We start from the raw sequence: 144,179 nt of genomic DNA on the forward strand, positions 1-144,179 counted from the left end.
GAATTGCTGGCTCAAAAGCCATGTACATTTATGGTTTTGACTGCCTTGGAATCATTTCCTCATTGAATAAGAGTTTTTCCTGGACTTGTTGTTTGCTGGAAGTTCATGTACGGGAAGAAATGGGGCCACATTCTAGGCAGATCAGAGTTTTTCTAACTGGAATTACTTTTGCATTTGGTAGGTTTTTCAGACTTGACTTTCCAGAGTCAGTAAATAGGGGCAGCTGTTGGGTTCTTCACAAGAACACTCCCTTCTCTTTCCCCAGCCCCTGCCAACTGCTCCTCTCATGAGTATAGACTACTTTCTGCAAATATGGCTTGTCTGAGCAATTCCTTGTTGAGGCCCCTGCCTGTCTCTCCTGAGACTCCAAATGGGTCTAGGAAACGTCCCACCTGCCCATGCTCTCTGTTACCATTGTTATGTATCTATTTGGTCTTGCACTCAGCCTAAAACTTGGCTAACAGTCCTTACCAGTGCTATCTCACATCTGCAGCCTTGACCACTCCTCTCTAGCCTTTGAAATCTCCTTGCACTGGTGCTTGATTTCCTCTGCCTCTGGCAGCCCTCTCATCAGGGTTTCAGCGATCTCCTAATTTTGTCAGATACAGAGATTACACGTCCACTTCTTTTTATCCTAGTAGTTTTGGGCGAAGACTGAGATGGAAAGAAAAAAAGGCTGACTTTACTCCCCACATTTAAACCAGAAGTCAGAACATACTTTTAAAATGTTTACTTAAACTGACAAAACTTTCCTTCAGTGAAGATAACTGCATTGTTGACTCTCTAATGTGCAATGAGCTTAGACTTCCGGGTATGGCCTTTCCCATGGGCTTTCTTTCCTGTATGTGTTCTCTGATGTACAATAAGATTTGACTTTTGAGTAAAGGCTTTCCCACATTCTGTACACTTATAGGGTTTCTCTCCCGTATGAGTTCTCTGATGTACAGTGAATGTTGATTTTTCTCTGAAGGCTTTGCCACACTCAGTGCACGCATAGGGTTTCTCTCCTGTGTGTGTTCGCTGATGTATTATGAGCTGTGACTTCTGGCTGAAAGCTTTCCAACATACAGGACATTCATAGGGCTTCTCTCCTGTATGGATTCTCTGATGTATAATGAGCTTCGACTTTTCTCTGAAGGCTTTGCCACATTCATTACATTTATAGGGTTTTTCTTCCGTATGCGTTCTTTGATGTATAATGAGATATGACTTCTGGGAAAATGCTTTTTCACATTCATTGCATTCATAGGGCTTCTCTCCTGTGTGACCTCTCTGGTGTAGCATGAGATAGGATTTCTGAGAGAATGCTTTCTCACATTCATTACATTCAAAGGGTTTCTCTCCTGAATGAGTTCTTTGATGTACACCAAGGTTTGACTTTTGGGTGAAGGTTTTCCCACACACATCACATTCATAGGGTTTCTCTCCTGTATGAGTTCGCTGATGCACAATGAGGGTTGACTTCTCGTTGAAAGACTTCCCACATTCCGTACATTTATGAGGTTTCTCTCCCGTATGAGTTCTTTGATGTATAATGAGAGTTGACTTATCACTGAAAGTTTTCTTACACTCATTACATTCATGGGGTTTCTTTCCTGTATGAGTACTATGATGTATAATTAGATCAAGCTTCTGTATGAAAGATTCCCCACATTTGGTGCATTCATAAGTTTTTTCTCCTGTGTGGGTTTTCTGATGGACAATGAGGTTTGACTTCTGAGTGAAGGCTTTTCCACATTCATTACATTCATAAGGTTTCTCTCCTGTATGAGTCCTGTAATGTATAATGACAGTTGACTTTTCTCTGAAGGCTTTTCCACATTCTGGACACTCAAAGGGTCTCTCTCCTGTATGAGTTCTCAGGTGTATAATGAGCTGAGATTTTTGGCTAAAGGCTTTTCCACATTCTGTACATCCAAAGGGTTTCTCTCCTGTATGAGTCCTCCAATGCACAATGAGGTGTGACTTCTTGCTGAAGGTTTTCCTACATGCAGTACATTCAAAGGGTTTCTCTCCATTTTTAATTCTCTGATGTAGACTAAGACCTTTCTTTTGCCTGAGGGTCTTCCCACACTCTTTATATCCATAGGGTTTTACTCCAGGAGTTGTTTTCTCATACTCAGTATGGAAGAATAACTTTGCACATTCATTATCATGCTTCTTTCCTGCAGAGCTTCTACTAAATAAGTCTAAATTATCTACCATATTATATCCAAATGACTCAAATTTATGGGGCCTTTGTATTGAAGCAACAAGGTTTGTATTCAGATGAAGTATGTTTCCGAATTCATTATAGTCAAGGCCACTCTTGGTGGTAATTGTTTTCCTGTCAGGGAATCCAACTTGCATCAGATATTTATCTTGGTCATCCTGATGCTGTCTCTCAAACTGTTCATCAACCTGGCAGGCTTCTTCTAGAAAGGAGTACAATAAACTGTCTTTATACTTTGACATTATGGAATGGACCTTCTTTAGAAATGCCCTGCCATATGAAAGCTGATACTGATATCTCATTTTATGAGTTCCTGGAGAATCACAGCCATCAAATCCTGTTCTTTTACTAAACTCCCACCTGCTAGCCTTTTTGTTACCAAAAACAATCTTACCCTAACATCTCAGTCTTTCTTACCTCTACTTTTACATCACTCTGGAGATATTATCACCCTTTATTTATCATATGAACTCTTAACTGTTCCTGACTTACATTATTTCCACCTAGACAGAAATACAACACTGTGACTTGTGGACTCAAATCTTACAACAATCCTGAAACCCACATTCTCAGTAAATGAGAGAAATATCTAGAATAATTAGCCTTACAAAAACAAAGAAACCTAAATATCCTTGCCCAATTTGGATTCACCTTTGTATTCATCCAAGTTTGCATTCACAGTTCTTCAACACCACCTTCTGCTTCTGTCTACACTAATTCCACTAAAAACTCCATCTATTATTAACTCCAAACCCTTCCTCGTGTTCCGTCACTCACATAGCCCCGTCCTCCATATTTTGCTATATTCAGAATCTAGATAACTTTCAAGAAGCAGTTCAGTTTTTTCAAAAAAGCTTAATCTGACCTTCCTCAGTAACTTTAACTTTCATTAACTTCTAAAGTAGTCAGTTATCTGTACCACTCATTTAGACAGTTAAAATTGCAAGGCCTTGCCTTTAATATACCATACTTCATCAATTATAAGATGCATATTATTCCACATTTTAAAACCTCTGAATCCAGATTCACCTTACAATCAATGACGTCATAAATTGCTGGAAAATTTTATTTCTCAGTGGTGTGTCTTAAAACCAATGGTATCCTGGACAGTACTTTTTGCACATACACTGAATTTTTATTTTTTGTAGTTTAATTTTCTTCTCACCTTTTCCTAAAATTTTATATGAAAAATTTCAAACATACAGAAAAGTTGTAAGAAGAGTACAATAACTAGTCATATTACCACTTAGATTTAATAACAACATTTGAGAGTAATACTGAATTTTAAAAGGGATCATGCAGCTGTGGCTTCTCTTCCTATGACTTCCTTTCTTTCCATAGTAAAGCACTAGTTCTTAACTGAGAGTGAATATCATAATCATAAGAAAAGCTTTTACAAAATACATTCGATGGGACCCAAGCTCCACCAAGGATCTACTGAATCTGGACCTCCTTAGGTGGTTAAGAAGCAACATAGCACATGTGGCTAGGGTCATAAGTTCTCTAGGCCAGGATCAAATCCTGGATCAGACTTTTACATGTTCTGTGACCTTAGGCATATTAGCTAATCTATTTGCATCTTACTTTCACACCTGGAAAACAGGAATTATAACAGTGCCCACCGAAATGTAATGTTTATGTACAGCACTTCAAATGTTTACTAGAATAACAACTACCACTATTACAATACAGCTACTACTATTATGATTGAGTCATTACATTACTATAAAAAGAAGTAAGGACTATCTTAATATATTTAACATGTTCTTGAATTAACTGAAAAAAGAAGGTGTATAAAAATAAGCACAGTAGGCTAACATTTTTCTAAGGAGGAAACAAATATATAAGTATATATTTAAAATAATATAGGCTCATACTATAAAAAACAATGGAAGGATAAATCTTTAAATTTTAACAAATGGTTACCTATGGGGGAAGGAAGAGAGCGAGTAGGATGGAGAGGGAAAGAGGCTGGACTTCTTTGAATATACCTTGTTTTCTAGGTTTGATTTTATTTTCTAGGTTTGATTTTGGAACCAAGTTAATATTTTGCAAATATTTTATATACTCATAAAGCAAAATTGAAAATAAAAGGATTCCCTAATAGTAATAAATATCTCCTCATCTGTATTTCCTAACAACCATGCTAAAAAGTTTTGATTCTCAATGGCACCAACATGATTACCTCAATTGATTCAACCCACTATACATATTCAGCAATCTCAGAATAATATTAACAATATTACCATCAGATGTAAGATTAATAAATTAAAAACCTTTAAGTCCAGAATTTGATTTGGAAATATACATTTGAATACATGTCTTTCTCTTAAAAATCTTTGTTTACGTAGTTCCCAGCTATGTCAATGAAAAGACCTAGAAACAATTCCCTAACATCCAAATTGTGGTCACAAAACATTATTTACCACTAAAAAGAACCAAGGCTCCTTGAAGAAATGGCTGATTCCAGGGCAGAGAAAGGAACTGTATAATACGAGCCTGGAACATCTTGTAACAACAGAAAGCAAGGAAGCTACCAAAGCCTAGGGACCCAACTTGAAGGGGTTTCCACTGGCCAGAGATAGAGCAGTTTGATTTATAATAAGGATAAGGCAATGGATCAAAACATAAAAGTGTTTAAATCCATAAGTCCATAAATGATACTCCAAAAAGACATACTAGGCTTTGAATGATGCTACAAAACCAACTCATTTTGAAAACTGATAAAGAAATGGAAAAATACATGTAACTCATATATAACCAAATACAGTTGACCCTTGAACAATGCAGGGGTTAGGGGCAATGACCTTCTGCACAGTTGAAAATCCAATTGTAACTTATAGTTGGCCCTCCATATAGGTAGTTTCTCCTCCTAGTCTGCGGTCCCACATCCGTGGATTTAACTAACCGCAGATCATCTAGCACTGTACCATTACCATTGAAAAACACATATAAGTGGACTTGCACAGTTCAAACCTGTGTTGTTCAAGGGTCAACTGTAATAGATGGAGGGCAATCCCTCTTTATTGAAGTATTCCAGCTAATCAACAAAAGGAAAGTTTTTTACAGAAAAATGCCAACTTACAAATGTAGAAGGAATGATAGAAAATGCACCATTTTTCTAACCATCTTAGTAATTGATTCAGGCAAGAATCATCAGTGAACGTTAAAACCACCGGGTAAAAATTTTGGAGGAACAGGATATTCACACAGTTTGGCAGTTCCACAAAATGTTAACACAAACAGCTATCACATGGTCTAACAACTCCACTCCTATGTATGTTCTCAAAAAGAAATGAAAATGTACATTTCAAAACTTCTACATGAATGTTCATAGCAGCATTATCTATAATACCCAAAAAGTGGAAATAACCTAAATGTCCATCAACAGATGAATGGATAAACAAAATGTGGAATATCCATACAATGAAATATCATTCCACCATAAAAAGTGATGACACATGCTACAATATGGACAAACCTTGAAAACATGCCAAATGAAAGAAACCAGACATAAAATTCCACATTTTGTATGGTTCCATTTATAAGAAATATCCAGAATAGGCAAAACTATAGAGATAGAAAGTAGATTAGTGCTTGCCAGGGGATGGGGGTTGGGGAATGGAGAGTGACTGATAAAGGATAGGAGTTTCTTTGGAGGGTGATGATAATGTTCTAGAATTAGATAGTGGTGATGGTTAGACAGTATATTCTGTGAATATAATAAACATCCTGAGTTTTTGAGTTTCACTTCAAAAGAGTGAATTTTATTGTATGTTAATTATATCTTAATAAAGCTGTTGTTAAAGAGAGAATCAAGATGCTTTAGGAGAACAAATCTCATAGGAATGTCTAAACTGGATGGAATCAGGTAACCCAATCTGGAATTAGAGCATTAGTGCCTAGGCCTGTGACTCATTTGGGCCTGCTTCAGATGAGCAGTGGGAGGTAAGAACGATAGAAGTGGCAGGGCGTGGGGCCAGGGGACTGTCATTTACAAGACAACTTTATACAGGGCAATGGAGCTGTGCAGAAACTTATTGGTGAGCACCAACCTAAGGAGAGTGCTCTGGTGGGTGTAGGATAGGGGAGGGGGTGTCTTAGGTGTTCATGTCCCTGTCCTCCAACAACCATTCCTGAGATATTCCTGAAAGTCCTTTCACAGGTCCTCACCCCTGACTGACAAGCTGGGACCTCCTGTCCCCATAGCCTGAGTCAATCCCACTTACCTGGAAAGCTCCAAATTGGGATTTTTCCTTCTGGCAGGCATGGCTCTTCTACCTCCAATTTAAGGATGAGATCTGGTTTGGTAACCTGCTGCCCTGCTAATGAGAAATGACAGCAATACCTCCTTGGTCTTCAGAGCCTCTGAGAAAAAGGAAGGTGGAGTTTGGGGCAGTACAAGCGATATATCACTTGACACAATGGTCGTCAAACCAATTCACCTGAGTTTTGAGTTCACAAACACCCTGTCAGGAAAGCAAAGGGGGAAAAGGAACTCTGATCCGTGGAATTTAATGACAAACTCTTCAATCAGTTCAGAGGCCTTGGAAGTTTCCAAACTTGAGAAAGGAAAGGCGTTCTATCGGACAGAATAATCATAAACAGCAAAATTACCTGAGGAAGCCATTCTTACCCACAGAGACCAGGTTGCTGTAGGTCTCTAGCATCACATCTCTGTACAGGTTCCTCTGTGGAGGGTTCAGGTATTGCCACTCCTCCTGGGTGAAATCCACAGCCACATCCTCAAATGTCATGAGTCCCTATAATTGCACATTCTTTTATTCTAATATGCTTACCACTGGGTGATAAGGATGGAATGAATGTAGGGGAACTTCTGACTGGGTTCCCAGTTCATGATGATAATTTAATACAGGATGCCTATCAAGTTAGTGACCTACTTTGCGGGAAAAAAAAAATCACAAGTCGTGGTAGAGAAACTATTACATTAAATAACAGAATATTTACGACAATGTGGCATTAGCACAAGGATAGATGGATAGACATATAGTCCAGTAGAACTAAAAAGATAATCCAAATATGTACGGACACCTGAGTTATGATAAAGTTGAAACTGCAAAACAGTGGTGACAGGATGATATTTTCAAGTAAATGTGGATGGGTTACCAGATATCTATATGGGGACAAAAATGACATTTAACTCCCTAACTCTCACTATATACAAAAATCTGCTACAGGTAATTTGTAAATCTAATGTGAAAGGTAACACGATGAAGTGTCTGGAAAATAATATAGGAAAATGTTTTCATAAGCTTGGTGTAGGTAAAACATTCAAAAACAAGACATGAAAAGCACTACTCATAAAGGAAAAGACATACATGTTACAAGATTAAAAATACAGCAGTAAAGGCAACCTACAGATGGGGAGATTATCAGCAGCTTTCATAAGTGATAAAGCGTTCTGATCTGGAACATATAAAATAACCCCTACAAATCAAAAGACACATACAAACAATGCAGAAAAATAGACAAGAGATGTGAATAGATACTTCACTAAAAAGAAAAAATAAACATATGGACATATGTTCTATGAACATAAGAAAATATACCCAACCCTGTTAGCACTCAGGTAAATGAAAATTTAAGCCACATTGAGACACCACTTGGCACCCACCAGAAACATTATAATTATATAACTAAAATGCCATAAGAAGTGGCTTCCCTGGTGGTGCAGTGGTTGAGAGTCCGCCTGCCGATGCAGGGGACATGGGTTCATGCCCTGGTCCGGGAAGATGCCACATGCCGCGGAGCGGCTGGGCCCGTGAGCCATGGCCGCTGAGCCTGCGCGTCTGGAGCCTGTGCTCCGCAACGGGAGGGGCCACAACAGTGAGAGGCCCGCTCACCGCAAAAATAAATAAATAGATAGATAGATAGATAAATAAAATGCCATAAGATTGTGTTGAAATGGGAACTTGCACACGCTGTTAGTAGGAATGTTAAAAACTGGTATAACTGCTTGGGAAAACAGTTTGGCATTATTTACTAAAGTTAATGATTTGCAAACACTATGACCCAGAAATTCTACTCTTAGGTGCACACTTTTAGAGAAAATCATGCACATGTGCTCTAGAAAACAAGTACAAGGATGTTCACAGAAGCACTATTTCTAATACTAAGTTGTGGGAAAAATCCAAATGTCCGTCAAAAATACAGTAGGTAAATTGTGGCACAATCTTTCAAAGGAATACTATGTGGTAATGAAAAGGAATGAACTACAGCTGCATATCCAACATAGATGAATGTCACAATTGTACTAATGAGCAAAAGAATCCAGCCACAAAAGAGCACATACTGCATAATTCTATTTATATACAGTAAGAGAACAGGCAAGCCTAATCCATGATGTCAGAAGTTAGGAGAGTGATTACCTTTGAGGCTGATATTGATTGAAAGAGGGCATGAAGGGGGATTTAGGTCGTGATTTATGTTATAATCTTCATCTTGACCTGGGGGTGGCTCCACAGTGTGTCCACTTTGTGATAATTCATCAAGCTGTACACTTATAAACTGTACTTCATGTATGTTATAATTAAAGGTACTTTATATCTTTATACTTAAAATTATTTTTGACAAATGCAAAGGCACTTTGATGGAAAATGGGAGTTCCCATTTCAACAAATGGTGTTGGAACAATTGGATATCCAGATGCCAAAAAATAAAAATAAAAAAAGAACTTCAATCCATACCTCCAACATATATAAAAATTAACTCAAAATGGATCACAGACCTACATGTAAAATCTAAACCTATAAAATTTTTAGAAGAAAATATAAGAGAAAATCTTTTTAACCTTAGGTTTACCAAGTATTTCTTTGATGTGACACCAAAATTCAAAAGACACTGTTAAAAGAATAAAAAGCCATGGAACAGGAGAAAATATTTACAAATCATATACCCGACAAAGAAGATGTATTGAGAATACATAAGAACTAAGAACTCTCAAAACTGAAAAAAAAAAGCAAAAGAGACATACTTTACCAAAGATATATAAATGGGAAATAAGCACATACAAAAATGCTCAACATCATTAGCCATGAGGAAACTACAAATCAAAACCACAATGAGCTACCACTACATACGTATCAGAATGGGAAAAGAAACTGACAATGCCAAGTGCTGGTGATGTGGAACAACTGGAAGTCTCATTTATCATAGATAGGGATGCAAATGGAACAGCCACTTTGGAACAGTTTTCTAGTGTCTTATGAAGTTAAGCATATACTCCCATAGGACCTGCAATCCCACTCACAGGTATATTTACCCAAGTGGAAAGAAAACTTATGTAAACCCAAAAACCTGTACATGAACATTTATATAGCAGGTATATTTGTAATCACCAAAATATGGAAACAACCCAAATGTTTTTCAACCCGTGAGTGAAAAACAAACTGTAATCTATACAATGTAATACTACTCAACAAGAAAACTGAAAGAACTAATGATACATGCAACAACATGGGTGAACCTCAAATGTATTACCCTAAGTGAAAGAAGCCAGACTCAACAAGCTACACACTGTATTATTCCATTTATGTAACATGGGAAAGGCAAAACTATAGAGACCAAAAATATATCAGTGATTACAAGGGGCCAGGGTGCGGCCAGGGGTTGACTACAAAGGGGAAATACAGTTGACCCTTGACAACACAGATTGACAATCTGACAACACAGATTTGAACTACATGGGTCCACTTATATGCAGATTTCTTTCAGTAAATATATTGGAAAAATTTTTGGAGACTTGCAACAATTTGAAAAAACTCACAGATGAATTGCATAGCCTAGAAATATTGAAAATATTAAGAAAAATTTAGGAATGTCATGAAAGCATAAAATATACGTAGATACTATTCTATCCTTACATAGGCATATGGTGATATTTATATAAAATTAATAATGTGTTAGTTTTCCTACTATTTTATAACTTTGCTTTCAAAGAATTTTATTACCGTACAGTATGCCCTTCTCTCTCATAATTGGAGAAACTGCTTATCAGCCTATCATCACAGGTAAGTGGGTTTTTAAAAAATATAACAATGTTTCCAATACTGTATTATGAATATGACTGTAATACTGTATGCCATAAAATTATATAACCATTCATTAGTGTATAGGCTAAGCTACCATGAAGCAATCATATCGACTACACTATGCTACCATAAAGCAATCATATTGCTGCTTCTTCGTTATCAATGTATAAATCGTTATAACTGTAAATAAATATGAATTTCTTTTTCATATTATCTTTTCATTGTTGATATCGTGTTAATAATCTGTATAACATCTACAGTATTTTGTATCATATAAGACAATATTAATGTAGGTACTGACAGACGTGATTCATCTTGTAAACAGACAACACAAACTTAAGTATCGACAAATACAGTGCAGTACTGAACATGTATTTTCTCTTCCTTATGATTTTCTTAATGACATTTCCTTATCTCTAGCTTACTTTATTGTAAGAATACAGTATTTAATACATATAACATACAAAATATGTGTTAATAGACTGTTTATGTTATTGGTAAAGCTTTTGGTCAACACTAGGCTATTAGCAGTTACATTTTGACGGAGTCCAAAGTTATACGTAAATTTTCAACTGTGCAGGGAGCTGGAACCACTAACCCCCGAGTTGTCCAAGGGTCAACTGTATTGGGAGGCGACAGAACTGTTCTACATCTTCATTGTGGCAGTGTCAAAACTTGCAGAGTTTGCCAAAAGATGCAGAACTGTACACTGAAGGCCTATTTTACTGTATACAGATTATACCTTAATTTTTTATTAAAAAAATTAAGGATCCTCCAGGTAATTTAGAATAACTTCACCTGTTAAAGGTGAAGTAGTTAAATCCAAATCTCTTCACATATCCTCCAAACAACTATACAGATCAATATGAAGAACAAATAAAACTACACATAACCTATACCTTCAGTATAACTTATAATAGAAAATAGAGAGTACTATACACATTTCTAATTACCTATAATTGAAAAACAAATACCAAATTCCAGCTCAGCTGGCTTTCAAATTTACTGCCACAAACCTTTCTGGAGTGTGAGAAGGGTATGAAGAAAACAGTCAAGAGAACAGAGAGGGGAGCAGAGAACCTAAGAATGAGCTGAAATCAAAGCTTAGAAAGAGAAAATCTACCATAAGTATAAAAACACTGAAAAGTGGGCTAGATCAATCACAGCACCAGCTATAAGAACGGTATATGGGACCCAAGGTGGCAGTCACAAAAAAGCATCACCTCCAAGGGAGCAGATGATAAAAAGGAATGAGGAAGAACCATGTGGAGACTGGGTTGTAAAGGGGAAAAGCTAGAGGGGGAAACTGAAGGTCATGTGAGACAAAAAATGACCTAAACAAACTAAAACAAGTCAGAGCACACACAAGGGGCCCCTCCACAGTGCCAAAAGAAAGTCTCCATTAAGGGAACTGTAGTTTGCCTCACTGGCAAAAGAGGGGGCTCTTGAGCCAAGAATCGTGCAAGTCACCACAACCTCCAACAGTCCTTAAAAAGATGAAAACAGTGTGCATCCATTCAAAGCTTCTTTGAGAACAACAGAAAATGAGAAAATATTTCAGGTGATAAGAAATTCACCCCACAATGGCATTAGCAAAATGACAGAGTGGGCAGCTCCCAGCCCTTAGCTTCTCTCCCACTACCACCCCAAAAATGAAAATTAAAAAACAAGCAAAAAAGTGTCAGAACCAACTTTGTCAAAACTCTGGAAAACAAAGGTTTGCAGTAACCACATGGAATCAAGGAAAAGGCAACTTAAAAGACATCAGGAGGGCTTCCCTGGTGGCGCAGTGGTTGAGCGTCCACCTGCCGATGCAGGGGACGCAGGTTCGTGCCCCAGTCCGGGAGGATCCCACATGCCGCGGAGCAGCTGGGCCTGTGAGCCATGGCCGCTGAGCCTGTGCTCCGCAATGGGAGAGGCCACAGCAGTGAGAGGCCCGCGTACCGCCAAAAAAAAAAAAAGACATCAGGAAGACTTCATGGCATCTTTACTTGCTCCTCTCCTAAGAGACAGCAGTCTTGAAGCAGCAGCAGCCAATGCTCCCCATGTGGGACCCCCAACCCCTAATTCTAAAGGAAGCAGAGCAGACCTTATTCACAAATTAGTGTGTGTCTGTTCTAACCTGTCTGGGGCTACCAGAAAGACTGATGCAAGGTGCTCCTCTCTGTCTCACCTAACTCTGAACTCAGGCCAGAAAGCAGTAGGCATTGCTCTTAAAGGCTGCAAGGCAAACTAACAACCCAGAGATGCCTGGGGCAAAAGATTACAGTCCAGACAGACAACAGACTGCCTAAGGCCTGAGAGGAAATACTGGGGGGATTCTTTGGGAAATTAGGACATTCAAAAGCACCCATGTACAGGGGAATGTAGAAAGCCACACATATGCCCAGGATAAGACTCATGCTCACAAGAGACCTTAGAAGACTCTAACTGCTCTAATTCTTCCTGAGCATAGAAAAATGAAAAGCTTCCAAATTTGTACAAGAACTGAGTATAAATTTGACACATAAACTCATTTAAGGTTGTACAAAATAGGAAAATGCAGACTAATCTCACTTATGAACAACAGTGCAAAAAATCCTAAATAAAATACAGTTAACCCTTGAACAACATGGGGGTTAATCTATGTATAACTTATAGTCAGCCCTCCATATCAGTGGTTTTCCACATCTGTGGATTCACCAAACATGGACTGTGTAGTACTGAAGTATTTACTATTGAAAAACATCCACATATAAGTGGACTCAAACAGTTCAAACCCATGTTGTCCAAGGGTCAACTGTATAAGCAAAAGGAATAGATCCACATGACCAATTAAAATTTATTCCAGGCATACAATGATAGTTCAATATTAGAAGATTCATTAACATAAATCACCATTAAACAGACCTAAAGAGAAAACTTACATGATTAATATAATTAATATAAGAAATGCTGATATAAAAATATTGAAACAGAATTCAATACCCAATCCCACTTAAAAAAAAAAAAACAGTAAAGATTAGAATAAATGGTAATTTCCTTAAAATAACCAGATAGGAAGGAAGGGAGGGAGGGAGGGAGGGAGAGAGAGAGAGAGAGAGGGAGGGAGGGAGGGAGGAAGGGAAGGAAGGAAGGAAGGAAGGAAGGAAGGAAGGAAGGAAGGAAGGAAGGAAGGAAGTTAGTTTTACATAGGGGCCTTGAGTCACCATGAATAGCATAACGATGTAAGTTTAGGTGGGGGCTGGCCACACCAGAAAGATCAACCACATGATTTAGGGTGGGGGCTTTGGGTCACTCCCAGAGGGGCTGGAGACAGACAGCAGCCACATGGACAATCATGCCTATAAAATGAAGCCCTAATTAAAAACTCTGGGGGACTTCCCTGGTGGTCCAATGGCTAAGACTCCACGCTCCCAATGCAGGGGACCCAGGTTTGATCCCTGGTCTTGGAACTAGATCCCACATGCCGCAACTAAAGATCCTGCAGGCTGCAACTAAAAGATCCTGCATGCGGCAGTGAAGATCCGGAGTGCCACAACTAAGACCTGGTGCAGCCAAAATAAATAAATAAGTAAATGTTTACAAACAAACAAAAAACTCTGAACACCAAGGATCACAAGAGCTTCCCTGGTTGACAGAACTCCATGTGTACTATCACACATCAATGCCAACCACACAAAGTCATGCACCCTGACTCCATGGGGAGAGAAAAATGGAAGCTCCATGTTTGGTACTTTCTGGGGCTCTGCCCTATGTACTTCTTCCCTTGGCAGGTTCCAATCTGTATCCTTCCCCTGTAAAAAGCCATAACCATGAGAATAACAGTTTTCAGTGAGTTCTGTGAGTCCCTCCAGTGAATTGTCAAACCTAAGGGTGACCTTGGGGACCCCCAAACTTGTAATTGGTGTCAGAAGTGAGGGTGGTCTCTTATTGGGACAGTTCCCTCTAACTTCAGAGTTGTCCAACTCTTCATAGAATGATAGAAAGTCACAAACATGTAGTTATCCCTAAGTTATTTTATAAATTTAATGTGATCCCAATTTAAAAAACAAGCCTTTTAATGGTACTAAACAAGGTAGTACTAAAGATCATATCAAAAAATAAATGTGCAACAATAGCTAGAAAAGTCTGGAAAAGAAAAACTGTGAGGAAGGGAGTAGCCCTACCAAATACCAGAAGATACTCTGATACAGGCATTCTCTTAAAGCACAGGGTGAAAGACCCACTTTTTAATAAATGGTGCTGGGTCAACTGGAAAGCAATTTGGGAAAGGCTAAATTGGATCCATACCTCATTACATACACAAGTATAAACACCAAATGGATCGGGGGCTAAATGTAAAAAACGGAAACCAAACAAAGTACTAGAAGAAAGCATGGGTGAATGTCCATATAACCTGAATGGAGGGAAAGACTTTCTAACTATGAATAAAAATTCAGATGTAATAAAAGATTAATAAATACAACCACAAAAATATAAAAACACTTTGGTAAGTCCAAAGACAAATGACAAACCAGTGGGGGAAATCTGTTGCAACATATATCACAAATAAAGATTGCTGTAACATATATCACAGATAAAGATTAATATCCTTAATATATAAAGAACTCTTAAAAATCAAGGGGAAAAGAAGAACAAATATGTGATAGAAAATGAGACAAAAAACATAAGACAATTAACAAGAGATATAAAAATGGCTCTTATAGATATTTTATTTATTTTTTGGCTGCACTATGAGCTTGCAGGATCTTAGTTCCCCAACTAGGAACTGAACCTGGGGCCATGGCAGTGAAAGCGCCGAGTCCTAACCACTGGATCGCCAGGGAACTCCTGTAAATGGTTCTTAAATATATGAAATTACATTCAACTTTACTCATAATAATAGTAATGCTAATTAAAACTATACAGAAAAAAAAAAAAAACTATACAGACATACCATTTCTTACCTAGCAGATTAGAAAAACTTAAAAGCCAGACAATATACTCTGTTGGTACAGCCATAGAGAAACAGGTACTATCACACATTGTTGGTGGGAATGTTAAACAGTACAACCCTTATGGAAGGGAATTTAGCAATATCTAATAAATTGTGTTTACCCTTTGACCCATCAATGCCACTTGTAGGAATTTACATAGAAGATATACTTGCACAAAAAGGAAACAACATATGCACAATATATTTCATTTCAGCATTATTCTTTTTTTGTTGTTGTTGTGGTACGTGGGCCTCTCACTGTTGTGGCCCTCTCCCATTGTGGAGCACAGGCTCCAGACGCACAGGCTCAGCGGTCATAGCTCATGGGCCCAGCCACTCCGTGGCATGTGGGATCTTCCCGGACCGGGGCATGAACCCGTGTTCCCTGCATCGGCAGGCAGACTCTCAACCACTGCGCCACCAGGGAACCCCCAGCATTATTCTTAATTACAAAATACTCAAACAACCAAAATTCACAGGTACATAGGAGAATGGTTGAACAAACTGGTACATCCACTAATAGAATACTATACAGCTATAAAAATGAACGAGTCACATAAACAGAACAATCCAAAGTTTGTATGAAATCACAAAAGACCCTGAATAGACAAAGCAATCTTGAGAAAGGACAACAAAGCTGGCAGCATCACACACCCTAATTTCAAACTATATTACAAAGCTATAGTAATCAAAATAGTATGGTACTTGCATAAAAACAGAACATAGATCAATGGAACAGAATAGAAGGCCCAGAAATAATCCCATGCATAAATGGTCAATTAATTTATGACAAAGGAGCCAAGACTATACAATGGGGAAAAGACAGCCTCTTCAATAAATTCTAAAATAAACTGTGTTGGGAAAACTGGACAGCCACATGCAAAAGAATGAAACTGGAGCACTATCTTATACTATGTGCAAAAATTAACTCAAAATGGATTAAAGACTTGAACATAAGACCCCAAACCATAAAATTCCTAGAATAAAACATAGGTAGTAAGCTCCTTGACACTGGTCTCGGTAATGATTTTTTTGGATTTGACACCAAAAGCAAGGCAACAAAAGCAAAAGTCAACAAATAGGACTACATTAAAAAAAAAGAGCTTCAGTACACCAAAGGAATCCATCAACAAAATGAAAAGGCAACCTACCAGATAGGAGAAAACATCTGCAAATCATATAATTGATAAGGGGTTAATATCCAAAATATATAAAGAACTCACACAACTCAGTATCAAAAAAACAAACAACCCAATTAAAAAATAAGCAGAGGGGGTTTCCCTGGTGGCACAGTGGTTGAGAGTCCGCCTGCCGATGCAGGGGACATGGGTTCGTGCCCCGGTCTGGGAAGATCCCACATGCCGCAGAGCGGCTGGGCCCGTGAGCCATGGCCACTGAGCCTGCACGTCTGGAGCCTGTGCTCCGCAACAGGAGAGGCCACAACAGTGAGATGCCCGTGTACCGCAAAAAAAAAAAAAAAAAAGCAGAGGACCCGAATAGACATTTTTCCAAAGAATACATACAGATGGCCAACAGGCACATTAGAAGATGCACTAATCATCAGAGAAATGCAAATCAAAACTACGATGACCTATCATCTCACACCGGTCAGAATGGCCATTATCAAAGAGACAAGCAATAGCAAGTGTCAGCAAGGATGTGGAGAAAAGGGAATCCTTGTGCACTGTTAGTGAGAATGTAAATTGGTGCAGCCATTAGGGAAAACAGTATAGAGGTCCTTCAAAAAATTAAAAATAGGGCTTCCCTGCTGGCGCAGTGGTTGAGAGTCTGCCTGCCGATGCAGGGGACACGGGTTCATGCCCCGGCCCGGAAGGATCCCACATGCCACGGAGCGGCTGGGCCCATGAGCCATGGCCACTAAGCCTGTGTGTCCGGAGGCTGTGCTGCACAATGGGAGAGGCCACAACAGTGAGAGGCCCGCGTACCACAAAAAAAAAAATTAAAAACAGAAATACCATATGATCCAGCAATTCCACTTCTGGGTATTTATTCAAAAGGAAACAAAAACACTGACTGGAAAAGATATTTGCACCTTCATGTTCACTGCAGCATTATTTCCAATAGCCAAGACAAGGACTCAACCTAAGTGTCCATGGATGGATCAATGGATTAAGAAAATGTGATAAGGAGGCTAGGAAGATGGCGGAAGAGTAAGATGCGGAGATCACCTTCCTCCCCACAGATACACCAGAAATACATCTACACGTGGAACAACTCCTACAGTACACCTACTGAACTCTGGCAGAAGACCTCAGACCTCCCAAAAGGCAAGAAACTCCCCACATACCTGGGTAGGGCAAAAGAAAAAAGAATAAACAGAGACAAAAGAATAGGGACGGGGCCCACACCAGTGGGAGGGAGCTATGAAGGAGGAAAGTTTTCCACACACTAGGAAGGCCCTTCACAGGCAGACTGCGGGTGGCGAAGTGGGGAGCTTCGGAGCCACAGACGAGATCGCAGCCACAGGGGTGCGGAGGGCAAAGCGGAGAGATTCCCGCACAGAGGAGCGGTGCCAATTGGCACTCACCAGCCCAAGAGCCATCTCTGCTCACCCGCCGGGGCAGACGGGGGCTGGGAGCTGAGGCTTGGGCTTCCGAGGTCGGATCCCAGGGAGAGGACTGGGGTTGGTGGCGCGAATACAGCCTGAAGGGGTTAGTGCACCACGGCTAGCCGGGAGGGAGTCCGGGAAAAGGTTTGGACCTGCCGAAGAGGCAAGAAACTTTTTCTTCCCTCTTTGTTTCCTGGTGCGCGAGAAGAGGAGATTCAGAGCACCGTTTAAAGGACCTCCAGAGACGGGCGCAGGCCGCGGCTATAAGCACAGACCCCAGAGACGGGCATGAGACGCTAAGGCCACTGCTGCTGCCACCAAGAAGCCTGTGTGCGCGCACAGGTCACTATCCCCACCTCCCCTCACGGGAGCCTGTGCAGCTCGCCACTGCCAGGGTCCCGTGATCCAGGGACAACGTCCCCGGGAGAATGCATGGAGCGCCTCAGGCTGGTGCAACGTCAGGCCGGCCTCTGCCATCACAGGGTTGCCCTGCATCCGTGCCCCTCCCTCCCCACGGCCTGAGTGAGCCAGAGCCCCTGAATCAGAGGCACCTTTAACGCCGTCCTGTCTGAGCGAAGAACAGACGCCCTCCGGCGACCTATATGCAGAGGCAGGGCCAAATCCAAAGCAGAGCCCCGGGAGCTGAGCGAACAAAGAAGAGAAAGGGAAATTTCTCCCAGCAGCCTCAGGAGCAGTGGATTAAATCTCCACAATCAACTTGATGTACCCTGCATCTGTGGAATACATGAATAGACAACGAATCATCCCAAATTGAGGAGGTGGACTTTGAGAGCAAGATATATTATTTTTTCCCCTTTTCCTCTTTTTGTGAGTCTGTATGTATATGCTTCTGTGTGAGATTTCGTCTGTATAGCTTTGCTTTCACCATTTGTCCTAGGGTTCTGTCCATCCGTTTTCTGTTTTTTTTTTTTACTTAAAAATATTTTTTTCTTAATAATTATCTTTTATTTTAATAACTTTATTTTATTTTATCTTACTTTATTTTATTTTATCCTCTTTCTCTTTTTTTCTTCCTTCCTTCCTTCCTTTTCTTTCTTTTCTTTCTTTTTTTTCTTTCTTTCTACTTTTTCTCCCTTTTATTCTGAGCCGTGTGTATGAATGGCTCTTGATGCTGCAACCAGGAGTCAGTGCTCTGCCTCTGAGGTGGGAGAGCCAACTTCAGGACACTTGTCCACAAGAGACCTCCCAGCTCCATGTAATATCAAACAGTGAAAATCTCCCAGAGATCTCCAGCTCAACACCAACACCCAGCTTCACTCAACGACCAGCAAGCTACAGTGCTGGACACCCTATTCCAAACAACTAGCAAGACAGGAACACAACCCCACCCATTAGCAGGGAGGCTGCCTAAAATCATAATAAGGCCACAGACACCCCAAAACACACCGCCAGACGTGGACCTGCCCACCAGAAAGACAAGATCCCGCCTCATCCACCAGAACACAGGTGCTAGTCCCCTCCACCAGGAAGCCTACACAACCCACTGAACCAACCTTAGCCACTGGGGACAGACACCGAAAACAAAGGGAACTACGAAACTGCAGCCTGCAAAAAGGAGACCCCAAACACAGTAAGATAAGCAAAATGAGAAGACAGAAAAACACACAGCACATGAAGGAGCAAGATAAAAACCCACATGACTTAAAAAAAGAAGAGGAAATAGGCAGTCTGCCTGAAGAAGAATTCAGAATAACAATAGTAAAGATGATCCAAAGTCTTGGAAATAGAATAGAGAAAATACAAGAAACAATTAACAAGGCCCTAGAAGAACTAAAGAGGAAACAAGCAACGATGAACAAAACAATAAATGAAATTAAAAATACTCTAGGGCTTCCCTGGTGGCGCAGTGGTTGAGAGTCCGCCTGCCGATGCAGGGGACACGGGTTTGTGCCCTGGTCTGGGAAGATCCCACATGCCGCAGAGCGGCTGGGCCCATGAGCCATGGACGCTGAGCCTTCACGTCTGGAGCCTGTGCTCCGCAACAGGAGAGGCCACAACAGTGAGAGGCCCGCGTACCGCAAAAAAAAAAAATACTCTAGATGGGATCAATAGCAGAATAACTGGGGCAGAAGAACGGAGAAGTAAGCTGGAAGATAAAATAGTGGAAATAACTACTGCAGAGCAGAATAAAGAAAAAACAATGAAAAGAACTGAGGACAGTCTCAGAGACCTCTGGGACAACACTGAATGCACCAACATTCGAATTATAGGGGTCCCAGAAGAAGAAGAGAAAAAGAAAGGGACTGAGAAAATATTTGAAGAGATTATAGTTGAAAACTTCCCTAATATGGGAAAGGAAATAGTTAATCAAGTCCAGGAAGCACAGAGAGTCCCATACAGGATAAATCCAAGGAGAAACACACCAAGGCACATATTAATCAAACTGTCAAAAATTAAATACAAAGAAAACATATTAAAAGCAGCAAGGGAAATACAACAAATAACACACAAGGGAATCCCCATAAGGTTAACAGCTGATCTTTCAGCAGAAACTCTGCAAGCCAGAAGGGACTGGCAGGACATATTTAAAGTGATGAAGGAGAAAAACCTACAACCAAGATTACTCTACCCAGCAAGGATCTCATTCAGATTTGATGGAGAAATCAAAACCTTTACAGACAAGCAAAAGCTAAGGGAGTACAGCACCACCAAACCAGCTTTACAACAAATGCTAAAGGAACTTCTCTAGGCAGGAAACACAAGAGAAGGAAAAGACCTACAATAACAAACCCAAAACAACTAAGAAAATGGGAATAGGAACATACATACTGATAATTACTTTAAATTTAAATGGATTAAATGCTCCCACCAAAAGACACAGATTGGCTGATGGATACAAAAACAAGACCCATATATATGCTGTCTACAAGAGACCGACATCAGACCTAGAGACACATACAGACTGAAAGTGAGGGGATGGAAAAAGATATTCCATGCAAATGGAAATCAAAAGAAAGCTGGAGTAGCAATTCTCATATAAGACAAAATAGACTTTAAAATAAGGAATATTACAAGAGACAAAGGAGGACACTACATAATGATCAAGGGGTCGATCCACAAAGAAGATATAAAAATTGTAAATATTTATGCACCCAGCATAGGAGCACCTCAATACATAAGGCAAATACTAACAGCCATAAAAAGGGAAATTGACAGTAACACATTCATAGTAGGGGACATTAACACCCAACTTTCACCAATGGACCCAAAATGAAAATAAATAAGGAAACACAAGCTTTAAGTGATACATTAAACAAGATGGACTTAATTGATATTTATAAGACATTCCATCCAAAAACAACAGAATACACATTTTTCTCAAGTGCTCATGGAACATTCTCCAGGATAGATCATATCTTGGGTCACAAATCAAGCCTTGGTAAACTTAAGAAAATTGAAATTCTATCAAGTATCTTTTCCGACCACAATGTTATGAGACTAGATATCAATTACAGGAAAAGATCTGTAAAAAATATAAACACATGGAGGCTAAACAATACACTACTTCATAACGGAGTGATCACTGAAGAAATCAAAGAGGAAATCAAAAAATATCTAGAAACAAATGCCAATGGAGACACGACGACCCAAAACCTATGGGATGCAGCAAAAGCAGTTCTAAGAGGGAAGTTTATACCAATAGAATCCTACCTTAAGAAACAGGAAACATCTCGAATAAACAACCTAACCTTGCACCTAAAGCAATTAGAGAAAGAAGAACAAAAAAACCCCAAAGTTAGCAGAAGGAAAGAAATCATAAAGGTCAGATCAGAAATAAATGAAAAAGAAATGAAGGAAACGATAGCAAAGATCAATAAAACTAAAAGCTGGTTCTTTGAGAAGAGAAACAAAATTGATAAACCGTTAGCCAGACTCATCAAGAAAAAAAGGGAGAAGACTCAAATCAATAGAATTAGAAATGAAAAAGGAGATGTAACAACTGACACTGCAGAAATACAAAAGATCATGAGAGATTACTACAAGCAACTCTATGCCAATAAAATGGACAACCTGGACGAAATGGACAAATTCTTAGAAATGCACAACCTGCCAAGACTGAATCAGGAAGAAATAGAATATATGAACAGACCAGTCACAAACACTGAAATTGAAACTGTGATTAAAAATCATCCAACAAACAAAAGCCCAGGACCAGATGGCTTCACAGGCGAATTCTATCAAACATTTAGAGAAAAGCTAACACCTATCCTTCTCAAGCTCTTCCGAAATATAGCAGAGGGAGGAACACTCCCAAACTCATTCTACGAGGCCACCTGATACCAAAACCAGACAAGGATGTCGCAAAGAAAGAAAACTACAGGCCAATATCACTGATGAACATAGATGCAAAAATCCTCAACAAAATACTAGCAAACAGAATCCAACAGCACATTAAGAGGATCATACACCATGATCAAATGGGGTTTATTCCAGGAATGCAAGGATTCTTCAATATACGCAAATCAATCAATGTGATACACCATATTAACAAATTGAAGGAGAAAAACCATATGATCATCTCAACAGATACAGACAAAGCTTTCGACAAAATTCAACACCCATTTATGATAAAAACACTGCAGAAAGTAGGCATAGAGGGAACTTTCCTCAACATAGTAAAGGCCATATATGACAAACCCACAGCCAACATCATCCTCAATAGTGAAAAGCTCAAACCATTTCCACTAAGATCAGGAACAAGACAAGGTTGCCCACTCTTACCACTTATTCAACATAATTTTGGAAGTTTTAGCCACAGCAATCAGAGAAGAAAAAGAAATAAAATGAATCCAAATCAGAAAAGAAGAAGTAAAGCTGTCACTGTTTGCAGATGACATGATACTATACATAGAGAATACTAAAGATGCTACCAGAAAACTACTAGAGCTAATCAATGAATCTGGTGAAGTAGCAGATACAAAATTAATGCACAGAAATCCCTGGCATTCCTATACACTAATGATGAAAAATCTGAAAGTGAAATTAAGAAAACATTCCCATTTACTATTGCAACAAAAAGAATAAAATATCTAGGAATAAACCTACATAAGGAGACAAAAGACCTGTATGCAGAAAATTATAAGACACTGATGAAAGAAATTAAAGATGATACAAATAGATGGAGAGATATACCATGTTCTTGGATTGGAAGAATCAACATTGTGAAAATGACTCTACTACCCAAAGCAATCTACAGATTCAATGCAATCCCTATCAAACTACCACTGGCATTTTTCACAGAACTAGAACAAAAACTTTCACAATTTGTATGGAAACACAAAAGACCCCGAATAGCCAAAGGAATCTTGAGAACGATAAATGGAGCTGGAGGAATCAGGCTCCCTGACTTCAGACTATACTAGAAAGCTACAGTAATCAAGACAGTATGGTCCTCGCACAGAAACAGAAATATAGATCAATGGAACAGGATAGAAAGCCCAGAGATAAACCCACGCACATATTGTCACCTTATCTTTGATAAAGGAGGCAAGAATATACAGTGGAGAAAAGACAGCCTCTTCAATAAGTGGTGCTGGGAAAACTGGACAAGTACCTGTAAAAGTATGAGGTTAGAACACTCCCTAACAGTGTACACAAAAATAAGCTCAAAATGGATTAAAGACCTAAATGTAAGGCCAGAAACTATCAAAGTCTTAGAAGAAAACAAAGGCAGAACACTCTTATGACAAATCACAGCAAGATCCTTTTTGACCCACCTCCTAGAGAAACGGAAATAAAAAGAAAAATAAACAAAAGGGACCTAATGAAACTTCAAAGCTTTTACACAGCAAAGGAAACCATAAACAAGCCCAAAAGACAACCCTCAGAATGGAAGAAAATATTTGCAAATGAAGCAACTGACAAAAGATTAATCTCCAAAATTTACAAGCAGCTCATGCAGCTCAATATCAAAAAAACAAACAACCGAATCCAAAATTGGGCAGAAGACCTAAATAGACATTTCTCCAAGGAAGATACACAGATTGCCAACAAACACATGAAAGAATGCTCAACATCATTAATCATCAGAGAAATGCAAATCAAAACTACAATGAGCCTTCATCTCACACCTGTCAGAATGGCCATTATCAAAGAGACAAGCAATAGCAAGTGTCAGCAAGGATGTGGAGAAAAGGGAATCCTTGTGCACTGTTAGTGAGAATGTAAATTGGTGCAGCCATTAGGGAAAACAGTATAGAGGTTCTTGAAAAAATTAAAAATAGGGCTTCCCTGGTGGTGCAGTGGTTGAGAGTCCACCTGCTGATGCAGGGGACACGGGTTCCTGCCCCGGTCCGGGAAGATCCCACATGCCACGGAGCGGCTGGGCCCGTGAACCATGGCCGCTGAGCCTGTGCATCCAGAGCCTGTGCTCCGCAACGGGAGAGACCACAACAGTGAGCAGCCCGCGTACCGCCAAAAAAAAACAAAAACAAAAGAAAATGTGATACATAGAAACACACATACACACACACACACACACACACACACACACACACACAATGAAATATTATTCAATCATAAAAAAGAAGGAAATCTTTACATTTGTGACAACATGGATGGACCTTTAGAGCATTATGCTAAGTGAAGAAAGTCAGAGAAAGATAAACACCATATGTTCTCACTATATGTGAAATCTAAACAAACAAACAATAGAACCCTCATAAATACAAAGAACAGATTGGTGGTTGCCAGAGCCAGGTGGTAGGGAGGGGGGGTAGACAAAATAGGTAAAGGGGGTCAAAAGGTACAAACTTCCAGTTATAAAATAAATAAGTCCTGGGGATGTAATGCACAGCTGGTGACTATAGTTAATAATACTGTATCGTATATATAAAAGTTGCTAACAGAATAAATCTTAAAATTTCTCATCATAAGAAAAAAACGTGTAACTGTGTGATGATGGATGTTAACTAGACTTATTGTGGTGATCATTTTGCAATATACAGAAATATCAAATCATTGTGTTGTACACCTGAAGCTAATATAATGTCATATGTCAATTATATCTCAATTAAAATAAAATGAATGAGGACAATATTTATAAACATACATGGAGCAATTTCTAGGTTATATTGTTAAGGGATAAAAGCAAAGTGCAAAAGACTCTATAGATAAAGTATACTACCTTTTTGAAGGAAGGGGAAATTTTTAAAATATACCTTTATTTGCTTCTTTTGAAAAGAAACACTATAAGCATAAATCAGAGGCTAACAAGATTGGTTATCTCCAAGGTAGAGTGAGAATGGGGTAGAAGGTACAGGGGAGAGGTGACAACTATGTGTATATATTTCTGTATGGTTTTGTCTCTTCAAATCATATTAACATTTTACATATAAAGAATAAAATTAAATCAACAAAAATGGAAAGAAAGAAAATCTAAAATGGAATACAAACAGAAAAAAATGAACTTAACTGTATACCAAATAAATAACATAAGCACACTAGATTGGAAAAGGAAAAATTAATTCAAGTAACTTCTAAACAGAGTACTTTGATTACATATCCTCAGTATAAAAAAGGCATGCGAACAAATCATGTACTGTACTCAATAGGTTTATTTTTCACAGATGTGGGTGCATGAATTCTGATTCTACTTTCTGTATATTGTAAGACTGAGCAAATGAGTCAATATATTGATGCTAGGATCCAGTGCTCTCACTGTTGGTGAAGGCAGATGCAAATATGGAATGAGAGAGGTCTAAGAAGATTCCTGGGATATTGTATGAATTCAAGATGTGTGTGTGTGTATATACAGACACACACATACATACACAGACATATAAATAGAGACACACACACAGAGTTCACTGAAAGGGCCTAGAAGTAATGACGCCCAGCAGCAATGAGCACACCCAGTACCCAGATTTTGATTTCTATAAATAATTATTTACTAACAGGAACCAGTGCTCCTTGAAGAAATGGCTGATTCTAGGCCTGGGGTAGGGAAAGTAAAAGATGGAGGCTGGAACATCTTATTACGTCGAAACTAAGGAAGTGCTCAGAAAATTATCAGGATGTGACAAAAGGACACAAAAGCCAGCTTAAAGGGACTCCCACTGGATAACTCAGGGACAAGTGAGCAGCAAACTAAACAGTGACAGTAATGGATTATAATCCACTGAAAAAAATTTAAATCCATAAAAATAAAAATTCTGTATTATTGATATAAATAAATAAATAAGAAGAGGAAGCCCCACCTGCTAACACCATCACTTACCTTGGGCATTAGGATACCAACATGTGAATTTTGGGGGCACACAAACATCTAGACCATAGCAAAGGTCAACAAACAAAAATCAATCATATTTCTATATACTGGCAATGAATACTCGCAACTGAAATTTTAAAAACAAAACCATTTACAATGGCTTAAAAAATGAAACATGCCATGTTGTTATGGAGTGAACTGTTTCCCCCCCCTAAAATTCTTAAGTTGATGCCCAAACCCCCAATGTGACTGTATTTGGAGGTGGGGCCTTTAAGAAGATAATTAAGGTTATATGAAGCCATAAGAGTGGGGTCTAATCCAACAGGACTGGAGTCCTTCTAAAAATAGGAAGAAACACCAGAGCTCCCTCTCACTCTGCAGATGCACAAAGGAAAGACTGTGTGAGGACAGTGAGAAGGCAGCCGTCTACAAGGAAGAAAGTTCTCACCAGAAACCAACCCTGATCTGGGACTTCCAGCCTCCAGAACTGTGAGAAAATAAATTTCTGTTGTTTAAGCTACTCAGTCTGTGGCGTTTTATGGCAGCCTGAGCAGACTAATACACAATGTATACGCTCTGTATGTTGAAAATTACAAAATGATGATGAAATGAATAAAAGATCAAAATAAATGGAGAGACATACTGTGTTGGACTGGAAGACACAACATAATAAAGATGTCAATTCTCCCCAAATTGATCTATAGGTTTAACTCAATTCCTATCAAAATCCTAGCAAGGGGATTTCCCTGATGGTGCAGAGGTTAAGAATCCACCTGCCAATGCAGGGGACACGGGTTCAAGCCCTGGTCCAGGAAGATCCCACATGCCACGGAGCAACTAAGCCTGTGTGCCACAACTACTGAGCCCACGTACCACAACTACTGAAGCCCGCACACCCTAGAGCCCGTGCACCGCAGCTACTGAGCCCACGTGCTGCAACTACTGAAGCCCACACGCCTAGAGCCTGTGCTCCGGAACAAGAGAAGCCAGGACAATGAGAAGCCCGCACACAACAGAGTAACCCCTGCTCGCTGCAACTAGAGAAAGCCCGTGCAACGAAGACACAACACAGCCAAAAAAAATTAATTAAATTATTCTAAAATTGATATATAATGACAAAGGCAAAGGAACAAGAATAGCCAAAAATTTTTGGAAAAGTAGAATAAAGTTGGAGAAGTCATACTACCTGATTTCAAGACTTACCATAAAGCTGCAGTAATGAAGACAGTGTGGTACTGGCAGAGGGTTAGATACACAGATCAATAGAACAGTAGAGAGTGGAGAAATAGACCCCACAAATATGGCCAACTGATTTTTGACAAACCATAATATCAATTCAACGGAGAAAAGGTGGTCCTTTCAACAAATGGGGTTAGAACAAATAGAAATCCATTTGCAAAATTATGAACCACGACCTAATCCTTACACCTTACATAAAAATTAATGCAAAATTGATCTTAGGTCTAAATGTAAACCTAAAACTGTAAAACTTATAGAATAGGAGAAAATCTTCATGACCTAGGGTGATATTGTGATTTATAATAAGAAACATATTTTTGGTCTTAGCTCCCAATTTCTGGCAGAAAGAGCTCCTGAAACCCTTGGAGTTTCTTAAGTGAGGAAAGCAATAAAGGTGTCTTTTGTTATGTTAATGAGATGACTTTGGGACCCCCACCTAAGGAGGGGGAGCTGGTTGACAGGAGAACCAACCACGTGATTAGAAGGTTGGAACTTTTAGTCCCGACCCCCAACCTCAGGGAAGGGGAGAGGGGCCGAAAGTTGAATCAAAAGCCAATTGCCAAATAAATAAATAAATAAATAACAACAACGCCAATGAGTTAATCAATCATGCCTATGTAATGAAGTCTCCATAAAAACCCAAAAGGACTGGGTTCAGAGAGCTTCTGAATTGGTAGACACACGGAGGTACTAGGAGAGTGACACACCTGGACCTAGAGAGGGTATGGAAGCTCCACGCCTCTTCCCATATACTTTGCCCTTACACATCTCTTCCATCTGCATGTTCATCTGTATCCTTTATCATATCCTTTAATAAACTGGGAAACGTGTTTCCCTGAGTTCTGTGAGACACTCTAGCAAATTAGTCGAACTCAAAGAGGGGGTCGTTGGAAGCTCCAATCAATAGCTGGTTGGTCAGAAGCACAAGTGATAAGCACTGGGCTTTTGACTGGCATCTTAAGTTGGGAGGTGGGGGCAGTCTTGTGGAACTGAGCCCTTAACCTGTGGGATCTGACACAACCTCCAGGTAGATAGTGTCAGAATTAAGTTGTAGAACACCCAGCTGGTGTCACAGAGAATTGCTTGTTCTGGGCGGAAACCTCCACACATTTGGTGACCAGAAGTATCAGAAGTGAAGCGTTCTGTGTGAGAGTAAAGGAAGATTCACAGGAGTGACACAGTACGAAAGAACTGGGTTTTTCTCTACATAGGAGGTAGAAGACTAGAGGTTTTCCATTTCACCTAGTGTTAGGCAAAGAGTTCTTAGACCTGACACCCAAAGCACAACCCATAAAGGAAATGGTTTATAAACTGGACATTTTCAAAGTTAAAACTTCTTGCTCTGTGAACAACACTATTAAATGAAAAGACAAGCTACACACTTGGAGAAAATATTTACAAACCATGGATCTGACACAGGACTTGTACACAGAATATATAAAGAACTCTCAAAACTCAGTAGTGATTGGTCTTCCCTGGTGGCGCAGAGGTTAAGAATCCGCCTGCCAATGCAGGGGACACGGGTTCGAGCCCTGGTCCGGGAAGATCCCACATGCCTCAGAGCAACTAAGCCCGTGTGCCACAACTACTGAGCCTGCACTCTACAGCCCTCGAGCCACAACTACTGAGCCCACGTGCCACAACTACTGAAGCCCACGCACCTAGAGCCTGTGCTCTGCAACAAGAGAACCACTGCAATGAGAAGCCCGCACACCGCAACAAAGAGTAGCCCGCGCTCGCCACAACTAGAGAAAGCCCGCCCACAGCAACGAAGACCCAACACAGCCAAAAATAAATTAATTAATTAATTTTTAAAAACCTCAATAGTGATAAAACAAACAATCCAATTTAAAAATGGGCAGAAGACCTGATTGGACACTTTGCCAAAGAGGATATGTAAAAAGTAAATAAGTATATATAAAGATATTCAACATCATTGGCCATTAGGGCAATGCAAATTAAAGCCATTATGAGATAACACTACACACTAGAATGAGTAAAATTAAAAACGCAGTTGACCCTTGAACAACATGGGTTTGAGCTGCATGGGTCCACTTATATGTGGATTTTTTTCAATAAATGCATACTACAGTACTACACGATCTGCAAGTTAGTTGGAAACACACATACAGAGGGCCGATTGTAGGTGGATTTTCAACTACTAGGGGAGTCAGTGCCCCTAACCCCAGCGTTATTCAAATGTCAACTGTACTGACAATACCAAGTGCTGGCAAAAATGTGAAGCAATTGGAATTCTTAAACATTACTGGTGGAAATGAAAAATAATTCAACCATCCTAGAAAACAATTTGGCAGATTCCTAAAAAGTTAAGCCATACACTTACCACATGACCCAGCAATCCAATATTTACTCTAGAGAAATGAAAACATATGTTCACACAAAAACCTGTATATGAATGTTTAAAGTAGCTCCACTCACAACTGCCAAAAACTGAAAATAATTCAAATGTCTTTCAAAAGGAGAATGGATAAATAAGCTGTGGTACATCTACATCATGGAATGCCACTCAGCACTAAAAAGCAAAGAACTATGGACACACACAACTTGGCTGAATCTCCAGGGAATCATACTGAGTGAAAAAAAATCCAATCTCAAAAGGTTACAGACTATGTGATTTGATTTATATCACATTCTTGAAATGACAAAATTCTAGAAATGGAGAACAGATCAGTAACTGCTAGAAGTCTAGGCATAGGGTGAGGGGGGGAAAGGGATGGATGTGGCTATAAAAGGGTAACATAAGGGATCCTTGTGGTGGCTATAAAAGGGTAACATAAGGGATCCTTGTGGTGATGGAACTGTGTCTTAACCATATCAATGTGAATATCCTGGTTGTGACATTGTGCTATAATTTTGCAAGATGCTACCATTGATGCAAACTGGGTAAAGGATACATGAGATCTCTCTGTATTATTTTTACAACTGCATGTCAATCAATTGTTGCAAAAGAAAGTTCAATTTGAAAAAAGGAAAGTTATATACTGTATGATACCATTTATATGACATTCCTGAAGAGATAAAACTCTAGTGACACAGGACAGGTCTGTGGTTGCCTGAGGTTACAGGGAGGGGAGGATATGACTAAAAGGGGTTGCATGAGGCAGCTCTTTGGCGGGATGAAACTATTCTCTATCCCATAGATTAGTTATAACAACCTACATAGGTGTTAACATTTATCGACCCGAACAACAAAGTCAATTTTACAGTACACTAATTTTAAAAATAAAAAAGATTTAAGTGAAAGAAAAAAGATGGTGGGCTGTGGGTGCCTACAGGACTTTGTCCCTGGGCAAATGAGAATCAAAAGTCCAACTGAGAAAATTACTTCAGCAAAATCATTTGGAAGACAAACAAATTCCCTAAGATATTTCATTCCCAAATTACATCTAGATATTATGTCTCCAGCTCACTGAAGAATGCTATAAGGAATATCTGCAGGAAACCAGAGACTGCATTTATCATTAGGTTGTGATTGACGGCAATTCCACCATCCACACGAAGATTCAGCAAAGAAATGCCTTGAAAGGCAATTGCAGGAAATCTTCCCTGACGGCTTGATGTGTTCTCTCCTTGAAGAGTAAAGTGAGCCAGACTACCTCTGGCCGCCAGAGGCTCAAAGAGAAATTTGCAACTCAACTAATATTGTACTGCGTAACTGTCTGTTGCCCTAAGTCATTTGTCTACATTCTAACCTGGCCTTGCTGCTGTCTCATTTTCCCTGATTCTAATGCTTATTTATAAATAATTTTCTTTTATGTCTGAGATTCCTACATCGCTCATCACATTCATGGTAAAATAAAAGAAGGAACACACAATATCCTTACCTGGGCTTTGGCCATTTCCTGCTCTTCTTGGGAAAAGACAGAGATGTGTGAAGCCTGAGCTAAAAGAGTGGAGAAGTGGAGAGCATATGAGAGACCCCATCAGGCTTCCAGTGCCCAGAATTATCGGCCTAAAAATCCCCTCACATGAAGCTGCTCTGTGGAAGTTTGGGCGACCATGTGGTTTTAACAACCACTTGTGTAATCTTGAGTCTTTTCCTCATGTGAACATCTAACACAAAAGGTTTTCTTCTATACATACTTGTGTACTGACTCAGAAATTGTATTTCTAGGTATTTTCCTTAATGAAATAATGTATCATAATTTCTCTTTAAGTACCTTCATCTCAGCATTGACTTTAACAATGCCAAACTTAAATGATCCTCTATGACCCATGATATGGGATTAATAAGGAAATACAAGGGATTAAATTCTATGTAGCTACTGAAAATAATGTTATATGGTACTGTACACTTATTATCTGTGTATTTTCTGTACATATATCTAAATTACAAGTTTTTTAAATGTTACAGAATATATCTTTAAGCTGAATCGCAGTAACTTCTAAATGAAAACAAAGGCAGGTTATCAAACTTCAGGAACCCATTTTAAAACCATACGTTAAATGTTTAAAAATGCATATCCCTATACACACTAAAAAGTGTCTAAAGAATGAACATTTAAACAGAGGGGGCTAAAATTAGTTCTTTTTTATTTTCTTCTCTATTTTCTAATCAATCTATAATGCAAATGTGTTACTTACGTGTTAAATGCCAAAACACCCCACTGAACTTTAACACTTATTCCCAGGCGTTTTAAGCCCCATCCCCACCCCCACCCCGCCAGACCCCACAACACCAGACCCTGCCCACGCCTCCCAAGCCCCAGGCTCTGCGCGAGGCCCCTAATCAGGTGAGTTCTCTCTGGTGCCTCTTCTTGCTTCTCCTCACCTCACTGGGGACGTCTTGCCCAGGAGCCAAAAGGAAGCCTTCGGGTGCAGATTCACTTCAGCTGGAGCATTCACACAAGGCCCCTACCTCGGGGCTCGGGCAAGGGGAGAGGAACAGAGGGAGAGGCGGGGGCGCCTAAGGAGGAGCTTGAGGGGTGCGTATGAACCCTTAGCGCAGGTCACTGTGCTGGAAAATGTGTAAAAGTCAACGTTTAATATGCCCCATTCAACCCCGACTAGCCCCATAACTTTGTCTACCATTGAGCCCACAAACCCTCATTCGCTGACCTCTCGGTCCACCCCACAACCTCCCACATCAGTGACCCCCCCAAAACCCGCTTCATTCGTCCCCCAGAACTCCCCATCACTCAGCCCATCACCCCTACTACTCGCCCCCTCAACCTCTCTCTCGACACAGATTTTGTGCTCGCTGCAGAGGAGACCGTTACGAAAACTGGCCCCGAGAAGCACTTCCGCTTTGGGACCAACTCCGGCTCCGCAGCCCAGAGGGCTGTAGCGGCCGGTGTGCGCACGCTCAGTGGGGGCTTTGAGCCCGCGTACACCAATAGTCAACATGGGGACCCCTCCCGCCTGCCGGACGCGAATGCGACGGGGCTGCAGCGCAGGCGCAGAGGGGAGATGGCCGCTCCGGTGACGTCACTGCTCTGAAACGATAGCCGCGCCCACTGCGTCTCTTCCCTTCGAGGGCGGCAGTGTAGAACAGGTGCTTACTTTGATTTGCGGAGGCCGTCATTCCTAAGACTCCAAAGATCGGTTTCCTTATGGAGGGAGGGGAAGGGCCCAATTAAGGAGAATGCTAGCAGGCAGGAATTTCATGTCTTGAACCTGGAGGGCAGTATCGGGTTTGCAGGTGTAATTGAATAGGAAGTCGGGATGCGTGGCGGAATTGCTCAGCATGCACAAAGGCTAGAAGGTAGGGAGAGGTCACTGGCTCCATCCAGTGGCTAAGGCTGGGAGTTTACAGCCTAGCGTTTGAAGGACGGTGTGCAGACAAACAAGAAGCTGAAAAATAAATAAATGGCCACCTAGTACACACACACACCGGGATGAAGGGGATGTGTTAAGTAGTGACTGACAATGTTGTTGTCTCAGGATGGGCAGGGACGATCTCCTTTTGTCGGGGGTGACAGTTACGCTGGTCAAAAGGAGCCGGCCGCACAAATATTTGAAGCAAAGAGCTTTGTGGTGGAGGGCGCGGCTGTTACAAAGGCCCTGAAGTAGGACCTGGTTTGGCACGTTGGAGGAACAGAAACAGTGTCAGTGTGTTGGGAATATAGAAGGTGTGGGCAAGGGAGAAGTGAGTGGGTGCCAGATGCTGTAGGGCCTCCTCTGCCAGGGACAGAGGTCATGTCTCATTCTGACATAATGGGATGCCATTAAGGGGGATCAGATTTTTAAAACACCAGTCTGAAGCAATCTAGCATTATATATTAACTTTAAAAATACACGTAGATTAGACTCTTGTTTATTGCCTGTCTTGAACCGCTAGGACATGAGCTCCACAGGAATTTGCTTAAGCACCTCCCATATGCCAGGTAGTGTTCTAGATATTGGGAATACTGCAGGAGAGAAAACAGAACCAAACAAACGTGATGGAGACAGCCTGGTTGCAAACTCCCACCTACCAGCTGTGTAATCTAGGGCAGAACTCAACTCCTCTGTGCTGAATTTCCTCATGTATAAAATGGGGGATAATGACAGCACCTACCTCGTTAGGACTGTGGTGACAAATGAGCTGATAATTGTAAATGGCTTAGAACAATGCCTGGAACACAGCAAGTGCTGTGTAACTGATGATGATTAAAATAAAATTAGACGTGTGTATGTATAAAATTTTTTTTAATAAGAAGAAAAAAATAAAAAGATGACCTGCAGGCTGCTTTGTGGATGACAGATTGCAGAGGGCAAGGGCGAAAACAGGAAGAACAGTAGGGAGGCTCCTGCCAACAGGCCCAGCAAGTGATAATGGAGGCTCAGACCTAGCTCAGTATCTCCTGTGTGCCACGCACTGTGTGAAGCACATGACATGACCTGCCTCAGATAGTCCCCACTTTCTGTGAACAATCCTGTGGTCCCACCCATCTTGTTAGGTGAGGAAACTGAGTCCCAGAGAGACTAAGTAACTTGCCCAAAGTCACACAGGTTCCCAAGATCGGATCCTTAACTTCTACCCAATAATACTCTTCTTTTGTTTATTCAGTATCCCACAGAACTTCCAGAAAATATCTGAGGGTGTTCATTCCAGAACCATTAAAACCAGGCAAGGAATATTTTTGGGGGGGCGGGCAGGAATATAGATGCAGCTTCCTAGCAGACAAAGCAAAGAGAGAAAGCAGGGAAGTAACTCAGGTCTCTTGCTCTCTTAAGGATCTGTACCTCCTGGGTACAAAACTTGTCAACTCTCTTAATGAATTAGGATGTGGAAAATAGGAGGGCCTGGACCTTTAGGGCCCCTGTCAGTCTGGCCTCTTCCACCCTGTAAACATAACTTCTCCACCACCTTGTACACATATATATATACACACACCCCTGTGTGGAGGGGGAAATCCTATAGGGTTGGTGGGTGTTGGGGTACAGTGATTTCCAGCTCCAAAAATATTCTGAGCCAGTGATACAGCCCTGCAGAAACTGTCCCAGGGTTCACAGTGCATATCCACAAGCTATGTGAAACCAGATTTTCTGCTGTGGAGCTAGGATGCCCACTCTCTGTCCTGGGCATCCTCTACCATCAGTCCCTACAGGTACAAACTCATTCAGTGGCCTAAGCAGCAGGTAGCTAGGTGAAGGGGTGTGGAAAGCTGACAGGTAGCTGGTCCCACCACAGAATCTGCACGATGTGACATTCCAACCCAAAGGCCACCCCCACCTCGCTGGTGAGTCATTAAAACTGCTCTTAAGATACATTTTCTCAAAACTGTGGAAGTGTTGCCAATTGTGAGCAATCATTTTGGACCATGAGGTAGCAGGTGAATTTGGCAGAGCTACAGCATACGAGCAGCCAGCTCTCTGGTGAGCTTGGAGCTGCCACTCTAGCCCTCCAAGAGAGGAATCCCTGCCTCCAAGAGAGGAATCCCCTTCCATCCTCTTGAAGCTATTGGTATTTAGGGCGGTATTGGTATGTGCAGCCAAACTGAATCCTGAACAATACATCAGACTTTTCTGTCTTGGCAGATGTGTCACTAAACAGAGACATGTGGGACCAGTGAGGGCAGGGGGCGGTGAATAATGGTGAATGAAGGACAAATTGGGAATGAATGGGGGCAAGGAGAGACAAAGGGGGATGGCAGGGAGGTGATGAACAGTAGAGTGGAGTGAATGTGGGTAGTGTGGGGCAGAGTGAGGAAATGACTACGCATTCGTTTTTTTTGTTTGTTTGTTTGTTTTTGCGGTACGCGGGCCTCTCACTGTTGTGGCCTCTCCCGTTGCAGAGCACAGGCTCCGGATGCGCAGGCTCAGCGGCCATGGCTCACGGGCCGAGCCGCTCCGCGGCATGTGGGATCTTCCCGGACCGGGGCACAAACCCATGTCCCCTGCATCGGCAGGCGGACTCTCAACCACTGCACCACCAGGGAAGCCCTACGCATTCAATTTAAGCTTATGGATGAGACTGAGTAAGTGATGGGAAAATGAGGCACCGTCTAAGCGACAAAAAGTGAAAGAGGGAGTGGACTGTGAGTGAATGGGGCAATGAAAGGTGGTGAATGTGAATGGGGTTGATAAAGCACGAGAGTGCAAGTTGAGAGGAATCCCCTTCCTCTCTTCACAAGAGTGAAGAGTGGAAACAGGGGTTACATCGGGAGTGACTTTAAATGAATGAGATAATGGGAGGCAGTGAAGATTGAGAAAGAATGGAGGTGACCAAGTGTAGAGTGAGTATGTGTGGATAACTTGGGCTAGTGTTTGGGAGTACTAAGGATTGAAGTGTAAATGAATGATGGTTTATGGGGCACAATATGAGTAAGGAGAGGTGAATTTAGGGAGAAAGTAGCAGTGAATGGAAGTCATGTGAGGCACAGAGGGAAGAATGGGGGACACAAGGGGCAGAATAAGAGGAAACAGAAATGAATACATGGTAGAATGTGAATAAGCGAATCGAGTCGAGTTTGTTTGAGTGGGGATACTACGAGGGAGGAGAGCGACCAGAGGTGAATAAGAGGCAGACTGGGATTAGATGGGGTTCCAGTAATGTGCAGAGATCCCAGTGGGAATGAGCAAAAGCATGGGCGTGAATGGAGGTAATGTTGGGCACAGTGAGAGGGGATGGAAGTAAAGAGCAGAAGAAGGTGAGTAACTGGGTATTGTGAGGCAAGGGGAGAGGGGATGAAGGTCACGTAGCCCAAGGTGAGTAAAGTGGGGGAAATGGAGCCCAATGTGAGCAAAAAGTGGTAAATCCGAGGCAGAGTGTGACTGAACGAGGGTACCGCGAGGCAGAGTGGGAGCAACTCAAAATGAATCGGGAGCAGAACAAGAGTGAAGAGTGGAAACAGGGGTTACATCGGGAGTGACTTTAAATGAATGAGATAATGGGAGGCAGTGAAGATTGAGAAAGAATGGAGGTGACCAAGTGTAGAGTGAGTATGTGTGGATAACTTGGGCTAGTGTTTGGGAGTAATACAGTTTCAGGAAATGCAGGTAATATGGGAGAAGCACTTGAGAGAATAGAAGTGAAGAAGGGGGAAGAAATAGAGTGAATGAGGGAGGGAATGAGGCCCAGAGTCAATGAACAAAGGTGAAGGATGGGCCCCGTGAGAGCGGATGGGAGTCATTTGATGCAGTGTCAGGCAGTGAAGGTGAAAGTAGGAAATGAGAGTCTGAGTGGGAGTGAATGGAGGTGAAGAAGGAATAGGATGTGAGAGAGCTTGGGTAAGAGTAAGTAGAGGGTTAGGGAACTGCAGTAACACGAGGCCCAGTGTGAATGAGTATAGGTGGATAAGAGGCGGTGTAAGTGGACGAGGGAATAAAACGTAGAATGAGAACGGGGGTGAAAAAGCAGTAGAGTGAACATGTATATGTGATATGTAATGTGGGACAGAGTCTGATTAACTGGGTGTAACATGGGGCAGATTCCAGTAAATGAGGGTGGAACGAGCACACTAAGTGAAGAGAGGTGAAGGAGGTGCTGAGAATGAGTAAATAGAGGTAATGTGGAACAAAGGGGAGAGCACAGTGGTCATATTTTATAAAGCATGAGGAATCCGAGGTGGCAGTAGGCATGGTGTAGTGACCAGAGCTGACTACTCAGCAGAGTGGGGGAAATGGAGGTGATGAGGGGCAGAATGAGTGGAAATGGAGGTAACCAAGTGGTAGAGCATGATTAACGGGAGTAGAGTGGGACAGTGTTAAGGAATGTAGGGGAATGTGGGCTGAGTGTGAGGTCTAGTACCTGGGACCTGTCTGTCCTTTTTGTGTCCCAAGCCCCTCTCTCCCTGCATCCCTTTCTGATATCTCTGGGTTTCTCCCTGTCCTTGTCTCCTTCCACCTCTGTGTATACATTAGTATCTTTCTTTTTCTCTGTTTCTGTCTTTAACAGAGCTAGCACAGGGGAAGATGGTGAGATGCCCAACCCTCTGGCTTCTCTGTTCCAGAATCTGTCACTTAGACCTTCACAGAGCCCCAAATTCCAGCATACCCTTAGTTCTGAGCCCTGAAGTGTGAGTCTGAAGCAATGGGTCAGTTAGGAGGGCTTGTGCATGTCATAATGCAGGCCTGGGACACTATGGTGGTGACCCTGGCCATGCTGATGCCTGCCACTGTGGATGCCAAGATCTTCCAACGCTGCGACCTGGCAATGAAGCTGGAGGAGGCGGGCCTCAACAGCTTCAAGGGCTACACCATTGGAGGCTGTGAGACTCGTCACCCCATGCCACGAGCCGCCCACCACACTCAGACCCAAGCCCTCCCCCATTGCCATTTGTTACCTCCCAGGCTAGGGAATGATCCTCTCAGTCACCCGCTGACTATGATGAGTACTTTAACTAACTCTAGTTGCATCATCATTGCCTTCACAACCATTTACCCTCATCTCTACTAACACCACCATCCTTACCATCAATGTCATCACTGCTGTTATCACCATGGATACCATCACCACCACCATTACTGGTATCTCACCAGAATCACCAACATCAACCCCAAACCAAGAATTCACCCCCAACAACTAAGATGAAAACCATCCCTGGGGGCTTCCCTGGTGGCGCAGTGGTTGAGAGTCCACCTACCGATGCAGGGGATGCGGGTTTGTGCCCTGGTCCGGGAGGCTCCCACATGCCACAGAGCAGCTGGGCCCGTGAGCCATGGCCGCTGAGCCTGCACGTCCGGAGCCTGTGCTCCACAACGGGAGAGGCCACAACAGTGAGAGGCCCGCGTACCGCAAAAAAACCCAAAAAACAAAAAAGCAAACAAACAAACAAAAAAACCCATCCCTGCCCCATTCCCTCATCCTACCCTCTCCCCTATTCCCAAGACCCATGCCCATCTGCTACCTCCCCCCTCCCTGCCCCAGTGCTGTGCATGGCACACTATGAAAGTGGCTTTGACACCTCCTTCGTGGACCGCAATCCTGATGGCAGCAGTGCATATGGCATTTTCCAGCTGAACTCCACCTGGTGGTGTGACAGTGGTGTTACACCTACCCAGAACCTCTGTCACGTGGAGTGTCATGGTGAGGCAGCATTGAGGACACCTTGAAGCCCTGCCTGGCCTCACTCCCCAACACGCAGAGGGCAAGACTGTCTAAGCCATAGCCTTGAGTAACAAGCAGAAAAATGATAGGGAAAGGAGCAGACTTGCCTGGGCTGTTACAGACACCAGCCTGTATCCTTACCCAGACTGCACTGAGATGTTGTCTAGGTAAGGAGGTCTAGGTAAGGAGATGTTGTCTAGGTAAGGAGGACTCAGAGCTCCCAAGTCCATTTTCTAGGACTCAGGAAACAATACACTTAGCTCCAAGTGGAATGGAGGGGGAAACTGTCCTGATTTGGGGTTGGGGTTGTCCAGGCCCTGAAGGAAGAAGCAGATATCTGTCTGTAGGAACAGAAACAAGGTACCTCTGTGCAGAAAGGAGAGAATTTTCCAGACGAGACTGTGGTATTGTTGAGGACAAAATTGAATAGCAGTAGAAGTTGTTCAGGGTTGGCCAAAATGGTGTTTGAGGTTGTCCAAGATAGGCCAAAATGGAGACTGTGGTTATTTGGGACCAGCCCAAGTGGAGGTTGAAGTTGTCCAAGTCCTGCCACAGTGACAGAAGAGATCACCCAGGACTTGCCGGCTTGAAGGCTGAGGTTATCCAGGACTAGTCAACATAGTGGTTGAGATCATTAACTAGTCAGAATGGCAGTTAAGGTCATCCTCGTCTAGCCACCATAGCAGTTGATGTCATCTAGGACCAGGCACCATGGTAGCTGAAGTTGAACAGGACTAGCCAACATAGAGACTGAGGTCACTTGTAACTAGTAAAAATGGGTGTTGATGTTATCCAGGACCTGACAACATAGTGTTTGAAGAGTCCCCAGGACTGACCAACCTTGCAGTGGAGTGGCTTTCCAGCCAGCCAACAGCCATTGCAGTTGAGATCATTCATAACCACACAAAATGACAGTTGAAGTCATCTGGAACTGGCCAACATGGAGTCTGAGGTTGTCCAGGACCAGCCAATATGGTGGTTGAGGTTATTCATAACCAACAAACATGACAGTCAAGATCACTCAGGATCAGTCAATGAGTTAAGGTTGTACAGAACCAGTCAACATGGCAGTTGATGTAATTCATAGCCAGCTAATAAGTGAATCAAGGTCATCTAAGATCAGGCAGTATAGTGGTTGAAGTTATTCAGGCCCCAAGAAACCCAGAACCCCTTGTCCCTTCATACACTGTCACCCTGTCCCCAATACACCAGATTACTATATCCCTCTCTTCCTCCTAGAACTGTTCAACCGCCATATTCTGGATGACATCATGTGTGCCAAGCAGATAGTGTCCTCACAAAATGGTATGAATACCTGGTAAGTCTCATGGGATGTCTTGGACTCTGGGCAGCGGGGATAGTGGCACTACCACCCCATCAGCCTGTCCACTTCATCCTCCCTCTCTCCCTTCATTTCCCAGGGATTCTTGGAGCCAGCACTATTCTGGCCATGATTTATCTGAATGGCTCAAGGGGTGTCATATGTATGCAAAACCTTACACAACAGAAATTAATTCATGACTCAGCTTCCCAGAGATAGAGATTTCATTTTCCTTTCTGTCCTTTCTTTTGTGGATTTAATAAAGGATGATATCTATAAACAATTCAAGAGATCCCTGATGTCTGACTCTCTTCATTTTTCCAATGCCTGAAGGTACCCCTATTCAATCACTCCCTCCATATATTCAAAGCTGTAATCAGGGGACACAAGCTCACTCAGGGTGGGGGTGGAGGATAATGTAGTGATTAAGAGCATAGGTTCTCCTGGGTTCAGAAATAATCTCTACCACTTACTGTCCCCAAGTTGCCTTGGGTAAGGCACTTAATTTCTTTGTGCCTCAGTTTCCTCATCTGCAAAATGAGAATGATAGTGGTAGTAACTATCTCATGGGTTGTTGAGAGAATTAAATGAATTAATGTTTGTAAAGCACATAAAGTGTTTAGTACACAGGACAATTCTAGGTCTGGAAATAGAAGGGTGGGGTGGGGAGGTATGAAAATTGGCTTCCCTTAAAAAGTATCACTCTCAGTTGAAGTAACTACAGGGTCTTTAATTAAGGTAGATACAGTCTCTTCAGGGGAAAATGGAATTGGTTTCAGCTGACAGAGGAAGCTCAGTGGGAATTAGGATTTTAAAGTATTCACATTCTCCCACATCCTCCCACATTATTACCATTCTAACTCTCAGCCCCCAACTCCTTCTTTCATGATCTGTAACCAAAGTTTCAAATGACAAACTGGAAATTTAGGCCAGGAATTCAATGGATGCACAAGGTAATAATTATCTTTACAGAATCCCCGGGTTTCGGTCTATGTCTTGAGCAGAGAATTTAGGAATTTGAACTTGCCGTTCTTTCTCTTTGTGCTGACCAGCCCCATTGGAAGCAGCCACCCTCGTGAGGAAGCAGTCCCTCACGTCCTTTGTACTCTTTGGTTGGGGTGGATATTCAACTACCCAAAGCCTTGTTTTCAGTGTTGACTTCATCCAGATAAGCACAGATGATCATTAAAGCAGTTATCTGCCACTGCATGCCAAGGGATGCCAGAGCCCCCTTCCTTAATGCCACGTGGATTTCCCCTGCCTTCAGCCCCAACCAGCCTAGATAACCAAATCTCGCATTTCCCTGGGGTCCGTTAAAGGTACCATCACTCTGGATACCAATTTCTGAATGAGATAGTTATTTATCAAAAGCAGCATAAATAAACTCTGGTGAATTTAAGTAAAAAGCAGATCTCCTTAAAGCCTATCAGGTAGCTCATAGTATTTCTGGGAAGACTGCATGATCTAGCTCAGACAGGGGGAAGGTCCACACAAAGAAGAAGCCAAAATCTTGAACGTAGAATAGGTTGGGGCAAGAATATTGGCATTATCAACTGTTGCTACTTCTGAAAACTGGATTTGATGCCCTAGTGTTTCCTTTACATTTTTCCGATTATGCATCCTTTCTAATAATTTACAACATTTATAGTATATTTATCATTGTTATTCCTTTAGTGGTTATCTTTAAATCTCTAATTTTATATCATTTGATAAACTCTTTTTTCGGTAGATAGCACTTATTCCCCATTATGGAAGATGTGAAAGCAGCTGTTCTTCATAATAGACTGTATTAGGTTTTTTTCTATGAGAGTTTGATATTAAATCTGGAATATTTCCCTTAATATCATTGCCATGGGACTATGTTTATCAAAATCAATTAAATTGGGTTTCTCTTGATACCTGTGCCCAGATTTACCATGAGGTTTGGCTCTCATATATTCAAGGCTTCAAAGGACTGCAGTCTTGAACAACCTCTCTGATGTAAAATAGTCATTTACTATATACCCATGATAACAACTACAGAGGCCAAGTATTTTGCACCAGGATCTTGGCTCTTGCTATTCCTTATGCCTGGAATGTTCGTACCCCCAGTATGGCTGGCTCCTTATTTTTAGAAAGACCTTCCCTGACCACCTTAGCTAAGGCATGATCCTTTCACCTCATCTTTTTCTTTTCCTTTCACTTTTTTATGAAGGATTTTCCATTTTCAGTTCTTTTGCAAAGTTTCTCTTTTCTCTGAGTTCTTTAATCCATGATGAACTTTAACTTCTGGAAGGTTTTTCTTATATTCAGGAAAGCCATAGGGTTTCTCGCCTATGTGGGTTCTTCGATGTAGAGTGAGTTTTGACTTCTCTCTGAAGGCTCTACTACACTTATCACATTTATAGGGTTTCTCTCGTGTGTGAGTTCTTTGATGTATAACGAGATATGATTTCAGGGAGAAAGCTTTCTCACATACATTACACTCATAGGGTTTCTCCCCTGTGTGAACTCTCAAATGAATAATGAGATATGACTACTGGAAGAAAACTTTATCACATTCATTGCATTCATGAGATTTCTCAAATTTTTCTCCTGTATGAGCTCTCCAATGTAACATAAGATAGTACTTCAGGGAGAAGACTTTCCCACATACAGTACAGTACATCCATAGTTTTTTTCTACTGTATGAATTCTTTGATGAGCACTGAGATTCAGCTTAAGGGTGAAGGCTCCTCCACAGTCTAAACACACATAAGGTTTCTCTCCTGTATGAGTTCTTTGATGTCTACGCGATTTTGATTTCTCTCTGAAGGATTTGCCACATTCATTACATTCATAGGGTTTCTCTCCTGTGTGTGTTCTCTGATATGTACCTGTTTTTTTTTTTTTTTTTTTGGTTTTTTTTTGGTTTTTTTGCAGTACGCGGGCCTCTCACTGTTGCGGCCTCTCCTGTTGCGGAGCACAGGCTCTGGACAGGCAGGCTCAGCCGCCATGGCTCACGGGCCCAGCCGCTCCGTGGCATGTGGGATCTTCCCGGACCGGGGCACGAACCCGTGTCCCCTGCATCGGCAGACAGACTCTCAACCACTGCGCCACCAGGGAAGCCCTGATATGTACCTTTTGATTGAAGGTTCTCGCACATTCATTACATTCACAGGATTTCTCTTCTGTGTGAGTTCTCTGATATATAATGAGCTTTGTCTTTTCTTGGAAGGCTTTGCCACATTCGTTGCATGTATATGGTTTATCACCTGTGTGCGTTCTCTGATGTATATGCAGTGCTGATTTCTCTCTGAAGGATTTGCCACATTCATTACATTCGAAGAGTTTCTCTCTTTTGTGCGTTGTACTTCTGATATACACTGAAGTGTGCCTTCTTGTTGAAGGCTTTTCTGTATTCTGTACATCTGTAGGGTTTTTCTCCTACATGAGTGATCTGATTAGCAATAAGGAGTGAATTCTTGCTGAAAGTTTTTCTACACTCAGGAAATTAACAGATTTTCTCTCCAGCTTGAGTTATATTATGCTGAACAAAGAATGGGTTATGCTTATGACCTTTTCCACCCACATTATGGTCATGGGATTTCATTCCATTATTTTTCTCAAGCCTGCCATGAATTAATAATTTTCCACATCCATTACATTCATAACATTCTGAGCTGCAAAGCCTCTATTATGACCGAGTAAACCCTAATTATCTTGAAAACTTTTCTGAGTCATATATATAGGGAGTGTGTAATGAAGAAACCACCCTTGTGCTCTGAGGAAGTGGGTTTACAAATCCATTATATTCGTGACCTCTATCCTTAGTCAAATTTTTCTCATTAATGGACATAGCTTGTCTCAGGTGTCTGTTTTGGTTTTTCTGGTACCTCTCCAGCTGGTCAACTTGCCAGACTTCTAGAAAGAAGAATAATAAACCATACCGTGTGAATACACCTTTTGTCAGAAGCAGACCTTTGTAGGGTTGACTTTTATTTTCTTTTTACTAGATACCAGTCAGAAAGAAATTCGAAGCACATGTCTCTCCTATATGCTGAGCTTAAGGGGAAAAAAGCTCAAATTGCTCTAATAGATATTGGAACAGGAGAGTAACAATAAATATAAGTGACTTTGATTGTTTAAGAAAAGTACCTTAAAATTGAGGAGAGAAAGTGAAAATAGGTTTAGGTAGCCACTGAGTAGGAAAAAAGGATTTTTGAAATGGTATCAGGTCTAGGATTTGGAGGGAGGGGACTCAAAATAGGATGGAAAGAGCCTTTCAGGAAGGCTGAAAATAACTGAGGTGACCAAGGGAAGAAGCAGAAGGACAAGGCCAATTATAGTCAAGTTCCTCTCCATCTCATTCCAAGATTATCATGAGACAGTAACTCACAAAACTAACAATTTGGAGTTAGAAAAAAAAAGTTCATATGCTTTAGGAAGATATTTCTGAGCTTTAAGAGATGTCTGGCACTCACTGACACACTGGAGTCTTACCCTCATCATCTCCCACCTATTCATTTCTTATTTACCTGTACAACTCGAACTTGAGATTTCTCTCTCTATGATCCAAAGTCCTCGCTTCTCCAAAGAGGTAATCATATCTACTTCAGTAACAGGATACCCTGTAATGGGAAATGATACAAGACTTGGGTACATCTGTGTGGGCTTCAGGGCCTCAAAGTAATTAGTAAGGTACATTTTAATAAGCATAAGTTTCACATGAGAGGTGAAAATACAAACACCTTGTTCAGTCTAAGAGCAATTAAGAATCTTTAGTTCCTCAGAAATAGACTCACAGACATAGAAAACAAACTTATGGTTACCAAAGGGGAAAGAGAGGGGGAGGAGGGATAAATTAGGTGTATGGGATTAATAGATACAAACTACGATACATAAAATAGATAAGCAACAAGGATTTACTGTATAACACAGGAACTATATTCAATATCTTATAATAACCTATAATAGAAAAGAATCTCAAAAAATATATGTATATATATAACTGAATCACCTTGCTATACACCTGAAACAAATACAATATTGTAAATCAACTATACTTTTATAAAAAATTTTTTTAAAGAATCTTATGGTTACTAAAGGGGAAAGGGAGTGGGGGAGGGATAAATTAGGAGTTTGGGATTAGCAGATACAAATTACTATATGTAAAACAGATAAACAACAAGGACCTACTGTATAGCACAGGGAACTATATTCAATATACTGTAATAAACCATAATGGAGGGACTTCCCTGGTGGTCCAATGTTTAAGACTCCACGCTTCCACTGCAGGGGACGCAGGTTCAATCCCTGGTCAGGGAACTAAGATCCCATATGCCGCGTGGCACAGCCAAAAAAATGGAAAAAAAAATAAACACGATGGAAAAGAAGATGAAAAAGAATATATATATATATGTATATATAACTTAATCACTTTGCTGTACACCAGAAACTAACACAACGTTGTAAATCAACTATGCATCAATAAATAAAAATAAGAATCTTTAGTTCCTGGAACTTGAGGTCAAAGTATTACTACACTTCAGAGATGGAAAGTTGTTCTATTGGGTACACTATGAATTACTCAGGGAATCTGTACTCACCCACAGAGACCAAATGGCTATAGTTCTCCAGCATCACATCTTTGTACAGGGTTCTTTGAGTAGGGTCCAGATGATTCCACTCCTCCTGGGTGAAGTCCACAGACACATCTTCGAATGACACCAATCCCTGTAATTACATACTTCTATTCAATCAGTTTGATAAAAATTAAAACAATATATTATTTAACTTATGTATTTATTTATTTATTTATGCTGCATGAGGTCTTTCTTCTTTTTTCCAGAGTTCAAATTTTTCCTATTGTCTTATAATTTTTTAACTTATTTGTTCATGGCAGGATCCTAAATAGCTTCAAGCATTGAAGTTGGGCTATATGTTTCTTTTTTTTTTACATCTTTATTGGAGTATAATTGCTTTACAATAGTGTGTTAGTTTCTGCTTTATAACAAAGTGAATCAGTTATACATATACATATGTTCCCATATCTCTTCCCTCTTGCGTCTCCCTCCCTCCCACCCCTCTAGGTGGTCACAAAGCACCCAGCTGATCTCCCTGTGCTATGCGGCTGCTTCCCACTAGCTATCTATTTTACGTTTGGTAGTGTATATATGTCCATGCCACTCTCTCACTTTGTCACAGCTTACCCTTCCCCCTCCCCATATCTTCAAGTCCATTCCCTAGTAGGTCTGTGTCTTTATTCCTGTCTTACCCCTAGGTTCTTCATGACATTGTTTTTTCTTAGATTCCATATATATGTGTTAGCATACGGTATTTGTATTTCTCTTTCTGACTTACTTCACTCTGTATGACAGACTCTAGGTCCATCCACCTCCCTACAATTAACTCAATTTCGTTTCTTTTTATGGCTGAGTAATATTCCATTGTATATATGTGCCACATCTTCTTTATCCATTCATCTGATAATGGACACTTAGGTTGCTTCCATGTCCTGGCTATTGTAAATAGAGCTGCAACGAACATTTTGGTAGATGACTCCTTCTGAATTATGGTTTTCTCAGGGTATATGCCCAGTAGTGGGATTGCTGGGTCATATGGTAGTTCTATTTGTAGTATTTTAAGGAACCTCCATACTGTTCTCCATAGTGGCTCTATCAGTTCACATTCCCACAAGCAGTGCAAGAGTGTTCCCTTTTCTCCACACCCTCTCCAGCATTTATTGTTTCTAGATTTTTTGATGATGGCCATTCTGACTGGTGTGAGATGATATCTCATTGTAGTTTTTTTTTTGCCATCATCATGCCATCTTATTTAAAGTTCATTAATTTTTTTAGATAGATGATACATGGAGAAGTTTCAAAATTTGAAAGTTAAAACATACATACAATAAAAAGCCTCTGTCTCACCCCTTCTCCTAGCCACCCAGGCTTCCTCTCACCAAGCAGGCACTATACTCTCTAGCTGCCCAGATAAGGTAGGAAATAGGACAATTTACAAAGTTCTCAAGGATCAAGGTTTATCACAAAAGAAAGGCACTTTTTTTTTTGAGGGAGGAGAATTTTAAGCTCTTAACGAAATTTGTCAAAAGGATGCCTACACAGCAAATGCTCTTGAGTAAAATCATGGAAAATAAACTCAGTAATATCTATGGACAACGTAGAGGAGTTCCTCATTTCTGAGCTCTTCATCTGTTTCAGAATTTAAAGAAATATTTTGTTGAATTCCCCAAATTCTGTCCCATTAAAAAAATCAAGAAGGACAGACTTTGACCTGGGTATTTTGAGGGAAAAATTTACCCCAAACCTCATTTATTTCTGCCCTCGAGGAACCTTAGCTCCTGAGTTATGTTTAATTTTGAAAAGGACTACACCCTGATTTGATTCTAAGATAATTCGTCCTCCAGATGAAGCGCTGTGTAACTGAATGGGGAAATCTTTTGGCTAAAATTGTTTAGTGTTATCTATTTACATATGACAGTGCAACTGACAAGAGTTTGGTTTGACATAATTACTATTTAGCTGTTCTCCTAGGCAGTAATTGGTCAACAGATTCAACTGCTTTTAGAGGCCACTCCTGGAATGTGAAAGTGGTGCCATTTGATCAGCATAAAAAGAGTCCTTCTCTTCTGTTGGCCAAATAGGTACCTTGGATTTGGAGCTAGTACCAAATAGTCCAGGTACAAGTTAAACTCAGAAGGGGTTGTGTGCCACTGAAAAGATGCTATAGTTGTCGGAAAGTGAATCCTGTCAGCTCTGATTCTCAGACTAGTAGGGAATTAAATGCGGTAAAGCGGTATTAAAAACCCTGGGTCAATGCACATTATGTATTCTGGCCATAAATCATTGCCTGTAGAATGAAGGACTGACACCAGATCAGTAATTGCCAGAAAAATTAAAATTTTCATTAAATGAAACAAAAAGCAACATTTAAACAGTTAAACCTCAAACCAGCCTGCTTTCCAGGGGGCATAAGAGGTGGAGTGACTCAGGCCTGGACCTTGTTGAGCAGAGCTGGCATTGAGGAAATGAGAGGAGGTGAAATGGGTCTATATCTCATTTTTGTTTTCAATGGTCTTTGGGTCCATCTAGTTAATGGAGGTACAGATTTCTCCAAAAATCAGACCTGTAAATTGCAGTAGGTTAAAGAGCTCCCAGGGCAGGGCTTCCTTGGGACCCTTCTCTGGCTTAAGCCTTGTCTTAGGGAGTGTACTGGAAGCAAAACAAGAGCCCTTGTCCCGAAGCTGCAGCAGCAGAGCCGGGCCTTGACAGAGATCTGTAAGTCACAGTTCCTCCCATCACAGTCCTGTGAAAACAAAGCCCCAGCCACCAAGTACAGTCTAAGGGCCAGGCCTCCCACTGAGGTCTGTGGGAGCCCCTCCCCTGCCCCTCCACCCCTGCCACGTGTGAACCCAAGGCAGCTTTCTCAGAAGTACACAAAAACCACGTGCTTCCTTGCTAGGCTGTCTCTTTTTCTTGGCTCCCTAACAGTTCCTTCCCAGATATGGGGCAGAAAAAAAGGGGCTGGATTCTCCACCAGAAAGCTCTGTTTCTGGGTTTAATTGATCTCTAGTTCATGGCGGCAATGGCTCTTTGGCCCACCCTGGCCTCTTCTCATCTTTCAACCAAATAGTTAATAACCTGTAAACATATAAATAGCTGTCCAAGGGGATCCACATATTTAAAAAGCCCTGAGGTGAATCTTTTTTTTTAAGTTTTCTATTTTTTAATTAATTAATTTTTTACATCTTTATTGGAGTATAATTGCTTTACAATGGTGTGTTAGTTTCTGCTTTATAACAAAGTGAATCAGTTATACATACACATATGTTCACATATCTCTTACCTCTTGTGTCTCCCTCCCGCCCACCCTCCCTATCCCACCCCTCCAGGTCGTCACAAAGCACCGAGCTGATCTCCTTGTGCTATGCGGCTGCTTCCCACTAGCTATCTACCTCACGTTTGTCAGTGTATATATGTCCATGTCACTCTCTCGCTTTGTCGCAGCTTACCCTTCCCCCTCCCCATATCCTCAAGTCCATTCTCTAGTAGGACTTTATTCCTGTCTTACCCCTAGGGTCTTCATGACATTGTTTTTTCATTGTTTTTTCTATGTGTTAGCATACGGTATTTGTATTTCTCTTTCTGACTTACTTCACTCTATATGACAGACTCTAGGTCTATCCACCTCATTACAAATAGCTCAGATTCGTTTCTTTTTATGGCTGAGTAATATTCCATTGCATATATGTGCCACAACTTCTTTATCCATTCATCCGATAATGGACACTTAGGTTGTTTCCATGTCCTGGCTATTGTAAATAGAGCTGCAACGAACATTTTGGTACATGACTCTTTCTGAATTATGGTTTTCTCAGGGTATATGCCCAGTAGTGGAATTGCTGGGTCATATGGTAGTTCTATTTGTAGTATTTTAAGGAACCTCCATACTGTTCTCCATAGTGGCTGTACCAGTTCACATTCCCACCAGCAGTGCAAGAGTGTTCCCTTTTCTCCACACCGCCTCCAGCATTTACTGTTTCTAGACTTTTTCATGATGGCCATTCTGACTGGTGTGAGATGATATCTCATTGTAGTTTTGATTTGCATTTCTCTAATGATTAATGATGTTGAGCATTCTTTCATGTGATTGTTGGCAGTCCGTATATCTTCTGTGGAGAAATGTCTATTTAGGTCTTCTGCCCATTTTTGGGTTGGGTTGTTTGTTTTTTGTTATTGAGCTGCATGAGCTGCTTGTAAATTTTGGAGATTAGTCCTTTGTCAGTTGCTTCATTAGCAAATATTTTCTCCCATTCTGAGGGTTGTCTTTTGGCCTTTTTTATGGTTTCCTTTGCTGTGCAAAAGCTTTGAAGTTTCATTAGGTCCCTTTTGTTTTTATTTCCATTTCTCTAGGAGGTGGGTCAAAAAGGATCTTGCTGTGATTTATGTTATAGAGTGTTCTGCGTATGTTTTCCTCTAAGAGTTTGATAGTTTCTGGCCTTACATTTAGGTCTTTAATCCATTTTGAGCTTATTTTTGTGTATGGTGTTAGGGAGTGATCTAATCTCATACTTTTACATATACCTGTCAAGTTTTCCCAACACCACGTATTGAAGAGGCTGTCCTTTCTCCACTGTACATTCCTCCCTCCTTTATCAAAGATAAGGTGACCATATGTGCCTGTGTTTATCTCTGGGCTTTCTATCCTGTTCCATTGATCTATATTTCTGTTACTGTCTTAATTACTGTAGCTTTGTAGTATAGTCTGAAGTCAGGGAACCTCATTACTCCAGCTCCATTTTTCGTTCTCAAGACTCCTTTGGCTGTTCGGGGTCTTTTATGTTTCCATACAAATTGTGAAATTTTTTGTTCTAGTTCTGTGAAAAATGCCAGTGATAGTTTGACAGGGATTGCATTGAATCTGTAGATTGCTTTGGGTAGTAGAGTCATTTTCACAATGTTGATTCTTCCCATCCAAGAACATGGTGTATCTCTCCATCTATTTGTATCATCTCTAATTTCGTTCATCAGTGTCTTATAATTTTCTGCATATAGGTCTTTTGTCTCCTTAGGTAGGTTAATTCATAGATATTTTCTTCTTTTTGTTGCAGTGATAAATGGGAGTCTTTTCTTGATTTCACTTTCAGATTTTTCATCATTAGTGTATAGGAATACCAGAGATTTCTGTGCATTAATTTTGTATCCTGCTACTTTACCAAATTCATTGATGAGCTGAAATTCATTCAAATTCATTGACTAGTCGTTTTCTGGTAGCATCTTTAGGATTCTCTATGCATAGTATCATGTCATCTGCAAACAGTGACAGCTTTACTTCTTCTTTTCCGATTTGGATTCCTTTTATTTCCTTTTCTTCTCTGATTGCCGTGGCTAAAACTTCCAAAACTATGTTGAATAAGAGTGGTGAGAGTGGGCAACCTTGGCTTGTTCCTGATCTTAGTGGAAATGCTTTCAGTTTTCCACCATTGAGGACTATGTTGGCTGTGGGTTTGTCATATATGGCCTTTATTATGCTGAGGAAAGTTCCCTCTATGCCTACTTTCTGGAGGGTTTTTATTATAAATGGGTGTTGAATTTTGTTGAAAGCTTTCTCTGCATCTGTTGAGATGATCATATGGTTTTTCTCCTTCAATTTGTTAATATGGTGTATCACATTAATTGATTTGCATATATTGAAGAACCCTTGCATTCCAGGAATAAACCCCACTTGATCATGGTGTATGATCCTCTTAATGTGCTGTTGGATTCTGTTTGCTAGTATTTTGTTGAGGATTTTTGCATCTAGGTTCATCAGTGATATTGGCCTGTAGTTTTCTTTCTTTGTGACATCCTTGTCTGGTTTTGGTATCAGGGTGATGGTGGCCTCGTAGAATGAGTTTGGGAGTGTTCCTCCCTCTGCTATATTTTGGAAGAGCTTGAGAGGGATAGGTCTTATCTCTTCTCTAAATGTTTGATAGAATTGGCCTGTGAAGCCATCTGGTCCTGGGCTTTTGTTTGTTGGAAGAATTTTAATCACAGTTTCAATTTCAGTGCTTGTGATTGGTCTGTTCATATTTTCTATTTCTTCCTGATTCAGTCTTCGCATGTTGTGCATTTCTAAGAATTTGTCCATTTCGTCCAGGTTGTCCATTTTATTGGCATAGAGTTGCTTGTAGTAATCTCTCATGATTTTTTTTATTTCTGCAGTGTCAGTTGTTACTTCTCCTTTTTCATTACTAATTCTATTGATTTGAGTCTTCTCCCTTTTCTTCTTGATGAGTCTGGCTAACGGTTTATCAATTTTGTTTATTTTCTCAAAGAACAACCTTTTAGTTTTACTGATCTTTGCTATCATTTCCTTCATTTCTTTTTCATTTATTTCCGATCTGATTTTTATGATTTCTTTCCTTCTGCTAACTTTGCAGTTTTTTGTTCTTCTTTCTCTAATTGCTTTAGGTGCAAGGTTAGGTTGTTTATTCGAGATGTTTCCTGTTTCTTAAGGTAGGATTCTATTGGTATAAACTTCCCTCTTAGAACTGCTTTTGCTGCATCCCATAGGTTTTGGGTCGTCGTGTCTCCATTGGGATTTGTTTCTAGGTATTTTTTTATTTCCTCTTTGATTTCTTCCGTGATCACTCCGTTATGAAGTAGTGTATTGTTTAGCCTCCATGTGTTTGTATTTTTTACAGATCTTTTCCTGTAATTGATATCTAGTCTCATAACGTGGTCGGAAAAGATACTTGATACAATTTCAATTTTCTTAAGTTTACTAAGGCTTGATTTGTGACCCAAGATATGATCTATCCTGGAGAATGTTCCATGAGCACTTGAGAAAAATGTGCATTCTGTTGTTTTTGGATGGAATGTCCTATAAATATCAATTAAGTCCATCTTGTTTAGTATATCATTTAAAGCTTGTGTTTCCTTATTTATTTTGATTTTGGATGATCTGTCCATTGGTGAAAGTGGGGTGTTAAAGTCCCCTACTATGAATGTGTTACTGTCGATGTCCCCTTTTATGGCTGTTAGTGTTTGCCTTATGTATTGTGGTGCTCCTATGTTGGGTGCATAAATATTTACAATTGTTATATCTTATTCTTGTATCGATCCCTTGATCATTATGCAGTGTCCTTCTTTGTCTCTTCTAAAAGTCTTTATTTTAAAGTCTATTTTGTCGGATGTGAGAATTGCTACTCCAGCTTCCTTTTCGTTTCCATTTGCATGGAATATCTTTATCCGTCCCCTCACTTTCAGTCTGTATGTGTCTCTAGGTCTGAAGTGGATCTCTTGTAGACAGCATATATATAGGTCTTGTTTTTGTATCCATTCAGCCAGTCTGTGTCTTTTGGTGGGAGCATTTAATCCATTTACATTTAAGGTAATTATCGAGATGTGTGTTCCTATTCCCATTTTCTTAATTGTTTTGGGTTTGTTATTGTACGTCTTTTCCTTCTCTTGTGTTTCTTGCCTAGAGAAGTTCCTTTAGCATTTGTTGTAAAGCTGGTTTGGTGGTGCTGAACTCTCTCAGCATTTGCTTGTCTGTAAAGGTTTTGATTTCTCCATCAAATCTGAATGAGATCCTTGCTGGTTAGAGTAATCTTGGTTGCAGGTTTTTCTCCTTCATCACTTGAAATATGTCCTGCCAGTCCCTTCTGGCTTGCAGAGTTTCTGCTGAAAGATCAGCTGTTAACCTTATGGGGATTCCCTTGTGTGTTATTTGTTGTTTTTCCCTTGCTTCTTTTAATATGTTTTCTTTGTATTTAATTTTTGACAGTTTGATTAATATGTGCCTTGGTGTGTTTCTCCTTGGATTTATCCTGTATGGGACTCTCTGTGCTTCCTGGACTTGATTAACTATTTCCTTTCCCATATTAGGGAAGTTTTCAACTATAATCTCTTCAAATATTTTCTCAGTCCCTTTCTTTTTCTCTTCTTCTTCTGGAACCCCTATAATTCGATTGTTAGTGTGTTTTATGTTGTCCCAGAGGTCTCTGCGACTGTCCTCAGTTCTTTTCATTCTTTTTTCTTTATTCTGCTCTGCAGTAATTATTTCCACTGTTTTATCTTCCAGGTCACTTCTCCGTTCTTCTGCCTCAGTTATTCTGCTATTGATCCCTTCTAGAGTACTTTTAATTTCATTTATTGTGTTGTTCATCATTGCTTGTTTCATCTTTAGTTCTTCTACATCCTTGTTAAACGTTCCTTGCACTTTCTCTATATTTCCAAGATTTTGGATCATCTTTACTATCATTATTCTGAATTCTTTTTCAGGTAGACTGCCTATTTCCTCTTCATTTGTTAGGTCTGGTGGGTTTTTATCTTGCTCCTTCATCTACTGTGTGTTTTTCTGTCTTCTCATTTTTCTTATCTTACTGTGTTCGGGGTCTCATTTTTGCAGGCTGCAGGTTCATAGTTCCCTTTGTTTTTGGTGTCTGTCCCCAGTGGCTAAAGTTGGTTCAGTGGGTTGTGTATGCTTCCTGGCGGAGGGGACTAGTGCCTATGTTCTGGTGGATGAGGCGGGATCTTGTCTTTCTGGTGGGCAGGTCCACGTCTGATGGTGTGTTTTGGGGTGTCTGTGGACTTATGATTTTAGGCAGCCTCTCTGCTAATGGGTGGGGCTGTGTTCCTGTTTTGCTAGTTGTTTGGCATAGGGTGTCCAGCACTGTAGCTTGCTGGTCATTGAGTGAAGCTGGGTGTTGGTGTTCAGCTGGAGATCTCTGGGAGATTTTCGCCGTTTGATATTACATGGATCTAGGAGGTCTCTTGTGGACTAGTGTCCTGAAGTTGGCTCTCCCACCTCAGAGGCACAGCTCTGACTCCTGGCTGCAGTACCAAGAGCCTTTCATCCACATGGCTCAGAATAAAAGGGAGAAAAAGTAGAAAGAAAGAAAGAAAGAGGATAAAATAAAATATAATAAAGTACGATAAAATAAAATTATTAAAATAATTATTAAGAAAAAAAATTTTTAAGTGTAAAACAAAACAACAACAAAAAAAAAGCGGACGGATAGAACCCTAGGACAAATGGTGAAAGCAAAGCTATACAGACAAAATCTCACACAGAAGCATACACACTCAGAAAAAGAGGAGAAGGGAAAAATAATAAATCTTGCTCTCAAAATCCACCTCCTCAATTTGGGATGATTTGTTGTCTATTCAGGTATTCCACAGATGCAGTGTACATCAAGTTGATTGTGGAGATTTAATCCGCTGCTCCTGAGGCTGCTGGGAGAGATTTCCCTTTCTCTTTGTTCGCACAGCTCCTGGGGCTCAGCTCTGGATTTGGCCCCGCCTCTGCGTGTAGGTCGCTGGAGGGCGTCTGTTCTTCGCTCAGACAGGACGGGGTTAAAGTAGCTGCTGATTCGGGGACTCTGGCTCACTCAGGCCAGCGGGAGGGAGGGGCACGGGGTTTGGGGCGCGCCCGTGGCGGCAGAGGCTGGCGTGACATTGCGCCAGCCTGAGGCATGCCGTGCATTCTCCCAGGGAAGTTGTCCCTGGATCCCGGGGCCCTGGCAGTGGCGGGCTGCACAGGCTCCCCGGAAGGGGGGTGTGGAGAGTGACCTGTGCTCGCACACAGGCTTCTTGGCGGCGGCAGCAGCAGCCTTAGCGTCTCCCGCCCGTCTCTGGGGTCCGCACTTTTAGCCGCGGCTTGTGCCCGTCTCTGGAGCTCCTTTAAGCAGCGCTCTTAATCCCCTCTTCTATGCGCACCAGGAAACAGAGGCGAGAAAAAGTCTCTTGCCTCTTCGGCAGATGCAGACTTTTCCCGGGACTCCCTCCTGGCTAGCCGTGGTGCACTAACCCCCTGCAGGCTGTGTTCACGCCGCCAACCCCAGTCCTCTCCCTGTACTCCCACCGAAGCCCGAGTCTCAGCTCCCAGCCCAGCCCTCCCCGGCGGGTGAGCAGACAAGCCTCTCAGGCTGGTGTGTGCCAGTCTGCACCGATCCTCTCTGCGGGAATCTCTCCGCTTTGCCCTCTGCACCCCTGTTTTTGTGCTCTCCTCCACGGCTCCAAAGCTCCCCCCTCCGCCACCCGCAGTCTCCACCCGCGAAGGGGCTTCTAGTGTGTGGAAACCTTTCTTCCTTCACAGCTCCCTCCCACTGGTGCAGGTCCCGTCCCTAATCCTTGGTCTCTGTTTATTCTTTTTTCTTTTGCCCTACCCAGGTACGTGGGGAGTTTCTTGCCTTTTGGGAGGTCTGAGGTCTTCTGCCAGTGTTCAGTAGGTGTTCTGTAGGAGTTGTTCCACGTGTAGATGTATTTCTGATGTATCTGTGGGGAGGAAGGTGATCTCCGCGTCTTACTCTTCTGCCATCTTCCCCTTCTCTGCACTAGCTCTTAGTTGCAGCATGCCTGATCTTCGTTGCAGCATGTGGACTTCTTAGTTGCAGCATGCTGACTTCTTAGTTGCAGCATGAGGACTTCTTAATTGTGGCATGAGAGCTCTTAATTAAGGCGTATAGGATCTAGTTCCCCGACCAGGGATTGAACCCGGGCCCTCTGCTTTGGGAGCGTGGAGTTTTACCCACTGGATCACCAAGGAAGTCCCAAAATTAAAGTAATATTTTTTAAGAAGGGAATATTCTTAAGAGAAAAGCTACTGTTTAATCATTTCAAAGATGCCTTCTCTGAGATATTTGCAATACCTGTATCTAACAAAGGACTTTTATACTATAGAAACTATAAAGAACTCCTACAAATCAGTAAGATAAATATTTTCTTAATAAATTTATTTATTTTCTTTATTTAGTTTTGGCTGCATTGGGTCTTCGTTGCTCCACGCGGGCTTTCTCTAGTTGCAGCGAGTGGGGGCTACTCTTCTTTGCGGTGCACGGGCTTCTCGTTGCGGTGGCTTCTCTTGTTGCGGAGCATGGGCTCTTGGCGTGTGGGCTTCAGTAGTTGTGGCACGTGGGCTCAGTAGTTGTGGCTCGAGGGCTCTAGAGGGAAGGCTCAGTAGCTGTGGCGCACGGGCTTAGTTTCTCCACAGCATGTGGAATTTTCCTGGACCAGGGCTCAAACACGTGTCACCTGCATTAGCAGGCAGATTCTTAACCACTGTGCCACCAGGGAAGCCCCCAGTAAGATAAATATAAACAATCCAATAGAAAATGATTTGAACAGACACTTCACAAAAGATGATATATAAATGGCCAATTAACATATTTAAAGGTGCTCAAAATCATTAGTTATCAGGGAAATTACAAATTTAAACCACAATGAGATACCACTATATACCAACAGAATGGCTAAAATTAAGACCAAAAACCCAAATGTTGGTGAGGATGTGAAACAACTGGAACTCTCGTATAAGGTGAGAGTAGAATGGTACAGCCTCTTTGGAAAACATTGTAACTCAATCTACTATTGCTGAGCATACCCCTAACCTAGGACCCAGCAATCCCACTCCTAGGTAAATATCCAACAGAAATGAGCACATATGTTCACCAAGATATAAACAAGAATATTCACAGAAGTATTATTTGTAATAGCCAAAATGGAAACATCCAGCAGCAGTAGAATGGATAAACAATTGTAATATATTTATGTAATAGTATCACAGTAATGGAAAGAAAACAAACTACTGATAAAATAACAAGAATGAGTCTCAAAAACATCATGATAAGTGAAAAAAAGCCAAACCCAAAGAATAATAACGTATGATTCCATTTATATGACATTCAAGAACAAGCAAAACTGATCTATGATGGTGAAAATCAGATAGTGGTTACCCATGTGTCAGGGGATAGCAATTGAAAGGGGCATGAAGGAGGCTTCTGGGTGGCTTGTCATTTACTGTTTCTTGAGTCAGGCACTGGTTACACAGGTGTTTCCAATTTGTAGAAATTCATGAAACTATATACATTATATACTTTTCTCTGTATGCTATGCTTCAATAAAATGTCTATCCCAAAAGACTTTTACCTAAGTTATATTTCCATAAAACGTTTTTAAAATAGTAAGACAAAGATTTAAAAACCCACAGGAGGGCTTCCTTGGTGGCACAGTGGTTGAGAGTCCACCTGCTGATGCAGGGGACACGGGTTCGTGCCCCGGTCCGGGAAGATCCCACATGCCGCAGAGCGGCTGGGCCCGTGAGCCATGGCCGCTGAGCCTGCGCATCCGGAGCCTGTGCTCCACAATGGGAGAGACCACAACAGTGAGAGGCCCGCGTACCGCAAAAAAAAAACCCACAGGAGAAAGGACAATGTATATAAAAGAACAACTCACAAAATAAATATAAAAAGGAAAAAATATGAAAAGATACTCAACATTAACTGATAATTAAATAAACACAAACAAAAGAAATGAGATATTTTCAACTGTCCAACGGCAAGAATTAAAAACATGATAAAAGGATTAGGAAGGGTATTTTTATTCATTATTAGTGAAAGTATAAACTTGCACTAACTTTTCAAAAGGCAATTTGGCAATGTATATGAAAACTCAAAATGTACCCAGCTTTTGAACGAGAAATTTTAGAAATGCTCACCACAGTATACAAAGATAGATGACAAGAAAGGTCACTGCCATGGTGTGACAGAAATTACACAGAAGTCCTTGAAAATGGGGCTGATTAATAAGTCATGTCATACGCATACAAGAGGAAAATATGCAGCTGTTAAAAATCTCTTTTCAGCTCCTGAGTCTTCCAAATTTTTGTTTAAACACAAATTACTTTGATAGTAAGAGTTTTAAAAATTGCAACAGTGATACCTGGCACACAGGGTGTTGCAAGGTTTAAATATAATATCTTAAGTGTAAGAATTTGTCACAATGTCTAGCATGAGGTATCAATAAGTATTGTTTTCCTTCCCTGCCAGGTAAAGATGCAAGGTAAATAGTTTCGTATTTAAGAACTCAGGCTCTGCTCTCAGAGAGAACTGAATTCAGATATTGGCATTCCCATTTATTAGATATCATGATTAATTAATTTATCTAACCTTCGATAACTTCACCTATAAATAAAAGTAATCGTAATACCTAACAAATTGGATTATTTGGGGAATTAAATGAGCTTAATCATAAAATTTACTCTTCTTACTGCCTGGCACATAACAAGCTTTCTGTAAATATTAACTGCTAATATTTGTATGTCAAAGTAAAAGGGTAGCTACAGGCATGGTTTGACTTTTATTTTTTTATTGGAGTAAGTAGACTTTTGGATCCATGTAGTGAATTCAAACATGAGCAAACAAAATAGATGTCCCTTAGAGAACAGATTTGCGCTTGCTAAGCAGGGATGGGGGATGAGGAAGGGATGGATTGGGAGTTTGGAGTTAACAGATGCAAACTATTACACATAGAATGGATAAACAACAAAGTCCTACTGTATAGCACAAGGAACTACAATATATTCAATATCCTTTGATAAACCAGAATGGAAAAGATATGAAAAAGAATGTATATATATGTATAACTGAATCACTGTGTTGTACAGCAGAAATTAGCACAACATTGTAAATCAACTATACTTCAATAAAAATATAATCACTATGTCCTAAAAGTGAAATATCTTCTATCAACAAGTATTCATTGAGTAGGGACTATCCCAGCTATGCCAGTGACCAGCTGTGCAACCCCACTGCCACTTGCTTATCCACTCTGGGACTCAGTTTCCTCATCTGTAAGATGTGAATAATAATAGTATTCACTTCTTAGGGTGGTTGTGAGGATTAAGGGGGTCATGCATATAAAGTGCTTAGTACAGTGCCTGGTGCAATGTAGACTCTTTATATGTTAGCCCCTGTTACTGCCACTAATATTATCATTCTCATCATGATCTGTATTATCATTATCATTACTATTACTACCATTATCAATTATTACATAAAGTAAAAACAGGGAGTTGCAAGACAGTTTGTATATCATGAGCAAAATTTAGCAAAAGGAGGACGTATGTTAACTATATATGTATGTAAACATAAAGAACAAGGGAGAGAGAGAGAGGTATATAGATGGAAATTAATCAAATATTCCATTGAATTGGTTATTTGGGATGAGTGAGATCATGAGATATTTTCTCCTTTCAGGTTGTACATTCCTAAAAGAATTTGAAGTTATGGTGCCACTTCTATATCATGAGATATATATGAGAGGGGAAAAAGTGACAAAACAATAAAGATTTTTTTGAAAGGGCAGAAGGGAAAGAACTGAATATAGTCAGGGGCATCATGAATTCCAAGCTTGAAAAGGAGAAGGGCAGACCTATGGGCTGCTCAGGCTGTGCTGAAGTCCCAGATGAGAAAAAAATGTATTGGAAAATAATTTGAAAGGCATGGGGCTTACTGATTCTTCCTGATCATCACAGTTTTCTCCCTGAATTGAGCCAGAACGTAAGAGAGCCCCTTGTGCTGTCATGGCTTTTGTTTCCTGAAGAGTTGCATCCCTTTAGTTCTGCCTCAGCAGGACACCTTTGGCTGACATGAAGACACATGTTATGCCACACACAGAGCAATCCTATCCCTGTATTTATCACAGGCTCGCTGATGAGGACATGGCTAACCCATCAGAGAAATGTCTTGAAACATCAACGTCAAGAAATCTTTGCTGCTGAGAAGTGTCTCACTTTCTCTATATGGGTGAGATAAATAAAGCAAATGATTGTGTTTCCTTCCCTTTATGTCATGGCTTCCAGAAAGCTCAGAAAAATAACTATAGCTCAACATAATTATGAAGGATCCTATGATCTACATATACACATTTCAATTTTGCTTTAGTTTTTCTCTACTTCCCTAGTCCTAACTTTTTATGTGTTTATACAGATACATTTTATGGTATAAATAATAATATACTAAAGATATAAGGCTCATTATGTGTGTGCCAGGCATTTTTCTAAACACTTAATACTAATTCAATTGATCTTCACAACAATGATAAAGGTGTAGGTATTATTATTACCGTCATCATCATCATCATCCCCATTTTACAGATGGGGAAACTAAGGCACAGAGAGGTTAGAGACTTGCCTAAGCCCACAAGGCTATTAAGGACATTTTGGCTCCAGAGTCTGTGCTCTTAACTACTACTGCTTCCTTGCTTCTAAGTGTCCTAACCTAGGTCACAGGAAGAGGAACAAATAACAACTTACATGGAACTTAGTTATATCTGACTTGTGGAGCGAGGGCAGTGGCCTAAAAAGGCAGATCTATTGAGAGGCGGGGAGAAGAAAAGAGAAGAGTCGGGGATGGCATGGAAAACCCATATCGAAAGTTCACCAAATCATCAGGCTAGAAATCCATAAATGCCAGCTGGTAAAGTGGCCGTGCTGTAGCCAAGAAAAATGGGAAAGAACATTTGTTTTTCCCCACAGATCCCCATCATTCAACAGCACCACCCTGTCACAGACCTCATAAACCTCCCAACACTCACTCTCACCCAATACTGATTCCAGAGACCCACCCCCCATCACACACCCTTCAGAACCCACCCATCACTCCAAATATTCCCATCATTCACCCTACAGATTCCCCCATCACAGACCCCACAAATGCACCATCGCACACACACCCATCAATTACCTTACAGACCCTATCATTCATCCCACAGCCCCCCATCACAGACACCACAACCCCAGTCACTGACTCCATAGACCCCATCACTCAGTTTACGGACCTCTCGTCACGTACCCCTGGAGACTTTTATTAGTCATCTCAGAGCACCCCTCCAAATAATCACCCAGTAAATTCACATCTTTACAAAGCCCACACTCACCCATTTCACTCTGCCCGCAGACCACCAGCCCTGTCTCACTTCCATTCTGAGTGAACCCTCTATCGTCCTTCATCCCCTGCTCTGATGTTAAGAACCGAATTCTTATTCTGGCGAGGTCCGCCTGGTGTTTCCAAAATCAGTCACAACTTCCTCCAACAACTACTTTCTTGGCCCTTGACCCCCACCATCGGTACAGTCTGTCACTCTTCCTGCTCATGCGCAGTTGCTCTTCCTAATGCCACTGATGATAGTAGCCCGTAGCATTGTTGCTAGTAGTGTTCTGTAATGGCCTTGACTGTATGTGGCTGGCCAGAAAAATGGTCGCACCAATAAACCTTCAAGGGAGCAGACATCTTTACAAAGGTTATCACTCTGTACAGCAGAGAAATGTGCCTCTTAAAGTTTAGAAGAGATGGGATTTGGGGAAGAATTTGAAAACTTGCAATAAGCGTGGAGCCCTAAAGGCTAGTGATGGGCGAGTTATACTCAAGTTTTTGGGGGTTGATGAGAACTCGTATGTACAAATGTACAGCTGAGGACCACAGACCCCCATCGGGAGATACCACTGCAGAAATGTGGGAGGGAGGCCAGGAATAATAGATCTCCCTGGGAACTATTACTGGGAAGAAGAGAGGCAGAGCCGGGAATGATACATTCCTCTAGAGATCGGTACCACTGGGGTGATGGGGAGAAAGTATGGGGTGGTAGTCCTCTCCAGAAGATAACATTAGGGAGATAGAGGAAAGCATAGTCACTATTGGGCTAGGAGAGGTGAAGGCCCGGGTTGGTACACTCCTCTGTGAGAGATACCACTGGGGCAGATGGTGGGTGGGGGGACAAGGTACAATTCTGTACTCAGGGAAAGAGACGTGTGAAGGAAGTGGTACTGGTAAACATAAGTGCAGAGAGAGTTGGAGACAGAAGCCCAGGGGGAATTGGGGCAAGGTGGGGTCCTAATCGGAGACTAGGTGAGAATCCAGACCTGATGGTGACCCACCAGACCCACTTTACATCCTCCTCCTGGGAATCTACCCCAGAAAGATGAGGGGTGACCAAGATACCAGGGTCAGAGCTCTGGTATCAGGCGAGGGGCTCTGGGCCTCTGTGAGGCCTAAAGGAACAAACAGGGGACAAGCCAGTGCTCAGGTTCTGAACCTTAAACACTCTACCATATTAATCATACTCTACCACTTAGGCATGTGAAAGGCAAAATGCATGTGATACTAAAGGAGATTATTGCAATAGGGATAAAGGCAAGGAAGGGGACCCGGGGTTTTATAGAGGCAGGTAAAAAAGGAGTCATAGTTGAGTCATGAGGAAGGATGAGGACAGGTCTTATCTTGGAATATGCAGAAGCATTGGGGACTGCTATGAACTGAATTGTGTCCCTCCTAAAATTCATATGTTAAAGCCCTAACCCCCAATGTGATATTATTTGGAAATGGGCCTTTGGGAGGTAATTAGGGTTCGATGGCATCATGAACCATCATGATGGCTCACCAGGGTGGGGCTCAGGTCGAATGGGATTTGCGCTCTTATAAGCAAACTACATAAAGAAGAGGCTGTGTGAGGACATAGTGAGAAGGTGGCTCTCTGTAAGCCAGGAAGAGAGCTCTCCCCAGGAAGCAAATCAGCCACCCCTTGATCTTGGACTTCCCAGCCTCCAGAACTGTGAGAAATAAATTTCTGTTGTTTAAGCCACCCAGTCTATGGTATTTTGTTATGGCAGCCTGAATCGACTAATACAGGGAACTTTGTAGTTCCCTTTCCTGGAACACAGAAGGGTAGGGGGATTTCTTCACCATCACTGCTTTCCAGAAGCACAGGCCTCCCTCAGATATAAAGTGCAACACTGTCAGTCACCTCCATTCCAGCTCACTCTGCCCCTCATGGCTTCCATTCCTCCTTCCTCTACCAATCATTCAAATCTACTCCCTCCCACTGTGCCCCAGATTTCCTCCATTCAATCACACTGTTTATTCACTTCCATTCACTCTGCTTCATGGCCACCATTCACACACACTGTACCTCATATTAATACCTTTTTCTCAAACAAAAGTTCTCACATATTTATGACTGAACCAAAGAGAACATAGAAACAAAGAGAAAAATCACTTTTCTAATAAAACATGCCCAAATGTCCAGAGAGCAGTGATGTTTTCAGCTTGATATAAGATGCTAGTGACCTTGATATAGCATAAATATGTGTGCCATCTCATGTGTGCCAAGAACCCAGCTTGGTTCTTCTCCACTGTCTCCTCTTGAAGTTGTAGCTGATTTTATTACCAGTTTAATCATCTGAATCCATTGAGGAATGGGACTATTCTGCTTCTGTTTCTTGGCCAGGAATCACTTGATCCTGAAAGTCTGTGAGAAGAAAGACATGGTGAGGAACAGAATCAATCACACACACACCACAATGGTTGAGAAAGGGAGAGAGAGTTAACACCTTTTTTATTGTGGTAAAATACACATAACATGAAATTTACTATTTTAATCATTTTAAAGTATACAATTCAGTGTCATTTAGTACATTCACAATGCTGTGCAACCATTACCACTATCTACTTCCAGACCATCTTCATCGCCCCAAAAGAAAACCCCGTATCCATTAAGTACTCATTTCCCATTCCCCTCTGCCCCCAGCGCATGGATACCACTAAGCTACTTTCTGTCTCTATGGATTTGCCTATTCTGGATATTTCATATAAATAGAATCATACACTATGTGGCCTTTTGTTTCTGGCTTACTTCACTTAGCATAATGTCTTCAAGATTCATCCATGTGATGGCATGGTATCAGTATTCGTTCCTTTTCACGGATAAATTGTAGAGCTATACCACATTTGGTTTATCTACTCGTCAGTTGATAGATATTTGGGTTGTTTCCACCTTTTAGCTGTTGTGAATAGTGCTGCTATGAACATATGTATACAAATTTTTGTTTGAACTCCTGTTTTCAGTTTTATTGGGCATATACCTAGGGGTTGAATCGCTGGATCATATGGTATTTCTATGTTTAACTTTTTGAGGAACAACCAAACTCTTTTCTGCTGTGGCTGCACTATTTTACATTCCACATCAGCAATTTCTCCACATCCTCCTATTTCTCCACATGATCCTATTATAAATAGAATTTATGTTTCTTAATTTTCTTTTCAGATTGTTCATTGCCACTGTATAGAAATAAAAGTGATTCTTATATGTTGATTTTGTGTTTTGCCACTTTGCTGAATTTAGTTATGAGCCCTAATAGTTTTTTGTGAATTCTTTAGGAATACACACACACACACACACACACACACACACACACACACACACACATATAAAATCATATCATCTGGGAATAGAAATAGGTCTACTTCCTTTCCAATTTGAGTGCCTTTTATTTCTTTTTCTTGACTGAAAATGCTCTGGCTAGACCTTCAAATACAATGTTTAGTAAAAGTGGCAAAAGTGGACCTCCTTGTCTTGTTCCTGATCTTAGGGAAATGCTTTCAGTCTCACTATTGAGTACGACAGTAGCTGTGGGTATTCTATAAATGCCCTTTATCAGGTTGAGGGAGTTCCCTTCTATTCCTAGTTTGTTGAGTGTTTTTATCATTAAAGGATATTGGATTTTGTCAAATGTTTTTTCTGCATCAGTGAGATGGTATCATGTGATCCAAGATATTTTCTAATTTCTACTGTGATTTGTTCTTGATCCATGGGTTATTTACATGGGTTTTTTTTTCAAACTGGATGTGTTTTATTGTACATAAATCATGCCTCAATAAAGTCATTTATAAACCTTTTTTTGTGGCCCAGTTTCAGTCGTATCTTGTCCAGGGAGCCTTCCCTGGTCAATCCTGTGTGGATATTTCCTCTTACCTCTTGCTCTTCTGATGAGCATCCCCCTGAACCCTCCACTACAGTCCAACTCGTGCTGCTCAGGGCCAGCACAGGAGGCATTCGTATGTATCTGGGGACACGAGAGGAACTAAATGAATGGTGTTTAGAAAAGTGACAGAGACATCTGCTAGGAAGTAGTGTCATTCCCTCTGACCCTCAGTTTCCCCATCTGTAATAGGGAATGTAATGGGGTGAGGGGACCACAGGATCCCTCTCTCCCTTTTATCTCATATTATTTCTTTCACTCTGCCTCTCATCTCTGCCACCTCTATATCAAGCTTGCGCTCTCTGTCTCTGTCTCTGTTTCTCTCCCTGGGTCTGCTCTTTTTCCTGCCTCTGGTCCTCACTCTCTGTCTCTGTCTTAACCTACTTCTCATCTTTGCCTCCTTCCTCTTTTTTCGGTCTCTGCTCCGACTCTCACTGAGAACTCTAGTTCCCCCACAGGTACCCATACCAACAGACATCTTGGTTCCCTTGTCATATTTCTAACAAGTCAGACCTGACAGAGAGTTATAAGCTGGTCTGTCAGTTGTTCTGGGCCAGGGTGAGGGGGTGGGTGATGGAAAGGAAGGTGGAAAGGGAAGAGGAGAGTTTATAAAGTCACCATTTAAAGACACACACGGCCCTACTGGACTCTGTCACCAGCTCTGAGTCACCAGGAAAACACTGTGGCAGGAGCCCTCTTGTCCACATGGCCTGGGTCCTGTGCATCCAGCCAGGAACCCTCCCACAGGACAGAGCCTAATGGTGTGGTTAAGCATACGTTACTGATTGTTAGACCAACCTAGGCTAGAGTTCCTCCTTGGCTACTCAGTAGGTGGTGTCCCTTTGCAAGTTACATCACTTTTCTGTGACTTGGTTTCCTCATCTCTAAAGTGGAGGTAAAAATAACATATGATTCACAGGATTGTTGCAAAGATTATAAGACATATAGAAAGAACTTAGCACAGAGCCTAGCACCATCTGATACATAGAAGCTCTTATTTTTTATGAGAAGCCTCTACTTTGCACCAACTCTGTATTTAGACCTAGGGGTCCTAAGATGGAGGAGACAGACACACAAGCAAAGAATTATAGTGGAGCTTAATCAGTATGCTACTAGGGCAGAGTGTGCAAAGTGTGCTGGGAACCCAGGAGAGACTCTGTGTGTGTGTGTGTGCATGTGTGTGTATGTTTATTCTGCCAGGAAGGATAAGACCGGACTTTACAGAACTGGTGTCATCTGTCTTGCACTGTGAGGAACAGGGGCAGATGACAGGGAAGAGTAATAGCAAAGGCCCAGTGGTGGGAAGTGAAGGGCACAGATGGGGACAGCAAGCAGCTCAGTGTGACTGTGGCTCAAGTGATCCGCAGGGACTCTGTGGTAGATGCAGCGAGAATGGGGGGCCAGGGCTCTCCACATCGCATGCCACCCAGCTCCATTCGTTCATTTTATTCCACATTTGCTAAGCATCTAGTTCGTGTCAGACAACGTCTTAGGTGCCTGGGTGACAAAGACAAATAAGACATGCTCCCCTTTCTTAGACAGCATGCCCTGACCTAGGGTAAGAAACCTGGGCTCCTTCTCATTCTGTTACTAAAAGCCGTGATGGGGGAGCAATCTCCTGTCCTGTCTGGAATTCAGTTTCCTCATCTGCACAGTGGGCACAGCCCCTGCTTGTTTGTCCATTTTAAGCAAACACTTTTGGAGTGGTAGTTCTGGACCCCGTGCTGGCTGCGGGGGATGGGAGAGGACGCAGGGCCCAGCTGGGCTGCCCTCAAGGAGCCAAGGCTCACCTTTAGAAGAACGGAAAGGAGTCGAATGAAATCATGTCCATGATCTAGGGCCTTTGGCAGCACACAGTTGGGTAATAAGCGTGACTTATTTTCAAACATCTGAGGATTTTCTAGTTATCTGTTATAGACATGTAGTTTAATTCCATTGTGGTCAGAGAATATACACTGTATAACTTCATCCTTTGAAATTTGTTGAGACTTTCTTTATGGACCAACATGGGTTCTTTTTGTAAAAAATAAATTTATTTATTTATTTATTTATTTATTTATTTATTTATTTATGGCTGCGTTCGGTCTTCGTTGCTACACACAGGCTTTCTCTGGTTGTGGCGAGCAGGGGCTACTCTTCGTTGCAGTGCGCAGGCTTCTCATTGCGGTGGTTTCTCTTGTTGCAGAGCATGGGCTGTAGGCGTACAGGCTTCAGTAGTTGTGGCTCGTGGGCTCTAGGGCACAGGCTCAGTAGTTGTGGCACACGGGCTTAGTTGCTCCGTGGCATGTGGGATCTTCCCGGACCAGGGCTTGAACCTGTGTCCCCTGCACTGGCAGGCAGATTCTTAACCACTGCGCCACCAGGGAAGTCCCCAACATGGGTTCTATTTGGATAAATGTTCCTTGTGCACCTGAAAAGACTAAATTCTTCAGTCGTTGGGTGTAGTAATTATATAAAGTTGTGCCAATTATATGAAGTTGGTTAATTGTGATGTTCAACTCTTCTATAACATGTCTGATTTTTTTCCTGTTTATTCTATTACTGAGAGAGGTGTGTTAAAATCTCTATGTTGTGGATTTGTCTATTTCATCTTGTAATTCTATCAGCTTTCACTTTATATATTTTGAACCTATGTTATTAGGTGATGTAGTAGGCAGAATAATGGACCCCCAAAGATATCTTGTCCTAATCCCCAGAAACTAAATATGATGAGTTGCCATGCCCATGAATGTTTTGTTACATGACAAAAGGGACTTTACAGATGTAATTAAGATTATTAATCAGTTGATCTTAATTTAGAGAGATTATCTCAGATTACCCATATGGGCCCAGCATAATTACATGAGCCCTTAAAAGCAGATACCGGGGGCGGGGATGGAAGAGGAAGGCAGAAGGGAAAGTCAGAGATTCAAAGCACAGAAAGAAGTTGCCATGCTATTGTTAGCTTAAAGATGGAGAGCACCATGTGAAAAAGAAGTGAATTATGACAACAAACTGAATGACTTTGGAAGTAGATTCTTCCCTAGAGCCTCCAGAAAGGTACACAGCACTGCCAACACCATAATTTCAACCTTATGAAACCCTAAGAAGAGAACCCAGCTGAACCGCACTTTGCCTGGACTTCTGCCCCATGGAAACTGTGAAGTAATAAATGGGGGTTGCTTTAAGCAGCTAAGTTTGTGGTAATTTGTTACAGCAGCAACAAAAATTAATAATGCAGGTAGATTAAAATTTTAGAATTGTTCTATCTTCTCTTGAATTGACCCTTTTATCATTATGAAATTTTCCGCTTTATCTTTAGCATGACTTCTACCTTACAGCCTACTTTCTTTGCTATTATTATAGCTACAACAGCTTTCTATTAGTGTTTGCATTGCATATATTTTTTCATTTTTTTATGTTCAGCCTTTCTGTGCTTCTTCACTCCTTTCTATGTTTCTTGCTTCCATTTGGGATCAGATTAAATAACTTTAATATTTAGTATTTCTAGTAGTATACGTCTACTGGTGATGAATTCTCTTAGCTTTGTAGTAAGCTTTGTAATAAATATTTGTATTTATTTCACTTGCCTTTTTGGACTACTGGTATAGAATTGGGTATAGAATTCTCAGTTGGCAGATTTTTGTTTCCTTTCAGTACTTCAATGATATCATTCCATTTTCTTCTGGTTACCAGAATTTCTCTTTAAAAAAACAGCCATTCATCTTACTGTTTTTCCTTTGTCCTTTTTTCTAAGGACAGCTTCTAAGGTTTTCTTTATAACTTTGGGGTTCATCAATTTGAGTATGATGTGTTTAGATGTAGTTTTATTTGTGTTTAGTACTTAGGGATTGGTGTGCTTCCTGAAACTGTGGGCTGATGACTTCCATTAGTGTTGGAAAATACTCAATATTTCTACAAATATTACTTCTGTCCCCATTCTCTCTATCCTCTTGTCAAGCACAAGGCAAGGCAAGGCCAAGGCCTGACATATTCAGCCTGTAAAGAAACAATGAGCCCCTTCTAGATTCAGACTGTTTATTACTTACTTAGACAGCAAACAAAAGGATCAACCAAAGATTACAGCTCCCTAAGACCCTGTGCAGGGCAGCACCAAAACAAAGGGGCCTGATGACTGCAACAGGAAGGATAGGACACTCTGTTACTGAGAAACCTATAGCCATGCTGCAGCTAAGAAGTTTTATAGCCTGCAGCTCTACCTTAAGGGAGTGAGGCAGAAAACTTCATACCTCATTAGAACCTGCGGCAAGAGAGAAGTGCCCTCCCAGAGGAGATAGGGAGGCAAGTGGGAAATGACCCTATAGGAGCTCCTCACAAGGCTCTCATGCTCTCATTTTCTAGGAACAATACAGTCATTCTTCCAAGACATAGATTCAGCTCTAGTTCCAACCCTGTCTATGTGGCCTATGTGGATACATACAAGGTCACCGGGGCACTGTGGAGGAGCTGTTCTACCATAGCTCTCTTTCATTTATGTCTTAGACTGTTATACTTTATTCTTTTTTCTCTTTTGCTACTTTTGTATATTTTCTATTGTCCTGTCTTCTAGTTCATTATTCCTGTTTTCTACTGTGTTCAATCTAAAGTTAAGGCCTTCCAATGAGTTCTTAATCACTGATATTAGAATTTTGGGTTCTAGCATGTCCATTTGATCCTTTCCTTAGTGATTGTAGTTCTCTGTTAAATTTTTCCATCTTTACATCTATTTGTCCATCTTTCCCTCCATATTCTTGAACATATTAATCATAGTTTTCTTCTGGCTGCAGATAGAATCTGGTGAAATCACATCGATCCCATTGAGACTTGATTTTAGGCTTTGTTGAGGCTGGTCTATTCCACTTATACCTCACTCATAGGGTGTAACCTTTACTACTAAATTGTAGCTCTTAGTCCAAGGGCATGGCTCTTCTGGGTCTCAACTGAAAGCCTAGAGTGCATGCCAGGGCCATTCTACCTTGGTGGGGCTTGAACTCCATCTTTTGCTTCTCTAGTACCAAATAGCTACCAAAATCTCCACTCATCTCTTCACTCTCCAAGCTACAGTTTTCTACTGGGTTTCTTGGAATCTTGCCCTGCACACATAGAGCTTAGAGTCAGACAAAGAGGTATTTGTACACACATATTTTGGCTCTCTCTCTGCAGTTCCTTCCTCTCTGAGATTTTTTGCTTCTTAATCCCAACTGTTTTGGCAAGCTAGTCACTTTCTGAATGGTCTCTATTCCCTCTTATTGTCTTGCACTGCCATTTGGAAAATACCAAAGTAAAAGTAGAACTCCCTGTGCTTCCCTTCTCTCAAGAATTGTAGCTCCTCAAGTCCTGCATGCATTGGTGGGTTTCCAGTACCTTCAGACAAGTTTTGTATGTATTTATCCAGCATTTATAGTTGTTTTAGCAAGAGAGTTAGTCCAATACAAGCTACTACATTATGGCCAAAATTAAAAGATGCCCCACACTTTAACCTCTACTTTTAGATCTTGGTTTTCATATCTCTAAATTCTATTGAATGAGAAAATTTTTACAGTGATCAGCCTGACAAACAAAGCCTAACACAGTCAAGATTCACCCATGCATCTAAACTTGCATTACACAAGTTCCCCAACAATGTCATGTTTTATTCTATTAAGGATACACATTTTTATTCACACTGTAACATCTGTAAAATCAGGTTGTTTTACTATTAATGGCAAGAAATGGTTCCATTAGCAGAGGGATTTTTCTTCCTTAGAGGTACATAAAATAATGTTTCATCTTACAATTGATGGTAGCTTAAATTAGATGAAATAAAGTAGCTTCTGTTCCACTGTGTTCTAATTAGTTCTCCGATACAAATAATGCCTTATTCATATCTAATCACAACCCTTTGCTTATATACATATACTCCCTCACTTTATTCTTCATCTTTTTTTCCCTGTTTGTAACTTCCTGACATTATTTGGGTAGTAGCTACTAAGCAAAACTTTCAAAAGTTACTATTAACTTAATTAAGGTTTCTATTAACATTTCCACCATTAAGGTCCTTCTGATTTCACCTTGAACCAGGGCTACTGTTATGTTTTCCATATCAATATATCACTGGTAGAGATCTTGAATCCTGGGACTTTCCTAAATGTTCTACCATCAAGGCTCCTCTGGTCTGAACTTTAACTTCAGCCTTTTTAAATTATTCCACTGTCGGTGATCATTTGGTTGAAATTCAGCCTAGATGTATGTTAACTCTTCCACAACCATTGCCCCTGTGATCTTGAAATCAAACCCAAGTCCTATCAATTATTGTATTACCAATGCCCTTCTGGACCATCAGTGGACCCTGGATTGTCCTTGTCCTCTGATAACAATTCCACCATTAAAACTCCTCTGATATGAGATTTCAGTTATATATTGCTGTGTAACAAATGACCACAAAACTTAGTGACTTAAAACAACAATGTATTATTTTTAGGATTCTGAGGATTGACTGGGTGATTCCTCTGTTCTTCTCACATGGGCTCACATATGCAGCAGCAGTCAGCCGGAAGGTCCAGGAAGACCTCTCTCTCATGTCTGGGGCCTCACCTGGGATGGCTGTAGTGGCTAGAATGGCTGGGCCTCTCTTCTCCACTTGGATTTCCATCCTGGGGTTCTTTACATAATGGAGGAAGAGTTCTACGAGAGTGAAGTCAGAAACTGCAAATCTGAAACTCTTGAGATTTGGGCTATAACAAGCATGACATCACTTCTGCAACATTCTACTAGTCAAAGTAAGTAACAATGTCAGCCCAATGTAAGAATGGGAGAAGCAGCAAAGGATTGTGGCCATTTTAAACTTACCACATGTGACAAAGAAACAATGCCCCTGCTAACTTTTCCAATATCAATGCCCAGCTGATCTAGATCTTAAATCAAATTAGCTATCAATTCTTCCACCATCAATGCTTCTCTGTTTTTTAGATTCATGAATCTGTTAACTCTTCCACCATCAATATAACTAAGGTCTAAACTGTATCTTTGGTATTGTTGATATTCCCCCTAAAACAACCCCTCTAAAGTATGCAAAGAGTCCAGGTTTCTCTTAACACTTCTACTAGCAATGCTCCTCTTGCCTGAGCATCAAACGTAGATCTCATGCAACCATTTCACCATCAATGACTCTCTGCTATGGATCATAAAACTGTGACTTTGTTAATTCTTTTGTAATGAAAGTATGGGTCTCAAATTATGAGTCCACTTTTCCATCATCAATATAGATCAAGTGTATTCTTGAATCTGAATATTGAATCTGTTCTGACTTCTGTTAATTCTATCTGAGACTTTGGGATTCCAGGGGCAGAAAGATTGTAAGTGATAGACAAAGACTGGCCTTGGAAGATCTCAGAGGGGCCAATGGGAGGCTGGAGGATATTAACACTGTGAGTTACAGGCAGAGGTGAACTGTACCCATTTGAGGGGCCAATGGAAAGCTTGGCCAGTGACAATACTAGGCTGAAAGTGACAGGCAAGGATAGACACTGGGAAGACAATGGAAGCCCTGAGGGACAGTTATGCTTGGGCTATAAGTGACAAGCAGGAGTTGACTCTGCCCCACTGAAGGGCCAATGGGAGGCTCAGAAGGCAGTGATAATGTGACACTAGCACTCTGAATGACAGCCTGGGATGGGCTCTGTCACACTGAAAAGCCAATGGGAGGGCTGGAAAGTGGTAACGCTGGTGATGACAGACTGGGGGGGTTGGTCCTGCCAAAATGAAAGCATCAACGGGAGTCCTGGAGGGTGCTGACCCTGGGGCTTCAAGTGACAAGTGAGGGTTGGCTTTATTAGCATTGAAGAATCAATGGTAGACCTGAAGGATGGCAGTGCTGGGGTTTGATGGTCAGGTGAGGTGGGCCCTGCCAGCACTGAAGGACCAATGGAAATTCTGGAGGAGGTGGACACAAGGGCTGTGACTGACAGGCAGAAGCAGGCTTTATCCTATTGAAGGCCAAATGGGAGGTTGGGGGGGGAGGTGACACTGGGTCTAAGTACCAATAAGAGACATGGAGGGTGGTAATGCTGGGCCTGTGAGTGACAGGCCAGGTCAGGTTCTGCTGGCATTGAAGACTCAATGGAAATTGTAATGCTAGGGCTATGAGTGACAGACTGAGGGCATACCCTGACACCATTAAAGGACCAATGGAGACCTAGCCCTGAGACAATTTAGGCAAGGGAAATAGTGGCTCGGTGTGTGACAGTTAGATAAAGGGGGTGGTTGGCTTGCATATGAGAGGTGCGTCCATGTAAGTTGTTTGCTATCTTTAGGAACTAGCTAGACCTGGGGGGGGGGGGGCAAGCTCTCCGCAGCCAGCAGGAATTTTAGGACGTCAAAACATCATAAGAGGAGGAGGGGGAAGATGGCGGAAGAGTAAGACGCGGACATCACCTTCCTCCCCACAGATACATCAGAAATACATCTACACGTGGAACAACACCTACAGAACACCTACTGAACGCTGGCAGAAGACCTCAGACTTCCCAAAAGGCAAGAAACTCCCCCACGTACCTGGGTAGGGCAAAAGAAAACAGAATAAACAGAGACCAAAGAATAGGGACGGGACCTGCACCAGTGGGAGGGAGCTGTGAAGGAGGAAAAGTTTCCACACACTAGGAAGCCCCTTGGCGGGCGGAGACTGTGGGTGGCGGAGGGGGATGCTTCGGAGCTCCGGAGAAGGGCGCAGCCACCGGGATGCGGAGGGCAAAGCGGAGAGATGCCTGCACAGAGGATCAGCGCAGACCGGCACTCAGTAGCCCGAGAGGCTTGTCTGCTCACCCGCCAGGGTGGGTGGGGCTGGGAGACGAGGCACCGGGAGAGGACTGGCGGCGTGAACAGCCTGAAGGGGTTAGTGCGTCACGGCTAGCCGTGAGGGAGTCTGGGAAAAAGTCTGGACCTGCCGAAGAGGCAAGAGACTTTTTCTTCCTTCTTTGTTTCCTGGTGCGCGAGGAGAGGGGATTAAGAGCACTGCTTAGAGGAGCTCCAGAGACGGGCGCGAGCCGCAGCTAACAGCGCGGACCCCAGAGACGGGCATGAGACGCTAAGGCTGCTACTGCCGCCAACAAGAAGCCTGTGTGTGAGCACAGGTCACTATCCACACCTCGCTTCCGGGGAGCCTGTGCAGCCCGCCACTGCCAGGGTCCCGGGATCCAGGAACAACTTCTCTGGGAGAACGCACGGTGAGCCTCAGGCTGGTGCAACGTCACGATGGCCTCTGCAGCCACAGGCTCGCCCCACACTCCGTACCCCTCCCTCCCCCCGGCCTGAGTGAGCCACAGCCCCTGAAGCAGCTGCTCCTTTAACCCTGCCCTGTCTGAGCAAAGAACAGACGCCCTCCAGCGACCTACACGCAGAGGCGGGGCCCAATCCAAAGCTGAGCACCAGGAGCTGGGCGAACAAAGAAAAGAAAGGGAAATCTCTCCCAGCAGCCTCAGAAGCAGCGGATTAAAGCTCCACAATCAACTTGATGTACGCTGCATCTGTGGAATACCTGAATACACAACGAATCATCCCAAATAGAGGAGGTGGACTTTGAAAGCAAGATTTATAATTTTTCCCCTTTTCCTCTTTTTGTGAGTGTGTATGTGTATGCTTCTGTGTGAGATATTGTCTGTATAGCTTTGCTTTCACCATTTGTCCTAGGGTTCTATCTGTCCGTTGTTTTTTGTTGTTGTTTGCTTTTTTTTTTACTTAAAAATTTTTTTTCTTAATTATTTATTATTTTAATAATTTTATATTATCTTTATTTTATTTTATTTTACCCTCTTTCTTTCTTTCTTTCTTTCTACTTTTTCTCCCTTTTATTCTGAGCCGTGTGGATGAAAGGCTCTTGGTGCTACAGCCAGGAGTCACTGCTGTGCCTCTGCGGTGGGAGAGCCAACTTCAGGACACTGGTCCACAAGAGACCTCCCAGCTCTACGTAATATCAAACAGCGAAAATCTCCCAGAGATCTCCAGCTCAACACCAACACCCAGCTTCACTCAACGACCAGCAACTACAGTGCTGGACACCCTATGCCAAACAACAAGCAAGACAGGAACACAACCCCACCCATTAGCAGAGAGGCTGCCTAAAATCATAATAAGTCTACAGACACCCCAAAACACACCGCCAGACGTGGACCTGCCGACCAGAAAGACAAGATCCCGCCTCATCCACCAGAACACAGGCACTAGTCCCCTCCACCAGGAAGCCTACACAACCCACTGAACCAACTTTAGCTACTGGGGACAGACACCAAAAACAAAGGGAACTATGAACCTGCAGCCTGCAAAAAGGAGACCCCAAACACAGTAGGATAAGCAAAATGAGAAGACAGAAAAACACACAGCAGATGAAGGAGCAAGACAAAAACCCACCAGACCTAACAAATGAAGAGGAAATAGGCAGTCTACCTGAAAAAGAAATCAGAATAATGATGGTAAAGATGATCCAAAATCTTGGAAACAGAATAGAGAAAATGCAAGAAACATTTAACAAGGACCTAGAAGAACTAAAGATGAAACAAGCAACAATGAACAACACAATAAATGAAATTTAAAATACTCTAGAAGGGATCAATAGCAGAATAACTGAGGCAGAAGAACGGATACGTGACCTGGAATATAAAATAGTGGAAATAACTACTGCAGAGCAGAATAAAGAAAAAGAATGGGGCTTCCCTGGTGGCACAGTGGTTGAGAGTCTGCCTTCTGATGCAGGTTACATGGGTTCATGCCCTGGTCCGGGAAGATCCCACATGCCACAGAGCCGCTAGGCCCGTGAGCCATGACCACTGACCCTGTGCGTCCAGAGCCTGTGCTCCACAATGGGAGAGGCCACAACAGTGAGAGGCCTGCATACCATAAAAAAAAAAGAAGAATGAATGAAAAGAACTGAGGAAAGTCTCAGAGACCTCTGGGACAACATTAAACGCACCAACATTCGAATTATAGAGGTTACAGAAGAAGAGAAAAAGAAAGGGACTGAGAAAATATTTGAAGAGATTATAGTTGAAAACTTCCCAATATGGGAAAGGAAATAGTTAATCAAGTCCAGGAAGCACAGAGAGTCCCATACAGGATAAATCCAAGGAGAAACACACCAAGACACATATTAATCAAACTGTCAAAAATTAAATACAAAGAAAACATATTAAAAGAAGCAAGGGAAAAACAACAAATAACACACAAGGGAATCCCCATAAGGTTAACAGCTGATCTTTCAGCAGAAACTCTGCAAGCCAGAAGGGACTGGCAGGACATATTTAAAAAGTGATGAAGGAGAAAAACCTACAACCAAGGTTACTCCACCCAGCAAGGATCTCATTCAGATTTGACAGAGAAATTAAAACCTTTACAGAGCAGCAAAAGCAGAGAGAGTTCAGCACCACCAAACCAGCTTTACAACAAATGCTAAAGGATCTTCTCTAGGCAAGAAACACAAGAGAAGAAAAACACCTACAATAATGAACCCAAAACAATTAAGAAAATGGGAATAGGAACATACATCTCGATAATTACCTTAAATGTAAATGGACTAAATGCTCCCACCAAAAGACACAGACTGGCTGAATGGGTACAAAAACAAGACTCATATATATGCTGTCTACAAGAGATTCACTTCAGACCTAGAGACACATACAGACTGAAAGTGAGGGGACGGATAAAGATATTCAATGCAAATGGAAACCAAAAGAAAGCTGGAGTAGCTATTCTCATATCTGACAAAATAGACTTTAAAATAAAGACTTTTAGAAGAGACAAAGAAGGACACTGCATAATGATCAAGGGATCGATCCAAGAATAAGATATAACAATTGTAAATATTTATGCACCCAACATAGGAGCACCTCAATACATAAGTCAAATACTAACAGCCATAAAAGGGGAAATCGACAGTAACACATTCATAGTAGGGGACTTTAACACCCCACTTTCACCAAAGGACAGATCATCCAAAATCAAAATAAATAAGGAAACACAAGCTTTAAATGATACATTAAACAAGATGGACTTAATTGATATTTATAGGACATTCCATCCAAAAACAACAGAATACACATTTTTCTCAAGTGCTCATGGAACATTATCCAGGATAGAGCATATCATGGGTCACAAATCAAGCCTTGGTAAATTTAAGAAAATTGAAATTGTATCAAGTATCTTTTCCGACCACAACGTTATGAGACTAGATATCAATTACAGGAAAAGATCTGTAAAAAATACAAACACATGGAGGCTAAACAATAAACTACTTAGTAACGAAGTGATCACTGAAGAAATCAAAGAGGAAATCAAAAAATTCATAGAAACAAATGATAATGGAGACACGACGACCCAAAACCTATGGGATGCAGCAAAAGCAGTTCTAAGAGGGAAGTTTATACCAATACAATCCTACCTTAAGAAACAGGAAACATCTCGAATAAACAACCTAACCTTGCACCTAAAGCAATTAGAGAAAGAAGAACAAAAAAAAAAAAACCCAAAGTTAGCAGAAGGAAAGAAATCATAAAGATCGGATCAGAAATAAATGAAAAAGAAAAGAAGGAAACGATAGCAAAGATCAATAAAACTAAAAGCTGGTTCTTTGAGAAGATAAACAAAATTAATAAACCATTAGCCAGACTCATCAAGAAAAAACCAGAGAAGATTCAAATCAATAGAATTAGAAATGAAAAAGAAGTAACAACTGACACTGCAGAAATACAAAAGATCATGAGAGATTACTACAAGCAACTCTATGCCAATAAAATGGACAATCTGGAAGAAATGGACAAATTCGTAGAAATGCACAACCTGCCAAGACTGAATCAGGAAGAAATAGAAAATATGAACAGACCAATCACAAGCACTGAAATTGAAACTGTGATTAAAATTCTTCCAACAAACAAAAGCCCAGGACCAGATGGCTTCACAGGCCAATTCTATCAAACATTTAGAGAAGAGCTAAGACCTATCCTTCTCAAACTCTTCCAAAATATAGCAGAGGGAGGAACACTCCCAAACTCATTCTACGAGGCCACCATCACCCTGATACCAAAACCAGACAAGGATGTCACAAAGAAAGAAAACTGCAGGCCAATATCACTGATGAACATAGATGCAAAAATCCTCAACAAAATACTAGCAAACAGAATCCAACAGCACATTAAGAGGATCATACACCATGATCAAGTGGGGTTTATTCCAGGAATGCAAGGATTCTTCAATATACGCAAATCAATCAATGTGATACATCATATTAACAAATTGAAGGAGAAAAACCATATGATCATCTCAATAGATGCAGAGAAAGCTTTCGACAAAATTCAACATCCATTTATGATAAAAAACCCTCCAGAAAGTAGGCATAGAGGGAACTTTCCTCAACATAATAAAGGCCATATATGACAAACCCACAGCCAACATCGTCCTCAATGGTGAAAACCTGAAAGCATTTCCACTAAGATCAGGAACACAACAAGGTTGCCCACTCTCACCACTCTTATTCAACATAGTTTTGGAAGTTTTAGCCACGGCAATCAGAGAAGAAAAGGAAATAAAAGGAATCCAAATCGGAAAAGAAGAAGTAAAGCTGTCACTGTTTGCAGATGACATGATACTACACATAGAGAATCCTGAAGATGCTACCAGAAAACGACTAGAACTAATCAATGAATTTGGTAAAGTAGCAGGATACAAAATTAATGCACAGAAATCTCTGGTATTCCTATACACTAATGATGAAAAATCTGAAAGTGAAATAAGAAAACACTCCCATTTACCACTGCAACAAAAAGAATAAAATATCTAGGAATTAACCTACCTAAGGAGACAAAAGACCTGTATGCAGAAAATTATAAGACACTGATGAAAGAAATTAAAAATGATATAAATAGATGGAGAGATATACCATGTTCTTGGATGGGAAGAATCAACATTGTGAAAATGACTCTACTACCCAAAGCAATCTACAGATTCAATGCAATCCCTATCAAACTACCACTGGCATTTTTCACAGAACTAGAACAAAAAAATTCACACTTTGTATGGAAACACAAAAGACCCCGAATAGCCAAAGCAATCTTGAGAATGAAAAGTGGAGCTGGAGGAATAAGGCTCCCTGACTTCAGACTATACTACAAAGCTACAATAATCAAGACAGTATGGTACTGGCACAAAAACAGAAATATGGATCAATGGAACAGGATAGAAGGCCCAGAGATAAACCCACGCACATATGGTCACATTTTCTTTGCTAAAGTAGGCAGGAATATACAGTGGAGAAAGAACAGCCTCTTCAATAAGTGGTGCTGGGAAAACTGGACAGGTACATGTAGAAGTATCTGATTAGAACACTCCCTAACACCATACACAAAAATAAGCTCAAAATGGATTAAAGACCTAAATGTAAGGCCAGAAACTATCAAACTCTTAGAGGAAAACATAGGCAGAACACTCTATGACATAAATCACAGCAAGATCCTTTTTGACCCACCTCCTAGAGAAATGGAAATAAAAACAAAAATAAACAAATGGGACCTCATGAAACTTCAAAGCTTTTACTCAGCAAAGGAAACCATAAACAAGACCAAAAGACAACCCTCAGAATGGGAGAATATATTTGCAAATGAAGCAACTGACAAAGGATTAATCTCCAAAGTTTACAAGCAGCTCATGCAGCTCAATAGCAAAAAAACAACAACCCAATCCAAAAATGGGCAGAAGACCTAAATAGACATTTCTCCACAGAAGATATACAGACTGCCAACATATACATGAAAGAATGCTCAACATCATTAATCATTAGAGAAATGCAAATCAAAACTACAATGAGATATCATCTTACACCAGTCAGAATGGCCATTATCAAAAAATCTAGAAACAATAAATGCTGGAGAGGGTGTGGAGAAAAGGGAACACTCTTGCACTGCTGGTGGGAATGTGAATTGGTTCAGCCACTATGGAGAACAGTATGGAGGTTCCTTAAAAAACTACAAATAGAACTACCATATGACCCAGCAATCCCACTACTGGGCATATACCCTGAGAAAACCATAATTCAGAAAGAGTCATGTACCAAAATGTTCATTGCAGCTCTATTTACAATAGCCAGGAGTTGGAAACAACCTAAGTGTCCATCATCAGATGAATGGATAAAGAAGATGTGGCACATATATACAATGGAATATTACTCAGCCATAAAAAGAAAAGAAATTGAGTTATTTGTAGTGAGGTGGATGGACCTAGAGTCTGTCATACAGAATGAAGTAAGTCAGAAAGAGAAAGACAAATACCGTATGCTAACACATATATATGTAATCTAAGGGGGAAAAATGTCATGAAGAACCTAAGGGCAAGACAGGAATAAAGACACAGACCTACTAGAGAATGGACTTGAGGATATGGGGAGGAGGAAGGGTAAGCTGTGACAAAGTGAGAGAGTGGCATAGACATATATACACTACCAAGCGTAAAATAGGTAGCTAGTGGGAAGCAGCCGCATAGCACAGGGAGATCAGCTGGGTGCTTTGTGACCACCTAGAGGGGTGGGATAGGGAGGGTAGGAGGGAGGGAGATGCAAGAGGGAAGAGATATGGGAACATATGTATATGTGTAAGTGATTCACTTTGTTATAAAGCAGAAACTAACAGCAACAACAAAAACATCATAAGACACAGAAAATTAAAAAATGTAATTAGTACAGTGGGGGGGAGGAGAGGGTTTATACAATTAGACAAAACCATAATTATAAAACATTAATGGCTTGGTGAAAAAAAAAGAAAGGACCAATGGAAAGCCTAGACAGCAGTGACTCCTAGGTTGTGAGTGATGGGCAGGGACAAGCCTTGCCAATATGAAGCCCTAATGTGAGGCAGTGACCCCGGGGCTAGGAGAAGTGGTACCAGCACTGAAGCCAATATGAGGGCTGCAGGTGGTAATGTTCAGACCAAGGGTGACAGGTAGGGGTAGGCTCTGCCACATTGAAGAGCCACCATCTAAATCCCTTTGCGTTCAACATGAATCTGGACTTCTACAAACTATTCTACCATCACCTGTTTCGTATTCCTAACCATAAACCTGAGACTGTCTTATCTATTTCACCACTAATGGATCTGACATCCCAATTGTACTTCAGTTAACACTTTCACCATCAACACCTTTCTGGTCTAACCTTAAACCCAGGTCTCTTAAATATTGTGCCATTAATAGCTTTCTGGTCTCATGTCAGTTCCAGCCCTATTCCATCATAAAAGCTCTTTTGGTGTAAATCTTGAATCCAGACTTCTATTAACAATACCACCATCAATACCCCTCTGCTTCTAACCTTGTATCTGGCCCTATGTTAGCTATCCCAACATCAACTTCATTTTGGTCTGGATACCAAATCCCAAGCATCAAACAACTCTTCTATCATCACTGTCCCCCTAAACTGACCTCCAGTTTGGGTCTCTGTTAACTCAATTACCATCAATTTCCTTCTTTTTTAGAATTTGTCCTTGGTTCTATTATCTTGTCCTTGATCAATTCCCCTCTGTATTGTAATGAGAATTAATGCCTCATTAAGTCTTCCAGTATCTCTGATATTCTAGACTGACCTCAAAGTCAGCCTCTCTAAACTACTCCACCTAGAACTTGAAACTATCCTAATTAACCCTTTAATAATTAGTGCAATACAAAACAATAAATACCCGTGGATCTAGGCTTCAAATCCTGGGCCTCCATTAATTCCCTCATCAATGACTCTCCACTTTGAAATTGAGAAAGACCTCTGTCAACTTCTCCACTGTGAATATCCATCTGCTGTGACCTTGAAGCCAGGTCACTTTAAACTACCACCATTAATACCCCTTGAACTTCTGGGGACTTCCCTGGTGGTGCAGTGGTTAAGAATCCGCCTGCCAGTGCAGGGGACATGGGTTCGAACCCTGGTCCAGGAAGATCCCACATGCCGCGGAGCAACTAAGCCCGTGCGCCACAACTACTGAGCCTGCACTCTAGAGCCCGCAAGCCACAACTACTGAGCCCGTGTGCTACAACTACTGAAGCCCGCCACATCTAGAGCCTGTGCTCTGCAACAAGAGAAGCCACTGCAGTGAGAAGCCCACGCACCGCAACAAAGAGCAGCCCCCACTCACTGCAACTAGAGAAAGCCCGCACAGCAATGAAGACCCAGTGCAGCCAAAAATTAATTAATTAATTAATTTTAAAAAATATCCCTTGAACTTCTGTTAACTACACCTCCATCAGTGTCCCTCAGCTATAACTTCAAACCCAGAGCCTCTCTATCCATCCATGGTTTTTTTTTTTTAATTTTTTTTCTTAATAATTAATTTTAATTGTAATAACTTTATTGTACTTTACCTTCGTTCTTTCTTTCTTTCTTTCCTTCCTTCCTTCCCTCCTTTAGACAGCGAATCACCCCAGGTTGAGGAGGTGGTCTCTGGGAGCAGGATTTATGATTTTTCCCCCTTTGCCTCTCTTTGTGAACGTGTATGTGTATGCTTCTGTGTAAGATTTTCTCTGTATAGCTTTGCTTCCAACATTTGTCCTAGGGTTCTATCCGTCCCTTTTTTTTTTTTTTCTAAATATTTTTTAGTACAATAACTATATTATACTTTATTTTATTTTTACTGTATCTTCTTTCTTTCTGTCTTTTTTCCTTCTTTCCCTCCTTCCTTCCTTCCTCCCTCCCTCCCTCCCTCCTTTCTTTCCTTCTTTGCTTCTTTCTTCCTTCCTTCCTTTCCTCCTTTCCTTCTTTCTTTCCTCATACTTCTACTAATTCTCTCTACATTTTCTCCTTCTTTCCCTCCTTCCTTCCTTCCTTCCTCCCTCCCTCCCTCCCTCCTTTCTTTCCTTCTTTGCTTCTTTCTTCCTTCCTTCCTTTCCTCCTTTCCTTCTTTCTTTCCTCATACTTCTACTAATTCTCTCTACATTTTCTCCTTCTTTCCCTCCTTCCTTCCTTCCTTCCTCCCTCCCTCCTTCCCTCCTTTCTTTCCTTCTTTGCTTCTTTCTTCCTTCCTTCCTTTCCTCCTTTCCCTCTTTCTTTCCCCATACTTCTACTAATTCTCTCTACATTTTCTCCTTCTATCCCTCCTTCCTTCCTTCCTTCCTCCCTCCCTCCCTCCCTCCCTCCTTTCTTTCCTTCTTTGCTTCTTTCTTCCTTCCTTCCTTTCCTCCTTTCCTTCTTTCTTTCCTCATACTTCTAATAATTCTCTCTACTTTTTCTCCCTTTTATTCTGAGCCGTGTGGATGAAAGGCTCTTGGTGCTCCAGCCCAGGAGGCAGGGCTCTGCCTCTGAGGTAGGAGAGCCAACTTCAGGACACTGGTCAACAAGAGACCTCCCAGCTCCACATAATATTAAACGGTGGAAATCTCCCAGAGACCTCCATCTTAACACCAGCACCCAGCGTCACTCAACGACCAGCAAGCCACAGTGCTGGACAACCTATGCCAAACAACTAGCAAAACAGGAAAACAACCCCACTCATTAGCAGAGAGGCTGCCTAAAATCATAATAAGGCCACAGACACCCCAAAACACACCACCAGACGTGAACCTGCCCACTAGAGAGACAAGATCCAGCCTCATCCAGCACAACACAGGCACTAGTCCCCTCCACCAGGAAGCCTACACAACCCACTGAAACAACCTTAGCCACTGGAGACAGACATCAAAAACAACGGGAACTACGAACGTGCAGCCTGCAAAAAGGAGACCCCAAACACAGTAAGATAAGCAAAATGAGAAGACAGAAAAACACACAGCAGATGAAGGAGCAAGATAAAAACCCACCAGACCTAACAATTGAAGAGGAAATAGGCAATCTACCTGAAAAAGAATTCAGAATAATGATAGTAAGGATGATCTGAAATCTTGGAAGTAGAATGGACAAAATGCAAGAAACAGTTAACAAGGACCTACAAGAACTAAAGATGAAACAAGCAACGATGAACAACGCAATAAATGAAATTAAAAGTACTCTAGATAGGATCAATAGCAGAATAACTGAGGCAGAAGAACGGATAAGTGACCTGGAAGATAAAGTAGTGGAAATAACTACTGCAGAGCAGAATAAAGAAAAAAGAATGAAAAGAACTGAGGACAGTCTCAGAGACCTCTGGGACAACATTAAACGCACCAACATTCGAATTATAGGGGTTCCAGAAGAAGAAGAAAAAAAGAAAGGGACTGAGAAAATATTTGAAGAGATTATAGTTGAAAACTTCCCTAATATGGGAAAGGAAATAGTTAATCAAGTCCAGGAAGCACAGAGAGTCCCATACAGGATAAATACAAGGAGAAATATGCCAAGACACATATTAATCAAACTGTCAAAAATTAAATACAAAGAAAGCATATTAAAAGCAGCAAGGGAAAAACAACAAATAACACACAAGGGAATCCCCATAAGGTTAACAGCTGATCTCTCAGCAGAAACCCTACAAGCCAGAAGGGAGTGGCAGGACATACTGAAAGTGATGAAGGAGAAAAACCTGCAACCAAGACTACACTACCCAGCAAGGATCTCATTCAGATTTGATGGAGAAATTAAAACCTTTACAGACAAGCAAAAGCTGAGAGAGTTCAGCACCACCAAACCAGCTTTACAACAAATGCTAAAGGAACTTCTCTAGATAAGAAATGCAAGAGAAGGAAACGACCTATAATAACGAACCCAAAACAATATAGAAAATGGGAATAGGAACATACATATCGATAATTACCTTAAATGTAAATGGACTAAATGCTCCCACCAAAAGACACAGATTGGCTGAATGGATACAAAAACAAGACCCTTATATATGCTGTCTACAAGAGACCCACCTCAGACCTAGAGACACATACAGACTGAAAGTAAGGGGATGGAAAAAGATATTCCATGCAAATGGAAACCAAAAGAAAGCTGGAGTAGCAATTCTCATATCAGACAAAATAGACTTTAAAATAAGGACTATTAAAAGGGATAAAGAAGGACACTACATAATGATCAAGGGATCGATCCAAGAAGATATAACAATTGTAAATATTTATGCACCCAACATAGGAGCACCTCAATACATAAGGCAAGTACTAACAGCCATAAGAGGGGAGATCGACAGTAACACATTCATAGTAGGGGACTTTAACACGCCACTTTCACCCATGGACAGATCATCCAAAATCAAAATAAAAAAGGAAACACAAGCTTTAAATGATACATTAAACAAGATGGACTTAATTGATATTTATAGGACACTCCATCCAAAAACAACAGAATACACATTTTTCTCAAGTGCTCATGGAACATTCTCCAGGATAGATCATATCTTGGGTCACAAAGCAAGCCTTGGTAAATTTAAGAAAATTGAAATTGTATCAAGTATCTTTTCTGACCACAACGCCATGAGACTAGATATCAATTACAGGAAAAGATCTGTAAAATATACAAACACATGGAGGCTAAACAATACACTACTTAATAATGAAGTGATCACTGAAGAAATCAAAGAGGAAATAAAAAAATACCTAAAAACAAATGACAATGGAGACACAACGACCCAAAACCTATGGGATGCAGCAAAAGCAGTTCTAAGGGGGAAGTTTATAGCAATACAAGCCCACCTTAAGAAGCAGGAAACATCTCGAATAAACAACCTAACCTTGCACCTCAAGCAATTAGAGAAAGAAGAACAAAAAAGCCCCAAAGCTAGCAGAAGGAAAGAAATCATAAAAATCAGATCAGAAATGAATGAAAAAGAAATGAAGGAAACGATAGCAAAGATCAATAAAACTAAAAGCTGGTTCTTTGAGAAGATAAACAAAATAGATAAACCACTAGCCACACTCATCAAGAAAAAAAGGGAGAAGACTCAAATCAATAGAATTAGAAATGAGAAAGGAGAAGTAACAACTGACACTGCAGAAATAAAAAAAATCATGAGAGATTACTACAAGCAACTCTATGCCAATAAAATGGACAATCTGGAAGAAATGGACAAATTCTTAGAAATGCACAACCTGCCAAGACTGAATCAGGAAGAAATAGAAAATATGAACAGACCAATCACAAGCACTGAAATTGAAACTGTGATTAAAAATCTTCCAACAAACAAAAGCCCAGGACCAGATGGCTTCACAGGTGAATTCTATCAAACGTTTAGAGAAGAGCTAACACCTATCCTTCTCGAACTCTTCCAAAATATAGCAGAGGGAGGAACACTCCCAGATCCCTTCTACGAGGCCACCATCACCTTGATACCAAAACCAGACAAGGATGTCACAAAGAAAGAAAACTACAGGCCAATATCACTGATGAACATAGATGCAAAAATCCTCAACAAAATACTAGCAAACAGAATCCAAAAGCACATTAAAAGGATCATACACCATGATCAAGTGGGGTTTATTCCAGGAATGCAAGGATTCTTCAATATACGCAAATCTATCAATGTGATAAACCATATTAACAAACTGAAGGAGAAAAACCATGTGATCATCTCAATAGATGCAGAGAAAGCTTTCGACAAAATTCAACACCCATTTATGATAAAAACCCTCCAGAAAGTAGGCATAGAGGGAACTTTCCTCAACATAATAAAGGCCATATATGACAAGCCCACAGCAAACATCATCCTCAATGGTGAAAAACTGAAAGCATTTCCACTAAGATCAGGAACAAGACAAGGTTGCCCACTCTCACCACTCTTATTCAACATAGTTTTGGAAGTTTTAGCCACAGCAATCAGAGAAGAAAAGGAAATAAAAGGAATCCAAATCGGAAAAGAAGAAGTAAAGCTGTCACTGTTTGCAGATGACATGATACTATACATAGAGAATCCTAAAGATGCTACCAGAAAACGACTAGAGCTAATCAATGAATTTGGTAAAGTAGCAGGATACAAAATTAATGCACAGAAATCTCTGGCATTCCTATATACTAATGATGAAAAATCTGAAAGTGAAATCAAGAAAACACTCCCATTTACCATTGCAACAAAAAGAATAAAATATCTAGGAATAAACCTACCTAAGGATACGAAAGACCTGTATGCAGAAAATTATAAGACACTGATGAAAGAAGTTAAAGATGATACAAATAGATGGAGAGATATACCATGTTCTTGGATGGGAAGAATCAACATTGTGAAAATGACTCTACTACCCAAAGCAATCTACAGATTCAATGCAATCCCTATCAAACTACCACTGGCATTTTTCACAGAACTAGAACAAAAAATTTCGCAATTTGTATGGAAACACAAAAGACCCCGAATAGCCAAAGCAATCTTGAGAACGAAAAAAGGAGCTGGAGGAATCAGGCTCCCTGACTTCAGACTATACTACAAAGCAACAGTAATCAAGACAGTATGGTACTGGCACAAAAACAGAAAGATAGATCAGTGGAACAGGATAGAAAGACCAGAGATAAACCCACGCACATATGGACACCTTATCTTTGATAAAGGAGGCAGGAATGTACAGTGGAGAAAGGACAGCCTCTTCAATAAATGGTGCTGGGAAAACTGGACAGGTACATGTAGAAGTATGAGATTAGATCACTCCCTAACACCATACACAAAAATAAGCTCAAAATGGATTAAAGACCTAAATGTAAGGCCAGAAACTATCAAACTCTTAGAGGAAAACATAGGAAGAACACTCTATGACATAAATCACAGCAAGATCCTTTCTGACCCACCTCCTAGAGTAATGGAAATAAAAACAAAAATAAACAAATGGGACCTAATGAAACTTCAAAGCTTTTGCACAGCAAAGGAAACCATAATCAAGACCAAAAGACAACCCTCAGAATGGGAGAAAACATTTGCAAATGAAGCAACTGACAAAGGATTAATCTCCAAAATTTACAAGCAGCTCATGCAGCTCAATAACAAAAAAACAAACAACCCCATCCAAAAATGGGCAGAAGACCTAAACAGACATTTCTCCAAAGAAGATATACAGAATGCCAACAAACACATGAAAGAATGCTCAACATCATTAATCATTAGAGAAATGCAAATCAAAACTACAATGAGATATCATCTTACACCAGTCAGAATGGCCATCATCAAAAAATCTAGGAACAGTAAATGCTGGAGAGGGTGTGGAGAAAAGGGGACACTCTTGCACTGCTGGTGGGAATGTGAATTGGTTCAGCCACTGTGGAGAACAGTATGGAGGTTCCTTAAAAAACTACAAATAGAATTACCATATGACCCAGCAATCCCACTACTTGGCATATACCCTGAGAAAACCATAATTCAAAAAGAGTCATGTACCAAAATGTTCATTGCAGCTCGATTTACAATAGCCAGGACATGGAAACAACCTAAGCGCCCATCATCGGATGAATGGATAAAGAAGATGTGGCACATATACACAATGGAATATTACTCAGCCTTAAAAAGAAATGAAATTGAGCTATTTGTAATGAGATGGATAGACCTAGAGTCTGTCATACAGAGTGAAGTAAGTCAGAAAGAAAAAGACAAATACCGTATGCTAACACATATATATGGAATTTAAGGAAAAAAAATGTCATGAAGAACCTAGGGGTAAGATAGGAATAAAGACGCAGACCTACTGGAGAACGGACTTGAGGATATGGAGGGGGGAAGGGTGAGTTTTGACAGGGCGAGAGAGAGTCATGGACATATACACACTAACAAACGTAGTAAGGTAGATAGCTGGGGGGAAGCAGCCGCAAGGCACAGGGATATTAGCTCGCTGCTTTGTGACAGACTGGAAGGGTGGGATGGGGAGAGTGGGAGGGAGGGAGACGCAAGAGGGAAGACATATGGGAACATATGTGTATGTATAGCTGATTCACTTTGTTATAAAGCAGAAACTAACACACCATTGTAAAACAATTATACCCCAATAAAGATGTTTAAAAAAAAAAAAAAAGAGTCATGTACCAAAATGTTCATTGCAGCTCTATTTACAATAGCCCGGAGATGGAAAGAACCTAAGCGCCCATCATCGGACGAATGGATAAAGAAGATGTGGCACATATACACAATGGAATATTACTCAGCCTTAAAAAGAAATGAAATTGAGTTGTTTGTAATGAGATGGATAGACCTAGAGTCTGTCATACAGAGTGAAGTAAGTCAGAAAGAAAAAGACAAATACCGTATGCTAACACATATATATGGAATTTAAGGGGAAAAAATGTCATGAAGAACCTAGGGATAAGACAGGAATAGAGGCGCAGACCTACTGGAGAACGGACTTAAGGATATGGGGAGGGGGAAGGGTGAGTTTTGACAGGGCGAGAGAGAGTCATGGACATATACACACTAACAAATGTAGTAAGGTAGATAGCTGGGGGGAAGCAGCCGCAGGGCACAGGGATATTAGCTCGGGGCTTTGGGACAGCCTGGAGGGGTGGGATGGGGAGAGTGGGAGGGAGGGAGACGCAAGAGGGAGGACACATGGGAGCATATGTATATGTATAGCTGATTCACTTTGTTATAAAGCAGAAACTAACACACCATTGTAAAGCAATTATACCCCAATAAAGATGTTAAAAAAAAAAAAAAAAACCCAGAGCCTCTGTTACCTCTTCCAACATGAATGCCCCTCTGGACAGACCTCAAACTCAAGTATTTTTTAACTATTGTCCAATCAATGTCTCTGTGGACTAACCTTAATCCCAGGCCCTTGTTAACTCCTCCACCACAAATTACCTTCTAGTCTAGAACTCAAATTCCAGGCCTCTGATTTATCTACCTCTATCAGTTTTCTTCTGGTCTGACTTCAAACTTTGGTCTGTGAATTCTTTCAACATCAGTGCCCATTTGGTATAGATCTAAAATCATGAACTTCTATTACAAATTCTATTATCAATGCTCTTCTCAACTCAGGGCCTAGAATTAACACCTTTACCTTCAAATTCTCTCTGGACTGATACTGAACCTGGATACCTGTTGTCTGTTCCACCATCAATGCTCTTCCTCTGACCCACGTGTAACTCATGCGTCTGTTAACTATTCTTCCATTAATGCCCTTCTAGTCTAACCTTAAATCTGGGTCATTGTTGAATACTTTAATATCCAGCTTTTCAGGTCTGAACTTGAACTCAAGCCTCTCAGTTTTATCCCCAGCTTTGTTGAGGTATAATTGAGAAACAGAAAGTATATATATTTAATGACTGCACATGATGAGACATATATCTATATCTATATGTGTGTGTGTGTGTGTGTGTGTGTGTGTGAATGAGCACCACGATTAAGTTAATTAACGCATCCATCACCTCACATAGTTACTTTTTTTTTTGGTGTGGTAAGAACAGTTAAGATCCACTTTCTTAGCAAATTTCAAGTATACAATGTAGTATTATTAACTATAGTTACTATGCTGTAAATTAGATCCCCAGAACATATTCATCTTATAACTGAAAGTTTGAACCCTTTGACCTACATCTCCCCATTTCCCCTACCCCCAGCCCCTGGCAACCACCATTCTACTCTCTGTTTCTATAAGTTCAATTATTTTATATTCCACATATAAGTGATACCATACAGTATTTGTCTTTCTCTGTCTGGTTTATTTCCCTAAGCATAATGTCCTTCAGGTTCATCCATGTTGTTGCAAGTGGCAGGATTTCCTTCTTTTTATTGCTATATAATATTCCTCTGTGTGTGTGCATTTTCTTTATCCATTCATCTGTCAACAGGCACTTAGGTTGTTTCTATACCTTGGCTATTGTTAATAATGCTGCAATGAACATGGGAGTACAGATACTTCTTCAAGACCCTGATTTCATTGCCTTTGGGTATATACCCAGAAGTGAGAATACTGGATCAATTTTTGAGGAATCTCGATTCTTTTCCCCATAGTGGCTATACCAATTCCCATTCCCACAAACAATGTATAAATGTTTCCTTTTCTCCACACTCTCACCAACACTTGTTATCTCTTGTCATTTTGATATCAAGCCTCTTTTTAGTATTGTACCATCTATGCTGCTCTGAAATGACCTTTAGCTTGGGCATCTTCAAATTATTCCATCAGTGACTCTCTATTCTAGACCTTGAAACTGTGCTTCCATTCACTTTTATACAATCAGTGTCCCTTGATTCTGAACTAGAACCTATGTCTCTTTTAACTATGCCAACATCAAACCAACAGCCTTTCTCACCTGATCCTAAACTTGGGCCCCTGTTCATTCTTCCTCTATCAATGACCCTGCGATATTTAATTTTATATATCAATTTGACTGGGCCATGACTGGTTAAACACTATTCTGGGAGTGTCTGAGAGTGTTTCTGGATGAGATTAACATTTGAATTGTAGACAAGTAAAGTAGATTGCCCTCCCTAAAGTGGGTGGGCCCTATCCAATCTATTGAAGGCCTGAATAGAAGAAAAGACTCAGTAAGGGAGAATTCACTCTCTCAGGCTGTCTTTGAGCTGGACATGAGTCTTTTGCACTGGGACCGGAACTTAGACCATTGGCTCTCCTGGGTTTCCAGCTTTCTGACTGCAGATCTTGGGCCTTGTCCGCCTGCATAACTGTGTGAGCCAATTACTTTATAATAAATCTTTTTATGTATGCATGCACGCGCATGCACACACACACACACACACACACAATCAGTTCTGTTTCTCTGAAGAACCCAGATTAATACAACACCTTTGTTCTGCTTTGGCACCTGGGCCCCTGTTAACTATTTAATCATTAATGCCTCCCTGGTTTGACCTAAAATTCAGGCTTCTGTTGAGTATCCCATCATTACTAGCGCTCCGCTATAACCTAAACCTGGGCCTCTGTTAATAGTTCCACCATCGATGACTTCAATCCCAGCATTCTTCAACTATTCCACCATCATTGCTACTCTGTTCCAGGCCTCTGTTATTCATCCACTGACAATTTTCCTTTGTGAACTCAAACACTTGTCTCTGTTAACTCTTCCACCATCTGTTGTTGACTTGAACTTGGACTTATTTTTACTCTTCCACCACCATTATCCCTCTGCTCTGACTTCCTATCCTGGTCATGATTTTGCTACCAAAGCCCTATAGTCTAGATTTTGAACCCTTCTGCTAACAGTTCTATCAGCAATGATCCCCTAATCTAGATATCAAATCCTAGGCCTCTATTAATACTTCCCCCACTGTGCCCCTCTGCTTTGATTGCAAATTTAGGCCACTCTTAACTCTTCCACTATCAATGGCTCTTTGGTCTAAATCTCAAAGCCTAGGTCTCTGAGCTCTCTTCCACCATCACTGCCTCTTTGCTTTTATTGTCAGTTTAGGCACTTGTTAATTGTTCTAACGTTAATGCCCCCCTGGACAGACTGAAAAGTTGGATAGTTATTAAATTTTCCACCATTTATGCTGCTATGGTCCAATCTCAGTTCTGGGCCCCTTCAAGTGACTACAGAAGAGTTCAGATACCAGGAGAAGTGACTCATTGGAAGGCATGAAATACATTAATATAACAATCTGCCACACTTGTTAACAATTCCCATATCACTGACCTTCTGATTCAGGTCTCTGTTAACTTTTCCAATATTAATGGCCTGTGATTCTTAAATCTGTGACTTTGTGAATTCTACCATCAATACTACTCTGGTCTGGATCTTGTTCCTGGACATATGGAACAAATTTCACCTTAAAGTTCTATTTGGTTTGACCTCAAATCAAGGCTTGTATTATATTTTCAACCATTGCTGTGTTACCAAGTCAAACTTGGGTCTGCTTGCCTACTGTGCAGCACTACTGACATCAGGTTATGGTGAAGGAAAGTACAGAATTAATTGCAGATGCCAAGCAAGGAGAAGGGGCAGCTCATGCTCAAAAGACCAGAACTTCCCATGGCTTTCAGGGAAGGGTTTGTAAAGCAACATTAGGGTTGGGGATTGCAGGGTGTGTGATCAGCTCATGGACTTTCTTCTGATTGGTTGTTGGTGGTATGGTAATAGGGTGATGTTTCAGGAATATTACTCATCAAGCTTCTGGTTCCAACCAGTCTGGGGTCTAGTGCTTGTGCTCAGCATGTAGTCATCATCCCTCACCTGAGTAGAGTGTTTTAGTTCCCACGGAACAACTCAAAGATATGTGTCAGATTGTTATGTATATCCCTTGAGGAGGAACTAGGACTCTGTTTTGTCACTGAACTATTGTTCATTGACTGCTTTTCCTTTGTTTCAGCATTCCCTCACTTCCCTAATTAGTAACTGCTTGAGTCTTCTCTTTGGAGCTCAGAGAAGGTCTAGGAGACTAAAGTCTTTTTCTACAAACAAGAAACAGGGGACAAAGAGGAGCTTTTGTAGCCAGGAAGTTCCTGCAGGGTTCTGCTCAGTTTCAATCCCCCCCGCTTTTTTGATATTCCTCTATCCTGAGGGGAACAGGGACAGGACAAGAAGGGAATAAAATTTTAGATAGAGATGTTAATCAAAAACTTGGTGGGGGAACTCTGTTTTAGGGGGACTTGGTTCAAATGCTCCTCTAATCTCATCTTGAACCTGGGTTCCTCTCAATATTTTCACCATCAAAGATCCTCTATTTTAACCTTAAATCCAAAACTCTGTTAATTATTCCAGCAAAAGAGTTCTTTGTAGACCTCAAACCCAACTCTCTGTTAACTCATCCACCATTAATGTCCCTGTGAGCTGATGTTGACCCTAGGTCTCTGTTAACTCTTTCATTATTAATGCTTCTACAAGTAGAACCCATGATCTAAACTAGGACTCTGTTAACGCATGTGAAACAAAATTCATACTTTACGGCAAGACAAGAAAAATTTAAACATAAAAATTATCCTCTGCCCTTTAGCCTCCTCCCTCCCACCCCCCCACGGTGTGTTGTGTATCTGCATTATGCACTGACCAAACCTCCCCCATTGGCAGGAGTACCTGCTCAACCATAAAGAGGAACATTCTCCTAGCAACAGCAAGACAACTCCTTAAAAGACAACATTCCTTCTTGATCTTGTAAGAGGTCACATGACCCACCAGGCTGACACTTAGATCTGGATTATGTAAACTGTCAATAATATGTCATTTAATGTACAGCCCTCTGTCTCAAAAAACTTATGTAACTGTGCCTTGACTTCTAACTGGTGGAACAGTTGTCAGCTTTCTGTGATGCTCTTCCCAGGTTATAATCCTAAAATTTAGCTCACATAAAATTTTCCAATCCTTTCTTAGATCAAATGATTATTTTTCAACACTCTTCAATAGTCTATGACTCTCTTGTCTAGATGTCAAATCCTGGGCTACTGTTAACTTTTCCACCAACAGTGTTCCTCTATATTAGATCTTAAGATTGGACCACTGTTAACCTGCCCACCATTAATGGCTCCCTAGTCTAAGATTCAATTTTTCCTGTCTATTAACTCCTCCACCATCAGTGTTTCTTGGCTATGATCTTAAACCTGGGCCTCTTTTAACTATTTCCCTGTCAATGCTCCTCTCTCTTTGATCTAGAACCTAGGCTTCTTATAAGTAATTCACCACCAATGCCCCTCTGGTCTTACCTTGAATATGGATCTTTGTTAAATATTACAACATCCATGTCTTTCAGGTCTGAACTAGAACACAAGCACTTGTTTATTATTGTACCGACACAGTCCTTCTGGTCTTACCTTGAACTTGGTCCTGTTAAAACCATTTCACTACCAGTTCCTCCTCTAATCTAGACCTCAATCTTGGACTCACATGTTTTATTTGCTTGCTATGTCTCAGGAGTATCTTAATCATCTTTAGTATTGCTTTTAATGATCCTCTAGCATTCCACACTTTGGAGGTATCATTTGTTTCTCCAATACCCATGGTTGGAGTTTGGGTTATTCCCAATTTCTTGGTGTTAATAACAAACCTGTGATGAAGACTCCTAAAGTTAAATCTCTGTGAAAATACATGATTATTGCCTTAGGATGAATTTCTAGAACTATAAATAGAATTGCTGGATCAAAGGAGGGCAACAAGTAGTTCATATGAAGAGACAACATTTTTACACCTTCCAATAGAAAGATGCTTGCCACCCAGGTCTTTCAACACTCTGTTCTTCCCCTTGAGTCCTTTCTAAACAGGAGTAGAAAATGATATAATCCCTAGTGAGATGTTTGTTTATCCTGTGCAGTAAAGACTTAATGCAGCAGGCCTGGGCTTCCCAAACCCTGCATATTCCAAACCTCTTCAGGGTTGGCCCTTAACCAGCTCCTGGGCAATAATCTATGAGTCCCTGGAATATCTTGCCTGATAAGAGCATCTTTGTGTAACTGAGATTGTGGGCCACACCAGATAGTTTATGCTAAAACCTGATTTATGTGGAATGTACATTTTTGTATGTCTGGGGCTTTGGGCCACACTGTATTGGTTTGACCTCTGGAGGGCTGGAGACTAAATAGTTAAGGGGAGTCACGCAGGTACTCCATGCCTATGTGACTGACCCCCAGTAAAAATCCTGGATACCAAGGTGCCAGTAAACTTCCCTGGTTGGCAATACTTTATACATATTGTTACACACCATTGCTGGAACAATTAAGTGCCGACCATACAACATCACTGGGAGAGGATAACTGGAAACTAGGGCCTGGTTTCTTCTGAGCTCTGCCCTATGCACTTTTTTTCCTTTGCTGATTTTAATCTGTGTTCTTTCACTGTAATAAACCATAATCGTGAGTACAACCACTTTGCTGAGTTCTGTGAGTCCTTCTAGTGAATCGTCAAACTGAGAGTACTCCTGGAGACCCCATATTTGGCATCAGAAGTGCCATTCACTAGAATGACCTTGACTCACTGAAACATAGCAAAAGTATTGTTTGGGAAAAGGAAGGATGAGTGGATACGAATTGATGAACCTTTGATGCCTGGATAGCCTCCAAGTCACCCTTGGTATAAAATAGTAGCTGTGAATTTACCAGAGGTAAAAGTTACCAGTGGAATTTAGAAATGACAGACCTAACTCCTGAGGAGTTGCCTCACTGGATGTATTAGCGTTCTCCAGAGAAACAGAACCAAAATGAACCAAATATACATATAAACACACACACACACACACACACACACACACACACATGATTTATTATAAGGAATTGGCTCATGAAATTATAGATGCAGAGAAGTCCCACAATATGCTATCTGTAAGTTAGAGATCCAGGAAAGTTGGTGGTATAAATCCCAGTCCAAGTCTGAAGGACTGAGAACGAGGAGCACCAATGGTATTAACCCCAGTCCAAAAGCAAGAGTAGACCAATGTCTCAGCTCAGTCAGTGAAAGAGAGCAAATTCTCCCATCTTTCATGTTTTTGCTCTTTTCAGGCCCTCAACTGATTGGATGGGTCTACCCACACTGGGGAGGGCGCTCTGATTTACTCAGTCTGCTGATCCAAATACTAATCTCATCTGGAAATACCCTCACAAATACACCCAGAAATAATGTTTAGCCCAATATCTGGGCACCCAATGATTTAGTCAAGTTGTCACATAAGATTACCCATCACACTTGAAATATAAGGATATGCAAAATAACAAGAAACAAGCTAAATATACAATCTCTTGGTTATTATTATCTGTAACAGCTAAAATGAAAGCAGAGTGTTGAGGTAGATTCTGACACTGTGCCAACCTCAGATTTCAGCTGGTCTGAGCTATAGCTGCTAGCCTCAGAGCCACTACCAAAGGAGAAAATAATATGTCAGAATACTGGATAGTATCTCTACAACCTCTGGTCACCAAGAAGGTAGTGCAGGTGGCAGGGGAGCAAAAGCAAGAAACTACTGACACCAGGGGGTATAGAGTGAAGGAGCATTGAGAGTTTAGCTAAGTTGCTCCATGGTTTTGCTTCCTCAACATCCATTTTGTTTGGCCAAGCAGCCTGTAGGGGCCTTAAAGTGACACTAGCCCACTCATGCAAGCACATGCACTAGATAACAGCCACGGAATCACAAGTAAATGTAGGTTCCTGACATGACTTCCTCAACAACCCTTGTGATAAACAGTCTCCCCACCTCCTAGGAACTTCCCCTTGTGTACCCCTTAGATAAAACCCCACTCTTGGAAATTACCAAAACCCCACTCTTTTTGGTTTGAATTGACCAATCCAGCCTTAGCCTGGAAATCCTAAAGCACTCTACCCACCAACCCTAATAAAGGTATGGGCCCAAGTCTTGTCTCTCTCTCCACCTGTACCCTGCCTTGACCTCCCCATGTGGCCCATCAAGGTGTGCCTCCTCCAGGATATATGAGAAATAAACCTCTTTATTTCAATTTCTTTGTTGAATCTAGGCTCTCCATTCAGCTCCACAGACCTCTATTTAACAACTTTTAATATAACAAAGTTATAACAAGGACTTATCTCATTTTGTGGATCAGTATCATCAGCTTCCCTTTATGCATCTTACAGCTGCTAAGAAAATTAGGGTGATTTACAAAAGAATGGAGAACTATAATAGGGAGAGTCAAGGGACTTGTCCAAGCAGGTTGGACAAGTATCTTTACATACATCTTTATATATAAATCTTTAAACAGTTATTAAGAGGGGGCTCGGCTGCCTGGCTGTGTACACCACCCTGTAGCGACCGAGGTGCCAGGGCTAGGGCAGGGTGACCTCAGACCTACCCCAATGGCGTAACCCTGCCACATGCCCACCCTCACCCCTCAAACTTTATCCAGCCCCGGGGGGGCTGGAGCTTGGAATAAGTAATGGGATGGCTGCCAATGTGTTTTGAGCACTTACACGTGCCAAACCCTGGGCTTGGTTCAGTGATTTAACTCTGCAATAGCACTGTAATGGCACGCTTCACACCTGTTTTAGAGACGTTGAAATTGAGACTCATGGAATGTTTTGTATTGTGAGACGTGGAATAACAGTGGGGCAAAACAAGAGTATAGAGGAAAGCAGTGGGACTTGACCTTCAATAGAAATAGGCTTTAGCAATATTGAGAAAGAAAAATGGAACTGGAGGAATCAGGCTCTCCAACTTCAAACTATACTACAAAACGACAGTAATCAAGACAGTATGGTACTGGCACAAAAACAGAAATATAGATCAATGGTACAGGATAGAAAGCCCAGAGATAAACCCACACACACACGGTCACCTAATTTATGACAAAGGAGGCAAGAACATACAATGGAGAAAAGACAGCCTCTTCAATAAGTGGTGCTGGGAAAATTGGACAGCTACATGTTAAAGAATGAAATTAGAACACTCCCTAACACCATACACAAAAATAAACTCAAAATGGATTAAAGACCTAAATGTAAGACTCTACACTATAAAACTCTTAGAGGAAAACATAGGAAAAGCACTCTTTGACATAAACCACAGCAAGATCTTTTTTGACCCACTTCCTAGAGTAATGAAAATAAAAACAAAACAAAACAAAAAACCAGATGGGACCTACTGAAACTTAAAAGCTTTTGCACAGCAAAGGAAACCATAAACAAGACAAAAAGACAACCCTCAGAATGGGAGAAAATATTTGTAAATGAAGCAACAGGCTTCGTTTAGGATTAATCCTAAATGGATTAATCTCCAAAACATACAAACAGCTCATGGAGCTCAATATCAAAAAAACAGACAACCCAATCAAAAAATGGGTGGAAGACCTAAATAGACATTTCACCAAAGAAGACATACAGATGGCCAAGAGGCACATGAAAAGATGCTCAGCATCACTAATTATTAGAGAAATGCAAATCAAAACTACAATGAGGTATCACCTCACACTGGCCAGAATGGCCATTATCAAAAAATCTACAAACAATAAATTCTGGAGAGGGTGTGGAGAAGAGTGAACCCTCTTACACTGCTGCTGAGAATGTAAATTGATACAGCCACTAGGGAGAACAGTATGGAGGTACCTTAAAAAACTAAAAATAGAGCTACCATATGATCCAGTAACCCCACTACTGGGCATATACCCTAAGAAAACCATAATTCAACAAGAGTCATGTACCACAATGTTCACTGCAGCTCTATTTACAATAGCCAGGACATAGAAACAGAAACAACCTAAATGTCGAATGACAGATGAATGGATAAAGATGTGGTACATATGTACAATAGAATATTACTCAGCCATAAAAAGGAAAGTGGGTCATTTGTAGAGATGTGGATGGACCTAGAGTCTGTCATACAGAGTGAAGTAAGCCAGAAAGAGAAAAACAAATACCATATATTATCGCATATATGTGGAACCCAGAAAAATGGTACAGATGAACCAGTTTGCAGGGCAGGAATAGAGACGTAGATGTAGAGAACGGACATGTGAACACAGAGGGGGAAGGGGAGGGTGGGACGAACTGGGAGATTAAGATTGACATATATACACTACCATACGTAAAATTGATAGCTAGTGGGAACACGCTATGAAGCACAGGAAGCTCAGCTTGGTGCTCTGTGATGACCTAGATGGGTGGGATGGGGGTGGGGTGGGAGGGAGGTCCAAGAGTGAGGGGAAATAGGTATACATATAGCTGAAACAGCAGAAACTGTACAGCAGAAACTAACACAACATTATAAAGCAATTATACTCCAATAAAAAAAAGGAAAAAGAAGCTATCCGGACAAACTAAAAAAAAAAAAAAAAAAAGAAATAGGCTTTGCAGGAAGGGAGAGGGATGGACTGGGAGTTTGGGGTTGGTTGATACAAACTATTACATTTAGAATGGATAAAAAACAAGGTCCTGCTGTATAGCACAGGGAACGATATCCAATCTCTTGGGATTAACCATAATGGAAAAGAATATAGAAAAAGAATGTCTATATGTGTATAACTGAGTCACTTTGCTATACAGCAGAGACTGGCACAACATTGTAAATCAACTATACTTCAATTTTTTAAAATCAAGAAAAATAGAAACAGTTATTAAGAAATGGGATTAATAAAGTGGACATTGATGGGGCCAAAATCAAGGGATTAAAGCAGTTCTATTGGAGACTGGGTGGACCAATGGGGCCCTCTGCTAGTCCCCCAACATTGAAATGCCCTAAACAAACGCACTCTATTCTCCCTAATTAGAGGAATTTAAAAAGCCAGAAGGCAAAGGTAACAAAGGGAAAACTGATCTTGAGTTGCTGGGGGTGATGGTTTGGCAAATTAATCAGGATGAGGATTGATGAAGAAGCAACAAGGCCCCTTGAACTGATCCTAGGTCTGGGGATCCAAGGCCATATGCACATATGTGAGTAAAATGGCCAGGGTAGAAAAGAAACTTTCTGGGACTCCTTGACATGGGAGACCAATGCATAGTTATTCCAAAATCTGTTGGTGAAGTCCTAACAGGGGCTACAGTTAGATTGTGAGGATATAGGGAGGCAATAGTTGATAAGATTAAGATGAAAGTTTAGATGAAAATTAAAATGTGTGAATGGACTTTATGTGACGTAGTTGCATCTCCCCTACCTGAATGTATTATTGGGATGAGGTCTGACTGGGGAACACTTCTCCTATCTAGTACTGTAAAACAGAAGGTGTGTAAGTTCGCCCTCTGGCCAGTATTTTTTTTTAACATCTTTATTGGAGTATAATTGCTTTACAATGGTGTGTTAGTTTCTGCTTTATATCAAAGTGAATCACTTATACATATACATATGTTCCCATATCTCTTCCCTCTTGCGTCTCCCTCCCTCCCACCTTCCCTATCCCACCCCTCTAGGTGGTCACAAAGCACCGAGCTGATCTCCCTGTGCTATGCGGCTGCTTCCCACTAGCTATCTGTTTTACGTTTGGTAGTGTATATATGTCCATGCCACTCTCTCACTTTGTCACAGCTTACCCTTCCCCCTCCCCATATCCTCAAGTCCATTCTCTAGTAGGTCTGCGTCTTTATTCCCATCTTGCCCCTAGGTTCTTCATGACCATTTTTTTCTTAGATTCCATATATATGTGTTAGCATACGGTATTCGTTTTCCCCTTTCTGACTTACTTCATTCTGTATGACAGACTCTAGGTCCATCCACCTCACTACAAATAACTCAATTTCTTTTCTTTTTATGGCTGAGTAATATTCCATTGTATATATGTGCCACATCTTCTTTATCCATTCATCTGTTGATGGACACTTAGGTTGCTTCCATGTCCTGGCTATTGTAAATAGAGTTGCAGTGAACATTGTGGTACATGACTCCTTTTGAATTATGGTTTTCTCAGGGTATATGCCTGGTAGTGGGATTGCTGGGTCATATGGTAGTTCTATTTTTAGTTTTGTAAGGAACCTCCATACTGTTCTCCATAGTGTCTGTATCAATTTACATTCCCACCAACAGTACAAGAGGGTTCCCTTTTCTCCACACCCTCTCCAGCATTTATTGTTTGTAGATTTTTTGATGATGAGGCTAGTATTAATTGAACATGTTAAACGGGAACTTACTCACATGCGTTGCTAATTTGAAACCGTATAGAATACCCAGTGGATGAAAAGACATAGACCAGAGCTTATGGGAAAGGTCCATGAGTGCTACCCAGTGGTGACCACTAGGATTTCGGACCAGAAAATTTCCAGGCATGGCAAATACAGTAGACACCAGCTGAGAGACAATTACCAGCTTGTTATCAGGCATTAATAGAAACTGTCCCTATGACTGAAGGATTTAAAATAATCTTGCAATATGAAATGCCCATAATGTCTTGGGTAATGTCAGAGAAACACTCCAAGAAGAAAGGCAGTGCCCAAAACAGTTCCATAATAGAATGAAAATGATTTCTATAGGAACATGCTACCAAAGGAATGCAAGAAATAGTATTCACAAACAGGCAGACTCTTTTTCTTAGGGCTGACTCTGAAATCACCTGAGGAGCTGCCAAATCCTATTACCACAAAGGTAGTGTCCTATAAATGGCTCTCTATTGAATATCAGAAAGCTACTTAGTTTACAGATGGCAGTTCCAAAGTGGACAGATAACATCCTGTTTGGAAGGCCACCACACTACAACTGACTCATATAGAAAGTCCAATTGAATAAGGCGAGAACAAATCAATTCAGTGGTCTGAATTGCATGCTATTTTTCTGGCAATTATGGAAGAATTGAACAAAGAAAAGAGCTGCTATGTTTGAATTTTTACCAACTAATGGGTTGTCACCAATGGCCTGGCCGTATGGTCAGGCAGAGGAGCAACAGAAATTGGACTATTAAAGGGATCCCCACATGGGGCACAGCCCTATGGAAAGCACTAGGGAAATTTAAATGGTACTGAAAAGTAGAACATGTTGATGCCCATCAGAAGAACCCCTTTACAGGAGCCAAAGGATTTGGCAAGTGGATATCCTGATATACTTGCTTGAGGTAGCCACCTGGGTCCATGAAATGAGTTGACATGGGAAAGATACTGCAATGCAGGGATGAGCTGATCACTGACATCTTCCTCTAGCACCCACTGAGATACAAAATGTGAACCAGAACTGTCCTGTCTGGCAAGAGGCAGAGACTTCAGATGACTACGGGGCAGATTCCCTGGAGGAAGGTTCCACATACAGCTGGCAACTAGTCTATGTCAGACTTCTGCTGGTAGTTCCAGGAGGTTATAAATGGATCTCTTTTTTTCACTGAGATATAATTGACATATAACACTTATGTAAGTTTAAGGTGAACAGTGTGTTGATTTGGTACATGTATATAGTGCAATACGATTACCACTCTACCATTAGCAACCACATCTATTGCATCACATAAATGAGTCTTATAAATGAGTCTTGACAGGAACAGACACTCTGCACTAGGTTTTGCATATTCGGTGATAGATGCAAATACTCAGAATATTATAAGAATACTATGGAATAGAAGCCAGGACCAGACGGCTTCACAGGCAAATTATATCAAACGTTTAGAGAAGAGCTAACACTGATACTTCTCAAACTCTTCCAAAAAACTGCAGAGGAAAGAACACTCCCGAATTCATTCTACAAAGCCACCATCACCTTAATACCAAAACCAAAAAAAGACATCACAAAAAAAGAAAATTGTAGACCAATATCACTGATGAACATAGATGCAAAAATCCTCAACAAAATACTAGCAAACAGAATCCAACAACATATTAAAAGGATCATACACCATGATCAAGTGGGATTTATCCCAGGGATGCAAGGATTCTTCAATATAAGCAAATCAATCAACGTGATACACCATATCAACAAATTAAGGAATAAAAACCATATGATCATCTCAATAGATGCAGAAAAAGCTTTTGACAAAATTCAAAACCCATTTATGATAAAAAAAAAAAAAAACCTCTCCAGAAAATGGGCTTAGAGGGAATCTACCTCAACATAATAAAGACCATATATGACAAACCCACAGTAAACATCATGCTCAGTGGTGAAAACTGAAAGTATTTCCAGTAAGGTCAGGAACAAGACAACGATGCCCACTGTCGCCACTCTTATTCAACATAGTTGTGGAAGTCCTAGCCACGGCAATCAGAGAAGAAAAAGAAATAAAAGGAATCCAAATCGGAAAAGAAGAAGTAAAACTGTCACGGTTTGCAGGTGACATGATACTATACATAGAAAATCCTAAAGATGCCACCAGAAAACTACTAGAACTAATCAATGAATTTGGTAAGGTTGCAGGATACAAAATTAATGCACAGAAATCCCTGGCATTCCTATACACTAATGATGAAAAATCTGAAAGAGAAATTAAGGAAACACTCCCATTTACCATTGAAACAAAAAGAATAAAATACTTAGGAATAAACCTACCTAAGGAGACAAAAGACCTGTATGCAGAAAATTATAAGACACTGATGAAAGAAATTAAAGATGATACAAACAGATGGAGTGATATACCATGTTCTTGGATTGGAAGAATCAACATTGTGAAAATGACTGTACTACCCAAAGCAATCTACAGATTCAGTGCAATCCTTATCAAGCTACCAATGGCATTTTTCACAGAACTAGAACAAAAAAAATTCACAATGTGTATGGAAACACAAATGACCCTGAATAGCCAAAGCAATCTTGAGAAAGAAAAACGGAGCTGGAGGAATCAGACTCCCTGACTTCAGACTATAGTACAAAGCTACAGTAATCAAGACAATATGGTACTGGAACAAAAACAGAAATACAGATCACTGGTACAGGAGAGAAAGCCCAGAGATAAACCCACGCACCTGTGGTCAACTAATCTATGACAATGGAGGCAAGAACATACAATGGAGAAAAGACAGCCTCTTCAATAAGTGGTGCTGGGAAAACTGGACAGTTACATGGAAAAGAATGAAATTAGAACACTCCCTAACACCACACACAAAAATAAACTCAAAATGGATTAAAGACCTAAATGTAAGACCAGAAACTATAAAAGTCTTAGAGGAAAACATAGGAAAAACACTCTTTGCCATGAACCTCAGCAAGGGACTTCCCTGGTGGTGCAGTGGTTAAGAATCTGCTTGCCAATGCAGGGGACATGGGTTCAATCCCTGGTCCAGGAAGATCCCACATGCCACGGAGCAATTAAGCCCGTGTGCCACAACTACTGAGCTCACATGCCACAACTACTGAAGCCCATGCACCTAGAGCCTGTGCTCCGCAACAAGAGAAGCCACCACAATGAGAAGCCCATGCACCACAACAAAGATTAGCCCCTGCTTGCTGCAGCTAGAGAAAGCCCGCGTGCAGTAATGAAGACCCAATGCAGCCAAAAATAAATAAATTAAAAGAAATAAATTAAAAGAAAAGAAAAAGTACTCTTCTTTAAAAAAAAAAAAAGCACAGCAAGATCTTTTCTGACCCACCTCCTAGAGTAATGAAAATAAAAACAAAAATAAACAAATGGGACCTAATTAAAATTAAAAGCTTTTGCACAGCAAAAGAAACCATAAACAAGACAAAAAGACAACCTCATAATGGGAGAAACTATTTGCCAGTGAAACAGCGGACAAAGGATTAATCTCCAAAATATACAAGCAGCTCAATATCAAAAAAAAGAACAACCCAATTAAAAAATGGGCAGAAGACCTAAATAGACATTTCACTGAAGAAGACATACAGATGGCCAAGAGGCACATGAAAAGATGCTCAATATCATTAATTATTAGAGAAATGCAAATCAAAACTACAATGAGATATCACCTCACACCAGTCAGAATGGCCATCACCAAAAAAAAAATCTACGAACAATAAATGCTGCAGAGGGTGTGGAGAAAAGGGAACCCTCTTGCACTGTTGGTGGGAATGTAAATTGATACACCCACTATGGAGAACAGTATGGAGGTTCCTTAAAAATCTAAAAATAGAACTACCATAGGACCCAGCAATCCCACTACTGGGTATATACCCTGAGAAAATAATAATTCAAAAAGAGTCATGGATATGAGGAGGGGGAAGGGTACGCTGTGACAAAGCGAGAGAGAGGCATGGACATATATACACTACCAAACGTAAGGTAGATAGCTAGTGGGAAGCAGCCACATAGCACAGGGAGATCAGCTCGGTGCTTTGTGACCGCCTGGAGGGGTGGGATAGGGAGGGTGGGAGGGAGACGCAAGAGGGGAGAGATATGGGAACATATATATATGTATAACTGATTCACTTTGTTATAAAGCAGAAACTAACACACCATTGTAAAGCAATTATACCCCAATAAAGATGTTAAAAAAAAAAAGAGTCATGTACCACAATGTTCACTGCAACTCTATTTACAATAGCCAGGACATGGAAGCAACCTAAGTGTCCATCAACAGATGAATGGATAAAGAAGATGTGGCACATATATACAATGGAATATTACTCAGCCATAAAAAGAAATGAAATTGAGTTATTTGTAGGGAGATGGATGGACCTAGAGTCTGTCACACAGAGTGGAGTAAGTCAGAAAGAGAAAAACAAATACTGTGTGCTAACACATATATATGGAACCTAAGAAAAAAAAGTGGTCATGAAGAACCTAGGGGCAAGATGGGAATAAAGACACAGACCTACTAGAGAATGGACTTGAGGATATGGGGAGGGGGAAGTGGCACATATATACAATGGAATATTACTCAGCTATGAAAAGAAATTGCATTATTTGTAGTGAGGTGGATGGACCTAAAGTCTGTCATACAGAATGAAGTAAGTCAGAAAGAGAAAAACAAATACCGTATGCTAACATATATTTATGGAATGTAAACAAAAAAAAAAGGTTCTGAAGAGCCTAGGAGCAGGACAGGAATAAAGACACAGACTTAGAGAATGGACTTGAGGACACAGGGAGTGGGAAGGGTAAGCTGGGATGAAGTGAGAGAGTGACATGGACATATATACGCTACCAAACGTAAAATAGATAGCTAGTGGGAAGCAGCCGCATAGCACAGGGAGATCAGCTCGGTGCTTTGTGACTACATAGAGAGGTGGGATAGGGAGGGTGGGAGGGAGACGCAAGAGGGAGGAGACATGGGGACGTATGTATATGTATAGCTGATTCACTTTGTTATAAAGCAGAAACTAACACACCATTGTAAAGCAATTATACTCCAATAAAGATGCATTAAAAAAAGAAAAAGGACTGGAATAGAAGCTACTGTAGCAATTGGGACCACTGAGTTACATTATTTCAAACCATAGAACACATTTTACAGCTCATAGTGTGCAAAAATGAGCAAAGAGATAGCACCTTAAATGAATATATAATGTTGCATATATAGCTCAGAGTATTCGTTTGATAGAGAATTGGAACAGGTAGATACCTAAAGTGGGGGAGATAAAGGCATGAAGAATTGGCTTACACCCCTTCATGAATGTATGCTCACATTTAACATGATACAGGCCAAGGGAGAGTCCCTGCTAGATAGATTCCTCCATTTTTCTGTGAGGTCTGAGGCAGAGAGGGCAGGGAAGATGTCGTTACTACTACACAATTCTTTCCCTGCAACACCTCAACTTTCTTTTTTCTGACCTGATGCAGTGGTCCTGGGACCAGGGCTACAACTGCAGGTGCCAGAAGCAGGGATGATCCCTAAATGAGAAACTGTAACTCTACCTTTAAACCTTGATGCCAGAATTCTGGGAATTCCCTGGCAGTCCAGTGGTTAGGGCTCTGTGCTTCCACTGCAGGGAGCACAGTTTCTATCCCTGGTCGGGGACCTAAGATCCCACCAGAATTCCTAAGGATCTAATGGGATGGGTTGTGCCTTCACCTGTTATATAGATAGGTCAAAGATGGCCTTTCTGTATTGGTCCTTAGGTTGTTTATTTCTTCACTGCAGGCTGAGACCCAATAGCTCAAAACCTGCTGATGCCAACTTAAATTTGTACACATCCAATTATTTTATAAATAGCCCAAACAAGTAGATTTTTCACCATTTAGAGCCTACCTGCTTTGCATACCCAACGAAACCTCACCCTACATCTGCTGGCAATAGATAAGGTAAGCCCGGGCTGTAAAAGACCCATGTTGCTGCTGCCCTTCAGGGCTCTCTGACCCAGAGACTCCCCACTTTGCTGCTGAGTGACATCACCTAGACACAAAAGCTCCCTCTCTTAACCCCTTATCCCCCAGCAGTTCCTTTGCCCTCCCCCTCCCCCTCCCCCTCCCCCTCCCCCTCCCCCTCCCCCTCCTCCTCCTCCTCCTCCTCCTCCTCCTCCTCCTCCTCCTCCTCCTCCTCCTCCTCCTCCTCGTACAGGCTCCTGCTGTGAGGCACTTCCCCAGCCTGCAAGCCCAGTAACACTCATGTGTGCTCCTGCCACCTCGTGGTCATATTTTTTTCTTGATAACCCCCAAATACCTCAAACCCCGTAAGTGGCAATAAGGCAAGAACTTCTGGAGATAATTAGGAAATAGATATGGAGGCCACCCAGTCAGCAGGAAAATCAATTAGCAAAAATCCTGGATGGCCTCAAATGAGTGGGATTCAAAATTTGGAATGCCACTGCTTCGGTTTGGTGTGGCACTGCTCTGTACTGTATTACACCCTATATTTTGGGGGGTATCCTCCTGTGCTTCAATAGCCTGGCCAAGTGATAGCATCAGTATTTGAGTGAACACATGCCACTGGAACTAATTTGGGGGGGCCAGAGGGGCCCAGCTGCATGCGGTAGGAAGTCAGCCTGCCCACCTGGGTATCCATTAGGCAGGTGGTGGACACTGTAAGACCTGTGGGCCTGAACAGAAAAGGGGGAGGGGTGCACACCTCTGGACTGAGGGGTGGATACCCCTGACCCCATAATGGGCTATAATGGGAGGAGCTCCCTGACAATGGCCAGTGATTCAGCGTTACTCTGTGACGAAAGGACATCCTTGCCGCTGGGGACCACTGTGGCAGCTAAACAAGTCTATAAGGCAGAGGCATCAGGCCAAGGTTAGTCCCCAAAGTGCAGTTGGGGAAGGCACCTTTGCAAACAGCTAGCCTGACTCTGATGCTGTCGCACTTGGATCTGCTGTTACAGGTGGCATCATTCTAGCCCTTCCCTGGAGGGCTATCTGGACCCCAACACTTGGGCTGAGGCAGCTAAAGCATTACTTAAAGTGACAAAGACAAGGAAGTTATCTTCCTGCCTCTCCCAGGACTCCTAAACAGGGGGCCATCCTGTTGAATGAGAGAGGCAAGCCAGAACTTCCTCTTGATGGCTTCTCACCAGGCCACAGTCTGGTGAGGAGGTAGGAGCTTACACTCGTTGGAAGACCAGATGGAGGGGAGGGCCCTGGAGAAGAGGACTGGTGCCCTCTAGAGGCCCAGGCAGCACGATGCCAGTATGGTCATGGTGAGGAGAATCTACCCTCCACCCAGGACCACCCACAAAGTAACAGAAGACACAAGAGGGGAAGGTCAAAAAAAAGGGACAGGTTCTCACTTGGGGGAAGCGACACATCCCCCTTCTCCCTGAGGCCCAGTCCTCCATAAGGACAGAGTTCGGGAACCAAATGAAAAAGGGACTGCCTGGCTGTATAGAATGTATCAGGCAGAGAGCGAGAATTCCACCTAACAGGGTCTAGAATTAAACAATTGGCGGCCACAGAATGGGATGGAAAAATGGGCCCCTGGTAAGGGATCTTGCACAATTAGTGAGGAAGGGAGGAAGGACCCCCAGAGGCAGCTTTGGACCCTAGTTCACATATACCTTGTTGATATGGATTTTTTAATGGCTTGGAGGGCCACCCACCCGACATGAGGCCTCATAATCACCTGGGCAGACTGTCAACGGAAAACACCAGCTGAGGCCAAAGATCTCCTCCATCAGCTAGGGATGCTGGAGTGGGCTTATCAGGTAACAGATGGTGTGCAGCAGGATGACTGGGCAAGTGGGAGGAGGGTGAATAGAGTCCTGAGTCCACAGCGTTGTTTCTCAGAGGGGCTCCTGACAAAGGTAAGTCCTCTTTACTGGCAGTGATGGTTAACACAAAAACAGTTCAAAAGTCACAGCTGCCCTTGGATTTAATAGAAACCCCTGAAAGACAAACTCAGATCCAAGTGTTTAAGCCACCTGGCCTAAATCAAAATTACTATCGAGAGTGAAGCCTCCCCCCTCCTAAGTCAAACAAACTTACAGCTTGGCCTCTGCTTAAGCGTGAACTCTGAGAAAACAAGACAGGTTATATATTAGTCAGAATTTTCCAGTGAAGCAGAACCAATAGGATGTATATATAAAAAGAGGGGTTTTTTTCATAAGGAATTGGCTCACAGGGTTATCCTGGCAAGTCCCAAGGTCTACAGTCCTCAAGCTGGAGCCCTAGGAGAGACCATGGTATAGTTCCAGTCCAGAGATTTGCTGGCTTGAGGTCTAGGAGGAGCCAATGTTTCAATTTGAGTCCCAAGGCAGGAAAAAATGTACCAGCTCAAGGGAGTCAGGCAGGAAGAAATTCCCTCTTACGTATGGGAGGGTCACCTTTTTGTTCTATTCAGACCTTCATCTAATTGGATGAGACCCGCCAACACTGGGGAGGGTGATCTGCTTTACTCAGCCTACCAATTCAAATGCTAATCTCATCCAGAACCTTACAGACATGCCCAGAATAATGTTTGACCAAATGTCTTGGCATTTGTGACCCAGTCAAGTTGACACATAAACTTAACCATCACAGGTTAAGGGACAAGAGGGCCCCAAATTGGAGGTTCTCTGATAAATTAGTGCAGCAGTAGTACTACTTACTAGGGTTAGATTATGAGCTGCGGCAGCCTTCCCTTTCAGAGGCAGCCTCATCTTTAGTACTTGCCTCTGGTCTCCACCAGTGGCCAGGACAGCCCACACAGAGGGATCCAGCAGTCACAGAAGTAGGGCCCCACCTGGAAGAGAATAGCCCTTGTAACACATTAACTGTAGTTTGGGCTCCAGAACACAAACACACTGGCTGGCTCTGTTGGACACAGGTGCTCAAACCTTCCTAATCCCAGGGAGCATTCATGCTTTAAAGGGAACTCCCCCTCCCCCCAAAAGAGGTGACTGACTTCAGAGGACAATTAATTAAAAGGAAAATTACCCACTTAACTATTAAAATTGGCCCAGATTTGCTAAAAGATGTTTCTTCCCTGGTGTTCCCTTGGAGACTATCCCTGTTCCCATTACTGGACCGGCTCAGTCAGCAGCTAACTTCATGGAACAAACCCAAGGCTTTTACTCTATTGGTGGGCGCCAACCAGTGGGGACCAGTTACCATTTCGTTATTGGTGTGGGCGGTAAACACGCCATAGTACAGGATATGACAAGGCACTGAGGGCCAGGCAGTCACAATCCTGAGCACCTCACTGAAAGGGGATGGGTAACTGCCTTCCTCCATAAGGTACAAGGCCCCTACCAGTCTGTTAAATTGGGCGGTTACATTCAGAACTGAGAAGGGCAAACTCTTCCCAATCCAATAAAATAAAAGCTCCTAGTGCTCCAACCTCCCACATCAGCAAGGAGGCCCAACATTTGGTAGAAAAGTTTGGATTCTGGTGCCAACACGTTCCTCACGTCTACTATTTGCTAGACCCTATCTATGTATTGAGTCGCCTGTAAGTCTTCCATTTTGAGTGAGGACCTGAGCTACAACAGGCACTAGATAAACTAAAGGAGGCTATCACTTCAGCTCTCCCACTAGTGCCCCAAGGATAGGACTTTACATTTAGAAGTTTCTGCTCCCACCCCAAAATTTTCTTCCTGGGGCCTCTGGACCAAATGGACACACAAACCTCTACCTGGGCTTTTGCTGTAAGGGGCTCCTAGCCTCAGCCCAGATGTATTTGCCACTGGAGAGGCAATTTCTAGCAGCATACAGGGCACTTATGGAAACTGAGGCCCTTTCTGGGGCAGAGCCAGTTATCCCACAGACAGAGATTCCTCGTATGCCCTACATAATGGAAGAAAAACTCCCCATAAAATCAGATTGGCATCAGAGGCCCCGTTATTAAAATGGAAATGCTATCTACAGGGTTGAGCTAAACCCAGCCCTACTGGAGTGTCACAAACTCCATGAGGAAATAACCACATACCTGCCACTGAAGCTAATTTTCCCAAACCCCAGAAATGCCTCTACCCCTTGCTCAATGGGGACGGGAGGGAGGATGGTCAGCACCCTCAAAACAAGCAAAGCAACTGTCTTCCTTTACTGATGCAGTGAGCACAAGGTGTAAGGGACCAGACAATAGAGAGCCACAGCCTGTCACCCCCAAATCCATACGGGGCACAGACCAAAGTGCCCAGTGGGCTGAGCCGCTATAATAGTCCTAGCAGTAGAGTATACCTTTGACAAACATTTTCCCAATGTTCATATTTTACTGACTCCTGGTTGGTGTTCATGAGCTAACTACTTGGTCAGGACTTTGGCAAAATCAGGGCTGGAAAATACAAGCCAAGACATTTGGGCTAAAGAGGTATGGGGCCAATTGCCACACTGGCTCCCACTCTGCCCATCTGGGTGCACCATACCTCGGCTCATACCAAACAAGACACAGAGGAAGTGCTCTACGACTCAAAGCCTGATGAGCTAACTGAACCACCAAAGCAGCTAGGGCTCTGGAAGGAGGGGGAGATCTCCAGACCTTTGGGAGGAGCCACCCTCCCCTTCTATCAGGGAGCACATGAGAGGTCAGGGCTTTGGGGCACCACAGGGTTATGAAAATGGATTGTTAGTAGAGGGGTCGGCTCAGCAGGGAGACAAAACATTAGTGGCTGTACCAGAAGCCAGAAATCTAGACATTGGGCCTACCTCACTGGAGGGACAATTTACAGAGGAGGAGGGCCACATCAGAGATGGCAAATTGATTTCATTGGGCCTCCCCCTGCAGCGGCAGGAACATATATGTTAACACATGGTTAATAGTGGTGGGTGCCCACAGAGGCCTTCCACTGATGGCTCTTGTGGGGCCCCAACCTCTGTTAATGTTACTGAAGTGTTAACACCGGAGCCTCACAGCCCTTGGGAGTGCTGCCAGTTATACAAACAGATCAAGGCTCCCACTGCAAAGCAACACAACAGCGGGCATTACAAAATCACATTGTGTGAGTTTTCACCTACTCCATTGTCCTACAGCAGCAGATGTCACAGAAAGGCATAAAGGGATTTTAAAACAAGGGCTCCTGAGAGAACCTGGAGGACGATGGTCCATCAAGTTCAAAAGTGCAGACGAAAGACATGACTGCACTGTATTAAAATTCACAACAAATGAAACGACCACCTGTAGAGACACTGTGACCTCTCCTGGTGGACACATCCACGCTGGACACAACCCAACTCCCAGTTTTCATGGACATGGGAGCCTTGCATGCTGCCCACAGCAAATGAACATCCACCTGGTACTTCCACCTTTTTCCCTTCTCCCTCGTAGAAAGTCCAGAGCCTAGCAGCCAATTCTCCCTTGATCCCAACAGGGACCTGCTGTGGACCACCAACTCTGGGACCACATTCAGCATGCTTCTGCTCCTCATCCAGTGTAAACTGAGCAGACCACTCACCACTATCTGGAGAGAGAGGCGTCCTCATCTGCCGCCCACATACTGCACTAAATCACCATAGAACAACCTTGGACCAGCTCCTGATACCCAGGAGGTGGAACTAATTACCCCTGGACTGGGTAACACCATTTGGACGATACCCAAGGGACAATCAGATCTCCTACTGCTGCCCACGGATGACCTCTGACTTTCACCCCTATTCTGTTGCCGTGCCCCTTCCATACCTGAGAAGTTCTCCCTTCACCAGTGTCGACTACACACCCGCTGATGGATCACCCTCCCCTGGCGAACTAAACCCTACTGTTGACAAGGTCTGGAAACAACACGCCACATGCACAACACGGGAGACACACAACATGGGTCAGGATGGGGACCACGGGAAGCACGCTCCTGGCCATTCAGTTGGTCGGTCCTACTAACATGACCACAGACACCACCACTGAGGCTAGCACTCCTCCTCCTTCCATCTCTACTGCTACCAGCAACACCCATTCTGGCTAAGCCAGGCTCTGAGAGGTGGCTTGTGACTCACAGGTGCCTTCTAATTCTGTGGGTCAACTCTAACTTCAAATATGTGGCCAATCGTGGGCTGAGCACATAACCAATTGAGTTGACTCAGGTGCTGAGTATGAGGTAGATAACATGCACATTTACTTGGCTATAACATTATAAGCTCCTATTAACACCACCTGGAATTGCACTAAGCCCCACAACTTGCCTTCACAGGAACACAGAATATAGGCAACAATGGGAGCCTTGGTGGGCCTGTAAGGGAATCCCTGGTAAAGGGCTTTCCCTATTACAAGCTTCCCCTTGCCCAACACTGGACACTGGGTTTGACTCAAAATTGCAGTAGATTTTTACTCAGCAGCAGCAGAACCCCGCAAGGACTTACCCTCATCAACCACACTAGCCACAACTCTCCAACGCCACAATCTTTCCAAATATTCCCCTGATACTAACCACTTTAGGATCACTAATTGGTGAGCGGATGGGCGGTAGGAACAGCGTATGTGCAGGACGCCACACAACAATGAAAAGAAACACAGCCAGTCATGTCCTAGGAGTTATCCACACAAATTAAATAAATTGCCCAAGGACTGGAACTCTTGGCTGAATCTCACCATACTTAAGCAGTCACGGTGTTAGATAACAGCATAGCTCTAGATTACCTATTTCTGGACCTTTATTAACACGTCTTGTTGCATGTTGGTTGTCAAAGAAGAACGAATCAGGACTTAGTAAGGAGAAACTATTTTTCAGAAGCATTATTGGAAGGGAGGGAAAGGGACTATTGTAATGGGGGAGGGCTGGTTGCAATAGGGAGAATGCTATGACCATAAGGTCTACAAGGGTCTCAAAATCAAGCAGAAAAAGGCTTTTCTTTCACAGGGTAAGGAGGAGGCAAGCAGAGATAAGCAGAATCTTTCAGAGAAGTTGAACAAGCAAGGGGAAATGGCCAGTGGGGTCTGACAGGAAAGTATCCTGCTGTTGTCAGTCAATTCTCAGGAGAAGCTGAGAAGGGAGGCAAATTTCACTTTTTTGTGTTTGCTCAGGCTTGGGGGCAAGCAGAGTTCAGGAACCTGTAGGAAGGGAGAATCCTGACTAAAGTTTGGTCAAGACAAAGCAGAGGGTAAACAACAGGTAATTGTGAACACTTAGTCGGTCCCCCTTGTTGTTTAAGTCAGACAAAATCTGTCCTTGAGCACTATTAGGGATGGAATAAGAGTCATTGGGAAGCTGAGTTGGGTCCAAATAGTTTTCAAGGGGGTGCTGGCCTTCACGTTCCTCTTGTTCCTGAAGAACTGACTACTGTATCATCTGTTGATTGTGCTGTTAGGCTGACAGCTGTTGGAAGACCTTAGCAATTAGGCATTTAACAAGAGAAATACTCAGAAATAAAATAAAATAATAGTTATTAAAGGTTGAATAAGCGAGTAAAACCAAGATTTGAGGTTCAGAGAGAGCAAGTCGAGAAGATTCCTAGACATTGGGCTTGAAGGGTATTCAGATAGTGGAGTGAAGATGACAATGGAAATCTGAAGAATTTTCTGGAATGTCTGGATGTTTTTGGTGATGGCATAACCATCAGAGAGGTTTCAGGGAACACATGCACAGCAATGGCTTCTGATCATTACAAAAGCGCTCCCCTTGAGAAGCCAGGCTGGTGTCCAATGCCAGACAATTATGAAGATCCACTCATTGGAGCTCCTGTAGTTCTCTGGCAATGATGTTAGTGGTTTTAGATGTTAGTGGTAAGATCCACAGTCATGGTTATTTTCTGTAGCAGAGCATAGAAGATGCAGGTGGTTGGGTGAACTTCTAAGTGGCCCACACTGCAGCAGCTCTAGGCATGCAGGTTGCCCATAGTTGACTTGTTGCAGCAAGTTTTTTAGATTTACTCCCAGTCTCTTAGCCTCTTGTTCTAAGGCTTCTTAAGAACCTGACGAGACAAGAAGAGCACAGCCTCCTTCTGGGGCTTGGATTCTGCCTAAGCTTGTAGTTGTAACATGTTTTGTAGACCTCTTGCCTCATCTAGTGTCTGGAAAACTTAAATCAGAGGTAATAGAGTAGTTAAGGTGAGAAAAGAAGGCAGTCTGGTTAAGCATAGATGGCCCTTTTTGAAGAGTATCGAGGTTGAAGGAGATTCCTTTTGAAGTCTAGGGGGAACAGCTAAAGGGACCCTGAGTGATAGCACAAAGGATGCCCTTAAATATGAGATGGCATAGGAATTTAAGGGAAGCTGGAGGCTTCCGGAGAAGAGGGAGAACATAACCAGCATTCTAAAGTAAGGTTGTGAGACTGTACTATGAGTTGAGTGAAGGAACGCTATAGATTCTGGGGTCCTTGCAGGGATGGCAGAATTGTTAAAGGGGAGAACAGCTTGGGTGAAGGGGAAGAGGAGATAATACAAATGAAGGCTCGTTATGGAAAGCTGCAGTTGTAATGGGGGGAGTTATGTGGATAGCAAAGATGATGCTGGAGGGGATAGAGAAAAAGGATGATACTGCAAGAAGAACAGTAAAAGTGGTGAGATTAGGAAGTATGTAAGAGAATCCTACAGGGTCTTGTTTGGCATCTTGGGTGGAAGCTGACCACCTCATGATGTCATCTACTTACTTGGTCTGAAGTTCTTAGGAAAGCAGTCTACCTTGTGGCAACATCTGCTTCTGGGGGCTCTCGAGAGACCCTCTGTTTATTTTTTTCAAGTTTAAAACATGTATTTAAAATGCAATTTATAAAATGCTTAATCTGCCGACTCAGGAGCCCGTGGTGCGGGGTGGGGTAGGGTGGGCAGCTGCCCATTAGACCAGCAGAGCGGGACTGCAGGGGTGCGGCCCTCCCTCCCATACCCTTCTGTTCAGATACCCAAGGGGCCCATGTGCACCCCTGGGATCACATGGCCGAACACAGGACTCCAGAGGTTTCCAGAGTCTTTGCCTACCAGGGAGGCTGGGGCGGCCCTGCCAGCCCACCTCTGAGCAGAGCATCCCCAGATGGGGCAGAGCTGCATATGGCTGGGCTAGACAGGGAGGGGTGGGGCAGTGGGCTCTGGAAGGGGCTGATGGTAGCAGATAGGGTGTTGCCGCCTGCCTGCAGGTGGGGAGCACCCTGACTGAGTGGGTGGCAAAGGGTTGGTCACCAGGCCCAGACCCCCAGCTCCTTTGGTTATAGGATGACATCAGAGTAGTGGCTCACGGGAAGCAGTGAGCTGGAAGGTCTGAGGCCTGGCTCACAGAGTCAGGGAGGAGCTGGGAGAAGGGGACAGTACTGTGAAGGCAGATAAGGGGCAGCAGCCTCAGGTTTCTGCCCCCCACTCCCCTGGTGTTTTGCAAGCCAAAGCCTACAGCTTACTTTTTTAAAAAAATTTTTTAAAAGAAAAGTGATTTATAAAAGCAAAAAATAAAAAATCTCCTTATTGTTAATATTTTAATATGCATTGTTATATGTATTGAATAAAATGTGAAAATAAAGAAAAAGAAAAAGCACCTAAGGAAAGTTACAGACAACTGCATAAAAACAACAACAGAAACCAAAAACACCCACAAACACACACACAAAATCCAAACTGTTTCCCCATCTCCCCTCCCACCTCCCCCCAACACCATAGCTTCCTGTTTTCATTTCTTTCTTTTTAAAATTTTGCCTGCCACCTCTCCATCTGGGAAGCCAGGATATGACTGCTGATGGGTGGTGACAGGCACACAGCAGGCAGAGCCCCATCTTTGGCCAGAGGGAGGTGGGAGCATCAGTCCCTACTACATCCTTGATCCACAGACACCCATCAGCCAGCCTCCCCTTGGCTCCCACTAGAGAAGGGGAGCAAGAACAGGTGGTCCCGATGGCTGAGCAATCAGCACTTCTGGCCTTCCCACCTGGCCCACCTCTGTACCTTCTCCAACTGAAAAGGATAGTTTCATCTTGGGCCAGAAACCACTATTACATGAGGGATGGACACTATCCATTTAGAATGCAGAAACTTGGTCTTGGCAGTGGAACTGTAAAGACAGCAGCAACCTTCTCCCGTCCCCACTCCTGGAGGTCCTTTCCCCTCAGAGCAGCCTGTGGGCACCATTCAACATCCTGCAGGTTCTTACTGACTGAAGCTTTGTTCCAGCTCTGCTCACAGACAATTGCCTGCCTTCATGTAGTTGTAAGCCTGTGGACTAATTGCTGACTCAACTGACAGCTGAACTCTCCTCCTAGGGGAAGATGTAGTGGGCCAAGACTTACACAAATGTCACACCAACCACTCCTGAGCGAGGAGGCCATCTGGCTGGCTGAGGGATATAAGGCGCAGTGTGATGGAAGAGATCAGAAAGCCCGAGAGGGGCCAGAGTGTACACACACAGCTGCTCTAGGCAGGGCCCCCTAAGTCTCTTCCACCTCAAAGAACCAAAGCAAATCTCCAGGCTCCAAGGACAGAGGGGAAACTGCCTTCATTCCAGGCCCTTGCTCTGGAAGACGGGTTGGAGGATAGCCTAGGCCTATGGGGAACCAGTCTGTCATTACCAATCTTTGCAACGCACAGCTTGTCTCTTCCCAAATGTATTGAGAATGGTCTGCTCCCAAGGTAGTGATTTCACAAGGGAAATGTGCTGGATAGAGTTACGGAGCTGATGCCATCAACAGAGATGGCACTCCACAGACCCTTGAGAGTTCTAAGCCTTGCTGGAGCAGGAAGATCTACCTACTTTCTGACCACACTCGGCAGAAGGCTCGGAGTCCTGGAGTCAAGACTCTCTCCTGGCTTTCCTTGTGCTGACAGCAAAATACTGAGCAAGGCTTGCAGCCCTTACTTTTTTTTTCTACTCTTTGGCCGCACCGCATGGCATGTGGGATCTTAGTTCCCCGAACAGGGATCCAACCCGCACCCCCTGCAGTGGAAGTGGGGAGCCTTAACCACTGGACCACCAGGGAAGTTCCTCACAGCCCTTACTCCTAAAGCCCCAAAGTGCAGCCTCACTCCTTGCCCACTTCTAGAAGTAGTAAGCCTCCTGAGAGGTTTTGGAAGGGGAAGTCTGTTCACTTGCCCTATCTTCCAAAATACACTAGAGGTGAGGGGTTGGCACCCTCCCCAGGCTCTCTGAGCCTATAGAGCTAGCCCAGTCTTCAGGTAGTGCCCAGATGCTCTGGGACTTAGCTGGGGGGAGGGAGGTATAGGCATGGGGTGCTCATCTGTCCTGGGGGCTGCAGAGCCCTGCCCCTTTTCTGGGCTGCAGTAGGAATACAGAAGCTAAGCTCGCCAAAATCCTATTGGTTAATGTTTCTAGTGAATTGCCTAGAAACATTTTTAAGTAGACTACCAAACTACTCTTTCTCAATTAAAAATTCATTAAACTGCTAAAACCCCTCCCATGCACTTCTACTTTTGCAAATCAAATATTGTATAAACAAACAAAAACAGGAAGCAAAGAAACAAAAAGGGTATTTTCAGATGGAACTTGCCTTTAAGTGATGAAAACATGCACTTGAGCGTGGGTGGATGGGAGTTCTCATTTGTGTTTTAAAATCCCAAATTAATGAGCATGATAAACTGTTATTGCTGGCACTGGCTTTACCCCAAGTGGCCAAGTGGTACTGCCTGACTCTCTGAGTCCTTGGTGGGTCCCCCCCAACCCTCCTCTAACCCCACCCTTTCCCTTTCCATTGACTTGGGACAGCCCTTCTAGACATGCCAATCACAGTGGGGGGAGGAAGGTCACAGTACATGGGGTTCAAGGTCACAGTGGGCGGAGCAAAGGGAATCACATTGCAAGTAAGTCAGGTTGTTCCCTCTGCTCAAGTCCAGCTGTCTGCCACAGCAGTGCGACCCACAGCGGACGACCCAAGAAGTGGTGACGGAGGCAGTGGCGGTGGCATCCTTTCCTGCCCGCATTTATCTGTGCTGTTTGAAGCCTTGTAACCCATCAGGACCCAACAGCTGTCTGATCACATTGTTGGGCTGCCTGCTGTCTTCAGGTTGGGAGATCCTGGCTGGCCTGTCGAGGATGGGTTTCTCTTGCTCCTCCTCTGGGCTGGCGCTGCCCATGATCCACTTCCAGGCCTCTGCGTACTCTGCCTCACGCTGCACTAGGGACTTGACGGGAAGGGCTGGCCTGCTGGTGGAGTTGGGGCTGCTGACCACACCAATGCTGGTGGGCTTCTTGAGGATGCGGATCTGTGGAGGGGCCCCATGGGAAGGCTATCGTCCTGAATCACAATGGGCACGTTGGAGGAGATTTGGATTTCCCCACTTTCTGCTGCCTCCCAGCTCTCAGGGACTTCCTCATCTTCCATCTTACTCACCGCTTTCAGAGACCCCCAGTTTAGAGTCTGCAGTTGGGATGGACTTCCATTTAGAGTAGATTTCAACATCTTTTCAGTTGAGAAACACCAATCCAGGGTTTGACCCCCCGGGGTTTGGCAGCAGTGTTAGTGATGTAAAGAGGATGATGCAAGGGCCCTTTTAATAGGGATCAAGATTAGTTTTCTGGTTGCCTTGAGAGAACTAAGTCTCCAATTTGTAGGTTATATAGTGGTTTGCATAGGAGAAATGAAGGAAAAGCAGCTTCCACCTGTTGAAGAGAAGTTTTGGAATAATGAATAAATTTCTTACCATATTTTAGAATGTCTGAATTGACCAGGTTAGAGTCTTCAAGAGCCCAGACAGAATAGAGAATTCTATGGGCTAGCCAGTAATTTTACATGGGGACAGCTGGTATAACCCATCAGGAAAGGACCAGAGGGCAATCAGGGATAAGGGTAAAACCCTTAGGCCATGGGAGATTGACTTCTTCCATCAGTTTAGCAAGCTTTCATTTTAAGAGTCCATTAGCTCTATCATTCCAGATGAGTGGGGAATAATAGACAGTGTAATTTTTGTGATATAGGAAGAACTCATTGGATTTCTTGGATGACTTTACTGGTGAAATGGGCCCCTCAGTCACTTGAAAGAGCCAGTGGAATTCTCCATGTGTGGAACACCTGTCCTGATAAAAGTTTAGCAATCATAGTGGCAGCAGCCCTTTTACAAGGGAAAGTTTTAAGCCAGAGAGAAAACATACATATGATAGTAAGAACATGTTTTTTTTTTTCCTTTGAACTGATTTTTATAATTTAATATCTTTATTGGAGTATAACTACTTTACAATGTTGTGTTAGTTTCTGCTGTATAACAAAGTGAATCAGCTATATGTATATGTATATATATATATCCCCATATCCCCTCCTTCTTGTGTCTAGAACATGTTTATTTTACAACCATGAGATTTAGGAGCTGAAGAAAAGGTCCTAAATATCTATCTATTAATAAAACTCTAAAGGTGAGTGATGTAAATTTCCAATTGGAATTGGAATCCCCAGTTAGCCTAGAATATGCTGGGTTTTGAAAAGTAAAATTATGACCAAGTTAATATTTTTTAAATAATTGAAATTATGATTCACAAAATTATATTGTTGCTACCTAACACAAGGTAAAGCAGCATGAGGACACAAATAGAAATATATCATGGACACTGAGCGCAATGACAAATCTCTAGGAACTTTATATAATTTTTGAAATATTTATATGAATAACATTTTACCCAAACAACTTTAATCTAGGGAAGTCTAAGTATTTTTTGACAACACTTCCCATGCAATTTATATAATCATTTATATAATATTAAATAAACCTAATTATTTTTAGCACCTTTTTTTACAAGATGAAAGAATAAATCCTTTGTGATTTTCCAGTGGCCCTCTGGGAAACCCCAAAGTCAATTTTGGGTATAAAAGATACCAGTTGGGATTAGATTTGGGGAAGGCAAAATGTCAAAAGATGTCAGGATATTTGAACAATTTGGTAATGCCATCTGAAGGTTGGAAAATATCACATATTCATAACATACGTACTTACATAAACATACAGACAGATACAAATGAAGATCTTATAGCTTTTATTCTAAAATTTTAGTTGAGTCATGCATAAACACAAAACTCCCTGGTTTATATAACAGAGTTTTGGCCCTTGTCTTTGCCCCACTTTATATTATTAATCAGGATTATTCTGACTGATGGAACAAGTTGAGGTTATCTGTTCCATATGAGGGCTTAGAGTTTCCCACCATCTTCTTTGACTTGATATGTAATCTTATGGAGGCTGTGGAATAAATATGGGGAGGGGGACCAAAGAGATACCCAGCAGCCATCTGGGTGTCTCCAAAGACATCTGAGTGGATAAAATAGCCAGTCTATTTCCAGTTAGCTTTTTCAGCCTCAGGTGGTTGCCTCTGAGATTCCCGCAGTAGAGTCAGGAGGCCTAAAGCTCAAGCTGAGGGGCTGGAGTGGGAAGAGAAAAGTCGGGCAGGGATGTTGAAGGGGGACAGATCAAAGAACTTAAGGGAGCTGCAGGGAAGAGCAAAGGTAGTAAAAGGAGGAAGAAGGAGTGGAAGTGATGGGAAGGGGCAAGTCCTGGATGAGCCAGTTTGGGAAGGCCTCAAGTTTCCCAAAGAGGTCATTGACGTTCCAAATTGCCTTTGGAAAATTTGGTAAATTTTTGCTATTTATGAAGATATTCAACTAAGTAAGTGCAGTAATGGTAAAGTATGTAGTAAGCAGGGAAGAAGAGGAGGGAAGACACCTGGCAGAATGAGTTACCCATGGGATTAACAAATAGTTAAACCGAGATTAGAGAGCTAAGGGAACCCTTCATGCAGTCTCCAGGGCAGAGAGCCAAGGGAACCCCTATGTGCAATTTCTGAGGTGAAGAGCCATGTGAACCCCCACATGCTATCCTTAGGGACTGGGGAGCTAACGAAACATCCACACCAAATCCATGGGTTTGGGGAGTTGAGGAAACTCCCATGCACAATCCCCAGTTTAGGGGAGCCAAAGAAAAACAGAAGAGGCCTTATAGAAGGGCAAAGAAATATCTCTTAGCCAGAAAGAGAAGTAACTCCTTACTACCATGCTACAACAAATCAATGTCCAGAGCACTGGACTAAATTAGGAGGTGTGACTCACCATTGTAGATTCCTATTTTTTCAGCAGAAAAGGACACAAAGGGTCCAAGAAACCATCATGAATACCTGGGTGAATACAGCAGGATCTGACAGTTAATACAGCTCTATTACCTATTGGTCAAAGTAGCTCACTAGCTCTGTACCCATGTAACACTACCCGTATGAATGGGAATAGACTAGGGAGGGTGTATTACTAGACTGGTACTGCTGTTGGCAATCTGGACCAGCACAGCAGCTGACCTTAATATCCCTTCCAGCAGTGGAAACGCTTGGGTTAAAATCAGTGACAAGTGGAGAAAAGGAGAAATAGTAGCTGAGGGAAAAGGAATGAATAAATGGTTTATGCAATGAGGGAAATACAATATTACACTGGTGCCTCGAGAGAAGCTCAGAGCAAGAGAATGATATGGTCTCTTAGAACAATTATACCAGATGCTTGAAAAGGTGAAGCCATATTTGCCGAGACTGCCCCTGCTTTTGGAACCTGACAAGTTTGAATGGAAGCCTGCCACCTGAGTGGCATGACTCTGGGTTACATTTTGGTCGTACCATATAACGATGAATTGGACCAATTGTTGATGACTAAATGGAACTCTACATGCCAGTATCTTTTACTTCTTGTTTTTTCAAGATACGTCTACTATAAAGTATACCATTTGAGAAGGAATTTCCAGGAACTACTCACTTACCAGGCCATCAGACTGTGTGGTCTATGGTTCTCAACAGACTGATTTATATGTCATTATAAACCTTGATGATAGAATGCTTAAGAAAGTCCCTGGTTGTAATGGACAAAAAATAACAGCAGCATGCCTGATGTGGCACAGTGTGTTATACACAGGTATATATTGCCCTTGTTTTTGTGGATAGAAAGCTATTAAACAGAATAGGAAAAAAAAACAATGGGTACAACAAAAAAAATTTATTGTCTCACGGTTCTGGAGGCTAGAAGTCTGAAATCAAGGTGTCAATATTTTGTAATAACCTATAAGGGAAAACAGGAATATATACGTATATATTCATGTTTTATATATATATATATATTCTTGATACTCGTATATATATATACGAACCACTTTGCTGTACACCTGAAACAACACAAATTGTTTCCCCTCAAAATTCAGATGTTTAAGTCCTAACCCCAGTACCCCAGAATGTGATATTATTTGGAGATAGGGACTTTACAGAAGTAATCAAGTTAAGATAAGATCACTGGGTCACTAGGTTGAGCTCTAATCCAATACGACTAGTGTCCTTACAAAAAGGGGAAATTTAAACACAGAAGCATTCAGAGAGGGAAGATCATGTGAAGGACACAGGGAGATGACAGTCATCTACAAGCCAAGGAAAGAGGTCTGGACAGATCCTTCCCTAACAGTCCCTCAGAGGGAACCAACCTTGTCAACACCTTGATTTTGGATTCTAGCCTCCAGAAATGTTTTGTTTAAGCCACCTGGTACTTTCTTATGGCAGCCTTAGCAAACACCTTCTTTTGTTACCACTGGACCACCAGCGAAGTCCCATAATATCTGAAGTTTTATGGGTTTGATTCTGTTTGCTATTTCTTATGGATCTTGCTAATAGTGTCTTGTTTGCTTACGTGTTTTATAACTTTTTTCCACTGTTGGCTCTTATATTTTGGAATTTTATCTGTGGGTTGAAATGTGGCTGGCTTACACCAGAGTGGATTTATATTCACTTCTTTCAGGCACCTGGGGTCACAACAATCTGGGACCACTTAATGTGAATCCTTGAAGTACTTTTGAAATACACTGGAGATATGATTTCAGGTATGCCTCTGCCTCAGGGCCTTTACACTTCCTGTTCCCTCTGCCTGACATGCTGTCCTTCACATACGCCCTCAATTTCTTCATATCTCTGCTCAAATGGCACCCTGTCATTGAGGCCTTCCCTGTCCACCCCATACCCTACAGGCCACTCCTTGTTTCCTTATTTTGCTTTACTTTCTTTTTTTAAAAAATTTTATTGAAATATAGTTGATTTACAATGTAAAAATATATTAGAATATATTCTTTTTTTTTTTACATTCTCTTCCATTATAGGTTACTACAAAATATTGAGTATAGTTCCCTGTGCTATACAGTAGGTCCTTGTTGGGTTTTTTTTTTTTAATTATTTTTTGGCTGCGCTGGGTCTTCGCTGCTGAGCGCAGGCTTTCTCTAGTTGCAGTGAACAGGGGCTACTCTTCATTGTGGTGTGTGGGATTCTCATTGTGGTGGCTTCTCTTGTTGTGGAGCACAGGCTCTAGGCACGCACGCTTCAGTAGTTGTGGCTTATGGGCTCTAGAGCGCAGGCTCAGTAGTTGTAGCGCTCGGGCTTAGTTGCTCCACGGCATGTGGAATCTTCCCGGACCAGGGATAGAACCCGTGTCCTCTGCATTGGAAGGTGGATTCTTAACCACTGCACCACCAGGGAAGTCCCGGTTATCTATTTTATATATAGTAGTGTGTGTATATCTTGCTTTACTTTTATCCACAGCACTTAAGCATTTATCAAGAGAGAAGATATCTATATGACTATAGTTATATATATATATATTATATATATGTTATATGTACAGGATTATATTTAACATTTTATATATTTATACATATATCATATTCTATCTATCTATCCATCATCTATCTATCTCCTATCCTCCACTGATAAGTGCTTAAGTGCTGTGGATGAAAGTAAAGCAACAAAGCAGACAAAAAAGTCCCTGCCTTCATGGAGAGATGGATAACTAACACATAGGATGGACAAAAGAGTTAATGCCCTCAATAGACAGAGAGAGCTCCTACAAAGCAAGAAGAAAAAGACCAACAACTTAACTTTTAAAAGAATAATCAGGAATCCAAATCGGAAAAGAAGAAGTAAAACTGTCACTGTCTGCAGATGACAAGATACTGTACATAGAGAATCCTAAAGATGCTACCAGAAAACTCCTAGAGCTAATCAATGAATTTGGTAAAGTAGCGGGATACAGAATTAATGCACAGAAATCTCTTGCATTCCTATACACTAACAATGAAGAATCTGAAAGAGAAATTAAGGATACACTCCCATTTACCACTGCAACAAAAAGAATAAAATACCTAGGAATAAACCTACCTAAAGAGACAAAAGACCTGTATGCATAAAACTATAAGACACTGATGAAAGAAATTAAAGATGATACACAGAGGGCTTCCCTGATGGCACAGTGGTTAAGAATCCGCCTGCCAATGCAGATCCCACGTGACGCGGAACAACTAAGCCCATGCACCACAACTACTGAGACTGTGCTCTAGAGCCCACGAGCCACAACTACTGAGCCTGCATGCCACAACTACTGAAGCCTGCGTACCTAGAGCCCATGCTCCGCAACAAGAGAAGCCACCGCAATGAGAAGTCCGTGCACTGCGACAAAGAGTAGCCCCCACTCATCGCAACTAGAGAAAGCCCACGTGAAATAACGAAAACCCAACACAGCCAAAAATTAAACAATAAAAAAAAGGTGACACAAACAGATGGAGAGATATACCATGTTCTTGGATTGCAAGAATCAACATTGTGAAAATGAGTATACTACCCAAAGCAATCTACAGATTCAATGCAATCCCTATCAAATTACCACTGGCATTTTTCACAGAACTAGAACAAAAAATTTCACAATTTGTATGGAAATACAAAAGACACGAAATAGCCAAGGCAATCTTGAGAAAGAAAAACGGAGCTGGAGGAATCAGGCTCCCAGACTTCAGATTATACTACAAACTACAGTAATCAAGACAGTGTGGTACTGGCACAAAACAGAAATATAGATCAACGGAACAGGATAGAAAGCCCAGAGATAAACCCACGCACCTATGGTCACCTTATCTTTGATAAAGGAGGCAAGAACATACAATGGAGAAAAGACAGCCCCTTCCATAAGTGGTGCTGGGAAAACTGGACAGCTACATGGAAAAGAATGAAATTAGAACAATTCCTAACACCATACACAAAAATAAATTCAAAATGGATTAAAGGGGGCTTCCCTGGTGGCGCAGTAGTTGGGAGTCCGCCTGCTGATGCAGGGGACGCGGGTTCGTGCCCCAGTCTGGGAGGATCCCACGTGCCGCGGAGCGGCAGGGCCTGTGAGCCATGGCCGTTGGGCCTGCGTGTCCGGAGCCTGTGCTCCGGGACGGGAAAGGCCACGGCGGTGAGAGGCCCGCGTACCGCAAAAAAAAAAACAAACAAACAAAATGGATTAAAGACCTAAATGTAAGGCCAGAAACTATAAAACTCTTAGAGGAAAACATAGGCAGAACACTCTATGACATAAGTCACAGCAAGATCCTTTTTGACCTACCTCCTATAGAAATGGAAATAAAAAAAAAATAAGCAAATGGGACCTAATGGAACTTAAAAGTTTTGCACAGCAAAGGAAACCGTAAACAAGACAACCCTCAGAATGGGAGAAAATATATGCAAACAAATTAACTGACAAAGGATTAATCTCCAAAATATACAAGCACCTCATGCAGCTCAATATCAAAAAAACAAAAAACACAATCCAAAAATGGGCAGAAGACCTAAATAGACATTTCTCCAAAGAAGATATACAGATTGCCAACAAACACATGAAAGGATGCTCAACATCACTAATCATTAGAGAAATGCAAATCAAAACTACAATGAGGTATCACCTCACACCAGTCAGAATGGCCATCATCAAAAAATCTATAAACAATAAATGCTGGAGAGGGTGTGGAGAAAAGGGGACCCTCTTGCACTGTTGGTTGGAATGTAAATTGATACAGCCACTGTGGAGAACAGTATGGAGGTTCCTTACAAAATTAAAAATAGAACTACCATAGGACCCAGCAATCCCACTACTGGGCATATACCCTGAGAAAACCATAATTCAAAAAGAGTCATGTACCAAAATGTTCATTGCAGCTCTATTTACAATAGCCAGAAGATGGAAACAACCTAAGTGTCCATCATCGGATGAATGGATAAAGAAGATGTGGCACATATATACAATGGAATATTACTCAGCCATAAAAAGAAACGAAATTGAGCTATTTGTAATGAGGTGGATAGACCTAGAGTGTGTCATACAGAGTGAAGTAAGTCAGAAAGAGAGAGACAAATACCGTATGCTAACACATATATATGGAATTTAAGAAAAAATTGGTTCTGATGAACCTAGGGGCAGGACAGGAATAAAGACGCAGACATAGAGAATGGACTTGAGGACACGGGGACGGGGAAGTGTAAGCTGGGACGAAGTGAGAGAGTAACATTGACATATATACACTACCAAATGTAAAACAGATAGCTAGTGGGAAGCAGCCATATAGCACAGGGAGATGAGCTCGGTGCTTTGTGACCACCTGGAGGGGTGGGATAGGGAGGGTGTGAGGGAGACACAAGAGGGAGGGGATGTGGAGATATATGTATACGTGCAGCCGATTCACTTTGCTATACAACAGAAACTAACACAACATTGTAAAGCAATTATACTCCAATAAAGATGTTTAAAAAAATAATAATCATCAAAGGACATGACCATCAATTCACAGAAAAGGAAATGCAAAGGGATTCTAAACATGTAAAATGATGTTCAACTTCATTCACATGAAGAGAAATGCAAATTAAAACAAGACACCACATTTCCTTTATATATTATTGAAGGTTCGAGTTTGATACATCACTGAGTTGGTGAAGATGTCAAGCACACTCAAATTGTGGGTATATGCCGGTATAATATATTTTAAGAGCAATTAATTTGGCAATATTCATCAAATTTTTACATGTACATATCCTCTGACTAGCAATTCCATTTCTAGAAATTATTCTACATAAATACTCATATATGTGAGCAAAACAGCACATATGAAGATACTGTACTATAGTACTGTTTATAATAGCAAAAGTATGTAAACAGCCTCATGGGGGATTGGATGAATCAATTATGCTTCAATCCCCACAAGGAAATACCATATGGAACCATAAAAAGCAACATGTAAGCTCTACGTACAATGATATGCAACAATCTCTAAGAGATATTGTTAAGTGATAAAAGCATTCATCCACTCAATAATTAGTTACTGAGCACCTGCTGAATACCAGGCACTGTTCTAAGGACTGGGGATACAGCAGGAAAGAAACCTGGCCAAAATACCTTCCCTCGAAGATCTTATATTCTAGTGAGGACAGGCAACAAGGTTGAGAGATAAGTCACTACCTATCCAAAAGAAAAATTTTAATGTGTACTTCAAAATTCATATTACTCATATACAAAAAGCTGCTAGAAAGCAAAAGACAAAGAAGGAAAGGGGAGATTTACAGAGAAACACAAAATGGCAAATAAATATGTGAAAAGATGCTGATGCTTGTTCAACCATTAAAGAAAAGCAAATGAAAATAAAATATAATGCTCAACCATAAAAACAGCAAGAATGAAAAACACTGATGCTATCTGGTAGTGGAGAAAATATTGGGAAATGGTCCTGCTTGTAAGTGATTTGTAGCCACATGTAGTAGCTGATTATACAATATCAAAATAGAATTTGAGAAATAATCTTTAAATTTTAAACATGCTTGCTCTCTGACCTAGCACAGTCAAGTCTAAGAATTTGGCCCATATATGGGATTCCCTGGTGGCGCAGTGCTTGAGAATCCGCCTGCCAATCACGGGGCATGGGTTTGAGCCCTGGTCCAGGAAGATCCCACATGCTGCGGAGAAACTAAGCCTGTGCTCCACAACTACTGAGCCTGCTCTCTAGAGCCCACGAGCCACAACTACTGAAGCCCGCGCACCTAGAGCCCGTGCTCCACAACAAGAGAAGCCACTGCAATGAGAAGCCCACGAGCAGCAATGAAGACCCAAAGCAGGCAAAAATAAAATAATTTTTTAAAAAAAGAATTTGGCCTATATAAATACTTGACAAATATACAGAGCACAGGCTCAGTAGTTGTGGCGCATGGGCTTAGTTGCTCCGCAGCATGTGGGGTCTTCCTGGACCAGGGCTCAAACCCGTGTCCCCTGCATTGGCAGGCTGATTCTTAACCACTGTGTAACCAGGGAAGTCCCACGAAGATATATTTATAAGGCTGTTCCCTTATTTATGACTTCACTGCTTTAGATTTCTGGCTAGAACATGTACTAGCTGTGCCTCAGTTTCTTCATCTGAAAAATGGGGATAATAATAGTACCTAGCACAAAGTGTTCCTGGGTAAATTAGATGAGTTAATTCCATTAGAATTTATTATAATGGTGCCTGGCACACAGTAAGCATTCAATAAACAGTGGCTGTGAATATTTTTATTATTATTCTCACTATTATATATCAAAGAAAAAACTAGAAACAATAAAAAGGTCCATTAACAAGGGCCTCGTATCCTACAAACAATAAAAGGCTAATAAAAGGATACTATGACCAATTTTATGACAAGAAATTTGACAGTGCAGATCCGGAGACAGTAAAGTATGGCCCACAGGACAAATCTGGCCCACAAGCTAAGGATGGTTTTTACACTTTTAATGGTTGGGGAAAAAAATGTGAAAAAGAAGAAAATTTTGCAGTATGTGAAAATTATATGAAATTCAACTTTCAAGTGTCCATAAATAAAATATTATTGGATAACAGCCATCCTCATTGATTTACATATTATCTACAGCTGCTTTCAGCCTACAATAGCCGATTTGAGTAATTGCAACGGAGACCATATGGCCCACAAAGCCAAAAATATTTCTATCTGGTCGTCTACAGAAAAAGTTTACTGACCCCTAACTTAGACAAACTGGACAAATTACTTGAAAATCACTACCTACCAAGTCTGACATAAAAAGAAATGGATAACCTGAATGGTATTATATCTTTTAAATAAATTGAATTCATAATTTTAAACCAACCCAGGAAGAAAATTCCACACCCTAATAACTTATTCTTCCAAACATTTAAGAAGGAAATAATACCAATTTTCCCAAACTCTTCTAGATAACACTTCCCAAATTGTTATATGAGGCCAGCATAACTGTGATGCCAGAACATGACAAGAACAATACAAGAAAGGAAAATTACAGGCCAATATGTCTCATGAGCATAGTAGTAAAAATCCTAAACAAAATATTAATAAGGGACTGGCTAGGTGATGATGATGGTGATAATGGTGGTGATGATGATGGTGATAATGGTGATGATGATGATAAGGGTGTGTGGAGATAAATGACAGATAAAGCAAGATTGACCACCAGTCGATAATATTTGCAGCTGACTGATAAGTACAAAGGGCTTCACTAAAATCTATTTTTGTAGACGTTCAAAATTGAAATTTCTGTAATAAAATGTACTAAAACTACATGTATTGGATATATTTTATCAATAGGTAAAAAAGAAAGATGCAGAACAGAAGATACAGTGTGTGTATTTTTTGTGTATGGTAAAGGAAAATACATGAAAATAATAAGATCACTCACACATATTTATAATGCACACCTACACACCTGGATGAGGTTAAATGTATAAAGAGTCTGGAAGGATCATCCCCAAATTACATAATACTAGTTATGCCAGGGAAGAAGGCAGAAGTTAGATTACAGAGTTATTTCCACTTCCTAATTGTTTTACTTTGCTATGTTGTTTACATTCTTTGCCCCACATTTCATTGCCCTTCAAGGAGAAAAAAATAATAAAGACTAAAAATGGAAGAGCAAAGGAGATGGACTTGAGTTAGAGCATGACCCCAGAAACTGAGATGACAGCAAAGGAACCATGGAAAACCAGGAAACCACTCACACTCCAAGGCTCTGCCAGAAATTTTAAACTAATAACAGCCTCTTTGGAACAACTACTGATGATACCACACAGAGCTGAAAACCACTGGCCCTTAGGAAAACTCAACAATAAAATTTCTTAGGCTAAAGGCCCAGAAATTTTGACTTGCTGAGGAGCTGGAGTGATGAACTGATTTCTCTTGATGGAGAGCACAAGTCATCTAACTGATCATGTTTTCCCTTTTCACTGTGGCTGCCATGAAGCTCACAGATAAAATGTTCAGCTCAGTTTACCTGAACTAAGGCCAGATGATCTGTGTCTCTTCACAGAAACTTTACCTGCTTCTTGATCTTCTATTCCCTCTAAATTTCTCTAATTCTTATTTTCAACTAATTGCCCTTTCCCATTTTGCTGTGGGAAAACCAAGTGGGAAACAAACAGCCTATCTGAGACTCAATCATTTTCTTTTCCTCTTTGGAAAGCTACTGGGGGTGGGGTGGGAAGAGTGTTCAGAGAGTCTGAAGACTACTACAGAAGAGTCTTCAGAGACCAAGTTGGGTTAGCCACTCTGCAATGGCTGGATGTGAAATGTGTTGTTTGTTCATTCATTGATAACTTGTGTTTCTCATCTGACCAGCAATTCCATCTCTATAACTTTGTCCTAAGGTAAGAATCATGGATGTGCGCAGAGATTTAACTGCAGGAACCTTCATCACAGCTTTGTCTTTAAAACCATAATATTGAAAATAACCTACATGCCCAATCACTGAGAACTGAGAGAATAAGTTATGGAACCTCCAAAGGATGGAAAGGCAGGCAACCATTAAAAGTAACACTATAGGGCTTCCCTGGTGGCGCAGTGGTTGAGAGTCCGCCTGCCGATGCAGGGGACATGGGTTCGTGCCCCAGTCCGGGAAGATCCCACATGCCGCGGAGCGGCTGGGCCCGTGAGCCATGGCCGCTGAGCCTGCACGTCCGGAGCCTGTGCTCTGAAACGGGAGAGGCCGCAACAGTGAGAGGCCTGTGTACCACAAAAAAAAAAAAAAAAAAAAAAAAGTAACACTATAGACGATTAAGAGACTAAAGAGACACAGAAACCAAATTTGAAGTATGAACCTTGTCTGGAATCTTAATTTGAACAGACAAAAAAATCTTTGAGATAATCATTAAAGTTTGAGCCCTGACTAGATATTTGATATTAAGGAATTTAACCACTAATGATCTGAAGATATTATTGTTAATTATTTTACCTTGAATAATGGTATGGACCTTTTTTTTTGGTTTTTTTTGGTGGTACATGGGCCTCTCACTGTTGTGGCCTCTCCCGTTGTGGAGCACAGGCTCGGGACGCGCAGGCTCAGCGGCCATGGCTCACGAGCCCAGCCGCTCCACGGCATGTGGGATCTTCCCGGACCGGGGCACGAACCCGTGTCCCCTGCATCGGCAGGCGGATTCTCAACCACTGCGCCACCAGGGAAGCCCATGGTATGGACCTTTAAGTCCTTATCGTTTACAGATACATAATGGAGTATTTATGGATAAAACAATATGACTGGGACTTGTTTCAAATAATAACAGACATGTAAAAATTTATTGAGCTGTACACTTAATATTTGTGCATTTTATGTTATACCTCAATTAAAAACAAAGAAAAGAACAATCTGGGAGGAAGAAATGAATGCGTAGTCTAGGTTAGGGGTTGGCAAACTTTTTCTGTAAAGAGCCAGATAGCAAATATTTTAGAATCGTGAAGCCTATGGTTCCTGCAGCAACTACTCAGCTTTGCCATTGCAGGGTGAGAGCAGCTACAGACAATACACAAAACAATTATGCTCCTTGACTGTGTTACAATAATATTTCATTTATGGGCACTATGATTTGAATTTTGTATCATATTCACATTTCACAAAATATTCTTCTTTTTTTTTCCAACCATTAAAAAAATGTGAAAACCATTCTTAAGCTTATGGCTGTATAAAAGCATGCCAGATTTGACCCCCTGCCTGCAGTTTTCCATCTCCTGGTCTAGATGAAATAAGACTGGCCAAGAGTTGATGATTGATGAGACTGGGTGATGTTCAAAATGGGGTTTCATTATACAGTTCTCAATGTTTGAAAACTTCCACAGAAATAAACTAAGTTTGGAAATAAACTACTATGGAAATAAAGTTAATGGCATGGAAGGATAGCTGTGAAGTGAAGAAGAGGTAGGCCACAAGATCATGCTCCCAACTGTTTAATAACAAACAAACATCTGTCCCCCAAGATATTACAATAGTTTGCGGGCCTCCAAGGCTCAACTCTACCTGACACAATCTTATTCCTTGGTATTTAATTTCTTTAATTGGATTTTCTTGGGTATCACAGGAGCAGCTCTGACACAGAGTTCATGGAAGATCCATTAAATGTATACATGATCGGTGCTACAAGTCCATGGGGAATGGATAATAATCAGGTATTAACTCACTTAATTATCATCCCAAGCCTCAAGGATAGGCCCTGATATCATCCTCATTTCCTAGAGAGGATACTGAGGCCTAGATACGAAAAGTGACTTGTCTGAGATCACACAACCAGTGATTAGAAGGTGAGGTGGTGAGAAAATGAAAAGCAGAGAACTCCTCCCTAGCTGTTGTGGCACCACGGTTTTCAGAGATGCAACCCTCAGTCTGCTTCTGGATGCCCTAAAAAATTAATTCTCCTTCTAAACTACAGAAAACATTGTTTGGTTTTTAACTCAAGAATAACAAAACGGGGCTTCCCTGGTGGCGCAGTGGTTGAGAGTCCGCCTGCCGATGCAGGGGACGCGGGTTCGTGCCCCAGTCCGGGAAGATCCCACATGCCGCGGAGCGGCTGGGCCCGTGACCCATGGCCGCTGGGCCTGCGCGTCCGGAGCCTGTGCTCTGCAACGGGAGAGGCCGCAACAGTGAGAGGCCCGCGTACCACAAAAAAAAAAAAAAAAAAAAAAAGAATAACAAAACGTTAGGGCTTCCCTGGTGGCGCAGTGGTTGAGAGTCCGCCCGCCGATGCAGGGGACACGGGTTCGTGCCCCCGTCTGGGAAGATCCCACATGCCGCGGAGCAGCTAGGCCCGTGAGCCATGGCCGCTGAGCCTGCACGTCCGGAGCCTGTGCTCCGCAATGGGAGAGGCCACAACAGTGAGAGGCCCGTGTATCGCCAAAAAAAAAAAAAAAAGGATAACAAAATGTTACATTTACATTGTGCTTTACAGTTTAACTTAAAATCTTAATATTCAAAGCCACAATAAGGAAAAGAGAAACCAAAAATTAAGGAGATAGTTGCAAAACACGTCACCAATAAAAGAGTGGTATCTGAATATATTAAAACTATTCCTACAAATCAGTAGGGAAAAGGCAGACAATGCAATATAAAAAAGAGCAAAAGATCTGAACAGGCCCCTCACAAAACAGGATCTCCAAGTGATCAATACATATATGAAAAGGTAGTCATCAGGGAATATAAATCAAAACCTCAATGTCTGAATCCTCCATTGGAATGTTGAAACCACAAAGGCTGGGATTTTTGTTTATTCATGGATGTATTGTTGATCTCAAAGAGCCACCCATCATGGACCCCAAAGAATCCCAACATGACCCTTCACATTCCCATTCCTGTCTCCATGGACCCTTGTCACTCATCCTATAGACCTCCTATTGTTCACTTCACAAATCCCCCATCACTCACCCAACAGCCCCTCCATCACTCACCCCAGACCCCCTTCACTCACTCTATAGACCCCCTTTACTCACCCCCTTGAAATCCCATCATTCACCCTACAGGCAGCATTGCTCACCTCACAGATCCCCCATCACTCACCCCCATAAACTCCCCATCACATACCCCACACACCTGATCCTCCAGACTCCCCTATCACTGTAGTTCACATCATTCAGTCCAAAGGACCCCTCATTAGAGCTTCCACATGTCCCCATCACTGACCAGACTCCCATCACTCAGCCAGGCCCCTCACCCTGGCTCTCCTCTCAGGACCCAAAAGCTCCTTCTCAAGCCAGGCTTGGCTCCCCGCTTGCACAAATGGGCTCAACATCCCTCGAAAATCCCTTCCCCTTCCAGCTCTCCTCGGTGGGTCTGGACGGCGCATTAGCTTATCTTTCGCCAGAGCAGAACCAGCCGCCAAGCCCAGCTCTGCCAGTAACAAAAATGGCGTCATTCGCTCTGCGCCAGCAACTCGGTTGCCGGCCGGGAAATGGCTAGTGCCTCCCACGGCTTCTGGGGGCTGCCATTCCAGCCAGAAGATATATGCGTTTTAGAGCCCGGGGAGTCCCCGTGATATTTCCGAGGCAGGGTGCTTGAAACCAGTGTGAAGCTCGGAAGCGCCGCGACTGTCCCGGGGGGGAGATTCCAGGCCCTGAGCGGAGGCACCGCGTGAGCAAAGGCGTGGCGATGCGACTGGCTGGGGTGTTCGGTGGGAACCGGGGGGCGAGGCTGGGAGTGGAAGCACCACCTGAAAGACTGTTCTGTGGAAGCCTCATTTCTAAAACGTCTGGAGAAAGTGAAGAGTACCTTCTTGACATGTTTGTATTCACTTGGGGGCTCAGACCACACTCCTGGCGCACTCCTCCGAGCCTAGCGTCACCACCCTCCTGCCCTCCTATTGCTCCTTCCTCAGGTCAGGGCCCGCCCCCTCTTGTCACTCACAGCCTGGACTTTCTACCCGCGTCAGTTAAAGTGGGCAGAAGCGACCTTTTGCAGCCCATATCAAAGCTCAAAGAGTTGAGTCAGAGGTTCAAGGTAAAACCTAAGGGGCACTGATTTTAGAAAACTTAACAAAGGGCTAGATTGAAGTCAGCCCAGAACGGGAATAAATAGTTAACAAAGGCGTAGGTTCTATATCTACAAAATAGAGGATCTCTGATGGTGCAGTATTTAAGAATGTCCTAGGATTCAAGATCTCTACCAAGTTGTATGGATGGAGAAAACTTAACAAAAATCTTGCTTTCCAGGTCAAATTAGGAGGGCTCTGATAGTGGAATGGTGGCCCAGTTCCAAAGTCATTCAGAGAGGCTTTGAAAATGGAAATGTTAACTTAGACCCAAATCTGAAATAGACCAGAGAAGCATTAATAGTGGTATAATTAACAATGGCCCACAACTCACAACCTATACCAAAGGGGCAATGATGGTGGAAGAGTTAACAAAGACCTGACTTCAAGGTCACACGTAATGGGCACTCATGATACAAGCATTAACTGAAGGCTGGGGTTGATGCGCATAGGAGAAGAGGCACTAACAGTGGAAGAGTTAGCAGATGTTTGATGTTCCATACACACCAAAGGAGCATAGATGGGGAGGATTTAACTGAGACCTGTAGTCAATGTACAGACCCTGGGGAGCAACAATAGGGAAAGAGTTAACAGGCTTGAGAAAAGATTCACGCAAAGATTGCCCTGATAGTGAAAAAGTGAACAGACCTCCAAGTGCAATACACAGACACAAGGGACTGTTTACTATCTACCCTCAAAGATTCTACATCTAGATCAGAACCCATTAATGGTGGAATAGATAACAGTTGCCTGAGTTCAAGGTAAAATCAGAGATTGATTTAGGTTGGAAAAGTTAACAGAGGCACAGGTTGGGAGGACATAGATAAGGGATTCTTGTGGTGGAATGGCTAACAGTGGCTGGGATTTGAGATCACACAGAGGGCATGGATGGTGGAAGAGTTAACAAGGACATGGTTTGAGTACTGACCAGGTGGGCATCAATGGTGGAATATTTCAAAGACACCTGTATTTGCTTCCTATTGCTGCTCTAACAAATGACCACAAACTTGTGTTGGCTTAAACCAATACAAGTTTATTACTTTACAGTTCTGGAGGTCAGAAGTCCAAAGTGGGTTTCACTGGGCTGAAGTCAAGGTGTTGGCAAGGCTGTACTCCCTCTGGAAGTTCTAGGGAGAATTCATTTCCTTGCTTTTTCCAGCTTCCTTGGCTAATGACCCCTTCTTCCATCTTCAAGGCAAGCAATGTAGCATCTTCAACTCTCTCTTTGACTGTGACCTTCTGTTTCCACCATCACACCTCCTTCTCTGACTCTGACCCTCCTCCCTCTCTCCCTCTCTCTTATGAGGAGCCTTGTGATTACATTAGACCCATCTGGATAATCCACAATAATCTTCCCATCTCAAGATTCTTTTTCTTTTTCTTTTTTTTTTTGGCCGCACCACACAGCATGAGGGATATCAGTTTCCCAACCATGCCACTTGCAGTGGAAGCCAGGAGATTTAACCACTGGACCACCAGGGAAGTCCCAAAATTCTTAATCACATCTACCATGTCCCTATTGCCATGTAAGAAAACATATTTACAGATTCCAAGGATTGGGACGTGGATATATTTGGGAGACCATTATTCTATCTACCATAATGCCTAATTTTGAGGTCAAACCAGAGGGTTAATGGTGGTGGAAAATCTGATTCAGACACAGTGTATTAATAGGGGAAGACAACTGATGGTAGATCAGGTTTGAATTCAAACCAGATGGGCATCAATGAGGGGCTCGAGCTGTTATGTCAGAATTGTTTCAAAGGCCTAGGTTCAAGGTTAGAACAAAGGGAATTGATAGAAATCTCAATAGAGACTCTGGACCACGGTTACGGAGCATTAATGGTGGACACATTAACAGAGGCCCAGGTTTAAGATATAAAACATAGGCACACTGATGGTGGAATACTTATCAGAGCCCTGGTTTTGAGATTAAAACTGAAGGTCACTGATGATTAAAGATTTAACAGATAGATTCATGGTCAGAAAAGAGGGGCACTGGTAGTAAAATCTACAACTGTGATCTGAGTTTAATATAAAGATCAGAGAGGGGAACTAATGGTGTTAAGAAACTTGGATTTGATTGACAGATCAGAAGAGGCATTGATGAAGGAAGAAATAAAAATAGAACTCGGGTTTGGGTTTCATGCCAGACTGAATTGATGATGAAATAGTTACTTAACAGAGACCTAAGTTAGATGTCCTGACAAGCGGCACATTAGTGGCAGAAGTATTAACAGAAGGCTGTGTAGAGAGAAAATTGAACAGAGAACCAGGTGCAAGTCAGACCTGAGAGGCAGAGTTAACAGAGGACCAGGATCAAGGTTCAGATCTGAGGGAAATAGATGGTAGAAGTCTGACCCAAGACCGAGATTCAATGTGGACAACAGGGGACACGTAATCTTCTGTGTGGTCCTGACTAAAGCCACAATCATGTCTTGACTTCAGTAGTGTTATACAGTAGTGGCTATGGACTGAATGAGCCCCCTCGCCCCCGCATGTTGATGTCCTAATCCCCATGTGACTGTATTGGACACAGGGCCTTTAAGGAGGTGATTAAGGCTAAATGAGGTTATGAGGGTAAAGTCCTGATCTGATAGAACTGGTGTCCTCAGAAAACAGCCGGAGTCACCAGAGACATCTGTGAGACACCATGTGAGGATGCAAAGAGGAGATAGCCATCTGCAAGCCAGGAAGAGAGCTCTCACCAGAAGCCAAACCCTGCCAGAACCTTGATCTTGGACTTTCTGGCCTCCAGAATTGAGAAAAAACAAACTTCTGTTGTTTGAGCCACCCAGTCTATGGTATTTTGTTATGACAGGCCAAGCAGAAGAATACAAAGCTATGTACATCTTTAAGAGTTGTCTCAATTATGTGGGAAACTAGTTATGACAGGACCCATGGAAATTAAGAATTTTCATGAAGTTAAGATCAAAGCTCGGGGGGAGACCTTCAAGATGGTGGAGGAGTAAGATGTGGAGATCATCTTCCTCCCCACAAATACATCAGAAATGCATCTACATGTGGAACAACTCCTACAGAACACCTACTGAACGCTGGCAGAAGACCTCAGACCTCCCAAAAGGCAAGAAATTCCCCAAGTACCTGGTAGGGCAAAAGAAAAAAGAAATAGGGACAAAAGAATAGGGACGGGACCTGCACCTTAGTGAGGGAGCTGTGAAGGAGGAAAAGTTTCTACACGCTAGGAAGCCCCTTCACTGGCAGAGACGGGGGATGGGCGGGGGCGGGGGGAAATCTTCGGAGCCACGCAGGAGAGCGCAGCAACAGGGGTGCAGAGGGCAAAGCGGAGAGATTCCCGCACAGAGGATTGGTGCCAACCAGCACTCACCAGCCTAAGAGGCTTGTCTGCTCACCCGCCGGGACGGGTGGGGGCTGGGAGCTGAGGCTCGGGCTTCGGAGGTCGGATCCCAGGGAGAGGACTGGGGTTGGCTGCGTGAACACAGCCTGAAGGGGGCTAGTGCACCACAGCTAGCTGGGAGGGAGTCCAGGAAAAAGTCTGGACCTGCCTAAGAGGCAAGAGACCATTGTTTCGGGGTGTGCGATGAGAGGGGATTCAGAGCACCGCCTAAACGAGATCCAGAGACGGGCGCGAGCCGCGGCTATCAGCACGGACCCCAGAGACGGGCGTGGGATGCTAAGGCTGCTGCTGCAGCCACCAAGAAGCCTGTGTGCAAGCACAGGTCACTATCCACACCTCCCCCTCCGGAAGACTGTGCAAACCGCCACTGCCAGGGTCCCGTGATCCAGGGACAACTTCCCCTGGAGAACACACGGCACACCTCAGGCTGGTGCAATGTCATGCTGGCCTCTGCCACCGCAGGCTCGCCCCGCATTCTGTACCCCTCCCTCCCTCCAGACTGAGTGAGCCAGAGACCCCTAATCAATTGCTACTTTAACCCTGTCCCCTCTGAGCAAATTACAGATGTCCTCAGGCGACCTACACGCAGAGGCGGGGCCAAATCCAAAGCTGAACCCCAGGGGCTGTGTGAACAAAGAAGAGAAAGGGAAATTTCTCCCAGCAGCCTCAGAGGCAGAGGATTAAATCTCCACAATCAACTTGATGTACCCTGCATCTCTGGAATACCTGAATAGACAATGAATCATCCCAAAATTGAGGCGGTGGACTTTGGGAGCAACTGTAGACTTGGGGTTTGCTTTCTGCATCTAATTTGTTTCTGGTTTTATGTTTATCTTAGTTTAGTATTTAGAGTTTATTATCACTGGTAGATTTATTTATTCATTTGGTTGCTTTCCTCCTTTTTTGTATAAATATATAGATTTTTTTCCCTTTTTCTCTTTTTCTGAATGTGTATGTGTATGCTTCTTTGTGTGATTTTGTCTGTATAGCTTTGCTTTTACCATTTGTCCGAGGGTTCTCTCTGACCATTTTTTTTGTCTTGTTTTGTTTTTAGTATAGTTTTTAGCACTTGTTATCATTGGTGGATCTGTTTATTCGTTTGGTTGCTCTCTTCTTTCTTTCTTGTTTTTAATGACATTTTAATGTTTTTTATTCTTAATAATTGTTTAAATTTTAATAACTTTATTTTATTTTTTTCTTTCTTTTTTTTTCTCCCTTTTCTTCTGAGCCATGTGGCTGACAGGGTCTTGGTGATCTGGCTGGTGTCAGGCCTGTGCCTCTGAGGTGGGAGAGCCGAGTTCAGGACATTGGTTCACCAGAGACCTCCCAGCTCCACGTAATATCAAACAGTGAAAGCTCTCCCAAAGATCGCCATCACAATGCTAAGACCCAGCTCCACTCAACGACCAGCAAGCTACAATGCTGGACACCCCATGCCAAACAACTAGCAAGATAGGAACAAAACCCTACCCATTAGCAGAGAGGCTGCCTAAAATCATAAGGTCACAGTTACCCCAAAACACAACACTGGACGCAGTCCTGCCCACCAGAAAGACAAGATCCAGCCTCATCCACCAGAACACAGACACCAGTCCCCTCCACCAGGAAGCCTGCACAACTCACTGAACCAACTATAGCCAGTGGGGGCAGACACCAAAAACAACAGGAACTATGAACCTGCAGCCTGCAAAAAGGAGACCCCAGACACAGTAGGTTAAGCAAAATGAGAAAACAGAGAAACACACAGCAGATGAAGAAGCAAGGTAAAAACCCACCAGACCAAATAAGTGAGGAGGAAATAGGCAGTCTACCTGAAAAATAATTCAGAGTAATGATAGTAAAGATGATCCAAAATCTTGGAAATAGAATGGAGAAAATACAAGAAACGTTTAACAAGGACCTAGAAGAACTAAAGAGCAAACAAACAATGATGAACAACACAATAAATGAAATTAAAACTTCTCTAGAAGGAATCCATAGCAGAATAACTGAGGCAGAAGAACAAATAAGTGACCCGAAAGATAAAAGAGTGGAAATAACTACCGAAGAGCACAATAAAGAAAAAAGAATGAAAAGAATTGAGGACAGTCTCAGAGACCTCTGGGACAACATTAAACGCACCAACATTCGAATTGTAGGGGGCCCAGAAGAAGAAGAGAAAAAGAAAGGGACTGAGAAAATATTTGAAGAGATTATACCTGAAAACGTCCCTAATATGGGAAAGGAAATAGTCAATCAAACGCAGGAAGTGCAGAGAGTCCCATACAGGATAAATCCAAGGAGAAACATGCTGACACATATTAACCAAACTATCAAAAATTAAATACAAAGAAAAACAATTAAAAGCAGCAAGGGAAAAACAATAAATAACATACAAGGGAATCCCCAACAGGTTAACAGCTGATCTTTTAGCAGAAACTCTGCAAGCCAGAAGGGAGTGGCAAGACATATTTAATGTGATGAAAGGGAAAAACCTACAACCAAGATTACTCTACCCAGCAAGGATCTCATTCAGATTAGACGGAGAAATTAAAACCTTTACAGACAAGCAAAAGCTAAGAGAATTCAGTACCACAAAACCAGCTTTACAACAAATGCTAAAGGAACTTCTCTAGTCAGGAAACACAAGAGAAGGAAAAGACCTACAATAACAAACACAAAACAATTAAGAAAATGGTAATAGGAACATACATATCAATAACTACCTTAAATGTAAATGGATTAAATGCTCCAACCAAAAGACATAGACTGGCTGAATGGATACAAAAACAAGACCCATATATATGCTGTCTACAAGAGACCAACTTCAGACCTAGGGACACATACAGACTGAAAGTGAAGGGATGGAAAAAGATATTCCATGCAAATGGAAATCAAAAGCAAGCTGGACTAGCAATTCTCATATCAGACAAAATAGACTTTAAAATAAAGACTATTACAAGAGACAAAGAAGAACACTACATAATGTTCAAGGGATCAATCCAAGAAGAAGATAAAACAATTGTAAATATGTATGCACCCAACATAGGAGCACCTCATTATATAAGGCAAATGCTAACAGCCATAAAAGGGGAAATCAACAGTAACACAATCATACTAGGGGACTTTAACACCCCACTTTCACCAATGGACAGATCATCCAAAATGAAAATAAACAAGGAAACACAAGCTTTAAATGACACATTACACAAGATGGACTTAATTGGTATTTATAGGACATTTCATCCAAAAACAACAGAATACACTTTCTTCTCAAGTGCTCATGGAACATTCTCCAGGATAGATCATACTCTGGGTCAGAAATCAAGCCTTGGTAAATTTAAGAAAATTGAAAAGTTATCAAGTATGTGTTCCAACTGAAACGCTATGAGACTAGATATCAATTACAGGAAAAAAAATCTGTAAAAAACATAAACACATTGAGGCTAAACAGTACACTACTTAATAACCAAGAGATCACTGAAGAAATCAAAAAATACCCAGAAACAAATGACAATGATGACCCAAAACCTATGGGATGCAGCAAAAGCAGTTCTAAGAGGGAAGTTTATAGCAATACAATCCTGCCTCAATAAACAAGAAATATCTCAAATAAACAACCTAACCTTCCACCTAAAGCAATTAGACAAAGAAGAACAAAAGAACTGCAAAGTTAGCAGAAGGAAAGAAATCATAAAGATCAGATCAGAAATAAATGAAAAAGAAGTGAAGGAAACAATAACAAAGATCAAATAAAACCAAAAGCTGGTTCTTTAAGAAGATAAACAAAATTGATAAACCATTAGCCAAACTCATCAAGAAAAAAGGGAGAAGACTCAAATCAATAGAATTAGAAATGAAAAAGAAGAAGTAACAACTGACACTGCAGAAATTCAAAGGATCATGAGAGATTACTACCAGCAGCTATATGCCAATAAAATGGACAACCTGGAAGAAATGGACAAATTCTTAGAAATGCACAACCTTCTGAGACTGAACCAGGCAGAAATAGAAAATATAAACAAACTAGTCACAAGCACTGAAATTGAGACTGTGATTAAAAATCTTCCGACAAACAAAAGCCCAGGACCAGATGGCTTCAAAGGTGAATTCTATCAAACATTTAGAGAAAAGCTAACACCTCTCCTTCTCAAACTCTTCCAAAATACAGCAGAGGGAGGAAAACTCCCAAACTCATTCTACGAGGCCACCATCACACTGATACCAAAACCAGACAAAGATATCACAAAGAAAGAAAACTATAGGCCAATATCACTGATGACCATAGATGCAAAAATCCTGAACAAAATACTAGCAAACAGAATCCAACAACACATTAAAAGGATCATACACCATGATCAAGTGAGGTTTATTCCAGAAATGCAAGGATTCTTCAATATATGCAAATCAATCAATGTGATAAACCGTATTAACAAATTGAAGGAGAAAAACCATATGATCATCTCAATAGATGCAGAAAAAGCTTTTGACAAAATTCAACACCTGTTTATGATAAAAAACACTCCAGAAAGTAGGCATAGAGGGAACTTGTCTCAACATAATAAAGGCCATATATGACAAACCCACAGCAAACATCGTTTTCAGTGGTGAAAAATTGAAACCTTTTCCTCTAAATCAGGAACAAGACAACGTTGTCCACACTCACCACTATTATTCAATATCGCTTTGGAAGTTTTAGCTACAGCAGTCAGAGAAGAAAAAGAAATAAAAGGAATCCAAATCAGAAAGAAGAAGAAAAGCTGTCACTGTTTGCAGATGGCATGATACTATACATATAGAATCCTAAAGATGCTACCAGAAAACTACTAGAGCTAATCAATGAATTTGGTAAAGTAGCAGGATACAAAACTAATGCACAGAAATCT

The 144,179-nt window shown here is 41.7% G+C and overlaps 2 protein-coding genes and 1 pseudogene across 2 annotated transcripts; 1 reads left to right on the forward strand and 2 right to left on the reverse strand.

Annotated features, from left to right (window-relative positions):
* Positions 1-729: 729 nt before the first annotated feature.
* ZNF182 (zinc finger protein 182) lies at positions 730-61,328 on the reverse strand. The gene is given in 10 exon segments (XM_065900162.1): positions 730-2,411; positions 6,442-6,550; positions 6,553-6,580; positions 6,830-6,975; positions 42,340-42,633; positions 42,714-42,928; positions 43,196-43,462; positions 44,570-44,662; positions 45,641-45,748; positions 61,256-61,328. Coding segments are annotated over 10 exon segments (3,015 nt in total).
* LOC136142499 (sperm acrosome-associated protein 5-like) lies at positions 37,721-40,357 on the forward strand. The gene is made up of 4 exons (XM_065900699.1): positions 37,721-37,913; positions 38,573-38,731; positions 39,992-40,070; positions 40,174-40,357. Exons 1-4 carry the CDS (start codon positions 37,736-37,738, stop codon positions 40,271-40,273), a joined length of 516 nt encoding a protein of 171 aa, XP_065756771.1. The 5' UTR covers positions 37,721-37,735; the 3' UTR covers positions 40,274-40,357.
* Positions 61,329-119,273: 57,945 nt separating the features above from the next.
* On the reverse strand, positions 119,274-119,683 carry LOC136142836 (SUZ RNA-binding domain-containing pseudogene; annotated as a pseudogene).
* Between the last annotated feature and the right edge of the window lie 24,496 nt (positions 119,684-144,179).

Source organism: Phocoena phocoena, chromosome X, assembly GCF_963924675.1.
Source record: "Phocoena phocoena chromosome X, mPhoPho1.1, whole genome shotgun sequence".
NCBI classification, from domain to species: domain Eukaryota; kingdom Metazoa; phylum Chordata; class Mammalia; order Artiodactyla; family Phocoenidae; genus Phocoena; species Phocoena phocoena.

Coding starts and splice junctions, on each gene's coding strand:
- LOC136142499 (XM_065900699.1), top strand. CDS start 37,736: ATGGGTCAGTTAGGAGGGCTTGTGCATGTCATAATGCAGGCCTGGGAC. Junction 37,914..38,572: donor GGGCTACACCATTGGAGGCT/GTGAGACTCGTC, acceptor TCCCTGCCCCAG/TGCTGTGCATGGCACACTAT. Junction 40,071..40,173: donor CAAAATGGTATGAATACCTG/GTAAGTCTCATG, acceptor TTCATTTCCCAG/GGATTCTTGGAGCCAGCACT.